Genomic DNA, 144,179 nt, shown 5'->3' with positions numbered 1-144,179 from the left:
GTTCCCAAACGGTGTGCCGTGACACCCTGGGGTGCCTTGGGACACTTGCAGGGGTGCCTTAGGTTGGTGGCCCAGCACCAACTCTAATTATTTATGGTCAATGTAATGTAAATATGTGGACAAACAGAAGCACAAACCTGTCCCCCACCACATAACTGAACCTAAGAATGACAGGCCAGCAATTTACTGCACACTTAACTAAATTTTTTTCTGAATTTATCATTAACAAACTTTTGGCTTAGGAACAGTAATACAGGTTGAGTCTCCCATATGCAAAATATTCCGAAATACGGAATATTTTTAGCATGACTGAGACAGTGAAACCTTTGCTTTTTGATGGTTCAACGTACACAAACTTTGTTTAAGGCACTAAATTATTAAGAATAAAATATAAAATGACCTATAGGCTGTGTGTAGTGTTCACTCTAGGTCCGGCAGCAGGCAGGGCGCCGGACCTAGAGCTAGGGCAGTTTCTGCACGTGCCGAAGGCGTCCTCTTTTCGTCATACCTGGGGGTGTGCCCGGCACTTACGGACATGCCGCGCAGCCCCCCCAAGTGCTGCGGTCACAGTGAATGGATGCTGGGCGTATGCGCCTATCATCCATTCACCGGCAGTGACCGCTGCGCCGCCATTTTGACCACCATTTTGACCACCCGCGGGGCAGTGTGACCTGTGGGTGGAGACAGAAACCGGAGGCTGTCTCAGCGGGGTGCCGCGCTGGAGGGCAGGTTGCTTTCTTCCCTTCAGAAATAGGGCAACGCGCAGTCTAGCGGGAACGCCGTGTGTATAAGGTGTATATGAAACAAATTAATTTCATATATGTGCACAAATTTTGTTTGAGCCACAAAATTATTGAAAATATTGTATAAACATAACTTCAGGCTGAGTGTATAAGGTTATATAAAACAAATGCATTCTGTGTTTAGATTTGGGCCCTATTCTTAAGACATTTCAATATGGTATACATATATTCCAAAATATGGAATATTCCGATATCCAAAATACCCCTGGTCCCAAGCATTTTGGATATGGGAGACTCAACCTGTAGTATTGCAGCAGTGTTCAAATAGACTAAAGCGCAAACTAAATGAGTAGTTGTTATGGTCTCTCCATGTTTCAAAGTGTTTCCTCCCGCAGAGTAGAAACTTACAAGTAAGGTAACAGGCTAACTTGTCCATGGGATGGGGTGTGGGGATCAGTATGATTTACCGGTGGCCGCATGGCCGGCAGTTCAACTCCCGACAGCGGAAGCCCGGCAGTAAGAGCCCAACAGGTAAGTATTTTTTCTATTTACTAACCTAACCTCCCCCCTTAACCCTCCCTTAGGGGTGCCTAACCCTAACCCCCCTTCCCAGCTGCCTAACGCTATGTCTCCCTGGGAGACCCTAACCTTAGAGTGGCTGTCCGCGCCCGGCTTACCTTCGAACGGTAAGCCGGGTGTCGGGCTCCCGGCGTAGGTCTAGTGACAGGCGTCAGGATTTCGACATCGGTCATTAGACACTTGCCGGGATGCCGACGGACGGCATTTAGTCCCTGCATCCCGGGGTGGGGGGGGGGGGGTGTGTGTGTGTGAAATTACAGAGTAAGCTATGCTCTGGGGCAGGGGCTGACATGAATGGGCAGTTCTCAGTTTGTACAATACTCTTCAATATGTTAGTGCTACATAACGTGTATAGCGCTACATAATATGTTGGTGCTACATAACGTGTACAGCACTATATAATATGTTAGTGCTACATAATGTGTATAGCGCTACATAATATGTTGGTGCTACATAACGTGTACAGCACTATATAATATGTTGGTGCTACATAACGTGTACAGCACTATATAATATGTTGGTGCTACATAACGTGTATAGCGCTACATAATATGTTGGTGCTACATAACGTGTACAGCACTATATAATATGTTGGTGCTACAAAACGTGTACAGCGCTACATACTATGTTGGTGCTACATAACATGTACAGCACTACAGAATATGTTGGTGCTACATAACATGTACAGCGCTACATAATATGTTGGTGCTACAAAACGTGTACAGCGCTACATACTATGTTGGTGCTACATAACATGTACAGCACTACATAATATGTTGGTGCTACATAACATGTACAGCGCTACATAATATGTTGGTGCTACATAAAGTGTACAGAGCTACATAAAGGATAACTATTATTATTAATAAATAATAATAATTAACTATATAGAACTTTTCTCCCACTAGGACTCAAAGGGGGGGGGGGATTCAATTGTTGTTTAGGTACCCCTAAGTTATCGGCGTCCAACGGTAGCAATTCAATGGTTTGCCAATGGTACGATGCTGCATGATTTCTGCTCGCAGCCTCCTGAGGTAACAAGCAAAAATCTGCGAGAAGTCGGCCGATTGGGCTCCCTAACCAGGACTTTGCACGGGTTTAGCCGCTTTGTTATAAACGTGTTGTAAGTAACGCAGGTGTATCTGATCGGTGAAACTGAATTGCTTCGTCGGGCGCCCACTGCTCATCGCCACCCAAAAAAACGATTGAATTCCCTCCAAAGGCGGCTCTCTCCCGATCTCCAGTGGGTGATATTCAGTTAGTGTGGGTGTCGGGCACAAGTAACTGGGAGACCATCACTTTTTACACATATATATCGCGCCCAAATGAACCGGGTCTACACACGTAAATCAGCGAAACCCTTATCAATTATTGGGCGCGCTGCCAAAAATGCACTTTGGGCTCCCAAAAGCCGGACTTTTCGTACATTTCTGCTCACCACCTCAGGCGGGAAACGGATGCCCGCGGCATTCGCGCCTGATCTCAACAAATGAATAGCTCCAGCGGGCGCCCAACAAAACAATTGAATTTCCTCTAAAAAGCTTATACTTGCATATAAAAAACAGGATACATGTTGATATAGAATACAGAGTTAAATTCTCAGTTCATATAAGTGTAAAAATTCCCCAAATACTTGAATATTAAATACATGAAGTTATAGTGTTTTGAGCCCATGGACGAATTTGCCAACAGACATAATGGGGGCGATTCAATGGTTTAGCCATTGCCTTTTTTTTTTTTTATGGCGCCCGACGGAGCAATTTAATTGTTGCTCCATCTGAGCGCGATAGCCGCTGGCGCTGGCATTTCTGCTCGCACCCTCAGGAGGATGCAAGCAAAAAATGTGCGAGAAACCCGTGGTCACTGCCCCTAACCACAGTTAGGGCACCCTAACTCGGACTTGAGATGAGTTTAGCCACCTTAAACGGCTAAACCCAGTCTAATAAGGTGTGAAGAGGGCGATAATTAATGAGTGCCCAGAAAATTTTCATTTCAAAACTGGGCATCATTAATTATCTCTGATAACACAACAACAACTGAATCGTCCCCGGTGTGTCATCACAGTGGACTTCCTATTCTACACAAACAATCCCCGACAGAACGCAAAGCCATTTTATTATTTTTTCTGTCCTGAAAGGTTACAAATCAAAGGACAATAAGCCATCTGTAAACCAGACACCAGAGGATGCAACCTGACGCAGAACATCCTCGAAAGTATCACTAGCTCTCTAACATATTTTCCAAATCAACGGTGACAGAGAAGGGGATTTATTTTATGTATGCCTGGCTGCACGGTTGAGCCCACGAGCTAGGCGCTGCCCGTTCGTGTGAACCCAGTTGTCTATTATATAATTATTTATACTCCAAATCTATTATAGGAATCACATATTATAGTCTGGGCAAGTTGTAGCTGAATGATTGCATTGCTTTTTCAGAGACCAATTCAACTCCATTAGGACTTTGCTTTAAAGTCATTAAAATCAAGACCTACAAAAAAGTAACAGTGTAGTCTGCAAATGGTGACTATGTAATCAGTGTTTCCCAGACGTGGTACAATACACTTGGGCGTGGTCATATAATCAGCATTGACACAAGGGGCGCAATTCAATTGTTTGCGCCGGCAGCTGTCCCCCCCCCCCCCCCCCATTGCGCCAGACGGAGCTATAGAATTGTTGCTCCTGTCGGGCGCAAACAGCTGTCAGGCCGGCATTTCAGCTCGCACCCCCCGGAAAAGTGACCCGTTTGGACGCCCAAACGGCACTTTGCACGATCGCGCCCAGCACTTTGGTCGGGTGTAGCCTTTTACGCGGCTAAACGCGACTTCTTTGGGCGTGATTGGCGCAATATTCTGAATCAATTGAAAATCGCCCCGCAATCTCCCCTCACTTTAGACGGGAGATCGGGCGCGATAAAACATAATTGAATACCGCCCAAGGTGTCATTTCTGTGCACCCACGTACCACAGCTGACGTGTGCGGCACATCGCCAGCAACCAAATTCCCTCCTTACCGTATATATTTTTAAGTGTAACCATACTTGAGCACAGCTGACTTAATTAGTACTTCAGTCATTGGGGGCGATTCAATTAGCCGCAGGACTTATCGCTGGGTTTTAGCTCCGTTATTAAGTGCCCAGAGCTATTAATTTGTTGAAGTAAGCCCGCAGCTGAGGCGCAGTAACGGGTCTGGAGCTATGCAATTACCGCCCGTGGCTACATTGCGACTAGCCCTGGAAGCACTAGTTAATGAAAATAACTACTTGCTACTTAGGAGGGTGCGAGCAGAGATCTGCGTTAAGTGCACCTTTGAGGTAGTCATGTGCAGTAAATGAATAGCTCCTCACGCTGAACGCAGGAGCTATAACCCCGCTGTAAGTAGTAGTATTCATTCTAGCACCCTCCAACTGTCACAACCCGTGCAGTTCCTCTTTCCTGCTTGGGGTGTCACTCTCTGCTCTGGTGCGTCTAGCACACTCAGCTCATGCAACAAACTGCTGAGCTACAGACCAGAGTGTGCTAGAAGCACCAGAGCAAAGAGTGACATCCCAGGTAGGAAAGAGGAACTGCACGGGTTGTAATAGTTGGAGGGTGCTAGAATGAACACTATGGTACCGCAGCTAATTTCTGCTCACCCCAATGTGGAGGTGGCTACTAGCACGAGGAACAATCCTGAAGCTATCGCAGAGACTGACATCCTATTGGTCCTCCATGCATACAGCGACAGTTTCCAGGAATGTAAGGCAAATCGCAAAACCAAAGCTCTGGTGAATGGCCCCGCGCACAAGTTTACATCTTCACCCACCCTAGTGATGCTGCTTTAAGGAGCCAAGGGCGATATAAATCCATTAACATGAAAGAACTAAAGAAAGTGCCTGCTGGGCATATTTACTACCACCTGGCATTTGAAAATTGTCCAAGCCATTAAAAAAAACAATTGCCCAGCAGTAAATAAGTGGGCATCTGAATAACCATGCAGTGCAGACAATGTCGGTGGCGAATACTAGAGCATTATAAAGATAACATGGTGGCACAGTGGTTTTCAACAAAGGTCCTACCTAAGTGGAGTTTGCAAGTTCTTCCTATGTTCACACTTGACTTATCACACAGTAAAACGCATTGAAGTGCTGCATGACATGATGGCATTATATGATGAAGATTAGCAGAGCTCCCTGAGAGGAGGGGAAACATTCCTACGCGAAGATATAAAATCTGTCAGTGTCAGTAAGGTTACTGCACAGGGAGTAAACAGGGTACGATACAACTACCAATAAAATTGCAAATGTGTATTACATTATTAGGAAGGTATTCAATTGTATTGTCCCCCTACGCGCCCGGCAGGAGCAATTCAATTGTTGCCCCTGTCGGGCGCAATCAGCTGCCGGCGCACCATGTCAGCTTGAAGCCCCAGGGGGGGTGCGAGCTGAAATGACGAAAAATGACAAAACGGCACTTTTCGCGATCGAGTCCAGCACTTGGGTCGGGGGAAGCTGTTTTACGTGGCTAAACCCGACCACTATGGGTGCGATCAGCACGAACATCTGTAACAAATGAATAGCGCCCCGATATCTCCCGTCAATTCAAACGGGAGATTGGGCGCGCTATAACAATTGAATACCGCCCTTAGTCTTCATTCTAGCTCCCTGCACGTCACAAGCCGTGCAAGTCCTCTATCCTGCCTAGTGTTCCCGCTAGGCTGTTTCAGCAGGGTGCCTCGCCCTGCCCTGAAAGGCAGAAAGCACCCTGCCCTTGAACACGGCGCTCCGCTGAAACAGCCTGCAGGTTCTGTCCACCCGCAGGCTGCAGTGTCCCGTGGGTGGGGAAAACGGCAGAGCACCGGTCACCGCCGAAGAATGGAAGCCGGGCGCATTCGCCCAGCATCCATTCACAGTGACAGCGGTGCTTGGGGGCTGCCCGGCATGTCTGCAAGTGCCGGGCACACCAAGAGTAACGAAAAGGGGGTGTTTCATAAATCACGCCCCCTTTTCAATGACCATGACCCCTTTTCAGGCGTTTGGCGCGCGCAGATATGCCCTTGCTTTAGGTCCGGCGCCCTGCCTGCCGGCGGACCTGGAGTGAACACTACCTGCCTGGGGTGTCGCTGTCTGCTCTGGTGCTTCTAGCACGCTCAGCGGATGCAACAACGTGCTGAAATATAGCAGTTTGTATGCTAGAAGCACCAGAGCAGTGTGAGACACCCCAGGCAGGGGTTTTAACAGGTGCAGGGTGCTAGAATGAACACTGATTATACTGGGCAGGTCAAAGTCATTACATCCTAGCCAACACAAAGACGTACTGTAAGCCAGCCTCATATCTATACAGCACTGGTGATACATATACTATGCCTACATATCTCAGGCCGGGGAACACTAGTCATTTCTAGGCAAAGGAACCATATAGGTGACCAGATTATAGATGACATCTCATCCCACATCTTAATGGGAACATCACATCCACAAAATGAGAGCAGTCATTCTGTACAGCAAATGCTAGCAGCTCACATGGAAATAACGACACCACTAAGGCATGGGGAAGTCTGCTAACCTTTCCATAGTTAGGTCACTAGTGGATCAATAGTCCAATATTAGTATTGCCACACTGGATATAGGCGACGGGTACACTTTTAAATACATATATTTCTGCTAAGGACAGGACATCTTTATTTTACACGCTTTTCCTGCTGGAGTATGGTTACATGTTCTCTGCTAGACTGGCTACATCCATTACACCACGAGGTTGGTGCGGAAAGCAGTTTATGGGGCCTGTAGACTGAAAATACACCTAACACTCTACATAGTTTCCAATTCTTCTAAACAGTATTGGCGGATTTATATATTTGTTTCATTATTAAACACTTTAGTTACACGAATATTTAACAAGACTTAGCTGGTCATGGAAATAATAAGTGATTAAAAGAAATGGAACCCCCCCCCCCCCTTTCCAATACTTCATAACACAAAGAAACACACTGCCGAGTACTCCAACAAAAGACGTGATCAAAGTTGAGACAGAAACTGATGAAAGTAATCTAGGTCAGTACATAAAGCGTGGCTCTACCCTCTAAGCTTCAAAGTGCTTCCAAAGTGTAATGTAACGTTTAACCCCCTCAAACACGTAACACTGATCAACATGTTGCACTGAACTGCATTGTCCTCTAGCAACAAAAGCCTAAAGAGAAAGGAGACTGATATGAATCCCTCCCTCCCCCCCCCCTCCCTCCTCAGCCAGCCTGCAGGTTCTCTCTGAGGACTAGTGATCTCATCAAGCAGGGCGGTGGGGGTGGTGACACAGGGTACAAGCGCAGCAGGAGAGACACAGCACAGGCAGAGGGGAGTGGCTGCCATTACAAGAGAGTGGAATACACGCGGATAGAGTGTACAATCCTGTCTAGGGAGGGGAGCGTGAGAGAAAAGCAGAGATGATGCAAGAGGAAAACATGGCAGATGCAGTGCTAGAGAGAGCCAAACCATAAAATATAAGATAGATAGATAGATAGATAGATAGATAGATAGATAGATAGATAGATAGATAGATAGATAGATAGATAGATAGATAGATGGATAGATAGGATAGATAGGATAGATAGATAGATAGGATAGATAGATAGATAGACCAGCAAAGCCTAAACTTTAAATACAATTCAGGCCCCAAGATGTTCAAAAGAAACTAAGCAAAATCACATTTTACTCTTTCATAACCATACGACCTCACTGCTCAGCCATTGCCAGCAAAAGGTTTACAGGGATAAATGGGCTGGATGCTGCAGTTTGGAAATGATTACATTTAGACACAAGACTTGAGGAAATCAGCAATACAGTGTGTGACTGAAGGTACGCTGTATATATTTTATAGACATTTTAGAGATTTAAAGATGGCCTAACCCAAACACACCCATTCCATAAACTGTATGTCAGAGTAGAACTGTTAGTACATAAGAAGATGCAGAAGGGACGAGTGAATAGATTTAGGAAGCTCCATGAAGAATCATACAGGCATGCCATGCTGCACGTCACGCTGCCGGTTACCGAGCACCACGTGTATTGTCATATCTGGACGGACTCATTTCAATCAGCTTTATCAATTACAATACACCTGACAGGATTCGAACATATGTTCGTACATGCGTCTCAGATAGGTTCAGTCTCTGTCTGTACATAGTTGAAGCAGGTCACTTTTTGGCAACAGAACTTTGTCAAAGTTGTTTACTAAGCAGTTACTTCAGAGGTTTTACACTGTACAATGCCAGATCTCTGTGACAGGCCATCTGCTCTGCCAACCATAGATGAACTGCCCTGATAAAAGCAGCATCATCGCACTATGTATGACTCTTTTTACCTGGACAGAGTTAAAAATTTACATCATAGAGCAGTCTTTCATTTCAATATATAAAGTGGAATAGGATGAAAATAAATGTAACACAAAGGTAAAATCACTACATAAAGCACATTCGCAACAGAAATTATTTTGTTTGCATTTCGACTTTCAGCTCCTTAAAATGTTGAAAAAAAATAGATAAACCCAGTCCTAGACCATCGGAAACCCAGTCCTAGACCATCAGAAACCCAGTCCTAGACCATCGGAAACAGAAGTGTGATGACTTCCGAGCACACAAACACATGAACTTAATGCTTGGAAAACACTAGGAATCAAGATACATATGGCACTTTCTAAAGTAAGGTTAACAGACTGAAATGTCTTATGCAACAGTACAAAGAGCATATTACAGCCACAGTCATGTACAGAAATGAATAAACAGTGCTTTATTTGCTGTAGATGTTAGCACCACATAAAGCACTGAGCCAGTGTCAAGACTTATAACAGGGATTTCCATAACTCACAGAAGATCGGAGCACCGTGGAAATGATGCTGTGAAGTAAACACAAAAAAAGTCTAAATCAAACCAGGTGGGGAAAAAAAAAAACCAAGTCAACCATCTCCTAAATAGAGCTCAGCCATTGCCTTACTCAAGGACCGAGTGGAATTGCTAATGGACGTGCTATTTGTCCCTGGAGATAGACACCACCACTTGAGAGAGTCTCACGTAGCAACAGCAGCTCCAGGGCCACGCACCAAGCCTTCTGCTCATCACCCAGCAGAGCTACACCCATCACACATCTGCCAAAGGAGCACCTTATGGGTGATAATGCGCAGTTCACAGGACTGATCTCGTATTCCTCTCACTATACGGGAGGATCCACAGTAATGTTAGTTCAGTGGAGAGAGGAGATACGTGTACTCAATTTGCACCTGGATATCTGCACGCAGCAAAATATACCAGCAGCATTTACACATAAAATCCATGATTAATGTAACATGTCGTCAGTGGGAAATAGGCAAAACTTGATCAAGAGCTCAATTCATTCCCTGGATGCAGTGACCCTGAAGCCACCACATAAAGGAGAGAGAAAGAGAGAACCAGGTTCCAAGCTCTTAACCAGATCCTAACAGAAAGCAGCTCTCATATGAAAACATTATCATAGCACTGCATATATTCAAAAATGTATATATATATTATTTTTTTTTGTTATTAAACATCTCCCCAACAACGCAATAACCAGAAGGCACCAACTGAAGGAAGAGCACTTGCATATGGGAGTCTCTCTGCTGCTTGAACAGTGGAAGCATTGAGATGACCATAAAACATCTAATAAGTTGAAAAACCTGATAAACAGTAACAGATACAAGCAATACCGCAGCTCTGGAAAACATGCAGGGGGGGGGGAATAGATGGCAGCTACAGAGAACGTAAAGAAACCTCTGGAACCTTAGTACGAGCAAGGGTTAACGCACCACTGAGATTTTTGGCGGCGCTTGATTCAGAGAGCACTGGTTCCCCATGTAAGGTTCCAGTACAAGCGGTGTGTGACCTTGGGAGAGGAAGACAGCTTGGTTCCCCAATCAGAAAATAAAATGATGTTACATGGGAATGGGGGGGGTAATCCAATAAAACAGCCATTTGTGAATACAGTTGAATTGCTCTCATCTTGGAACATGAATGGTTAAAGCCCAATACTGCTTCATGCTCCCCCTTCCTCCTAATACACCAGCAATGAAAAACACCTGGCTACAACCGTCTACTTTCTACAAATTAACTGTAGTGTAGCCAAACATTATCTGTTTACCAAAGACTAGGTCATGGTATCCCGATCTGCAGCCATGAAGCTAATGGAAAATTGTGAGCAGAGAACCCATGACAGCATTTTAGGAAAAGTCTTACTTGTTCTACAGTGATCCCCAATGTTAAGAACAGACATTTATACTAACACTAAAGAGCAGGTTTACCTTTCGGCTAAAAATTGCACGATCTCTGCGACCCATTAAAAACCCAGCATCCTAAGAATTCAAAAATGAATATATCAATGCTTAATATAATTGAATATTAAAAAAAAAACACAATCAAAACAAAAACTGTGTTTTTTATCTCCCACAGTATGGGGCATATGTATCAAAGCTTGATGAAAGATAAAATTGTGAGATATATATCACCAATCAGCTTCTAACTTAAATTTTGCAGGCTGTGTTTAAGAAATGATAGGGGGCGATTCAATTCAACGTGAATTGAACAGCACCGGCAGCGAGCTCCCGAAGCTATTCAATTCCGTGTGCTGTGTGGTAGGTGAACGCTGGTTATCGCAGTCATCGCGCCTTAACAAGGGTGTTAAGGCGCGGTAACCGGCATTCTCTGACCAAAGTGCCAGGCACGCGGCTGTTAGCGCAGCGCTATGCAGAAAAACAGCCATGCACCCGGCACTTTGGTCGGATTTCTCTTCGGATCCCCAGGGGGGAGCGAGAAGAAATCCTTAGCGCGCCCAAACAGCGCAGTGTATTGAATAGCTACGGAAGTCCCTCTCGTCGCTATTTAATAGTGCGTTGAATTTAATTCCCCCCATAGATTGGAGCTGATTGGTTGGTGATATATAGATCTCACATCAAGCTTTGATACATATGCCCCTATGACACTATATTCTGGGGGTTTAATGTGGCAGGGTGTATGTAGTCTGCAATGCTACAGAGGGTGGTGACCACGTTTTGTTTTTTTTAATATTAGAGGGTGAGGATGAGAGAATTCACACGGAACACAGTAAACTATATTACATACGATTTTAAAAAAAATTAGCAAAAAGTTTGGAACATCTGAGCTGGAACCTATAGCACAGACTGCAGCCTGTAAATTGAGAAGGGAGAGGGGGCATGAAAGGAATTCCTAGGCTTGAGAACTGGCTGGGAGGGGAGGAGGAGAGAGGGGATTGTGTTAACAGATTAAAAACTGCAGAGAGGGAATAAAGATTTGCGATAATATCTTACACCGGACAATACAAGGCTACAAAACTTGGAAAAAGGATGTATAATAATTTCATGCAAATTGGATTAACTGCAGCTCTCGGGAGGCGACCATGTTAAACTTTACATATGACGTAGGGTAGAGGTGTTGTTAAAAACACTGAAGAATCAATAGTGTTATTTTTTCCAGCACTTTTAACCATGCAGAACGCTTTCATAAACAATATATACGGTGGGCGATTTCCAGGCCTGAACTCCACCCTTCAACTCTGGTAGTTAAAATAAGATAGAAGAGCCTATAAGATACTTGTGCTAAAAGTGGGGGATGGGCCGTAGTGTGAATTCCCAGCAGCTTCCAGGTACAAACAGGGGAGACCAATGATAATCAAAATGACTGTGGCAAATTAGGATTCAGAACCAAAGCATCAAACATTAAACCTGTATACCCTCCCCTCCCCCATTAAGCTCTCTCACAACACAAATGCAGAGTGCCCTCCTTAGGGTTACCCTGGCACCGACTGCACAACACTTATATTCTATCCCTACAGGCACCGATGCAGCGATGCATACCCACAGACATGTAGCTTTGTGGGTATGCACAAACAGCTAAACCTCTTCCCCAAACTTAATTACTCCTAGGACCCTACTAGTCACACAGACACATCATTGGGATCCATGCTGGGGCACAGACCTTTCTCATATAGCGCAGACCAGGGGTTTCTCAGACTCGGTTCTCAAGGTACCCTAACGGGCCAGGGTTTAAGGATACCCATGATCAAGCACAGGTGACTTAAATTAGTACCTTGAACCTTTTGTTTAATTTAACCATCTGTGCTGAGCCATGGATATCCTTAATATCTGGACTGTTGGGGTGCCTTGAGGACCCTGTTTGGAAACCACTGGCATAGACCCCAACAAGACCTATGGCCTGGGACCCTAGAAAGTTGCTACCCTTACAAGTGTGGCAGTAGGGACTCCCACCCACATATATTTACGGAGCAATGGCATAGCCTGGACACAGGTAGCCCTACTCCAGGAGACCCTAACACTTTAGTGATTTTCCTAGATCCCAGCACCAATGATGCCACCCTCCCCCCCAAAAAATACGTTTCCCTATAAACAGGACAGACCCCCCCCCCCCCCCCCCATGTCCACATCAGCTACCATAGGACAGAAGAGGGTGAAACTGTCAGAAAGTGCAGGGAACACGTTCCTACATAGTGCATAGGGCTACAGAACACTTCAATGTACTATGGCTGCACATAGCGCCTCAGTCCTGCGCAAAAGCCACAATTTGCGAAAAAAGTCCCAAAATTCAGGTTAAATTCCGGCAGTAAAGGGCGCCCAGCACTTACCCGCCCCGGCAGGACCGAGCCCGCCTCACCGCATGCAGCCTCCAATGCTCCAACGCTTCCCCAAGCCGCAAAACCTAGTAGGCCTCGAGTGAAGCCGCGGCGTTTCCTGAGCCCCTCAGGCCGAGTGCATGTCGTGCCTCCAGCAGGGGGCAGCGCTCGGCGCTGCCCAGACTTTGTATATCCTTCAGCAGGTCCGTGTGTGCGGGGTACCTCAGCCAGGGCTCTCCCCGTGCTCCTCCGTGCTGCCTGGGCTGTGTGATCCTAGCTGTCTCCGACCTATTCCCCCCCCCCCCCCAGTCCGTATCGACAACCGCTCCGCACGGCCTCCCCTCCCCCCCTCCAACTCTCTACCTTCACGGGCGGAAACGCGACTGACCACACGGGGATCCCCGGCTCCGGCGGCAGGGGCGGCGGGAACGGAGGGAGGAGCCTGACGCCCCGCCTACCGTCGCCCTCCACATTGGCTGGCCAGGCGCTGTCTTACGCCCACTGGGCGGTGGAGGGTGTCACACACTGCGGGGCTGTCACGAGACGCATTGACATCCCGCGCTGAGAGCTGTTTTCCCACAGTCGGGGGAGAGGAGGCGAAGAGATAGCACTGTTCTGTGCTCCTGGTGCCTTACTGAGGCTCTGCTGCATGTTATTCCTAATAATATGTCCGATTAACCACCTTTTATTGTTTCATGTATTTAGACTGCTCAAATTCATTTTTATTTTTTTTATTAACTAAACTATATATCAGTAATATTATTTTGTAAACCTGTTACCAAATGCTTACCACCTCCCTTTCTTACATTTGTTTCTCTCCTATTAACTGGTTGTTTAATAGTGTGTATATATATATATATATATATTCACTAATCCACAGCACTCACCATTCCTAGATTTGGGGTGTAACATGGTATGTGACCACATTGTTTAAATAGAAATCATAGGGGCTCTGCACTCACCATAATAACTAACAATAATAATGATAAATAAAGGGATTTTGGTTCATGAATTGATCAATGTATTTAAGCTTGCAGTCCCCATCAAGGGACCCCACTTTACTGCAAGTCCCTATTCTATTGCTCAGAATTATAACATGGAAATAGCTTTCACACACATACACATTTATATATATATTATACGAGATAATGTATGACACTGAGATGCTTTGGACAGACTGATGCCAGCAATATCCATTCTCTTTAATTCTCTAAATTGGTAGTGATGCACCTTGTGTTTTCCATCTGCAGTGTTTATAGAATAAGTAGAAACATTATTGCATGACAAGTGTGACAAAAATACTTTCAATTGCAGTAAATATTTTTGTATTTCAAATGGATACGTTGACAGTTATTCTGCATTTTATTCAAGGAAATGTATCTTCTAGTTAAATTATTGCATATACGATACAACATAAAAATAGCCATGGGAGCTGGTTTTTGTAACAGATTCTGATGAAGGTTTAACCATTTATGCACTGGGACATATGGTAGTGGTTGGATGAGTGAGACAGTCTATCAATTTCATATCAATCTGATATAGATATCAGATTGATATGAGAGAGATAGATGTCCGATTGATATCTATGAGATATAAATATAGATATCTGTATCTCATATCTATCTGATATCTCATATCTATCAATATGATATCCATATCTTTCATATCTATAATTTATTTCAAGGCACCACAGTGTTCTAACTTGCTGTCTGGAGCTGTAGTTTATATGGGATGTAGTCAGCATCTCGGTGTGCGGGATGCCGACTGTCTAAATACAGGTGCCAAAATCCCAACAGCAGTATCCTGACCGGCGGCATCTCGAAGGTAAGTATCGCCAATTAGGGGAGGGTTAGGCACTGGGGAGGGTCAGATTTACGGTGTGGGGAGGGGGAGGTTAGGATTTGACGTACCTTGTTGTCTTATGGGTGTCGGGATTTTGACTGTCGGGATGCTGCTGTCGATACTCTGACCAGCGGCATCCCGACCGCCGGCAATCCATACCCAACCCGATTATATGTGTGTATTTGTGTTCCTTGTTCAGTCACCTACAACAAGACATCCGTATCTGTGACATACTGCACCTCTAAATAGTGGATGTACTTATTATTACCTTCAGGAGGTACAATAAGTAAAGCGTAAATATCGGTTGGAACCCCATCCCCTCCCCCACATGTGATGGCTAGTCCTGCTGAGTGGGGTGACCAGGACAGGATTGCTGAATAGGCTGAGGAGGGCCAGGTAGTATCACTACACAGGTAACCAGGCTGGTATAGAACGGGCATAGCCTGAGCGTGGTCAGTTCTTACATCACCTCCTTCCACCCACTCACTGCCTGGAGCAGGATGGTGCCTCCCCCTGTACCACCTAGCTGCACAGAGTTCTCTCCTTGACCACCACAACCCCCCACCCCCCCCAAATATGCCACTAACTGTACTGGTTTGGCTTTCATTAATAGGGTGACCTGTGGGGGGTCTCTCCCAGTGACTTCAGTTGCTGGGCACATTCATTGTCCATGGCAGAGAAATGACGCCAAATATGGAGAAGGCTGCAATGTGTGACCCTCCCTGCATCCAGCAGCAGCAAGTGCTGCAATCTCTGCCCTCCCTGAGCAGTGACAGGAGGACTGACAATCATGGATGTTATCCTCAGCCCCCAGACAGGCACGGTAATAAGCTGCAGGGTCCCCCCTCCCCCTGCTCTCTCTGGCAGGGGGAGGGGGTGGTGGATGACTGGTGGACAGGAGGAGGAGGGTGGTAAGATGGCACCAGAGAGGGAAGGCCCAGCCCTGGCTGTGTAACACCTCCCCCTCCTCTGCTGGCTGCTGCTGTTTTTCTCACACTACTCCTCTCCCCCCTTCTCCACCCTTTTGGACGCAGGAGTGGGGGGGGGGGGCTCTGCAGGGGTGACCTGCACCAGGAGAACCACGGATGGGCTCTGCGAGGGTCAGGGGCCGCCACCTCCCCCCCTCTCACCTCTGTGGAATGGATATAATGGCTGCAGGTGCGTGAGTGAGCCGTGCTGGGATAATGAATCCGGCGACTCCATTGGCACGGGGCCTCCGATGCAGTGCAGCAGGGGCAGGGAGGAGGAGGCGGCCGGGTAGCTGGCTGGCTGCAGTGCTGCTGCTGGCTGCAGTGGTCTCCTGCGTAGGCTGAGCAGACGGCGGCAGAGCGCTGCGACCGCTGCGGTGCCCGGGAGTCTCTCTGCGAGTATGCAGCAGCCGCTTAGAGGGTGGGGAGACACGGACGGACCGACAGACGGACAGCTGCTGCCTCCTCCCTCCCGGCGCTGGATGGGAGCTCGCCCCTCTCACGCTTGGATCTTGCTTTGCTCCATGCATCATTTTCATATTTCTCTTTTATTTTTATGACATATTTGGCATATGCACCGAGCTGGAGATCCCAGGTATGGGGACACGAGAAGGTCTACGTGGCAGGAAGAGGCTTGGCTTCCACCGGGTGAGGCACCGATAACCTCCCACCCCAGACCCCCCACCTCGCCGGTCTGCAGTCCGTGTGCAGATCATCCCTTCCCCCCTGGTGTCACCTATCTCCCCTGTTCTATTACCCTCCTTCCATGCAAAACCCTCCCATTATAACTTCACTCCTGCGTTATATTATCACTGCACTCATGACATCATCGCTGCACTCCTATATTATATCACTGCACTCATTACATAATCGCTTCACTTCCATATTATATCGCTGCACTCATTACATCATCGCTGCACTCCTATAGTATATCACTGAACTCATTACATCATCGCTTCACTCTTATGTTCTATTGCTGCACTCCTATATTATATCGCTGCACTCATATTACATCATCGCTTCACTCCTATATTATATCACTGCACTCATTACATCATCGCTGCACTCCTATATTATATCGCTGCACTCATGACATCATCGATGCACTCCTATATTATATCGCTGCACTCATGACATCATCGCTTCACTCCTATATTATATCGCTGCACTCATTACATCATCGCTGCACTCCTATATTATATCACTGCACTCATTACATCACCGCTTCACTCCTATATTATATCGCTGCACTCATTACATCATCGCTGCACTCCTATTTTATATCACTGCACTCCTATTACATCATCGCTGCACTCCTATATTATATCGCTGCACTCCTATGTTATATCGCAGCACTCCTATGTTCTATCGCTGCACTCCTATTGCATCATTGCTGCACTCCTATGTTCTATCGCTGCACTCCTATGTTATAACACTGCAATCCTATTACATCATTGCTTTATCCTATATTATGTTATCACGACTCACATTATTACATTATCACGGCGTTCCTATATTACAATATATTGGTAGTAACATTGAGCCTGTCTGCAATATCAAGCACTTGCTGGTCTTTACACACTCTGTTCCCTGGTAGGTGATATGCAGTATTGTGTCCATTAGGCGTCTAAGCTGCCATTTTATATGGACATGACAGATAACCGTTTATTTTTATATTCTGTAAGAATCCTGCAGTCGCTTAGCAGGAGGCGTCGCACACTGATCTGCTTTTACAGTCAGTTATATTGAATTTTATTCATATTTACAAGCTAGAATTCTAATGCATGTATTTATTATAAGGCAAATGCAAAGCGCTATGGGACCCGCTGTCATGTACAAATGTTAATAACGAGACCTACTCAGCTGCACTGGTTTGTGCTTTTGCAACCCTACATTTTTATATATATGTAGATCAAAATATTACTCATTGCGGTGCCCTCCTAGGATGTCGGCCCATCCAAACACATAGAGGTAAAAGGAAGGTGGCTTTCCGCAGTCTTGTAGAATAAGTTTTAAACTCCTTTATTCCGACGTTTCAAGGTTAGACCCCTGTCTTCAGGGCTACATATATCATATATATGTATCCCTGAAGATGGGGTCTAACCTTGAAACGTCGGAATGAAGGAGTTTTAAACTTATTCTACAAGACTGCTGAGTGCCACCTTCATACATACATACATATATATATATATATATATATATAATTTTATTTTGCTGAATGTTAGGTCAACTAGTTCATTTATTCTAGTTCATTTAGTTAATTTAGTTATGAATTCTAGCTCATTTAGTTAATTCCTACAGTATATTATACCATATAACTACAAGCTACAGACTGCTCTCTCTTTGATGCAAAGCGCCTTTTGCAGCATCCAGCAGGAGACTCGCTGCCTTTGTAGTGCTGTGGGGTTTCCTCTCAAATTTTCCAGGGACTCTGCAAGAGAGCCTATATCTATCTTCCCTGCCATGACCAGGGCTATTTTGGGCTTCCTCTGTACAAGGTTTAATGCATAATTCCTAATGCTGGTGACCAAGTACACTGACTTCTAGATTATATTTTTCTGTTACGCTAATTTTATGATTGAACTGTATATACCATCTGCCAATCACAGATCATCTCATTATATTTCAGTCTTTCCCAACCAAATAAAAATAATTTAGTTAAGATAGAGAATAGTTATTAAACTCATCCCTTATTCACCCTCTGATTTGTTTCTGTGTTATAGTATGATTTTACTATTTCTATTGAATTTATTTTTTTAAGTTCCAGTTAAGAATCAATGATTACATGCCGGTTACAGAACATTCTGTTGCAGCAACAGAGCTAAGAGCCGTATTGAGGGGTATATGTATCAAAGCTTGATGTGAGATATATATATATCGCCAACCAATCGGCTTCTAACTTACATTTTGCAGGCTGTGTTTAAGAAATGATAGTTTGGAGCTGATTGGTTGGTGATATATATTTCACAATTTTATCTCACATCAAGCTTTGATACATATGCCCCTGAATATTGTTCCGTTACTTCTCATGCAATAGCGGGGACAAGGCTAAGATGCATATGTTTATTTAATACGCATTTTCTGAGTTGTTCCCACTACCCGATAACTGGTGACACCGTCTAATTAACAGTCTGAGACAGATCCTGTTTTAGAATAACACCTCATGTGAGAAGGCTGAACGGGGCACTGTCAATTAATTCACTGGCAATTTGAGAGCGCAATCTGCTTTATCTCTCATTGGCTCAGGCAAATGAAGCAGTTGGATAGTTTTAACAAGTTGGGTGGAGATGATCATTTATAGTAAATCCTTCTCCCCCAAAACTCAGATATTAATAACAGATTTCGGGAAAGACGGATAACGAGATTTAAGCTGTGACTTTCCGTCATACTAACTGTCTGAAATTTTATTTTATTTACTGCTAACATTTTTACTGAGACATTAATTTCTAAAGCGCAGCCATATCTATAACATTTAGATGAAACAGGGGCTTTGGGAATAATATTGGGTGTTCTTGAATGTGGTTCCAAATGGTGCACCCATGCCCCATATTGAGTAATCCTGACACTGTTTATGTAACAATTGGTAGAATGTGGGATCCCTATATTTCGTCCCTACACCCGTGTGTGTCGTACTAGTGCCGGATTAACGAGAAGGCGGCAGGGCAGTCTCCCACGGTCCACCACACATGGGGGCCTCCTACACGTCGCTACATCACCAGAGTTGTGGCACAATGTGAACTTGGGGTACTACATAGGGTCCGATTCAATTGAGCGCGATGTAAATAAGGCCGGGCGATAGCTCCCGGAGCTGTTCAATCCATCGTGGCGTTAGGTCAGGGAAGGCTCACTCTTGCGCCTTAAACAGGGTTTTTCGGTGCGAGAACGGGCATTCCACGACCTAACTTCCTGGTGCGATGCTGTTTTCCAGGCGCGAAGGGCAGAAAACAGGCTCACGCTGGGACTTTTGTCAGATTTCTGCTCGCATCCCCGAAGGGATGCGAGAAGAAATCCTTAGCCGGGGTTAGCTGCGCGGTGCATTGAATAGCTCCGGGAGCTGATTCCCGACGCTATTCACATCGCGTAGAATAGTGCCCATTGTGTCTAACACAGAGGTTCCCAAGCATGGTCCTCAAGGCTCCCCAACAGTTCATGTTTTACAGATATCCATGGTTGGGCACAAGTGATTTAATTAGTACCTCAGTCAATTTGTTTTGACCACCTGTGCTCAAACACCTGAACTGTTGGGGAGCCTTGAGGACCGCATTTGGGAACCTCTGGTCTAACACACTGGTGGTGCTGGGAGTATTTACACATTATACTTTTTAACAACATCACCAGCCTTTTGTATTGGCATGTTTATTTGGTAGGGATCCCCGCAAACCTTCATCCTACATTGTGTCCTATTCTGCAGTGAGATGTTTAATCTTCCCTCAGCCTTTAATGTTATGATTTAATAATTTTCTTCTCTCTCTATATATAAAAAAAATCAGGGGTCTACTGTGTTGTCCAAATTCTTTATTCTGTCATGTGTAAAATGTTAATAAAGTTGATTTAAAACTAAGAGCTTTGCTTTTCATGTCTACTTAATATCAATTTTCCAAACACGTTTGGTGACCTCTCCAGCGCGTTGCCCCACTGCAGGTATATGATAACGAAGAAATACAGGTCTAGAGGTACTACTGCTGGGATAGTTTCTGCATAAATGTGCAATATTAATAGCACTACTGCCAGTAACTGCATTTTCCCATAACAGCAAATGAAACGCACATTACCTCAAGCAGCCAATGAGATACTAGATTGCAATAGTCTGACTGGGCTAAGCCACTAAAAGCCATCTGATTGGCTATTCTGTGATGCATCATTGCACTGCATTATTTAGTGGTGAGCTATCCCTAATCATAGTGAAGTAGAGGTAGAATCAGTTGCTAACTTATTAGGAACCTTAAATAATAAAATATTGTGGTTTACTTAAGACCTGACCCATAAACTTGTATGTGTAACATGTGAGGAATTCACTCCATCACTAACAACCAGCGTAGTTATTTATTTCCGGAGGTGAGAAATTGTCCCATATACATCAGATGGTGACAATACTGAGGAAGACTTTCGGCAGCTGGACATCACTGAAGCCAACACATTGTCACCAGCTTATATATGCTACATTTAGGAAAATAAAGAGGCACATGGATGGCCTTTTATCACTGGTCTGTATGGCGCTATTCACCACTAAATGTTACAAATGGTTGAAGAATGGAGACTCTTAGATAAGTTGAAGGGTAAGCCTGTATCGAAGCATTAATCTATTAATACTACCAGACCCATGGGCCATCCAAATCCTGCCCAGTTCTATGCATCCACAATACTGTCCGGAAAACCGCTCATTATCCAGTGCGCCAGATTCAGGACTATTGAGAGGAAGACCCCTGTACCCAGCAAGGCTCCGTGGGGTTATTCAGTTATTGCCGGTGTCCTGTGTGTTTCCTCATCACCTTGTCACCACCAGCATCGTAGAGGCGTGCAGGAGGCATGAAATGTGGGTCTACTGTAATTAGATGCAAACATTGATAATAATTTAACCTTATGCCCAATATATGATTTCTCTATTGATACCCATGACTCCAATTCATTACTTAACCTAAAGCTCCTGCCGTGTATTTTATCTCACTCCTAATAAATTTATTCCCATTATTGCTGGTTTTGTGAGGCGCCACAGTCCAGGGCAGTCGGGGAAATGGCACATGGAAAGCAAAGCAGACAAAATAAATGCAGGCATGAAAACGAAGTATGTAGGGCCCTGCTCACGAGAGAGCTTACATACTGCTTGAAGAGTTGCAGACGAGGAGTAAGTGAGGCTAAAAGGAGACTGATAGGTGTGAGGGTGTATTAGTGTAGGTAGTATAGGTGGGAGTAGGGTATTATTTGTGGAAGTAAGGTAGGTGTGAAGGGAGTTGGTTAGGAGTGAGGGTGTATTAGTGTGGGTAGTATAGGTGGCAGTAGGTTAGTGTGGGTAGTACAGGTCAAAGTATGGTAGGTGTGAGGGTATATTAGTGTGGGTAGTATAGGTGGGAGTAGGTGTGAGGGTGTATTAGTGTGGGTAGTATAGGTGACAGTAGGTTAGGTGTGAGGGTGTATTAGTGTGGGTAAAATAGGTGGGAGTAGGGTAGATATGAGGATGTATTAGTGTGGGTAGAATAGGTGGGAGTAGGGTAGATGTGAGGGTGTATTAGTGTGGGTAGTATAGGTGGCAGTTGGGTAGATGTGAGGGTGTATTAGTGTGGGTAGTATAGGTGGCAGTAGGTTTAGTGTGAGAGTGTATTAGTGTGGGTAGTACAGGTCGAAGTATGGTAGGTGTGAGGGTATATTAGTGTGGGTAGTGTAGGTGTGAGGGTGTATTAGTGTGGGTAGTATAGGTGGCAGTAGGTTAGGTGTGAGGGTGTATTAGTGTGGGTAAAATAGGTGGGAGTAGGGTAGATATGAGGATATATTAGTGTGGGTAGAATAGGTGGGAGTAGGGTAGATGTGAGGGTGTATTAGTGTGGGTAGTATAGGTGGCAGTTGGGTAGATGTGAGGGTGTATTAGTGTGGGTAGTATAGGTGGCAGTAGGTTTAGTGTGAGAGTGTATTAGTGTGGGTAGTACAGGTCGAAGTATGGTAGGTGTGAGGGTATATTAGTGTGGGTAGTATAGGTGGCAGTAGGTTAGGTGTGAGGGTGTATTAGTGGGTAGAATAGGTGGGAGTAGGGTAGATATGAGATGGATTAGTGTGGGTAGAATAGGTGGGAGTAGGGTAGATGTGAGGGTGTATTAGTGTGGGTAGTATAGGTGGCAGTTGGGTAGATCTGAGGGTGTATTAGTGTGGGTAGTATAGGTGGCAGTAGGGTAGGTGTGAGGGTAGTATAGGTGGCAGTTGGGTAGATGTGAGGGTGTATTAGTGTGGGTAGTATAGGTGGCTGTAGGGTAGATGTGAGGGTGTATTAGTGTGGGTAGTATAGGTGGCAGTAGGTTTAGTGTGAGAGTGTATTAGTGTGGGTAGTACAGGTCGAAGTATGGTAGGTGTGAGGATGTATTAGTGTGGGTAGTGTAGGTGTGAGGGTGTATTAGTGTGGGTAGTATAGGTGGCAGTAGGTTAGGTGTGAGGGTGTATTAGTGTGGGTAGAATAGGTGGGAGTAGGGTAGATATGAGGGTGTATTAGTGTGGGTAGTATAGGTCGAGTAAGGCAGGTGTGGGGGTATTAGTGTGGGTAGTGTAGGTGGGAGTAGGGTAGATGTGAGGATGTATTGGCAGTATAGGTGGCAGTTGGGTAGGTGTGAGGATGTATTAGTGGGTAGTATAGGTGGCAGTAGGGTAGGTGTGAGGGTGTGTTAGTGTGGGTAGTACAGGTGGGAGTAGGGTAGATGTGATGTAGTGTGGGTAGTATAGGTGGGAGTAGGGTAGGTGTGAGGATGTAGTGTGGGTAGTATAGGTGGCAGTAAGGTAGGTGTGAGGGTGTATTAGTGAGTATAGGTGGCAGTAAGGTAGGTGTGAGGGTGCATTAGTGGGTAGTATAGGTGGCAGTAGGTGTGAGGGTGTATTAGTGAGTATAGGGAGTAGGGTAGGTGACAGGTAGGTGTGAGGGTGTATTAGTGAGTATAGGTGGCAGTAGGGTAAGTGTCAGGATGTAGTGTGGGTAGTATAGGTGGCAATAAGGTAGGTGTGAGAGTGCATTAGTGTGGGTAGTATAGGTGGCAGTAGGTGTGAGGGTGTATTAGTGAGTATATTTGGCAGTAGGGTAGGTGTGAGGATGTATTAGTGGGTAGTATAGGTGACAGTAGTGTAGGTGTGAGGGTGTATTAGTGTGGGTAGTATAGGTGGCAGTTGGGTAGATCTGAGGGTGTATTAGTGTGGGTAGTATAGGTGGCAGTAGGGTAGGTGTGAGGGTAGTATAGGTGGCAGTTGGGTAGATGTGAGGGTGTATTAGTGTGGGTCGTATAGGTGGCAGTAGGGTAGGTGTGAGGGTGTATTAGTGTGGGTAGTACAGGTGGGAGTAGGGTAGATGTGATGGTTTATTAGTGTAGGCAGTATAGGATAAGTATATTAATAATATAAAAAATATAAGCTCCCTTCATAAACTCCATCATGCCCAGGCCTAGCCCATTCCATTGTAGGTGTGGGGGACTGTCAGTCAGACATTTTAGATACATTGGGGTATATTTACTAAAGTGAGAGTATTTAGAAGTGGAGTAGTTGCCCATAGCAATCAGACTCTAGCTATTATCTTCTAAAAGGTGCTAGTTAAATGTTAAGTAGAATCTGATTGGTTGCTATGGGCAACATCTCCACTTCTAAAAACTCTCACTTTAGTAAATATACCCCATTGTGTGTCTTAAGTCAGTCTAAAAGAAATCCAGTGTGTGTGGACCTTAGTGATTTTTCTGATATGCACAAATGCAGGATCTCAGGGCCTGATTCAGAATTGGTTTACTTATGCAAATACAGTTGTGTTCCTGTAACCAGCTGCTGTGCAAACATGCTAATGCTACAGCCACCTGGAGATGTACTAAGATGCCCATTGGTGGCTTCGCAGATTCAAGCAGGTACAAACAGGCCGCAGTGGTCACAGGTCCATCGATAATCGACTATCTGAGTTATCCCAGAATGGTTTGTGACAAGCCTATGTTCTTTACCGCCACTCCCCGTTATCTCCCCCAAACCATCCCTGACTGCCAATCACAGTGCGAATAATTAGTCACTGCGGGTGACTATGGTAATGTACCTTGAGCCATGACCAGTGCAACGTACACACATGCGCAATTTAAAGATAAGCATTCAACTGTGAAAATATCGGCATTGTGTTCAACTATGGATCAGGCCCAATGAACGTGACAGACAGACAATGTACGCAGTCATCGTCCAACTATATGTGTATTGCCAACTTTAACAGAGATAGGCCATTGATAGTTATGTCTGACTGGCCATAAATGGCGGCGTGCCTGGGTATTAAAGGGCTGACAATGCCTACCAAGATCTGTCTATCAACACTAATGGGAAATTCAGACAGACACATGATTACAATCTTACCTTGTCTGCATTCTCATGTGAATGTACTGGCTGTGCCCAAGGGGATCTGGGAATTTGGTCCGATTACTTAACGGGCGTCGGGCAGATCTGTCTGTTACAGTTAAATCCTCATCTACCTACGCCACGGATATCCCATTTCGTGCTTTTTCGCACTGCAGCCACACACCGTCAGCCTTGCAGTGTGCTGGAGATTTAGGACTTCTCTGGCGATCGTGGCAGTGTACATTCCCAGGATGGTGCTTGGGGGGATGCATGGCGCGGTTCAGTCATATCAGTCCACGCTCTCTTGCCCATTTATTCTGATTAGCGTCTTTTTTGCCAAAGCTACAACCTGCAAATCCCACAGTGGTATATAGGGTATGCCTACCCTGTGCTTTTAGCACTTTAGCAGTGTGAAAAAGCATGGGGAGGCTTAGTTGCTTTTTTTCAATAGCGCGCCAAGTGTGATTTTAGGGTAGGTGTATGTGGAAATGTGTATAACCTCATACCTCGGGACCGGATTAAGGGTCTGATTCATTACTGATCGCTATTGCGATTGCGCACACAGGTGGCCGATTGTTGCGTACTGCGCATGCATTGCCGTGCTCGAAGGCATCGCTGCGATCCTGCTGAGATCGCAGGGACCACGCAGAGTCATTGACAGGAAGCGAGCGTTTGGGGGAGGTGACGGAGCGGTCGGAGAAATGCAGGCGTGTCTGTCCATTTGAACGCCGTTGCACGGGTGTGCATAAATTAGCCACTGCGACGTCATACGCAGCTTGAGTGCTCAGTGCATGCGACGAGCTTAGCAATTTCTGAGTCAGGTCAGACCTGTTGCAATTGTGCGTGAGTGGCCGATGTTACTCGATGTTCCCGATGTATATGCATGACTGCAAGGTATTAGGGGTGTGAGATAGTGGTAGTGGGCGTCTCTATGCTGGCTGTGCAACGGCATTGCGATAGCATTCATTAGAATATTTTCGCAGGGGGTCTGCGTGCGTAATTGCAGTTGCGATCGCAATAGCGATCCGTAGTGAATCAGTCCCTAAGTCTTTAGGGTGCCCAGGGCACTTAAGACAGAGGGTAGGGGGCACCGGTCCGTGCCCCCCCTTAATCCGGCTCTGACATACCTGTGTTATCAAGTTGGACATAGAACTAGATGGTCCCTGCTCAAAGAGGAGGAAAGTGATGTAGGAGTCACTATTTCAGGTGACTTAAAGGCAGGTAAGCAATGTAACAAAGCAATGAGGAAGGCAAGTCAGATGCTTGGTTGCATAGGGAGAGGAATCAGTAGCAGGAAGAATGCAGTAATAATACTACTGTATATGTCATTGGTACGTCCTCATCTAGAATACTGTGTTCAGTTCTGGAGGCCACATCTCCAGAAGGATATTAATACATTAGAGACTGTACAAAGAAGGGCAACTAAAATGGTGCAAGGCCTACACCACAAAATGTACCAGGAAAGATATAAAATATCTTATATGTTTAGTATGGAGCAGAGAAGGGAAAGAGGGGGCATGATATAAACTTCCACATATACCATGGGTTGTAACAAGGTGCAGGAGGGGGACATTCTTCAAAAGAAGAGAAGTACTAGAACACAAGGACATGCACTGAGACTGGAGCATACTTGCCTACCCTCCCAATTTGGCCGGAAAGGCAGGCAAGCCTCCCGATCCCCGCGAACCGTCTCCCCCCCCCCGCAATTACAGTATAAATCCCGGCAGCAAGGGGGCCAGTGACGCGATTCGCGCTGAATCGCGGCATTGTGGCTCCGTCCCCTGCTTCACAAAACCATTATTCTCAGCATTGTGAAGAGGGGGCGGGGCCGCAATGACGCTATCGTGCTGTCACGCCCATGCTCCGCCCCATTGGCGCATCATTTTCCGGGCCACTCCCCCCTTTGTCGCTACAGCCCCCCCTTGAGGAAGCCCAACAGCTCCCTCCCGGAAGGAGGGAGCTAAAAGTCGGCAATCGTACTGGAGAGAGGGAGGTAGGTTCAAAGGAAATTTGAGGAAAAATTACTTGACTGAAAGGGTAGTAGATAAGTGGAATAGCCTCCCATCAGAGGTGGTAGAGGCTAAGACAGTAGAGCAATTTCAACATGCATGGGATAGGCATAAGAATATCCATACAAAGAACTGAGGATCACATAGGGATGAGGTTACCAAAAGGTAAAAATGGGCAGAGTAAATGGGCCAAGTGGTTCTTATCTGCCGTCATATTTTATGTTTCTATGTAAGTACAGTATCTGCCTGTGGATGGGCACTTTACGACCTACCATCCTATATACACCTGCCCACTCATCTCACCAACCTGATGAAAGAGGGCGGAAATTGGGTACAGTAGCTTGCACAAAATTACTGGGTCAGTTATATTGTGCACTTTGTCCAAGCTGTAAACCAGGCAGAGGTTTTATTCCCTGTTGTCTCGAAGAGAACAGATAAGGGGAGGATTCTTTCTCATGAATATTTAATAATCCGCGGTGGAGTTACAGTTAGAAACAGCAGGAGTATGTGTACAGGATGAAGCCATTAGAGCGTGGCGATGAGCTCAGGAAAATAAATGTTGAAGGATGGTCGCTAGTGTACCCACCACACATTTCCTTTGTAATTATTTTATATTCGTGCTAGTTTTGAACACTCACTTAGACACAAGTATATGTTGTATTTCCATATTTGGTTACAATGAATCCTGCAAATAGATGTATAAATGATTCAGGGCCGTAACTAGGGTAGTGCGACCGGTGCCGTGGCACAGGGCACCGCAGGTCAGGGGGCGCTGTTTTGGCCTGTCAAATTTCTGTTTATTAGCATTCTTGCTTGTAGCTCCCTCTTTTTTCATCCCCAGCATCTCCTGGCCTCTCCTATCTCTTCCCTGGCCCTTCCCCATGAGGCCATGGCACTTTTTCAGGTGCACTATCATATGTCCCTATTAAAAAAAATGGGAGGGGGACACACCAATGATCTCTCTGGCACAGGGCACCAAAAAGTGTAGTTACGGCTCTGAAATGGTTTCCCTGGATCATCTGCCTCTGACTCTGACGTACTAGAATTTCTTGGATACTTCCGAATTATTTTCCTGGTGACTGTATATTGTACACAATGGGGTAGATGTATGAAGCCCAGAAACGGTGTCAGCGCACATTATGTGCGCTGATACCGCTTCTCCCCGATGTATGATCGGGGGGTCTGGGCGGTAAATGACAGGGGCGCAATGCGACGCTGTCATTATCGGCGCTGCTATCTACAAGACAGCAGCGCCGAGCGGCAAGGCCATGTACGAACGTTCATATCGTCTGACCGTTCGGCCGGCTGTAGCTGTCGTTATCGACAGCTACAGCCTGGCGCTAACCTATACCCTGAACAGGGACAGCGCTGTCCCTGCTGGGGCTGCTGCCGGCTCCGGGACTGCAAGCGGGGATCTCGCGATACTTGCGAGATCCCGCGCATGCTCAGTGGAGCCGGCCGGGACAGAGACACAGTGCATCAGCACTAGGCTGATGCACCGCTGTCTCTAGCGGGTAGAACCGGAGGGAGGAGTTAACGCTCCCCCTCTCCGGCCGATGAGATGTTCTTACATCTCATCGGTAGTGCTTCCTGCTTTGCCTCGGTAAAGAGGCGAAACAGGAAGCGGTATAGCAGCACGTTAAGTGCCGCTATCATACATCTACCCCAATGTATGATATATGTCCATGACAGATGTAGGGAAGGCCATTGACCATTCATGGTTAACAACTATCGATGGTTTGCCACCAATGGTCGATGGTGGAGATCCGATGGTTCTTCACCGTCGACGGCTGAGAGGCAGCAATGGGCCTCATTCACAGATAAATGCAAACCCGATAGTTTGAGTACAAGTATGTTGGTGGGGCGCCTGCGATTGCAGCCAAACACTGCTCAGTCTTCAGGTGCTGCAGTTTACTGGGTCTGACCCCATACAGGACAATTCCTCCCAGCTTGTCATGGCATGTTCTGGGCACAAACACTGCAATTGGCAATGCACTATTTATGACTACTGTATACACATAACAGGTTTCATTTGTTTATAGTAGATACACTCCCTACATATTACTCCTAAAGATAATGAAATATTCTTACAAAACTGAGATCACACTGTTTTACAGTTATTGCTGCAATGGATGAGGAAGGCCCAAAAGCAATCCCCACCCCCTTAATAAAAAATAATATAAAACCAAGACCATTCCCAGCCTGGGCCACGTGCCAGGTGTCCGGGTACTTTTACCGCAGTGCCCATCGTATATCAGTCACCCTCTCTTGATTCACTTGATTTATGCAGGGTGACATCATGCCAGCCTTCAAATGGATGGGAATAAAGACATAGAGCAGCTCTGTTGCAAAGCATACCCAATGCACAGTACTAATGTCTGTACAGAACTGCAGCCACGCGTCCGTGCACAGTTCATGCAGGATATATAACTATAGTAATTAAACATGAATCCAAGTGCATAAACAGCCTGGCAGGCACTAGTAGCACCGCTAAGAGCACTTATGCAGTTAATAGATTTATATGACGTCAGAAAGAAGTATTCTTGTCCTGAGCAATCAATACATTACTAGTATATGCAATGATAAGGATGAAAATAAAATGAAAATAGCTGTGAACCTGCAACAAAATGCACCAGAGGGGGGGGGGGGGGGGTGTGTGTATGTAAAGTACATACACCTACCCTCCAACACGACCCCTCCCATCAAGTACAAAATGCTCTGCTCCTGGATTTCCCACCTAATTTATTATTGCAGTCACCTGTGTTGAGCTACTTAGTTGATGAGACAGGTGTCTGCAATCATCAATTAAGAGGGAAATCCAGGAGCAGAGCATTTTGTACCTAATGGGACAGGTCTGCATACATTGTAACTAAAACACACACGTCTGTAGGCCCCCATACATCAGAGATGGATTGCAGCAATCGTGCAATTTGCAATCGATTGTGTATAAAAATCTGCAATGTATGGGCTTCACAGATCGCAGATTGCAACCAAAAAATGATTGGAATTGTTTAATCAGATTGTCCAACATGTTGGATTTTATAGATTGATTGGGGCTTTAGATTGCTAGTGTATGGACATGATCAGCAGATTTGCAGACCATTTCTAGCAAAATGATGGGCCTTTCAAGATTGCCAGATCTGTGTTTGCTGCAATCGATCTGCAAATCACTGAAAAAGATCTGTAGTGTATGGGCGCAGATTGTTCGATTGGGAAATCCTAAGATCGGGCAATAAATCTTCAAATTGTTCAATTGTGGTTTTCAGATTGCTGATGTATGGGGGCCTTCACCCTCATGCATGGCACGTGCGCAGAGAGGTGTTTATGTTTGCGCTGTACACAAGCTGCTGTGGGACCGCACTGCGCATGCTCCGCAGGTGACGAATGATATTAACTTTGTATCTCCAGCAGTAGCAGAGGTCATGTGACTCGATGTGAGGGTCTCGGCTCAGCACTGCAGTCACTCACACCCGGTTATCATCGGGATTGTACTGTACAAACCACTAGTCATTGCCTGCATGGTGATCTGCACACGGGTGGGAGCCCGCCCACCTTCTCCCAGTATCTGTCAATCTATATTCTATCTATTCCTTCTCATTCATATTCATTCTCTCTCTCTCCCCCTCTCTCTATCTCTCTGTCCCCCCTCTCTATCTCCCCCTCTCTCTATCTCTCCCCCTCACTCTCCTGTAACACAGAATTCATTTATGTTTTATATACTCCTTAAGGTGCGTCCACTACATGATATTAATGGACAACTGAACGATAATGACATCGTAATCATTCAGTTGTCCATTAATCGTGCACAATAATGTCAGAAACGACCAGTGATGCGCGCTCCCACTGGTCGTTTCCGACATCAATTGTCGGCTGAACATGCCAGTCAATCTGCCGATTACGACAGATTGACCATGTTTGGGAATGACGGAGGGTGCCTACACTGAACGACTAATCATTCAGTGTAGGCACTGCCGGGGATGGGGAATGACGGTACGATTATGATGTCGTAATAGTGCTGTCTTCCCTGGGTCGCGTAGTGGATATGCACCTTTATACGCGCAGCCTGGAGATAACTTTATACAATATTTTTTATTATTTTCTGCATTAAACCATCAGAAAGCAAAGATGTCACTATCTCTATCATGCTCAAGAAATTCCATATTTCGGAATATTTAGATATGGGAGACTCAACCTGTATGTATATATATATATATATATATGTATATATATATATATATATATGTATATATATGTATATATTCACAGATAATCAGCTCAGGGTTAGATACATATACATTGAGGTTTATTTTTAGTTTGTGAAATTGTGTTTATGATCCCAAGGTTCCGAGACGACGGGGAGGAAAGGGATTACAGACTACTTCTGTATTTCCGTGGAACCCAAGTCATCCAGGGAGGCGAAACAATGCCGCCATCGGCACAAACTGTCGCAAAGATTCTGAGGCCGTCCTATTGCGAGCTGTAGAGTTGGGGCATGTGAGATGTCCCAGCGGCCCTTAACGGTTCCCCGCTAATTATCCTCACTCAATGCAGCAAAGATGTGTCACTGCTTTACCCCATGGAGAACTGAACCGATATGTTGGCATGTTCTGCTACAAAATAAATAAAATAGAAAATCACTGCCGACCCCATTGAGCTTCCATTTGTCTTTGGTGGTTCCCACACTTTCTTTTGTGTGAGGAGACCACGCATGAGTCGCCATGTACCTGCAGAAGATGTGGGGCTGGCTGAGGCGTGAATAGCAAACATAAGGTCGTCATATGGCGGTTTGCCCAGGCATTATAATTCACCCATACTGCCTCAAATAATCTTGGAAATCTTTTGGGTGTAAAAAAGAGGACAACTTAGGAAAGTACCAGGACACATGAGAGGACTACACATGATAGTTGCATGCATATTTATTAATGTATGTCATGTGGTAGAACAGTGTTGGGCAACAGGCGGCCCCTGCTCCTGCCTACTGTGTCAGACAGAGCTGTAAGTAGACTTTTTGGTGCCCTGTGCCAGAGAGAGCATTGGTGCACCCCCCTCCCCCTCATTTTTTAATAGGACATAAGAAAGTGCACCTGAAAAAGGGCCATGGGCTCATGGGGAAGGGCCAGGGAAGAGATAGGGGCGGCCAGGAGATGCTGGGGATAAAAGAAGAGGAAGCTACAAGTGAGAATGATAGTGAACAGCAAAATTTACAGGCCCAAACAGCACCCCCTGCCTAGCGATGCCCTGTGCCATGGCACTGGTCGTACCACCCTAGTTACGGCCCTGGTGTCAGATGTTTGTTGTAGCTTGTAATACTGACTGACATGTTATCACAGACATGGGATCTCTTTCTGTGTGTGGTGGTACGGGATGAAACGTACCAATATGACCCGGCCCCTTCACGGTGCCATGAACCAAATCGCAGCGTCGAGCAGAGGGGGTGCAGTCATGATGACACAAAGGCCCTCATTCAGAGCCGTACGCTCTGAGCAGAGCGCACGCTCTGAATGAGGGCCGCCCTCCATAATTATGGAGCGTCCTCCTGGACGCTCGTATAGCTGTGGGTCACCACCCACAGCCTATCCGAGCGTGCAGTTTGATGGTCGTGACCATCGCGATTATCGCCACTGCGAGCCGGAGCCTGCGGTTGAGGTTTTCAACCGCAAGGCCCGGAGTGATTTTGGCTCTATCAGAGCCAAAATCACTCCCACTGACATCACTAGTGATGTCAGTGGGCCGGCTTCTGACGGTAGGCGTTCCCTTGGGAACGCCCCTGTCAGGGAGGCACGCCCACCAAAGGGGGCGTGCTGTCAATCAACATCGACAGCACGCCCCCTTTGATCAGACACAACGAGCGAAGGAAAGTCCTTCGCTCGTCGCATCTGGCGCATGCGCACGACGGAGCTCCCTCTGTCGTGCGCATGCTCAGTGCAGACCATCGACCCTCTTGCGAGTTGGCAGCCGCTCGCGAGTGGGTCTGAATCAGGCCCAAAGTGGGCAGGATGCTAGAGAGTGACCTGCGGTCTCTGGAGTCCATTGGGAGTCACTGAAATTCTGGCGTCATCAAAATTCCCGGGAAAGGAGAGGGTCAATACAAAATATGGCTTCCTGTCTGCGAGCAGCACATACCGTAATATGCCCTTATTCACAAGCCTGCCCCATGTTTGGTATCTTCAGTATGTGAACTTTACACATGCTGACCAAACCTAAAGTTATTCCATTTACTAAAGTTACTTTTTTGGGTTTTAATACATAATGCTCTTTATATTGAATCAATATACTAATATGGTTCTAAAGCCAACCTGATCCTAATCTGGTGACCGTCACTCGTGCACCGAGCCCTTCAGCTTTGTCAACCCTAACGTCCTACTTGCCTTACTTGTTTCCTTCCAGTTAATTGAATGAACTTTTGCCTAGAAAAAAAAAATGTTGACTAAGGGTGACGGTGACTATTGAATGTTTATTGCGCTTTGCAGGCACCGAGGCGGTAAGCCATTATCAGCAATTACTTTAGCATATACTATGGTAGAAGCAATTCCGTTACAGATGGGAGGGACAGTCACTGACTTTCCAGCAGTTGTTCATAGCTTGAAAAATTCCAGGGGAGCGATAACTACTGGGTATCCGGTTAGAATGCCGACATGACCATAATGTCGACAGTACTTTTTTTTGTGTGTTATTTGTAGGGATATGCTAACCAGGGCCGTAGCTAGGGTAGTGCGGCCGGTGCCATCGCACAGGGCACCACAGGTCAGGGGGCGCTGTTTGGGCCTGTCAAATTACTGTTTATTATCATTCTTGCTTGTAGCTTCCTCTTATTTCATCCCCAACATCTCCTGGCCTCTCTTATCTCTTCCCTGGCCCTTCCCCATTAAGCCATGGCCCGTTTTTGGGTGCATTATGTCCCTTTGAAAAATGAGGTGGCCGTCAATGCTCTTTCTGGCACATGGCACCAAAAAGTCCAGTTAGAGCTCTGATGCCAACCCCCGTCATGGAGTATGGTGCGCGCAGAGGGGTGCGTGTATGCAATATTGTGGTTATACCCCCCCACCTTCACTCTTGGGCCCCTAGACAGAACCAGATACTTTGTAACCAGCCCACCAGGCCTAGAACGGGAATTGTATATGGCTGGATCCCATGTATAATGAAACTGTGCAGGAAAATATATAGGTTAGTTGCATTATACTAGACAATGTATCAAACAAATTTTTAGATATAGAAACGGGGTTATCTATTTATTGGCACATTCAAATTCTACATTTAAAATTGCCCATTTGAAGAAGATCTGCCTAGCGTCTAGATGTCATTGGCTGGCTTTATAGAACAGAAGAATGAAATCCTTCTGCGCAGAGGGTTGGAAAAAGAAAAAAGTTTTTATAGTGCCCGATTCTGAGGTAGACGCAGGCGCGCGTTTTGCTACAGTCGCATCTTAGGACGGTGGATTTCCGTCACTGTGCATATTTAGGGGCTGGTTCAGCAGTGGAGGGATTGCACAGCTGCACGCAGGTCGCTTTGCAATTCCGTCCTTGCAAATATGCAAATGCGACCGAGCTCGCAGGCTGGGCTAATCATTGCGATGGTGGACGGAACACAGGGCCACCGACCGGCAGAGTATACCTCAGCTCACGCAGGCGGGTCGGTTTGCGAGGCCAGGAAACTGGGTCCGTGTAAACAGCCCCTGGCCTTGCCACTCCCGGAAAATGGGGCGGACACGCCCCGTTTCCGGGAACGCTAGTTGTCCCTATCCCTGCACTGCCCCTTAAATGCCTCTGCCTGCCATTCAGGCAGAGTCATAGTAGGGACTGCATGCGATAACACAGGGCTCGTTCTGCACATCCACAGATTCCCGATAACGCTAAATCAGTCACGCCACGGAAACTCCCATCAGCCCTATGGTGGGAGCAATTTCTCCATCTAAGTATGGCCTCGTGGGAGTGGCTGTGCGTCATTGAACGCAGTAGCTGTCAGCAGCAAGCCTGCATGGGCTTCGCCACCCCTGTTACCTCCCAAGAACGCCCACAAAAAATTTCAGACAGCGTCTGATTCTGTGTGCAGACAATTGGGGTGCCTACGTTTGTGCGAATCAGACGAGTGCGCATACTTATAACGGGTTGCCCGTTCACACTGCTACATGAGCCGTGTTGAACCCGCGTTCCACCCTGCTTGTGACCAGGGTTGAAATGCTGGGCCCCTTGACCCAGCTTATTTCAACCCTGCCCTTTCACACAGCACTTTAACCCAGGTTGCTGCGCGCTCATGTGCAAAAACGAGCCCCGTCCCCCCGCAGTGCCGACCTGGCTGCCTTCTCCAGGAGACAGCCAAAAAGTCGGCAAGTATGCCCTAAGTGTAAACAGGAAGTCAAACATCTAGAATTGTATCAAGGTGCAGGAACTTTTCCACCTCCCATACATAGGACACACTGTACTCACAGGTTGTAAAGTTGTGTTGGCTGAATATTAAAACACGTGTTTGTGGTTATTGCTTTACAGGCATAGGAGGACTGCATATAAGGACAGTAGGCTTTTTTTTTATTATTAATCAAAATGAAGAATAAAGGATCTGTGTTAAAGCGGGCATAAGCCTATGACAGTAAGGTAAAGGCAGTGGCCAGGGACATATCTATAATGGGAGCAGGGTCTGCGGTGCACACCCTGCACCCATAGCTAGTCAAAACGTATCTTTCCGCAGTCTCCAGTGTGCTGCTCTGCAGCGCCGGGTCATCGCGGGTACCGTTTTCTCGGAGACTTGCTCATGCGCAGTGTATTCTGGCATTAACCAGAATCTACTGCACTGCCAGAAAGGAGGGGCCCAAATGGAGGCTGCACTCAGGCCCCCTCCTCCCTTTAAACGCCCCTGGCAGTGGTGTATCTATAATGGGCGCAAGGTGTTCAGTACACATGGGCCGCACCGCACACCCTGCATCCATTTAGTATACTTACTTCTCCGGTGTCCGGCATTGGCGCTCCATAAAGAATAGGGAAAATAACAATGCCGCCATTTTCTCTCAGATTTGCGTTTGCGCAGTACAGAAATCCCTGGGAACATGGCGAGGACGCCCTGTTCCCGAAGACCTGCATATTGTGTTGTAGACTCTGGCTCGATGCAATCCCATGCGCCACAGAGAATGTGGGCCCGCGGCAGGTTGCACATAGGCCAACTCCTCTGGGCAAGGTTGCCGATATTATGGTTGCCCCTTCCGGGAGGGAGCAGCCAGATTGGCATAGCAGGGGGCGTGGTCAACACAAGGGGGGTGGGGCTGTATATATTAAATGTATTTGTGGGTGGAGTGGGGCGTGGCCACATGATCGCATCATTTTGGCCCTGCCCCCTCTACACAATGCCGATATTACCAGCATTGTGAAGCAGGGGGCGGGGCCAAAATGATGAGGTTCAGCATGAATCGCCTCTGGCCCACCCCCTGCTGTAGGGGTTTATCTTGTTAATGCGGGTGGGGGGGTCAGAGGCCGCCGGAATGATTGACTACCTTTCCGGGGGGCGGGAGCGGCACACGATTTTCTGGAGGCTGACGGTGACGGTGTATGTCATTATTTAGGAGCTTGTGGTTTTTGTAAGAAACCTTTTTTACTCGCAGCTGTAAACCAAAGGTTCTGCCGAGTCATCCTTAAATAGAAAGGAATGCAGGCATGCTGTAATGTGTGTTTTGCTGTTGACGTGGCCGGACCATTTCTTTGTGCATTCATTCCCACAGGTTGTGGTATCGTACAGCTTAAAAAAAATATATATATATTATAATAATATTTTAGTGACGTACCTGACTTGTGGCAATGGTGTTAGACCGGTGTAAGGCTATGGCGATAGTTCGGGACAATGTGAAACATGTGTTAAAATCAATTTTTACAGTGACCCTGAGATTTCAGCTCAGTTATTTCATCACCAGGCTGCAATGCCCATGCTGTAACACATGGGGAAAGGCCGATATTGCTCATTAATAAGTATCACGGTTCGGGCGTGCCTCTAACTAGAACGACACAGCCTTGCGCAATTTTCATAGATTTGTTCTATGGACGCAGGGTTTAAATATTTCAAATGAGGTATTTTCATTTAAATGTTTTATGTTGGCAGAGTAATGCAAAAACCAAAATGTCTGAGAGGAATGCTGGGAAGCTCTCGTGTGGTAGGTGTAATGGGGCTGACCCGCCTCCTGTAATTCCACAATGACTTCATAGTCTTGTGACAGAAACACTGTAGAAACAGGACATGAACCCTGATCTGCATACCGTTTAGATGCATCACAGCACCCCCTGGTGGCTATATATATAATCACTGTCCAAATAAATCCTCTCAGCGGGGCTGATTCAGCATTGCACGTATGATGGGACGGCAGACACTACCAGAAACGGGTGCGTTGGCCCTGCTTTCCGGGAGTGGCAAGGTCTGGGCCTGCGTCCATGGATGCAGTTTCCTGGCCTCGCAAGCCGACCTGCCTGCGTAAGCTGAGGCGTACTCAGCTGGCCGGCGGCTAAGCGCCGTCCACCATTCTGCGACCTCGGTCACAGTGCTGGGATCGCAAATGCAGCAGGGGGCGTCATACGCCCCTGGCTGAATCACCTCATGTGAGCGACACAAAAAATGAAGCTCCTCTCATGTCTGCTCCTGCTATGTCCACCAGTGTGACCTGGTATCATGCCTCTTGTATGTTATATATGACATTTATTATATCTATCATGGGTTGTGTACAGTTTTATACATTCTTGATAATCTACATTCATGTTGTTTAGATATCAAGCACTGTCATGTAGGGGGTGTAGTGTCCTATGTCTGTATACAGTGTAATAGAAGTGTATTATGTACAGTGGTCACGTCATGTTGGGGGTGTAGTGTCCTATGTCTGTATACAGTGTAATAGAAGTGTATTATGTACAGTGGTCAGGTCATGTTGGGGGTGTAGTGTCCTATGTCTGTATACAGTGTAATAGAAGTGTATTATGTACAGTGGTCAGGTCATGTTGGGGGTGTAGTGTCCTATGTCTGTATACAGTGTAATAGATGTGTATTATGTACAGTGGTCAGGTCATATTGGGGGTGTAGTGTCCTATGTCTGTGTATAGTGTAATAGAAGTGTATTATGTACAGTGGTCAGGTCATATTGGGGGTGTAGTGTCCTATGTCTGTGTATAGTGTAATAGAAGTGTATTATGTACAGTGGTCAGGTCATATTGGGGGTGTAGTGTCCTATGTCTGTGTATAGTGTAATAGAATTGTATTATGTACAGTTGTCAGGACATGTTGGGGGTGTAGTGTCCTATGTCTGTATACAGTGTAATAGAAGTGTATTATGTACAGTGGTCAGGTCATGTTGGGGGTGTAGTGTCCTATGTCTGTATACAGTGTAATAGATGTGTATTATGTACAGTGGTCAGGTCATGTTGGGGGTGTAGTGTCCTATGTCTGTATACAGTGTAATAGAAGTGTATTATGTACAATGGTCAGGTCATATTGGGGGTGTAGTGTCCTATGTCTGTGTATAGTGTAATAGAATTGTATTATGTACAGTGGTCAGGACATGTTGGGGGTGTAGTGTCCTAGATCTGTATACAGTGTAATAGAAGTGTATTATGTACAGTGGTCAGGTCATGTTGGGGGTGTAGTGCCCTGTGTCTGTATACAGTGTAATAGAAGTGTATTATGTACAGTGGTCAGGTCATGTTGGGGGTGTAGTGCCCTAGGTCTGTATACAGTGTAATAGAAGTGTATTATGTACAGTGGTCAGGTCATGTTGGGGGTGTAGTGTCCTATGTCTGTATACAGTGTAATAGAAGTGTATTATGTACAGTGGTCAGGTCATGTTGGGGATGTAGTGTCCTGTGTTTGTATACAGTGTAATAGAAGTGTATTATGTACAGTGGTCAGGTCATGTTGGGGGTGTAGTGCCCTATATCTGTATACAGTGTAATAGAAGTGTAGTATGTACAGTGGTCAGGTCATGTTGGGGGTGTAGTGTCATGTGTCTGTATACAGTGTAATAGAAGTGTATTATGTACAGTGGTCAGGGCATGTTGGGGGTGTAGTGTCCTGTGTCTGTATACAGTGTAACAGAAGTGTATTATGTACAGTGGTCAGGTCATGTTGGGGGTGTAGTATCCTGTGTCTGTATACAGTGTAATAGAAGTGTATTATGTACAGTGGTCAGGTCATGTTGGGGGTGTAGTGTCCTATGTCTGTATACAGTGTAATAGAAGTGTATTATGTACAGTGGTCAGGTCATGTTGGGGATGTAATGCCCTCAATCTGTATACAGTGTAATAGAAGTGTATTATGTACAGTGGTCAGGTCATGTTGGGGATGTAGTGTCCTATGTCTGTATACAGTGTAATAGAAGTGTATTATGTACAGTGGTCAGGTCATGTTGGGGATGTAGTGTCCTATGTCTGTATACAGTGTAATAGAAGTGTATTACGTACAGTGGTCAGGTCATGTTGGGGATGCAGTGTCCTATGTCTGTATAGAGTGTAATAGAAGTGTATTACGTACAGTGGTCAGGTCATGTTGGGGATGTAGTGTCCTATGTCTGTATAGAGTGTAATAGAAGTGTATTACGTACAGTGGTCAGGTCATGTTGGGGGTGTAGTGTCCTATGTCTGTATACAGTGTAATAGAATTGTATTATGTACAGTGGTCAGGTCATGTTGGGGGTGTAGTGTCCTATGTCTGTATACAGTGTAATAGAATTGTATTATGTACAGTGGTCATGTCATGTTGGGGATGTAGTGTCCTAGGTCTGTATAGAGTGTAATAGAAGTGTATTATGTACAGTGGTCAGGTCATGTTGGGGGTGTAGTGTCCTATGTCTGTATAGAGTGTAATAGAAGTGTATTATGAACAGTGGTCAGGTCATGTTGGGGGTGTTGTGTCCTATGTCTGTATACAGTGTAATAGAAGTGTATTATGTACAGTGGTCAGGTCATGTTGGGGGTGTAGTGTCCTATGTCTGTATACAGTGTAATAGAAGTGTATTATGTACAGTGGTCGGGTCATGTTGGGGGTGTAGTGTCCTATGTCTGTATACAGTGTAATAGAAGTGTATTATGTACAGTGGTCAGGTCATGTTGGGGGTGTAGTGTCCTAGGTCTGTATAGAGTGTAATAGAAGTGTATTATGTACAGTGGTCAGGTCATATTGGGGGTGTAGTGTCCTAGGTCTGTATAGAGTGTAATAGAAGTGTATTATGTACAGTGGTCAGGTCATGTTGGGGGTGTAGTGTCCTAGGTCTGTATACAGTGTAATAAGAGTGTATTATGTACAGTGGTCAGGTCATGTTGGGGGTGTAATGCCCTATATCTGTATACAGTGTAATAGAAGTGTATTATGTACAGTGGTCAGGTAATGTTGGGGGTGTAGTGTCCTATGTCTGTATACAGTGTAATAGAAGTGTATTATGTACAGTGGTCAGGTCATGTTGGGGATGTAGTGTCCTATGTCTGTATACAGTGTAATAGAATTGTATTATGTACAGTGGTCAGGTCATGTTGGGGGTGTAGTGCCCTATGTATGTATACAGTGTAATAGTATTATGTACAGTGGTCAGGTCATGTTGGGGGTGTAGTATCCTATGAGTGTAACAGAATTATATTATGGTCATGGCCATTGGACTGGTTAAGTTATGTCATATTACATCACGTCTACAATTATTATCCCGACGCCTAACACAATCCTGGCATCCTGATCACCAGGATACTGAAGGTAAGTAGCGGGGTGGGTCGGGGAAGGTTAGGCACTAGGGGGAGGGTTAGATTTACTGTTGCGGGGAGGGGGGGTTAGGTTCAGGCACTAGGGGTGGAGGATAGGGTTAGGCACCAAAGAGAGAGGGTTGGGGTACGGAGAGGGGGAGGGTTAGCAGACCGAAGAACAAGTGTCGGTATGCTATCCCTGTCGGGATTCTGACAGCCGGGATCCCTAATGCCAGCATCCCATACCGATACATTGCTCCAACCCCTTATACCAGAGGTTCCCAAACTCTGCCATCACAGTCCAGGTTTTAAGGATATCCATGCTTGAGCACAGGTGACTTAATTAGCACCTCAGTTAATTTGATTTAACGATCTGGGCTCAAGCATGGATATCCTTAAAACATACTTGCCTACTTTTGAGAGTCTAACACGTTTCCCTGTATCCTACAGCTTCATCAGCCTCTGACGAAGCTGTAGGATACAGGGAAACGCGTTAGACACTCAGTGTACACAGAACCCGGATTTCTCTTAAAAGCACAAATTGGATTATCAGGAACATTGTCGAGTTCCGTTTGTCCTAACATCTCACCCTCCGAAAGGACACAGGAACAATAGGAACCCGAGTGGATCGCACTAAGCTGCAGGAACCCCTGAATGGATCGCACTAAGCTGCAAGTTATTTTGGACACCAAGGGATACCACCTGTGAAAAGGGCTTTGTAACGTATTGGACATCATACACGGCGTTCACATCCCTGCAGGTTAGGCTACAAAATCCTTTTTTATTCCAGTGTGTTTTTTTCAATCCAACCAAATCCCGGGACACATGTACACCTTATATTTTACTGCTTGGACTTATTGATTATGGGAAGACCCATTTGTTATTACTATTTTTTTTATTGTCGGGACAACTTTTTTTCATTCATTATATATTTGTATTTCAATCACGGTTTCTTCATGAGACCCCCTTTTTTATTGTATATTATGTGAATAAATTCGCTATTATATTTACACCTGCCACTGTGAGATTGCATATTTGCACCCATTTTATTGTTGATGATCACTTCCAATACTATGTAGATTGCGCTACCTTCCATATTGTTCTTTACTCTATATATCAGGTGACTTCTGATTTTTATCATAGCTGCATTTTTACAGTATTTGTGAACACATAAGAATATTTTCCATTTGTCACGTCTTTAGGTGAAACAGACAGCGGAGTTCTTTATTTTGTGTTATTTAAAGCGGCCAAGAGAAACCTTATATGAAAATGTATGTAGCCGTGCTATGGACAACATCTCCATTCCTAAAAACTCTCACTTTAGTAAATATACCCCTTCATCTCTGTATTATGCTTGACAATTCATTAAAAAAATTGCTATATTGTTGTTTTCACAATTCAGCATATCACATACTGGGCCTGATTCAGACCCGGTCGCGAGCACTGAGCGCTCGCAACCGGGTCGATGGTGGCCCAGAGCGCATGTGCACGACGGAGCAGGCTCCGCCGTGCGCATGCGCGAGCCTGGATAGTGACAGGCAATCCGTCGCTCCGGGTCTCGCACAAAAGGGGGCGTGCTGTCGATGTTGAGTGACAGCACGCCCCCTTTGGTGGGCGGGCCGGGGGGGTGGCTGCCCAGACGGAGGCATTCCCATGAGAACGCCTACCGTCTGGGGCCGGCCCCACTGACTTCACAAGTGATGTCAGTGGAGAGATTCCGGCTCTGTTAGAGCCGAAATCTCTCTGGGTCTTGCGGCAACGAGACCCTACCACCATCATCATGGCCGCTCGCTATAGCTGTGGGTGGTCACTCACAGCTATGCAAGTGGACAGGAGACCATTCTAAAACAAAAAAATAAGACCGGCCCTGATTCAGAGCGAGCAGTCTGTCAGAGCGACCGGCTCTGAATCAGCCCCACTGTTCCACATGTTGAGGTCAGCTCCATCCAGCCCAATCAGGTGTGAGGGGGTAAAAAGTTGCCTAATTTGCAAAATCAGCTCTGCCCTCTCCTCTCCTCTCTCCCTCCCGCAGAGAATGTCGGCAATCTAACTTGTAAACAAGCTGCAGCAAACGCCGTTACGCAGAGCAAGCAGAGAGTTACTAGCTTAGATCTATCACAGGTGAGACAAATGATATCACATGGGGCTGTGGGGAGTGTTACCATCTTATATTAAGAGTCCCTGGTGAACAAGGTCTGTTTGTGCTGCAGACTGCAATTAAAATGGTGGCAAATCTGGAAACCAGACCTATTTGTTAGGATACAGAACACCTGCCCCCCTCACGTTTTGCCTGTGAGGGGCTTGTCATTTCTTTTGTCATTTCTGAAACTCCGGATTCTGGCTCCACAGCTTAAACTGGAGCTGCAGGTTATTCCAGCGGCTGTGGCACCTGGGCGGAAGGTCTTGCAGACTGCAGTATAATGCACGGAGTCTGTGGTTATATATTTAACTTGTCCCTTCTAAACCAGTGATTCCCAACCTCGGACCTCAAGGCACACTAACAGTCCTGGTTTTAGTGATATCCATGATTGTGCACAGATGTTTAAATCAATATAACTGAGGTACTAATTAACTCACCTGTGCTCAACTATGGCTATCCCTAAAACCAGGACTGTTAGTGTGCCTTGAGGACCGTGGTTGGGAACCTCTGTTCTAAAGTAATTAGTTGCAGAGGTTCCCAAACGCTGTCCTCAAGGCTCCCCAACAGTTGTGGTTTTAGGGATATCCATGGTTGAGCACAGGGGACTTATTTAGTACCTCAGTCAATTTGATTTAACCACCTGTGCTCAGCCATAGTTATCTCTATAACCAGAACTGTTGGGGAGCCTTCAGGACCGCGTTTGGGAACCTCTGCTCTATTGTGACTGAGATATTACTGAATATTTTATAGTTAATGCCAGAAGTATAAAAGGTTAACATGCAGGTTAATCTTTGGTACTGCTAACCGGGATGTCGTTAGTATGCTGGCGTACGGGATGTCATCCGTCGAAATGCTGACGTCGGAAGCCCGACCCGGGACTAAAGGTAGGCGGCGAAATCCCGACGCCAATCTACATTCCGACGCCGGAATCTCGACAGCCGTCATCCTGAACGAAGGTACACCGGGGCGTCTTAGCTGTTAGCCACCACTGGGGGGGTTAGGCACTAATGGGAGATGGTTAGGTTTAGGCACCAAGGGGGGAGGGTTAGGTTTAGGTACTAACAGGGAGGGTTATGGTGCGGAGTGGGTAGGGTTAAGGGGAGAAGGGGGACGGTTAGTATACTTACGCGACCCGTTGGGATACTGATCATCCGGATACCGCTGATGACATTTTGACAGCAGGCATCCAGATTGCCGGTATTTCATACCCAACCCCGCTGAACAATGTCACGTGTAATACAGGGGTCTAGTTACTAAGCAGTGTTAGGAGACAGAGTGAAAAGTGATAAGAAAGTGATAAGGTGCCAGCCAATCAGCTCCCAACTGTCAGTTTTCAAACACAGCCTGTGAGATGACAGTTGGGAGCTGATTGGCTGGCACATTATCACTTTTCACTCTGTCTCCTAACACTGCTTAGTAACTAGACCCCACAGTCTAAAGCTGGGTACACACCTATACAATCGTCGGACCAGTCTCTCGATTTTGACCTGTTCATGCGATATCGTAAGAGTGTGTACAAATCTTCCATCATGTTTTGTCGGAAGAAAAACCTGTCGAAATCGACTGGGCGAGATCGGACCAAAGTGCAATGTGTACCTTTGACCGCACTTCCGACTGTTCTTACGATTGTACACCACCAGCAGCGCTGCCTCTGTCCGTGGTCCACTAATTGTTATTACGATATTTTGGCAGTCGGTTACAAGTATGATTGTATAGGTGTGTACATGCGTAGCGGCACTGTGGTTGGGACTTCCAATCGGGAGTGAAGTCGATCGAACCATCGCATTGAAAGCATGATCGCAAAGGTGTCTACTACCCAGCTTAAGGCAGAGGTTCCCAAACTCCGCCAATACAGTCCAGGTTTTAAGGATAGCTATGCTTGAGCACAGGTGACATAATTAGTACCTCAGTTAATTTGATTTGACCATTTGTGCTCAAGCGTGTATATTCTTAAAACCTGGAATGTAATGACGGAATTTGGGAACCTCTGGTCTAAGAACATTCACAGTGTCACTTTCATTACTTGTTACAGACAGGTGTGATAGCTGAGAGCAGTTATATAATGGTAACATCTAGGGGTATATGTACTAAAGTGCAGGTTTATCGAAGTAGATATGTTGCCCATAGCATCCAATCAGATTCTAGCTATTATCTTCTAGTGGTGTTAGATAAATAAGTAGAATCTGATTGGTTGCTATGGGCAACACCTCCCCTTCTATAATCCCGCACCTTAGTAAATATACCCCGTAGTCTCTATAACCTGCAGTTGTCCAGCTCCTGTGGCAAGGGACGTCTTATTGTTCTACTACATCCATCCGAAAAATTATCTATTTTATTGTACTTGGCTCCAACATAATCCACAGTGGTATACAATCGGAGAACATTATCCAGACACATCACTTCCTAATATCCCCATCTTAGGCCAAATCACGGAGGTGTTCACTTCAAGTTTAATTACTTCTGACTATAGTCATTATTTGGGGAAATCAGATTCCAGTCGTAAACTGAGACCTTTTTTGTATCCTACTACAAGGAGCGGATGTACACCTGGTTATAAACTGTGACCCATTTAAGTTGTACACCATAATTGTGATTTACCCCTGAGGAAGTCCTTTTAAGGACGAAACGCGTTGGGTCATAATACTGTCACATCTGTCGAATAGTCGGGGTCCACCTCTGTGAGCTTCTAACTATATGGTGTAGCAGTGGATGTAATAACCTACCCGATTATGGATTGAATGTAACAGCTTCTCTATGTAAGAAAAACAGCTGTTTTGTGATTTAATATATTTAAGTCAATTAAACATTTTTAAATGTTACTGGTGGCCTTTGGGCCTCATTTGTCTGGGTGATTTTCTGGTGCGAGGGTCTATTTCAGCACGACCTACAAGAATGGATCTGGTATTTGGAGACAACAGACTCCCGGTTCCCAATCTTCTATGGAGAATTTCAAAGACACTTTTTAAGTTCACCTCAAGAAAGGACTTTTACTTACCTCACAATCCATTCAGGACTGATCTGTTTTGAAATTTTGTCTTATGGATTGATTTTATGGTTATTATACATTTATATATTTAATTACTAGAGGTTCACTGTACAAGGTGAATCCCTTTATAAAAGTTTAGCGCCCTCTATTTTTCTACGTGTGTGTGTATAAATATAAATATATATATATATATATATAGTAGCAGTACCACCAGAGGTTGTGCTGGTGAGCAGCAGATTCTGTATGGGGCAGGACAGATCCACCCAGAGTAGAAAAGCATTGTGGGAAGATGCCTAATGGCTGCCTTGTGGAGAGAGCTCAGGTGTGGGCTGATGAGAAGGCAGACCAGTCAGGTTTCTGCTGGAAACAGTCTATGTGGGACTGTGGCAGCCAGAGAGCCCAGTGAAGCTAAGCGAGCCATTGGGGGCCAGGAGGCCTGTGTCTGGACCTTGCATGAGGCAAGGGGGGACCATAAACCTCTCAGACTGTGTGACATTGAAGCAGCAGGGCTGCAGGCTGAGGAAGCCAGGGCCTACTGTATACCTGGAGGATACAGGGAAGGCACAGAGACTGTTAGAGACTTTATTGGCACATTAAGCTGCACCCTTATAGAGAGGGTCAAGAAGTGAGTTAGCCCCTAAATAGGGGCCAGGTTGTTTATTATTTTCTGGTTGTTTCCTGACTTTCCATGCTGGAAAGTAAAGCATCATTTATTTACTTGAAAGGTATGTGTGGACCCTCATTAAGCACCTAAACACTGTGCCAATGCACCGTCTACCAAGCTAAGTACCCCCCAAGATATCACAATATATATATAATGTGTGAATGGAGGTTTTAGAATGGCGCACAAGTTCTAATCCCAAGTGTATTTCTTACATAAAACTGGGTGCAATAATGTCAAGTTCAGATAGTGCTATCACAAAACATGTAGATCCTTCTGGTGAAGGTGGCAGCAGTCTTCCAGTATTTCCGTATGGCAACCGGATGGATGTGATCTAGAAACGGGGGGTTGGAATGAACATGCGCCTTATAGTGTAATATATATTTATCAAATGCACGTGCTCAAAAAAATAAATGTGCGTACCAAATAGAAAAACTTTAAATCTTATCTGTAGTTCTTTACAGGGATTCCACGTGATGGGACGGACCAGGGATTCCCATGGTTGGAAACCTTTATAGGAGTGGCACTGAGGAGATTCCTGACTGACTGGCTCTGACCGATGAGGTTTTATTACAAGAAGGTACCAAACTTGAGAAACATCTCTTCTGTTTAATGCTCATGAAGAAAGCTGCCAAGTTTGTTACATGTCATTCATTTCTGCGTGCGCCTTTTCATGTACAATCCTCGGCCCCGACAATGGGGAGCACTGGCGCTAGTGTCCTGGAGATTATAGGCCTCCCTGGTGGGTTATTAAGTGTTTTGTGCACTTTTGGAATGTTATGGTTAATTGGCATAACATTTTCCATTTTACAAGGTCCATGAGCAAGATTTAAACAAGATCTTATTGATTTGCTACAAGAGGCAGTCATTGAAGATTACATAACAGAGGACCTTAGCAAAATGTTGGTGCCGATTAACACTAAAATTACACTTTTCTATACCACGCCAAAAGTGCACAAAACACTTAATAACCCACCAGGGCGGCCTCTAATCTCGGCCAGTGGGTCTTTGTTTCATAATACAGCTGTGTATATTGACTCATTACTACAACCCTGTGTCCAGAATCACAATAGCTTTTTGTTGGATAACACTTGTTTGCTCAGTGTTCTCCCCAGAATTTTTTTCCAGCCGGGTGGCATCAAGAAGTAGCCAGGTGGGGGCCTTCGCGATTATGCTCGCCGGGAAAAGGGGTATCTCCCTTACCATTCCAGCTCGACAGGTCTCAGGCTGCTCCCCCACTGGCTCTCAGTCAAATGTGCCCCTTATGCAGTTTTCCCAGGCTGGTCGCTTATGCAGTGCCCCCAGGCTTAAATAGTGCCCCTTAGGCAGTGGCCCCAGACTGGTCCTGGTCCTAGCCCCGAACTTACCTTAACTTGCTAGCTGCTCGCGCTCCCACTCCCCCGCTCTGACTGGATCTAACTAGATTCAGCAGGCGCGCGGGGCAGGCTTCTCACGTCGCAGGTGACGTCATGATGTCACCCGTGCACTTTATCACTGGGGACGATTGCCTCTGAAGCGATCAGAGGCTTCTTTAGCATCCGGTCACTTCAGAGGCCAGCTTTCCACAGCAGAGGTCGGCGGGGGAAAGTGCCGGGCGGTAGGCTGTTTCTGTCGGCCGATGCGCCCGCAGAAAACAGTCTGGGGAGAACACTGTTGCTTATAAAATTAGATCAACTAAGAGATATACCATAGTCAGCATTATTATGTGTTATTGATGTATCCAGTCTATATACGGTAATTCCCCATGATGAGGGTATAGAGGCGGTTAGAAGACCTAGGGGTAAATTTACTAAAGTGAGAGTTTTAAGAAGTGAGTTTTAGAAGATGTTGCTCATAGCAACCAATCAGATTCTAGCTATCTTCTAGAAGGTGCTAGTTAAATGTTAAGTAGCATCTGATTGGTTGCTATGGGCAACATCTCTTCTAAAACTCACTTCTAAAAACTCTCACTTTAGTAAATTTACCCCTTATTGTGAATAACCCTTGTTATACTGGTCCTGATGCAAGTGTTCTTATATCATTGCTGAGACTGATTCTTACACAGAATTTTTTTTATTTTGATGGCAAGTTTTACTTGCAGCTATCTGGATGCGCCATGGGGTCTAATATGGTCCCGGTGTATGCCAATAGCTATATGTTCATGGTTGAACATGTTTTCTTTACAGATTTGACCATTGCTAACAATGTGTACTACTACACTCGCTTTTTAGATGACCTGTTTTTTTATATGGACAGGGTCAGAACTACAACTCGTTGATGTGTTGGAGAACCACAATAACAGTAGTAGTCCTGTCAAATTTACTTATACAATAGATCACTCAAGTGTACATTTTCTGGATGTAGTGAATACCAAAGTTGGATCGATATGCAATACATCCATTTACATCAAAGACACAGACAGAAACGCCATACTCCACGCCAATAGGTGCCACCCCAGATCTACTGAAAATGGGGCTACAATTTTCCCAAATGATACGGGCTAGACGAATATGTACTAAATTAGAGCAAACTAAAGAGTTGTTAGATAATATGATACAAAAATTCTTGAAAAAGGGGATATGATCTACTAAAAAAACAAGCAAGAATACCCCCCACTAATAAAATGATATGGGTCAATCGCTATCATCAGGGGTGTAACAATATACAATGCCGGTATTCGGGAACTATGGCCGATTTGCAAGGAGACACTGAATTAAATTTACAACAGACTACTATCATGCCTAGTTACTCCCGGCAACGCAACCTGAGGGACATATTAGTTAAAACAGATATTACACAACAAAAAACTATTAATTAGAAAAGAGGATGCTTTAGATGCCCAAATTGCATCACCTGGAGATATTTGGTTCCTTGTACACACTTCAATCACCCACTGTCTGGCAGAAGATATGCCATTAACCATTTTTTGACGTGCTGTACTAAGTTTGGGATCTACCTCAGAACATGTCCTTGCAGACTATGGTCCCGAAACAGAGGCGCTCGCTATTTGCGAGCCCTCGCTCTGAATCAGGGCGGGTTTTTGAATTAAAAAATCCGCCTCCAGGCCGCTTGTATAGCTGTGGGTGTGTGTACATGGCCAAATAATTTATCATTTGTTTTGGAAACCGACCAAAGTGGTTTGCAAAATATGAGGGTGGTTCAATAAATATGGTAACAAGACCTCTCATTTCGTAAATTAATTCAACTCGTACATATACATATAATTAATAGTATGGCCCTGATACAGATTATCGCTGCTCATCTTAAACTTCTGTCCTGGTGTTATCAAAGGCAGCGCACCAAACCTAAACCTGTTTCTGCGATATGACGTGATCACCGTACACATCAACAAATTGTTGATGAATCTCAGCTGCTGATGTGCCCTTTATACACAGAAATCTGACCACGCACCTCAATGTCTGACCATGTCTCCGCCAGCCTCGCCATCTTACAACTGATGTTGGCACAGTATAACTGATGAGGCGAAGTCTAATGGCCATAAGGGGAAGCAGTAATCTACCTGCTCCGGCCTGGGGGGAATTTAGAAAGACATAGAGAACATTACACATGTAATATGTCTTATTACCTTACTTGAACCGCCCTCATATTAAAGGTTTTTTTAGCTATAGTAATCTGTAGAGTCCTACCAATCATGGCCTTGCCCCAGAATGTTGAGTCAATCGGGCACTCCCATCAGTAACACCAGTATAGGTCAGCTGTCAGTGGGAAGATTGAAAAGGCACCATGTACCTGGTGTGGGACGTAATGTTGAGTTTAAATGTCTACATTTCCATCGACAGTCATTATGTTGACCTAAGGTTTTTAGCCCTAACTCTAACCCTAATAATGAACAGTCCACATTATGACAATATTGAAATTATGTCCGTGTCAACGTTGTGAATGGATATTATTATATACCCCATGTCCCTTTACTGATCCAACCTATACATATTTAGATACTCTCGTCTTTCCCTGTAAATTTTGCGACTTAGTTCATACACAGTTCTTTGCGCAAACTCTAATATAAAATGGGAAGACATGGCTTCCAGACCCGAACATAATGTTCTAGGCGCGGTTGCTGCTACACCATCTCTTTCTCACTGCTACAAATTCCTCACCCTATGTAACTTAGAACCAGACTGCCCTACCCTACTGCTGTTACACTGTCTGTCTGGCTTTAAGGCACCTGAGGCAGTCCCCTCCTTACAATTTAGTTCCTTAATACTAGTTTCCGCCATAGGATTTTTGAAGTGTCAAAAGCACAAATTTGCATATTTTTGTCATTAAACTTTAGTTGCCACGATCGATCTTTACTAGCCCCCACCTTCCCTGGTGCGCAAACCGGGTTTATAACTTCAATACCTTCCCTGATGTCACAGATAAGAGATTGAAGCGCACACTACTCCAAATACTTATTCCTTGGGGTAATCAAATGGTAATACCCCCTCTCTTCCTAACCCCTTTCAGTCAGAAAAACAAATTACCGTGTCAAACATTTCAACCCGGTAATTTGCTGATCAACACGTGTCCTATTTCTGTCTGAAAGGGTCAACCCAGTTCGAAAATCCCGGGGCTTCGACCCAGGAATTTACCAGGGTCGGAGACCTGGGAATTTCGACCCGGGTTTACAGAAATACCCGTTAATCAGCAAATTACCGGGTTGAAATGTTTGACCCAGTAATTTGCTCTTCTGTCTGAATGGGGGTACAGGCAGGGATTGACCAAACGACCCGGCACGCAAATGCCGGGTTAAAGCCGAGATTTCGGCTTTTTCCTGTCTGAAAGTGGTATATTTACTAAAGTGAGAGTTTTTAGAAGTGGAGATATAGCCCATGGCAACCAATCAGATTTTACTAAACATTTAACTAGCACCTTCTTGCAGATAATAGTTAGAATTTGATTGGTTGCTATGGGCAACATCTCCACTTTAAAAACTCTCACTTTACTAAATATACCCCTAAAGGTGCGCACACACTGTGGGATCAGGAAAGACAGTACGATTACGACATTGTAATCGTACCGTCGTTCCTGATCCCCTGCAGTGCCTACACTGAACGATCAGTCGTTCAGTGCAGGAACACTCCATCATTCCGGAACATCAACCTTTCGTTATCGGCAGATTGTCCATCGCCTGAACATGCAGGCCAATGTTGGAAATGACCAGGGGGCGCGCAAATCGCTGGTCGTTTCCTACATATTAGTGCACGATTACTGAGCGACTGCACGATTACGATGTCGTAATCGTGCAATCACTCAGTAATATCGCCCAGTGTGTACGCACCTTAAGTATACACCATTTCATACTATGTTCTGTTGTCTACCCTTCAATTAATAACTTAACCACCTTTGAATCCCATCCCAAATATTCCACTTTATCAAATTTCCACGTAAGACACGATCAAAGTCCTTTATAAAATCTACCTTGACATGTTACTTTGATTGGATGATTTGACAGGATCAACCTCCCGATCACACACAGTGACTCCATGCGAATTAGGATCCTGTACACGTCCGGTAATGAACTTGTTCCACGATTCTTTCAGCAGTGTTAGTTTATCCATGACTGATGTCAGGCTCATGGGTCTCCAGTTACCAGTCATTTCCTTCCTTCAACTTTTGTGCAGTAGTACTACATCTTCATAGTGAGCGGCTGGATAATTCTAATAACCATGTCCCCATCATCCCCATTTGTATTCTTCTAGTGACCTAGGCACATTATCATATCCACTGTCACTTATGGGAGCTCTGCTAGGATATTCTCCTCTGTAACAGACTGGTGTCCATGAATTCCATTCAGTTGCTTCCTCTATGCCAAAGAGTCACCCACTCCCCAATCTCTGCAAACTTTTGTCTTTATACTAAACCATTAGGTTTGAACTCTACTCTTCAAGTACCTCCAACAGGTCATGTTTTCAGGACTTCTTTTATCATGCAAAGGTGAGTTCATCTATTTTAGTTGGCCGGTAGCTATCGCACCTGTTTCCACCGACAGAAATCCTGGCGTTGTTAACCACAATACAGGGAGGGCAGGGAGCATGCAGGTAGGTGCACTCCCCAAAAGGGGGTGTGGACGGCTGGGTTGGGGGTATATCCTTGTAACACCTCCAATTTGTCACACTTGGGGACATGCCCACCACTTACGGAGGTGTTGGGCTTCCCCAAAGCTCTGCCCTCACACTGAATAGACGCCGTGCGCATATGCACGGCGTCTATTGACCCAACGGTGATCGTTCCCAATCGCTTCTATGAGCAACTTCTAAAAACTCTCACCTTAGGAAGTATATCCCTTAGAAGCTGATTGGTTGCTATGAGCAACTTCTCCGCTCCCTTTCTCTCCAAAATTCGATTAAATCTCCCCTATAATGTAAAATACAGGACCAATAGCAAGTGCACAAATAGGGATACGTTCAGGATCCCGACAGCTGCCGTTTTCAGGGGGCGGGGCTTAGCGGGTTCCAGGCACCCGGTGACACTAGTTCAGGGAGGGACACACCACAGCCTAATACAGAGGCTGTGTCCATGTCACTTTGCCTACCGCATGCTCTTCAGATTGTTTTAGTAATCTATAATGTTACCTTGGATGTCTGTGTCAAATATGCCTGTATAAGTTACAGGATAATGCAGCGTGTTTCATTGCATATGATGGCGGGATCCTCGTATCCCCTCTATATATAGGTAATTGCTTATTTGCCTCTTGGCCTATCAGTTGAATATCTGATATGCCTTCTATCTGTTACACAGGCATTGTGGCCGTTTGTCTGGCTACACATAGCCAGAACCTCTATCTAGAAGTAGGCATTGCTGGAGTTTGTCATTCACAGGCAGGAGCATACATCTCTGCAGTTAAGGTGTCTGACTACAATACAACAACCCAGAGGTCCCAGCTATACACTCTTTATGGTTCAACATTAATTGCTCGCAGATAACTAATAACTCAGCTTAACACTATCTACGTTTATGACCTCCTAAGCCAGGAATTGGCGGAGGACTCTCAGTCTTCCCTCATCTTGGATTTATGCGGGCTCCTGAGATTTATGGGGCCCGTACTGTAGCATTGCGGAAGTCAATTTCCTTGTTTATCCTTTATGGTGCTACTAATCGCGGGGGTCTGCTTCTAAGCAGACGTGACCCAGATGGATCCATTGGCCACTCAACAAGCGTATGTTGCTAATGCCCGACCTTATGCTGGTTTTCCTTCTGCACATTCCACTCGTGGGGTGGGTGCTTCTTGGGCTGCCCATCGTGGCATCTCCGCATTGCTCTGGCACGCAGCCCCGTGGTCCACGGTTCATTTTTTTGATCTTTTCTATAGTTGCTACCTTTGCGGCCTCATAATCTAGTTTTGGTTGCAGGGTTCTTGCAGGTTTCTCAGGGCTCTCCCACCCAGGGGGAAAACTTTTGGACGTCCCCAGTGTATTTGATCTCCACTGCCCCCTGGTGGATGAAGGAGAAAATAGGATTTTGGTCCTTACCAGTAAAATATCTTTCTCCGAATTACACAGGGGACACTGGACGCCCTCCCAGCACTGCTTTACCTGCCATTGTGTGGTTCCATATGTTGAATGCCTTCTGTTGTTGCCGTGTTTTTTGTCTCCTTCTCAGTTATGTTTTCTGATTCTATTCCATCTCCTTGGGCTCCATTTCTCTAACTGGGGCTTCTGGGGGATAGAGGTGGAGGAATCACTCACACTTAACGATTTAAAGTGCCAGCTCCTCTTATCCAACCAGTCTATACCCCAGTGTCTTGATCTCCAGTGTCCCCTGTGGAATCGGAGAAAGGGATTTTTTTTTTTTTACTGGTAAATACCAAAAAAACTATTTTTGTCTCACACTGTTTTGCCACAATGTTATAAGAACCACTTTCACTTCAGAAGTCTTGCATTTCTTCAAAATGCAGTAGACAATGATTACAGAGTACCAATATCTGGGTAATATTTATGTAGGGGAAGGGTAGTGGAAGCGTGTTCACAGCAGTCTTCTTTTAAATCAGAATTGAAAATGATATAATCATTTACTTTTTTTTTTTTTAAACCCTTTTTCTACAAAATGGCTGCCAAGCAATATGGTGATGAGTTTTTGTTGGTAGGTGATTGGCGTGTTCCTCTGCTTCAGCATGGCAGAGGAAGACACCAAGCCGCAGGTCTCTCTCAGACAAGGGCACCCTCTAGTGGACAATCCTCGCTCTGTGCCAACTACTGTCTGGTGCAAGATCATTCCCTGTTATCTTACACTATGGTTTGTAAAATACTAGTCCTGTAAAAGTAGATTACTAAATGCAAACAAAATGGTGAAAAAGTTTAACAGAAAAAGTATCCATATAGGGTATTTATGCTGGCATTCTGGAGCGTAGGGGGAGAGACCAGTCTAGAGATTTGCACCCTCACATTTGCACATTAACAGCTTTCAGAGTTGTAGTCTACACAAAGTATACTGTGCTAATGTACCTGTAATCACCTAAGCAGGTGCAAATGCTTGTCCCATGGTATATGAAAGACAGCAAAGGAAACCATTAACTAAACGTGAAAACACACCAGCGATCTTCATATCGATACATTATGTCCTGACGTCAGCGGTTTGAACTAAACAGAGGGGTATTCAATATGGGAGCGAAAAGTCCGTGCTGGACTTTTCGCTCCACATCGGAGATTTTCCTGGGATAAAGTATCGAGCGCGCGCCCCGCTTTATCCCAGTATTCAATATAAAAGCTACGAAAACTGCAAACTGCGAAGTGGGATCTGCGTAAAAAACCTAATTTTTTCTTGAATAAATTTGTAGGACCCCCCTAAAGTTGTAAAAACATGGGGGATCACTATGGGTACCCCTGTTTTAGCCTGCAAATGAAAATCAGGGATTTAAATAGCGGCTGCAGGTGTTTTTTTCCCCGACATTGAAGAAGTGTTGCAGAAGAGGACTTAGGTTATTTTTTTCATTTTTTTAAGTGGTCCCATCAAATTTGGGGTACATGAAAATGGGTACTAGCATATTTTTAAGTCCCTAAAGTCTTTATTTAAAAATTCTGCAACTATGCCCCTGCCGCTAATAGCCTATTCTAGAAAACACCTGCCGCATACTTAGAATAGCCCTGAACCTATTTCCCTATTTTTAAACACTTTTTTCCCATTTTTTTTTTCACCCCAATTTTTAAATTAATTTTTTGGGATGTCCCTATTTTTTATTTTTTTGAGACAAGTTATTTTTTTTCAAAATGTCAATCTCAGGGGTGCAGGCTATTTTTTTTAAGCCTGCACCCCTAAACCCCAATTCTGCACTTTTTTTCGCCACCTATTCAGTGGTGAAAAGTTAACCCCATTTTTTTTTCAAATACTTTTCGAACCTGCGAAAAGTCTTTGAAATTGAATACAGTGTAAAACCGAAACCAGCGAAAATGAAGTCATATTTTGCGAAATTATCGCAAAAAAAAGACTTTTCGCTCCATATTGAATACGCCTCTCAGCGTGAAAACCTTTTGGCACTAATCACGTCCAACAAGAATGAAGCCCACTGTAGACGAATGACTGTACATACGCCTGGCCCCCAGAATATTAAGAATCTGCAGATAAAATGCATCCTGCTACTGGATACAACTAGTTAGGGTGCCTTAGACCGGGTACACATTAATCTTGCTGATGGTAGAGGCGATTAGCCTTCGCCCTGGACCATGCAAGATTGCCGGTACACACTAAAAGATTTAATGAACGACGGGACGATCACTTGTTCAGTCCTTAAACTACACTGACCTGCATTAGTCTTCATTCTAGCACCCTGTACCGATCACAATCCTTGCAGTCCCTCTTTCCTGCCTGGGGTGTCACTCTATGCTCTGGTGCCTCTTGCAGTTTGGTTTGTATATCAGCAGTTTGCTACAATCAGCCAAGTGTGCTAGAAGCACCAGAACAGAGTGACACCCCAGGCAGGAAAGAGGAACTGCAAGGTTTGGTGCAGGGTGCTAAAATGAAGACTACTGCATGCGATATCGTGTGACTGGCCGTGCAGTATGGCCAATCATAAAACATCGCTGACGTCCCGAAGGTGCGCGCAATCACAGGTACACATTAAAGGATATGCACGATACATGGTACCGATCCGCCTCAAAACGATATATCGGACAATATGGGGCATATTCAATTGGGGGCAAGAATAGCAAAAATCCCGCACATGCAAGTTTTTTCCTGCAGGAGCAGAATTTTTGCTATTCAATTAGGTGCAGGGAGTTTTTTGGGTTTTGAGCACCTCCAGAGCAAGTCTAATTTTTCCTAAAATCGTTAATTTTAGGAAAGAACAGCAGCAGCCCCCTTGAGGACTAATTGAGCAATTGGAAGTTTCCAATTCGCTTAATTAGTCCTTAATTACCTTCCAAAGCGGCGTCGTCTTCTGCATCCAGCGTCGGGTCTGCAGCTGTGTGTGTGAGTACAAATACGGTAACAGGCGCTAGAACTACATCTCCCGGAAGCCCTTGCTCCTCCCACCAGCGACAAGATGGAGGGGAGGCCAACGGAGCCACGTAGACTACCAGAGACCCCCAGGCAGGTAAGTGTAATTTTTTTCTCTTTTACACGGCGCAGAGTTTTCTGAGCTGAAAACCCCGCGACCATTTTTATTTTGTAATTGGATACCGCGGGTATCGGGAGCGCGCATACCCGCGGTAATCCAGAATTGGGCGCAAGGTTTTTTATACCTCGCTAAACCTTTCGTCCAATTGAATATGCCCCTAGATTGTCTAATGTGTGCCCAGCCTAAGAACAGGCAGCAGACCAGGTACAAATCTATAAAGAGAAACCATTTCCAGTCTGTGGCTTTGAAGAATCACCATTGTGGTAGACCATACATTAATGCAAACAAATCAGAAGAGGCTGGATTTATTAGGAAACTATTTACTCAAAATATTGGGGAATTCACCTTTACATCACTTTTGTGTTACTATACAAAACGTCCAGTCACAACAGGTTTTATTCAATGAGCAAACTGTACAGTGATTTAATGGGGTTCGCTGACGGAACCGTGCTTATCTGTGAATGAAAGCGGATGGAACCGGTGTAGACTGCAGAACAGAACGGTTACTGATTCACTAAAACCACCGATAAACTGGAAAGGAAAGTAGAACAGCAACATTTTACGTAGTGGAAGCTATTTAAGTGATGTTTGCGTTATATGTACAGGGAACAGCAATGATTACGAACACTTATGTTTCGGGAACTAGCCACAACTTATATATTATGGTTCCATTTGGGAAGCATTTTTACGATGCACATCAGACTTTTACAGACATCTGGGTCCGGCAATCTCAAAAAGGTACATTGCTAACCTGGGCTTCCCGACAGGCTAATCACATAATAGAGAGCAGACACTGGTACAGGTCCTGTGTATTAGGGGGGGGGAATCAATATGTACAAGGACATAGAACATTAGATATAATGGCACAACAATATAAAATGAGAGTGATCTGTTAAGTACACTGTATCCACAACAGCTACGATAATGAATAAGGTATAGGAATACTGCTTGTCTGCTCCTATTTGGCAGACAGATGGTTGTACATTGCATACACTTATACTGTATATGTTACGGAATGGAGCTAAATAAGGAATTCTCCTTTGAGGCTATCCGGGATTAAATTACCACTAACAACAAACATAATACTATTCAACTCTGTTTTTGGGTCATTTAAAATGAAGGCTCTAAACTCATGATTTCCATAGACAGTACTTTATCTGAATAATCCCACTAGTGATTCCTTAATAGCCTTTTTGGCTACTTAGATACACCGCTATAGTTTAGGATGTGTCCTAAGACACGGCATCTCCATTTTGTGAGTGGCGATGGGTGCAGAGCATTACTTGTCGGTACGGCGCATACGAGGCTAGTCCCACCGCATTCTTCCTCTCCACGCAGACATCCGCTTTGGTTGGGGGGGGGGTCATCTCAACAGCCTTCCCTCTCACCAGCGCAGGGCTGCTCTCCGCTCGTCGTGCTGTCTCTTAGTTCAGCAACTTCAGTTTGCCGGTCACCTTATTCACAATTTCTTCTTCCCCCATGATGGCCAGGACTGTATGTGACCCAGCTGCAATCTGATATAAAAGTTGAAAGACGTTGGCTGGGCTGTAATGCTGAGTGTAGCAGGCAAACACTGAGCGGCCAAATTATGGCAACCAGGCCGCCGGGCATTTAGATTGGCCCGGTGGAACTTCCAATCACCGCCGGGTCCCTGCAGCATGTGTATGGTGATCGGCAGATCAACCGTATACACCAGCAGATTACAGATATATCGACCATCGCAGTGCTGTGCAGCAGATCGGATATTTCTGTGAACGATGTCATTCACAGACATATCATCTACACACACGGCAATGCACTATTGATATATCGCCCGATCAATGGAACGGGTGATATATCAATCAGTGTGTACCCAGCTTTGTACAGATTCAGACATCCTAACCCAGCATTCTCTGCGGCCTAGGTACTTTGCATAAAATCGCCTGGTAGCCATAATAATTTGGCCTCTCAGTGTACATTCTCCACGAAGTGACAATGGGAACATTCATTCTGTTACCTGGGTTCTGCCAGCATCCTGCACCAGGTACGTGGGTAGATCCATACTTAACGCCAGAGCTTGTAACTCCATTAGGTGAGCTGTACTAGAACCCTGAAGAACAACTTTTTTAGCCCTGAGGAGACAGAAGAAACCCAAAGAGGGCATCATAGAATTGTCTAACCTGCCGACAACAAGTAGCCTCTAAAATGCAGTTTGTTTCCTTTGATTCTATCACAAAACTAAGTCAACCCAAGAAATAAGCCCATAATTTAATGTTTAGACTTGTGACATTTGCAGCAGTAGCAGAAGTGTTCTCTATTGCAGATATATTTTTTTGTGGGCCATAATAAAGTGTATAAGTGTTTTTTGTTTATTTCCTTACTTTTTCATTAGTATAATGCAATACAATATGCTTGCATGCCACTTCTTGTGTTACGCATGCTTTGCCAGTAGAGGGCAGTAGGAGAAGGGATATGGGCTTACTAGACCCCAATAACGAAAAGTGAGCACATGATGAGGTTCCCTGCAGCTACTTGAGGCTATTACTACCCATGACACAATTAATTACCCCCAATCACTATCTACATGCCTATCAGGTGCCTCTCAAAGGCACAATCTGAGGACTCCCTGCTGGCACGCAGGCAGCTATGCAATTCCCTCCTTGTAAACATACAAATGCAGCAGGTGGTGTATGACACCCCTACCGCATTTGCCATCCCAGCACTGCGACCGCAGGCTGGAATCACTGGGCCGCCGGCCAGCTGCGTGAGCTGAGGTTTACTCAGGCTGGCCGGCTTGCGAGGTCAGGAAACTGCGTCTGTAGACGCAGTCCCTGGCCTTGCCACTCCCGGAAAATGGGGCCCACGTGGCCCCCTTTCCCAGGAACGCCGACTGTCCCAGCACCGCCTCTTAAATGCCTCGCATAGAACGGTCTGAGCGCGATCACACAGGACCCGCTCTGCGCTCTCGCAATTAACGGGTCCTGCGCACGCGCAGATTCCCGATCATCGGAAATCTGCGTTCCGCACTGCTCTTGCATGCAATGTTGAAATAGGCCCTATATTCACTATCACAAAGGACTTGAGACTTCTGTTACCAGGTGCGAGTAGGGGGTTGTGAGGGAAACTTCCGGTGCAGCCTCTGTGTATGTCAGAAGTAATATTGATACTGATATCTTAGTGGCCTTGCATTATAAAATAGCGTCACATATTGCAGGGATATTACTTAAGATGAGACTAAGCTGCCGATTCTGAGCTGGACGCAGCATCTTGTGCCAGTAGCACGTATATGACTTTATGCTAATGCCGCCACAAGCCCTTCCCTTGGTGTACACCTGTGTGTATGAATCTACAAGGACAGGGACCCCCATTTAGAGCATGCTAGGCGCAGAATCTCTGTCTAAGCGTGGGCTTCAATATGAGCAACTAAGTGTCTGTGTGCACATCCAATTCAGGGACACACTCATAACCATGGAATGGGTAAGATTCCCGTCCCGTATGGGTATGGAATGGGTTCGATTCCCATCAGCGGCAGGCCGACATCAGCAGAGTTCCGAGCAGCGGAAGGCCGACTGCGCTGGAAATCCTGATCGTGGATAGGTGAGTGAGTATCTACTAACCTAACCCCCCTAACCGTCCTTAGGCGTGCCTAACCCTAATCCCCCCTCTAAGTGCCTAACCCTAACCACCCCCTTTCCCGCTGCCTAAACCTAAGTCCCCCGGGGGGTGCCTAACCCTAAACCTCCCTCCCCCTAGCCTAACCCTAACCCTCCCGGGGGTGCCTAACCCTAAGTCCCCCCCGGGAGCCCTAAACCTAACCCACCCCCCCACGGCTGTGCGATTGGGATGCCGGGCGCCGCTGGCGTCGGGGAAATGCGGGCGTCTACATCTAGACGCCCGGCATTTCACCCTTGCCGGGATGTGACAGTTGGGAAGCCGGCTGCCAGTATTTAGGCAGTCGGCTTCCCGACTGCTTCCCATTTCCATCTGTCTGACCAGCCACCTACAAAGACAGCGTATCAACACATGTATAATAAAACCTGTTGCAATAGGCTTAAGAAAAAATTTACCTCAGGTAGGTATTAAAAAGTTTATGCACAAAGGAACCTCATGTCCACAAGGTATAGAGACACTGTCCAGCTATGAAATCTTATACCGGATTTGTGAGACTAGTCCTCGGTCTTGTAAGTCAGACTGGTGGTCCTCAATGTAAAGAATGGTAAAGTCCATATAGAGAAGCTTCTCCAATTAAAAACCAATACCTCTAACGAGTTTCGCTGCTGGGCGTCAGCTTTTTCAAAGGACATACGAGTTTCCTTTGTGCACAAACTTTTTAATACCTACCCGAGGTCAATTTTTTCTTAAGCCTATTGCACCAGGTTTTATTATACATGTGTTGATAGGCTGTTACATTGTATATTGTGTATGTGATTATTAAATTTTATTAGACTATTAATATGTATTTTTAGCACAGTTTTTATACTCATTAACTGTACCTTGGTTTAGGGAGACTGACTATTTTTAAACAGCAGCTTCTATTAATTGGAACAGCTATACCAAAGCAGCGCCCGTTTGTTATTACTTGTTAATATATTTCTACCTACAAGAACTGCCCAATCCATTTTCAGTATGCTTCTGCCACCCTGCAGCCCCCACACCACTGCTGCCACCCTGCAGCCCCCACACCACTGCTGCCACCCTGCAGCCCCCACACCACTGCTGCCACCCTGCAGCCCCCACACCACTGCTGCCACCCTGCAGCCCCCACACCACTGCTGCCACCCTGCAGCCCCCACACCACTGCTGCCACCCTGCAGCCCCCACACCACTGCTGCCACCCTGCAGCCCCCACACCACTGCTGCCACCCTGCAACTCACACCATTGCTGCCACCCTGCAGCTCACACCACTACTGCCACCCTGCAGCCCACACCACTGCTGCCACCCTGCATCTGAATGTGTACACAGTAAAAAAAAAATTAAATTGCTCAACTGTGTCCAGCATCGACAGTGTCCGACTCAGAATCCAGACCTGACAGCTTTCCCAGTAACAGAGCTGGGGGGAGTTCTCCCTTGAAGGACTGTAGAATAGCAGCACAGGTATGTTACCACATAGCCCTGACAGCCATGTGTCTGTGTCCCTTCACTTTGCATTTCTCCAAATTGCTTCCTACCTACTCTTGCCACAATACTCCCCTCACCTATAAATCTTCCTCCTACATCCTATTCCTACTAGCCCCGCTCCTTCTCCATCTCCCCACTTCCCTCTCCAACATTCTTGGGCACATTCTGGATTGCTAGATCTGTCTGCAATAAACTGGCCTCCATTCATAATATTTTTATCTCAAACTTCCTAAAGCTCTTTGGCCACACCTACCAAAATTGGTTGTTCACGCCCCTTCAGTTACATTTCCCTGGTGGCCCCTTCATGTCCCATTCCGTCACTGAGCGGGGTTAGGCACTAGGGGGAGGGGAAGTTAGGTAGGTGTGTGTGTGTGTGTGTGGGGGGGATAGGTTTAGGCAGCGGTCGGTATCCTACCGTCAGGATGCCGATGTCAGGATACTGACCGCCGGGATCCCAAGTGCCGGCATCGAGTACCATCCCCTATTTATGATTCCAACCAGTGAAATACTTTAGTTTATCATGTATGTATTTAACACCACCCTGGAAAAAGCCACAGGTCACTATTAATGGAATGGATTACAAAGACGGTCCCACCTGAGAGGACGCTGCTCTCTAAGTGTTATGTATGGAAATGGAGGAGGCCCCGGCACTGTGCAAACGCTTGTTAATGAGAATATTCTAGCCATCATGGACACTTACCCATACTCATCCCATTTATAAGCCATCTCCCTGGTCTTAGCCTCCTTTAACAAGAGCTGATATAGGCCGACGGCACCATGCCCCACCTGGGCAGCAATCTGAGGAAAGGACAAGAGAGAGTGAGTGTCTGGCTGGAAGACTGAATGTGCTGCGTCCTCCTTAGCCCAATAAAAAACTAACCCTAATTATTCGTCCAACGCAGAACATGTACTGGAAATATAGCAGAGGACACAGAACAGGACAAATTATCTTTCATTTGTTATTATGTCCCATTATTCTCCATAGAACCACAGCGCAGAGACAAGAATGCCTCAACTGTCCCCACTACACAAAAACCTATGAGAAGTTCCCATGGAAAGTTCAACACTGTGGGGAGGCGGGATGGCTGAGCAGGACCACCAATCACAAGCCAAACCAAGAGCTAGCAGCTTGTGATTGGTCCTCACGTTCCCACACCCTCACAAATGACCTACCACATTTAAGATCTGACTGGCAGCCAATTAATGAATGTACAGGGCGAGGGGAGAGACACTTAATATACTCTCCCATTATATATAACGTAGACATAATTAGTGTTCATTCTAGCACCCTGCATGTAATCAATGAGTAGAGCATATTTTAATTCTGAAGGGCAACATTTTAGACATGATGTATCAATATAGCTACTGTAACAATACATCACACATACAATTTTGCCCTTCAAATAAGCTCTCCTCACTGGTTAGGTGCAGGGTGCTAGAATGAACACTGATAGGGGTATTCAATATGGGAGCGATAACAGTTTTTGCATTAATATCGCACTTTTGACGGCATTATCGCAGGTTTGACTTTTACACTGTATTCAATTTCAAAGACTTATCGCAGTTTTGAAAAGTCTTTGATAAAAAACGGGGATAACTTTTCACCATTGAATAGGTGTCGAAAAAAAGTGCAGAATTGGGGTTTAGGGGTGCAGGCTTAAAAAAAAATAGCCTGCACCCCTGGGAATGACATTTAAAAAAGAACTGTGTCAAAAAAAACAAAAAAAAATAGGGACACCCCAAAACAATAATTTAAAAATTGGGGTAAAAAAAAAAAAAGGGGGAAAAATTGTTTAAGAATAGGGAAATAGGTTCAGGGCTATTCTGCAAGTATGCGGCAGGTGCACAAATGCAGAATTTTTAAAAACTTACTTTAGGGACATAAAAATATGCTAGTACCCATTTTCATGTACCCCAAATTTGATGGGACCACTTAAAAAAACAAAAAAAAATAACCTAAGTCCTCTTCTGCATCACTTCTTCAATGTCGGGAAAAAAACACCTGCTGCGGCTATTTAAATCCCCGACTTTCAATTAAAGGCTAAAACGGGGGTACCCATAGTGTTCCCCCATGTTTTTACTACTTTAGGGGGGTCTTACAATTTTTTTAAGGAAAAATTCGTAACTTTACGCAAATCCAACTTCGGAGTTTCCCGTTTTCGTTAATTTTATATTGAATATGGGTATAAGTGGGAGCGTGCCCGATACTTTAACGCAGGTAAAAACTCCGATATGAAACGTTAACTTCGACAGTGAAGTTAACGTTTCATATTGAATACCCCTGTAAAAGTTTCCCATACAGAGCTATCTGTAGCTCTAACTAATGGGCAAAATGCCACCAAATTTAGTAAGTACACTATTCAAGACATGGGAAGAAGGACTCCGCTGGGGGAAAAAAATATTTCAGCTCTAAAAATCTGCCAATAGGGGAAAATATTTAATTTCATTAGAATGCTAAAATAGGGATTAAATAAGGAATGAAAATATATTATATAGATAGAGAGATATAATTTATCTCCTTTTTTTTCATACAAGCACATCATCATGACATATGGCGGTATCCATTTAGCCCAGAACATTGTTCGAGCGCTAATGGATCCTCTGGGGCTATCCAATAGCCCAAAGTGCCACCCGATGTCGGCACTTATCATGGGTTTTTCCCCGGGACCTGATGTGCGCAGAGAAAAAAAAAAAATCCACGAAAAGTTACGTTTTTTGCCGACACATCCTATGTGTTTTCGGACAAAATATCCTATTGTTCTGTCTGAAATAATATTATAGGGAGAAAAAAAATAAAAAATAAACCTGTCGAAAAACAGGGATAATTGGCGCAAAATCACCGTTTTCCAGTTTGCGGCTAAGTGGACAACCCCCCCCAATCTGAATAAAGCCATACACAGTGCTGTTTTTATATTTCAAGATAAAACCATTTGAATATGCATTTATGTTTATTAAATGAATTCTTACCTTTCCCACCCCCATGGAGAGATCCATATTCACCACAAATACCATCTTGTAATAAATGTTATCTTCATCTACTTCCTACACGAAAATACAGATAATGTATAGGATAAAAATTAATGACGCAGGTTACAGGACCCGTCTCCTGTGCGCGCAAGTTCTCATACATCTTCCCGGGTATCAAAATGCTGAAACCAAAATCAAGCAGTTCTATAGTTTACAGGGGTTAAAGGTACTAAAGATTGAAGTCCCCATTTTTGTCAGGGATCATTGGCATAGCTTTAATAAGAAGAGGGTGCTCTGGCTTTCCATAAAAAGGTGACATACAAGTGGTTGTGGGTGGTCATTTAAACTCCCCACCATCGTCAACACAAATTTGTTCATTCTGTAATGCTGGGCATACACTATACAATTATCTGTCCAATCTGGCTGGTTGGAATGAAAACCTGGTAATGCATGGGAGCCAATGACAATCGATCATTTGCTTACAAACACTGGAAAACAGGCAAAAATGGTCGTTCAGACAAATTGGTTAAAACAGCCGAATTTAGCACATTTGAACAATTGTTTTTTTTGTCCGTCTTCCAGTGTTAAAGACCATATGATCGACTGTCATTTGCTCCCATACATTACCAGGTTTTCATTCCAACCAGCCAGATTGGACAGATAACTGTATAGTGCAGTGATTCCCAACCTCGGTCCTCAAGGCACACTAACAGTCCTGGTTTTAGTGATATCCATGCTTAAGCACAGATGGTTAAATCAAAATAACTAAGACACTAATTAAGTCACCTGTGCTCAACTATGGCTATCCTTAAAACCTGGACTGTTAGTGTGCCTTGAGGACCGTGGTTGGGAACTCCTGGTATAGTGTATGCCCATCAGGGTTGCAGATCTTATTGTTCAGCAGTGGCATAAGCAGACAGGAAAGTGCGTCATCGCTAAACTGCAATTTCTGGGGTGGCTTTTATAGCGCAGAAAGAAACCGGTTACCTGATTCTGGCTCTCTAGGCTGTCAAAGTAAAATATTGCAGCCTCTTCTGCAGACACATTCCCCGTCAGAATAAGAGCCTACGTAAAGAAAGAAAACAGTGAATAAATAGTCTTAAATGACCTGAAAAGAGGTCTTGTACCTGCAGTGTATAATTAGCAGTCAGGAGAATTTGATTCATATCAGATCTCTCAACTTTATATCTTGTCAACGTGTCCCGTAACGTTTGTATGTCGGGAGAGGCCATATCCAGGAGCCCCGATAGTCTGTGCAGATTAATTATTGCTAGTGCTTTGTGCCTCATTTCTGCTCATGCCAACTGATAAACATCTCTTCCTCTTAAACCAGTGATTCCCAACCTCAGTACTCAAGGCACACTTAAGAGGCCTATCCATTAGCAGATCTTTCTCTACGATGAAAGACAAAAGATTTATCCCTTGAAAATTCCTGGGGCTGCGGTGACAGATATCTGTCATGTACACGACAGATTTTTGCGAACGACGAACGATATTGCATGACATCGTTCAGGGAGTGGATTTCTTTTTTTAATGTTTCTATTAATTTTCATTAAAAATATCGTTCGTCGTTCACCGCTTATAAACTGAAAGATATTTGTAATATTTGTCAGCGATAATTGACCAACATGTTGGAGAGACGAAAGACAATTTATCAGCTGCGGGACTGCGTTCAGGGCCTATCCATGACAGATAAATTGAACGACTGAATGATATATCGTTCATATTTATGTGCTAATGGATAGGCCCCTTAAGAGGGGAATTCAATTGTTTTATCACAGAAGCTATTGAAATTATTTTAGGTGCCCATCACTTATTGTGGATGACACTTCCAAAATGCATGGGATTAGCTGCGTAAAGCGGCTTCTCCCATCAAAAGTGACAGTTAAGGCGCCCAAAAGCCAGGCACGCTGCAGCTAAGATGCCAAAAAGCCCTGCTTATCGTGGATTTCTGCTCGCACCTCAAGGTGGTAGCAGAAATCTGTGATAAGTGAGAACAATTAAATAGCTCTGGTCACTTTAGATGGGAGCGATGGGCCTCGCAAAGAATTGATTTCCCCCATAAGCATATAAAGGGCGCAATCACACAGTTGGACATAACAACTTGAAATAACAATTCGGTATCAGACGGTGACTCAACATCGCACTTAATAGCTCAGCATTTAATCTGTTCTAGCACTGGCCTTCAGGAGGTCAACACAATGCAGCGTAAGGTTCATAAGTCGTCATAATGGTTTTCTGTCTTACAAAGACTAAAAATACAAGATAACCACCCATGCCAGTGTTGGAAACCCACCTTCTTGGCCTCTTCTTCAGGTATATCCAGATCTTTAAGCTGCTGTAAATAATCTACATTCACCTCCATGGTTCCCTGAGCTGCGTCGGACGGATCCTGATCACATGTCTCCATTAGACTACAAGGAGAAAATATGCCATTAATTTAGCAAACCATTACACTGGATGACAACACACGACTTCTATAGCCACTAATGGAAATACAGAGCCTAACCCAGAATCACTTTAGTCATTCACATCAGTCCCTGCCCCAGTGGAGTTTACAATCTATGGGGATATTCAGAGTTGTATGTGAATGCTGCCGCGTCTGTGTACGCTGATGCTCTGCGAATATATGCAGATATCAAGGAATGTATTGAGAAGACGACCCGCGCCTTTGCAAATCCCAGCATTATAGTGTTGCTGCTAGGCTGTTCTAAGCGAAACGCCGCGCCCTGCCTGATTTGTACATGCTTAAGTGTGCCCTGCCCTTATGGTGGTGCCACCCCCGCCCGAGAGTGGCAGCGTCCTGCGGGTGGGGGGACATGCCGGAGTGAATAGAGGCCGTGCGCATGCCATCTATTCACACTGCGGGGAGAGCTTGGGGGGGCAGACCGGCATCTCCGTGAGAGCTGGGCACGCCCCCTACAGTGATGAGAAGGAGGTGCATCTCTAGGAGACGGACCCCTTTTCTGAGAGACCACGCCCCTTTTCCAGGCAGGCGCCCAGGTGCCCCTGCCTACCCTAGCGTGAAGACTACATTAGCGTAGAAAGACGCATCGGTCGCAGATCCTTAGATTATCGCCCTTCTGCGTCACCCTATGGTCACGTGAACCGAGACGTCGCAGCCATTTTTTCTTGCGTACAGGGTGGCAGATATAACACACCACCGAAACGGTTGCGGCACATCTACGCTCTCCCCGTTACTTCGCCCCAAACGCTCCCTGACCAGCAATCACACTGTGACTCAAACCCATGACCCAAGTGTTGTGATGCAGCAATACTGACCACAACGCCAACCGTTCTGGCCCTAATCTGTCATAACTCAGACACCCCCATAAATAAAACCCCCCATGGGAGGTAGAGAATGGCTCATCATCATTAAGGTCAGCGATGTAAGCGGGCCTATGACACTGACTTACAATGTACGACTCTAATCTTTATGATTATCCTTCCTCCCTCTAAAATCTCCATTCATCCCCCGCAGCGAGCTCACAGCTACCTCACCTCCCGTGCACGGGCACCGCCTCACTCCCGGAGGACTCGCTCTCCCGCTGGCGGCAGCCGCTCTGGTTACAGATCAGATCCACCAAAGAGTCAGGCTCAGCGCGGCAGCGGGTCAGGTGACCGGAAATCGAGGCCGGCCGGCGGGGGATACGGAGAGATGATCACCGAGCTGAGACTCTGATCGGGACGTGCGCCATCTAACGGCTGGAGGGGGAAGCGCCCTCTTTAGTGCATGGCTTATAATGGTGTAGGTATATATTTTATACAGTATGTCCATGCAGCACAGGTGGCCTAGCCGCCTAAACCTAATTCCCTTATTCTATGAATAGATAGGCAGTCTCATCTCAGATACCAGATTTTTTTTTTTTATCACATGGGTCTTTCAGATGCATGCTGAAAATCGACTTATCTTGCTATAAAAACACTCATATTTATTTACTAACATTTACTTATATAGGTCCGGCATATTCTGTTGCACCTTATAATTGGATACTTGCCTATTTTTGGGCCTACAGGTGGGCAAGGGGCATCATACACTGCACCATGTTTTCATCAAGGCCGAAGGCCTCACCCACTTGAGAACTTTTTGGGATCAGAGGGTGGTCTCCTCTCCCGGGAATCTAGGAGAACTCCCGGACATTCTGGGAGAGTAGGCAGGTATGTCAATGTCCCGCCCAGTCTCATAGGGAAATATTTCAGGATCCAGGAGGGTGGTTTTCCTTATTATGGGGGGATAGAAAATCCTGGTATGCAGTCGGGAAGCCGGCAGACGTAATCCCGACAGCTGGCTTCCCGACTGCTTTATCCGAGGGTTAAATCACAGGCGTTTAAATCTAGACGCCTGTCATTTTACAGACGCCGGGAGAATCCTGATTGAAGTGATGCCGGGCACCGCTGCAGACAGCCGTGGGGGGGGAGGGTTATTTTTAGGGCTCCTGGGGGGGACTTAGGGTTAGGCACCCCCCCCCCGGGAGGTTAGGGTTAGGCACCCCCCCGGGGGACTTAGGTTTAGGCGTCCGGGAAGGGGGGGTTAGGTTTAGGCACTGGGGGGAAGGTTAGGGTTAGGCACCCCTAAGGAGGGTTAGGGGGGGGGGGAGGTTAGGTTAGTAAATACTTACCTGGGTACGATCAGGATTTTCACCCATGTCGGGCAGCCGCTGTCGGGATTTGAACCACCGGATGCAAGTAATTCATACAGATTCCAAAATCCTTACCTCCATAATGTCACATCTCTGATATGTTGAGTAAAGGGCAATAAAACAGCGGTCAAGCAAATGAGCAAAAACAGCACATTCCCTGCCGTGTATCACGTAGAACTGGAGAAGGGGGGTGTCAGAAAGAACAAGGTTTGCAGAGTGCTGACAGGAGTTTGGATTTATTAACGTGCGTGAAATTAAGGGGGTCATTCAGACCCACTCGCGAGCGGCAGTACGCTCGCAAGTGGGTCGATGTCCCCCACTGCGCATGCGCACGACGGAGGGAGCTCCGTCATGCGCATGCGCAAGACCTGGCGAGCGACGGGCTTTCCATCGCTCGGGGTCTCGCACCAAAGGGGGCGTGCTGTCGATGTTGATTGACAGCACGCCCCCTTTGGTGGGCGTGCCGGGGGCATGCCTGCCAGACGGAGGCGTTCCCATGGGAACGCCTACCGTCTGAAGCCAGCCCCACTGACATCACTAGTGATGTCAGTGGGAGTGATTTTGGCTCTGATAGAGCCAAAATCACTCCAGGGCTTGTGGCTGGGAAACCCGACCGCAGGGTTTCCCTCGCAAGTGCGATGGTCAAGACCATCGCGACCATATTTTTGCACGCTCGTATATGCTGTGGGTGGTGACGCTCCATTTTAATGGAGGAGGGCCCTGATGCAGAGCGAGCGCTCTGGTCAGAGCGTCCGGCTCTGAATCAGGCCCTAAATTTTGGGGGATTTTAGTAATTTTTAGAAGACCTAGGTGATTTGGTTTTGAAGAACCTTTTCACTTGGTAGCGTCTAGATGCCCTTCACCAAATAGACCCTGACGTCATCAGTTACTATCCATGTGGACATAGAGAGCGGGGGAATAGTAACCTGTGGCGAGCGTACAAATCTCTACTATTGGTGGCCAGGTACTCCAGCTGAGACAAAATAACAGAGCTGTGAGGACAGGCAACTGCACTTCCGCCCTCACTCCACTTCATGTCCGGGTCATGAAGGGGAAGTAGGCTCAGTCCTTTTTACACGCACATCACAGGCCAATAGGCCCAGGTGGTTTGCAATGGGCAATATAGGCTATATCAAGTTTAAATGGGGAGGTGGACTTTCTCTGCATTATCTGGTAGGGTTATATGTCTCAAATAGACCTATTTATCTTTCTATTTTGGGTAGTATACAGATTTCAATGATTACTGGTCTCATCAGGTGATGATGGCCTAATGGCTAGACAACACAGCGGCGTTCACTTGCTGTGTACTCGATCCAATCATTGTTAGCATATGATGGTCTTCTCTCTCACATATACTGTGCCTTGTATATTTCCCATTTTTAGTACTATAAGGCAGCCATTTTTAAACTGTGTGTCGGGACACCTTAGTGTATCATGAATTGGTCCCTGTTGTGTCACGCACAGTAACAGTGTAATGACAGGTCCTGCATGGCGCTCTCTGGCCAATCAGCAGAGGAAGGGGAGGATAGTGGGCTTCCTGCTCTCCCCCCTGACCTACTGGATACTGCGCTGCCGCGGACTTGTCAATAAATAGTCCAATCCGCCCCCTGGTTTCCTGCAGTATCAGAGAGGAGCCGGGAGCAGCAGTGCGGATGTCTCAAGCATCATGACGTCTGTCATAGAAAGGAGCTGGGAGCAGGCGGACGCAGGCTCGGTAGGATGGAAGACTAAAAGTAAATGAAGAGGGAAAGAGTCCTAAGGTAAGTAAACTACAAAGGTTAAAGAGAATGGGGGAGGGGAGGGGGGATGGGTATGTAAATAACCACTGGGAGTGTGTGCTTTTGGTACAATAAGGTTCATTTACTTTTATTTTTTATAGCTGAAAAATTTTGTGTCACGTATTTAGTAGTCCATGTGTCATGGCAGAAAAAAGTTTGAGAACCATTGGTTTAAGGTGCGTGTAGCTCTGAGTAAAAAGCTTCGGGGTCTATGTACTATGGGCCTGATTCAGAGACGCTCGCTATTTGTGAGCGCATGCTCTGAAACAGGGCGGGGAGGAATTTTTTATTTTTTTTTCCTGTCTGCTCGCAAAGCTGTGGGTGTCCACCCACAGCTAGTGCGCGCGGGCAGGAGATGGTCGCGATTATCGCGACCATCGGGCTTACGAGGAGAACCTGTGGTAGGGTCTCAGGTCTTGCAAGCCCGAGTGGACTTCCTGCTTTAATAGAGCAGGAAGTCCACTACTGACATCACGAGTGATGTCAGTAGGGTCGCCCACAAACGGCAGGCGTTCCTTCGGGAACGCCTCCGTTTGTTCAGCCACCCCCCTCCCCTCTTACAAAACGGGGCAAGCTGTGCTGTCGACCAACATCGACAGCCGCCCCCGTTTTGCTGCGAGCCCCGGGCGCGGACAGCTGTGGGGGGAAGGATTAGATTAGGGGCTCCCAGGGGGATTTATGGTTGGGAACCCCCCCCTGGGATGGTTAGGCTAGGGGAGGGGGGTTAGGCCCCCCCGGAGACTTAGGTTTAGGCTGAGGGGACGGGAGTGTTAGGGTTAGGCACCAGGGGGGGAGTTTAGGGTTAGGCACCCCTCAAGGAGGGTTAGGGGGGGGGAAAGAGGGTTAGTTATACTTATCTTTTTAGCTGTCGGGATCTTCACTGCTACCGGGCTTCCGGCATCGGGATTTGAACTGCCGGACATGGGTCCGGCGGTATTTCATACAGATCCCGCACTGACTGGTGGCTGTAGGCAGTGCTAGTGGGGAGCGAGGGGCAGCGGGCAGTAGAGATGAGCGGTTCGGTTCTACCGCTCATCCCTAGTTAAGAGGCGGTGACCCGGCATATGCATATGTCAGGTCACTCCTTGAGACATAACAGTGGCAGCGGGGAGCAGTGGCAGTCAATAGGTGGTGACCCGGCATATGCATATGTCAGTTCACCTTACTAATGGTGGCGGGGGTAGGTCAGAGCAGGGGGGCACTGGCTGGGCAGCGGGCAGTCAGAAGGAGGTGACACGGCATATGCCCTGGGCTCCTCTGATTGGCTGCTGTCACAGAAGGAGGCGGGGCCATCAAGGAGTGCTTGAAAGACAGGGGAGTATTACACAACATAGGAATGAACAGATTACACCGTCCACAGACGACAAGTCCGTTACAACAAACAAAAAGGAAGACGAAGGAAAACAAAGCTTTCTATTTCTTAGTGAATTGCACTCACCATACTAAAGTATACTAAAGTATGGTGATGCAATGCTTAAAGTAACCAGAGGCATTGCAAGAGAAATAAGTACTTTCTCCACGGTAAGCCTCTCTATGAATAGACAAAGGCAGTGAAAAGCCCTGTTTCCCACTAAACAGGGCTTTTCTGTGATACATGAATAGACCCCAAAGTACCAACCAATCGGCTCCTAACTGTCTTTTTTCAAATAGCCTATAACATGACAGTTAGGAGCTGATTGTTTGGTACTTTATCTCTCTCCAGGACTTAGTGCATCTACCCCGAGTGAGCACATCTTTGACACAGTTGCCCATGTCCACAGGGGAGTGACTTGTCCAAAAATGGGCGTGGTTTAGTGATTTGGACTGTGGGCCTGATTCAGACCTGCTCGCGAGCGCTATGCGCTCGCAAGCGGGTCGATGGTGGCCCAGTGCGCATGCGCATGACGGAGCCGGCTCCGTCGTGCGCATGCGCGAGATCCGGATAGTGACGGGCAAACCGTCGCTCCGGGCCTCGTACCAAAGGGGGCGTGCTGTCGATGTTGAGTGACAGCACGCCCCCTTTGGTGGGCGGGCCGGGGGCCTGGCTGCCCAGACGGAGGCGTTCCCATGGGAACGCCTACCGTCTGGTGCCGGCCCCACTGACATCACTGGTAGAGCCGAAAGCACTCCAGGGCTTGCGGCAACAAGACCCTACCACAAGGGTCTCGTCGCAAGCCTGCTACGTCGTGATGGTCTTGACCATCACGACCATCTTCGTGGCCGCTCGCCATAGCTGTGGGTGGTCACCCACAGCTATGCGAGCGACCAGGAGGCCACTCTGAAATACAAGAGGGCCGGCCCTGATACAGAGCGAGCGCTCTGTCAGAGCATCCGGCTCTGAATCAGGCCCTGTGTCCTTATTTGTGACTTTTTATATTTTAATTTCTATTTAATGTTGTGTCCTATTCAGCCTAGGGATGGCCATCGGTTACCATCGATGACAAAACAGCAAGTGGCCATCGATGGTAACCAACCATGTATTGGATGAAATTCAATAGTTTTACTAACCAATGGTCATCCCTGTTCTATGACTGACTGGCTCGTGGGCCAATCAGAACCGGGGGGGTGGCTTTGCGGGTGTCGGACGGAGCTATGCTCCGTGTCTCGGCACCATGTAAAAAAAAACAAAAAAAACTATTCGGTTATGATTTTCCATCGATGGAGGTAAACCATCTGGTTCTCTCCCATCGATGGGAAAAACATTGAACACCGGCCATAAACCATCGATGATTATGAATCATCGATGGTTGATGGCTATTCCTAATTCAGCCTTTAGAACTGATGGGAGGTATTTTCCGTTACTTGGGAATGAGATGAGAGGATGAAACGTATTCTGACCCTCATTACATGTAAGCAGTGTGTAACTATTCAGATAGCAAAACCAAGTTCCTCTCTTAGGGCCTGATTCAGAGCCGCTCGTAAGCGGCCGCTCGTTCGCTCCGAGCGATGTTCGCACAACTGCGCATGCGTATGGGTCGTAATGCGCATGCGCCAACCAGTCAGTGCGATCGGAAATCGAGCGCTCGCAAAATAGCGAGTGCCTGCTAATTTGAGTGACAGGATGAGGCGTTTGTGGGTGGTAACAGGGGAAGGTGCTTGAAAACGGGGAGTGGAGATCCGAACGCAGGCGTGCCAAACGGTCAAAACGGGCGTTTTAAGGGTGTGCATAATTAACAAAGCAGCGTCATCGACCACGTCACTTGGTTGTTTCTTAGCCTGAACTGTTCGCATGATTGCGGTAGGATAAACCTACCACAAGCACTGCGAGCAGTTCAGACGATTAATCAAATAAATAGCGGAGATGACGTAGGATGCGAGCGGCCAGAGGGCGTCTTTACAAAATAGCGAGCGCATGTTTCGTTCGCTCACTCAGACATAGAGGCGTCAACAGACCGCAAAGAGCGAGCGCTCAATTTAAATAGCCGGCCCCTTTTTCTGACCGAGCGAGCGCAAATAGCGTGCGGCTCTGAATCAGGCCCTTAATCCACAGACAATGAGGTTTCTGGAACTTTGTACTTTTACTAATACAGACTGGAATGGTTGTCCATATAATACAACTGTGGTTTTGCAGAGTAGATCATTGACATGTAGTAGCAAAATAAAATAAGAGAATAAACGTGTGAGCGGTAAGAAGATATAATCCTTGTGGGGTACAGAAGAATCACAGAGCTTGTGTCAGCTTCTCATACAAAGGGGTCTATTTACTAAGCAGTGTTAGGAGACAGAGTGAAAAGTGATAAGGTACCAGCCAATCAGCTCCCAACTGTCATCTCACAGGCTGTATTTGAAAAATGACAGTTGGGAGCTGATTGGCTGGCACCTTATCACTTTCTTATCACTTTTCACTATGTCTCATAACACTGCTTAGTAAATAGACCCCACAGACTTCTGCAGTAAGATAAAATGGAGGATTCAACCCTTTGACCTGTCACATGGTAAAAGGTAACCAGGCATAGGCAAACTAATGCAGATCTGCACAGAGCAGAGTAGATTTAACTAGCTGAGTGCAAACACAAGCCTGTCCCTAAAATCACTGACAAGACTGTATAAAACAATATTATAAATGCTGTGGATACAGTACAAAAAGCTTGTGATGTGTAAACTTTTGTCTTATTTTGCATTTTGTTCTTGTGTATACCCATACATGCCTACTTTCCCGGGAATCGCGGGAGGCTCCCAATTTTTCGGGTACCCCCCCACACCCCTGGAAGAGTAGGCATATCTCCTGCATCCCGCCCACTTTCTAGTGTAGTGGGCAGGATAGGGAGATTTTACCTGGAATTTTTGGGTCTGTAGGGAAGGGGTGGGGCTAAATTATTCAAATTGCGCCATTTAGCCCCGCCCCCTCACGGACCCACAAATCGTGGGTGTTTTTTTAAAGGGGCGGAGCCTAATGCTGTCTATCGTCTGCCCCCCCCAAAACGAGAGCAGCAGGTCCCCTCCTACTGCTCCCGGAAAGCTGCCCAGGAATGTCGGTAAGTGTGTATACCTCCAAACTGTTGTGTCTGATATATTTAAGGGCTCTGTTCCACCATCAGGACCATTGTACCAGTGGTCAAAATGTTTGGAGGCATGTTCCATTCACCGCTGCCTTGCAGAGCAACAGGGAACAGGTGCCAGCCAATGAATGGAAGTATTTAGAGGGGCACTCCTCTTTGTGAACAAGCCTCCGGGTGAAACGCGCGTCATCAAGGGCCCTGTCAGCTGACCGCAATCACGTGATCACCATTGCGCGACACACCTGCAGATGCTACACACTCTGTAGTTTGACCTTTATTTACCTGTGAAGTGTGTATACGGAATGCATTTAACAAGCTGACAGGACTGTCAACTGCAGCACAGCGCAGACCATTCTCTGCAGACATCATATGATGATACAGGTACTTTCTATCCTCTCTGGTGGCAGTTTGACTGATCTGGGGCGCATTTGAGCCTTGTAATGCGTTCATGGTAACAGAGCTCACCTAACACCCGACAGATCCTTAACAAACACTACCATACTGTTATTTCTATAGACACTGGTCTCCCCACTCTCTCGTCACCCGGCTTGCACTGATTCTGAGTGAAAGCAGAAGAGAAGCTTCATGTGCCTTTCTTTACTTCTTCAGTCTGCCATTTTATACCTAGAATGTCATATGACATTGTTGATTTGATGATAGGTTATATCAAGTACCTTAACACTTAACAGTAGATAACTGGTGATTAAATCATATCACACCTCCCAACTGTCCCGCTTTGAGCGGGATAGTCCCGTTTTTCTGGACTGTCTCGCTGTCCCATCCGCGGGTCGCAGTGTCACGCTGTTGGGGGAAGTTGGGGAGAGTGCAGAAGGTGACACATGGCATCTGTTCACCTGTGTAGTGAGAGCCTAGGGGCTGCCCAGCATCTCGGAGAGTGCTGGGCACGCCCCCTATAATGACACAAACGGGGGTTGCCACGAGGCTCCGCCCTGTTTCAGGGAAGCCACACCCATTCTAGTGAAGCCCCACCTCTTTTTTTGCACGCGCGCCAGAGGCGTGCGAAGTGTCCCTCTTCAAGGGATGAAAAAGTTGGGAGGTATGTCATATGATGCAATCAATATTATGAACTGGTGTATTACAAAGGTCTGAGTTTTTCTGGAATACCTTAATATGATCCTTTGCAAAAGGTTGTCAGTGTGATATTGATGTGAACACAGGAAAACTTTATTTTTCCTTTGCAAGTGGAAGATAGACTCATAATTTCAGTGGTGTTCTGTTTTACCTTTGATTAATGACCAATTCCTACCTGTGTCTGCTGGCAATCCTCTTGTCTCCCTGTATGTGAGATAATTATTGCCCATCAATATTTTCGCCCTCCTTATCCCGCTACAAGATTTAATTTTGACTTATTCAGAGAGGATTGGAGTTTTAGACAATTGTATGTTTATTCTTTATTGTTTATTGTAATTTCCAGTGCTTCTGAGCACTAATATTTGAATGAGTAATAATTGAAATTCATGTTTTATTATTAATCAATCATTTCTTATACAATCTCATTTATTGAAATATTTGAGAGTGCCCCAACAAATAGTCTACTTGGCCTGCCTGTGCAGGAAACTCTGGGCCTGATTCAGAGCCGGATGCTATTTGCGCTCGCTCGTTCAGAAAAAGGGGCCGGCTATTTAAATTGAGCGCTCGCTCTTTGCAGTCTGTTGACGCCTCTATGTCTGAGCGAGCGAACGAAATATGCGCTCGCTATTTTGTAAAGACGCCCCCTGGCCGCTCGCATCCTACGTCATCTCCGCTATTTATTTGATTAATCGAGTACATCGAAAGGCGTCTGAACTGCTCGCAGTGCTTGTGGTTGGATTTTCCTACCGCAATCATGCGAACAGTTCAGGCTAAGAAACAACCAAGTGACGTGGTCGATGACGCTGCTTTGTTAATTATGCACACCCTTAAAACGCCCATTTTGACCTTTTGGTACGCCTGCGTTCGGATCACCACTCCCCGTTTTCAAGCACCTTCCCGTTACCACCCACAAACGCCTCATCCTGTCACTCAAATTAGCAGGCATTCGCTATTTTGCGAGCACACAATTTCCGACCGCAATGACTGGTTCGCGCATGCGTATTACAACCCATACGCATGCGCAGTTGTGCGAACATCGCTCGGAGCGAACGAGCGGCCGCTTACGAGCGGCTCTGAATCAGGCCCTCTGTTTCTCGTTTGGATTATATGACTATTGGGAGCACCACCAACAATTCTAATTAGAAGAGGTGTCACTCCTAGTTACAGTATTTACAGTTGGTTTATTTACACCTTTATGTAATCACTTTTTCTCTGGTCCAGAATCTTTTTCCCATTCCCCTTTTTCCTATTCTTGATAGTATTTAGAGGGGTAAAGGACATCCCCTATCATGACATGACCATGCTCCCTATATGACATGACCCTTTTTGCAGCCTGTCCCAAATCAAACATGTGAAAAGTTGGTAGGTATGGTCAGGCTTTCTCAGTCCCACCATATAGCACAGTGAGCTCTATTCATAGACGGGAGAGAAGTGCATGCTGAAAAGTGAGTAGAAGGCACTACGCTGCCAGTGACATCACTAATTATCACTCACACCCCATAGAGTTGTGCAGGAAAATTAGGGATGTTTGGCTACCATATCTTACCATGATGTGCACAGTCGAACATGGCATCACATCGCAGAGAATTGATTTGCCCCCACAGGATGTGAATGCTAATTTACTAGTATAGTAGGGACTGGTTGGCAAAGTAAAATATGAACTTAATTGTAACTGGCCACCATGCTACGACATCTGCAGACCGGCCACACCCCCAACCCCTTGCCGGCGGTTCAAATCCCGACGGCGCCTGGCCGACAGAGGAAGAAATCCCGATTGTCCCTAGGTAAGTATTCACTAACCTAATCTACCCCCTAACCCTCCTTTAGGGTGCCTAACCCTAACCTTCCCCCCCTGTGCCTAACCCTAATCCCCCCTCTAAGTGCCTAAACCTAACCCCCCTACCCCGCCGCCTAAACCAAAGTCCCCCGGGGGGTGCCTAACCCTAACCTCCCCCCGGGGGGTGCCTAACCCTACCCCGCTAGCCTAATCCTAACCTCCCGGGGGGTGCCTAACCCTAAGTCCCCCCTGGGAGCCCTAAACCTAACACCCCCCCCGAGGCTGTCCGCTGCGGAGCACGGCATCCGCTCGATCGGGATGCTGGGTGCCGGTCTTCCGACGTCGGTCCAATGACAGGCGTCTAGATTTAGACGCCTGTCATTCGTCCCTAGTCGGGATAACAATGTCCGGAAGCCGACGGATGGCATTCCGTCCGCCGGCTTCCTGAACATATACCCAACCCAAGAGTCTCGGCGGCCCTTACTACTTTATAAGTGCCGTTACTCTTACAGCCCCGACCCGGAAAACATCTATCGAAAGAACATTATTCTATAAGTCTTGAGTTTCGCTCAGCTGCCCTACTATATTGCTATGGAACATACTTATCTACTCTTCCACAACGGTCGGTAGGCTCCCGAAAATCAGGCGGTGCTCTGGCCCCCCGGAAAATTGGGCAAGCCTCCCGGAGCCAACCACCACCCACCCCCAGCTGCCTTCTTACCGGGTGAAGTGATCGATCGATGCGGCATAATTGCATCATCCTAGCTGGTTATCTCTGTATTTTATAGCGGGGGGCGTGGCCACGATGACGCAATCGCATCACTGGGTCATTGCATAACAAATCATCACAAAAAAAAGTAACTTTTCAACCCTATCATCTCAGATTTTCATGAAATTTGGTAGGATGATTGACGACATAAAGTAACTTTCATATGTAAAATTTTAGCCCTCAGTGATACACGGTGCTCATGCAACAGGGTTGCAAACATGACGAAAAAATTTCAAAGTTATGCTTCCAAGGTCAACTAAAACCAATCAAAACTTTGCTTCTAATTGTGGTAAAAGTTTCATGTTGGTCTTATTTTGAAGCTAAGGGACCATAGTTTTCATAAAATTAGTTTTATATTTAAATATTGACTTTTACATTTCAAGGTCACATGATGTTAACTTAGAACCTTGAATATCTAAAAAAGTGTATGTTTAATATTTTAGTAAATAAAGTATGTTATATCCTTAAATACAATCTCACTTTGGTATAAGTTTAATTTTGAGATGCCTTTGGGAACAGGAGTAACAAAAATATGAAGTACGGCATTTGAACCCTTCTTACACTAACCATGCAACTGGCAAGTACAGACTTGTCTTGTAGTGCCTCTCTCTGTGTTCTAGGGATGGCCATTGGTGGGTTTCCATCGATGGTCACCATCTATGGCACCATCGGTGATAACCATCGATGGTAAATTAACAATCTATGGTGAACCATCGATGGTTTGCACCTCTCAGTCTGACTGTAGCTTCTGCATTGAGAACTAGTGATACAAGACATTCTTGCCTCTGGGAGGGGGCAGCCAGGATGGCATAGTTGGGGGAGGCGCATAGGGGGTGTGGCTATGGATATTACCCGGCATTAGGATCGGAGTGGGGGGCATGACTACGCGATCACATCATTTTGGTCGCACCACCGCTACACAGTGCAGAGATTACCAGCATTGTGAAGCAGGGGACGGGGCCGTTATGACACAAGCCTTGCCTGCTTTTCCGGGGGCCGGGAGCGCCACACGATTTTGAGTAACAGATTTGTGAAGCTATTTAGTGTGGATATTATTTGTGCATCACCATCATCACATAAAATAATGCCCAATACACCTAGCTCTTATCAGATATTTAATAATGAAGACGGGTATAAAAATAAGAGGGTGCAGCGACACGCAGACAGGGTGCCGTCAGTACTGTAACCACGGGTGCCCCAGACACTTCTCCGCGGTGGCTCGTCTCTCTGGGGTATAATCCAGCATAGGTAAGAGGAAGCTGGCAAGTACCAACGCCTCGTCCTTCTGCCATTTGTGCTTGTTCACCAGGGTGTCGTACAGACCACAAGGGTACAGGTAGGGAACCCGCAGGAGATCACCTGTCACGGAACAAAGAATATTAACAAGTCACTTATCGGAATGAGACAGAAATGTTTCAGTTCAAAGAGAACCTGTAATTTCTGTACTTATTATGGAAGCAAGTGCACCTGTTTTCAGGGGATACCCGCAAATATTAAGTACCCCCCAGATATCTGCAGCAGCCCGTCCATTTCTGACAGCATTCGCAACCCCCATAGGTTTCGATGGGGATGCGATGATGTCAGTATTAGTTTGGCCCCATAGCTTACACCATATGAAGATAACACTGTGCTGCTGTAGCCTGTGGGCTACACTATTCGGAAGTTACTAGGAGAGGGTTCCGTCATGGTCAGTATACTGTGCAAGCACAGTAGTCTCGAGAGAGGTGTAAAGGGGCAGCTGATATGGTCACTTCACTCCGAGAATATTGCAGGGATGGGCTCCTTTGGAAGCCCCTGTCTCTGCGTGTGCTATATCATACATTCGGGGCGCTTATATCACATACTGAGCCCTAATTTTGCACCCAGATGGCATTGCAGTATGTGATCATTGATAAATGGGCCCCTAAGTGCTTTCATTTACACTGTGAGGAGCGCTGCTAAAATGTAATGAGCGGAACAGGGCCTGATTAATGGCCACGCGGGCCTGGGGCTGAAAATGATCAAGGGCCTATTGTGAGGAGCAGTGGGCCTGATTCAGAGCCGCTCGTAAGCAGCCGCTCGTTTGCTCCGAGCGATGTTCGCACATCTGCGCATGCATATGGGTCGTAATGCGCATGCGCCAACCAGTCAGTGCGGTCGGAAAACGTGTGTTCGCAAAATTGCGAGTGCCTGCTAATTTGAGTGACAGGGTGAGGCATTTGTGAGTGGTAACAGGGGAAGGTGCTTGAAAACAGGGAGTGGAGATCCGAACGCAGGCGTGCCAAAGGGTCAAAACGGGCGTTTTAAGGGTGTGCATAATTAACAAAGCAGCGTCATCGACCACGTCACTTGGTTGTTTCTTAGCCTGAACTGTTCGCATGATTGCGGTAGGAAAATCCAACCACAAGCACTGCGAGCAGTTCATACGCCGTCCGATGTACTCGATTAATCTAATAAATAGCGGAGATGACGTATGATGCGAGCGGCCAGGGGGCGTCTTTTCAAAATAGCGAGCGCATGTTTCACTAGCTCGCTCAGACATAGAGGCGTCAACAGACCGCAAAGAGCGAGCGCTCAATTTATATAGCCGGCCCCTTTTTCTGAACGAGCGAGCGCAAAATAGCGTCCGGCTCTGAATCAGGCCCTGTGACCAGTGCTGTGTGGGTGTGGCCAGTGCCATGTGGGCGTGTACAGCCCCTACACTATTAGCACCAATGACTTCCTAACTACATATAAATAGAATAATTGCATAATTTTGTAAGGGAAATAGAAGTATAATTTTAATACTTGGCAGCTGGCAAACGGTCTGGATCTGTATTACTCGCCACCCCACTGTTAATCAGTGTGCAGAAAATACCGGTGGAAGTATTTACTAAATGCCAGTTTTGCAAACCTGACGGTCCTTGGTGGTTTTCCTGTAAACCTGATGATTTACTAAAGCTTAAACTGCTATTTTATAAACACGCCACTCACAAAAATGGGCACTTTATCAGGTAAAGGCCCCCATACACGGTGCGATTTGCATACGATGCGATATCGTATGCAATCGCCCTTGAAATCTCTCCGGCAGTTGAAGGGAACGATGTGCAGCAAAAGCTGCACAATGTTCACCCAATCGATCGTACACAATCTAATGATTTGCATAATCATTAGATCGTGTACGATCTGACACAGATGCATGTAGCAGGGACCAGGGAGATCTGTGCTACATGCATCTGTGTGATTGACACACAGCACGGACGGGTCAGTGAGACCCGTCTGTGCTGCTAGGTATTTCAATGACACAGATGCACGCACGGACCAGGAGATCCGCTACTTGCATCTGTGTCATTCACATTGAGCACGGACGGGTCCGTTAGACCCGTCTGTGCTGCTGCGGTAAAAAAAAAAAAAAGGCCTGCCCCCACCCCCCAAAAGAGCAACCAGCCTCGGGCTTTTAGTGACCCAGTGCTGGGTCAGAGGACAAACGACGTACGGGTCCCCCGTACTCAAGCACAACCAGCACGGGGCTAGTCAGTACCAGCCCTGATTTCCAAAATACGGGGAACAAACGACGTAGGGGTCCCCCGTATTCAGTGCAACTAGCACTGGGCTCTGATCCGGTTCTGGAAATACAGGGGAAAAAAATTAGTAGGGTTCCCCTGTATTTACCAGAACCAGCACCGGAATTTTCTAGCGGGGGGCTGATGCCACAGCCAGGGGAGCCCTTTCACCGGGCCCCTCAGCCGAAAGAAATCAGCCCTGACCGCTAGTCAGTCCAGGCTGGGGATCCCTGGGGCTGGGACCCCCCAATAAAGGGGTCCATTTCTCTAGGGCACCCCAGGCCCAGGCTGATAGCCCGGGGCTATCCACAGCACCCCTGGGCGGTGGGTGCCGGGTTGATTATATGGTGTGGTGTAAATAAAGAATAGCAAACATTGGGGGTCATTCAGACCCACTCGCGAGCGGCAGTACGCTCGCAAGTGGGTCGATGTTCCCCACTGCGCATGCGCACGACGGAGGGAGCTCCGTCGTGCGCATGCGCGAGACCCGGGGAGCGACGGGCTTTCCATCGCTCCGGGTCTCGCACCAAAGGGGGCGTGCTGTCGATGTTGATTGACAGCACGCCCCCTTTGGTGGGCGTGGCGGCCAGACGGAGGCGTTCTCATGGGAACGCCTACCGTCTGAAGCCGGCCCCACTGACATCACTAGTGATGTCAGTGGGAGTGATTTTGGCTCTGATAGAGCCAAAATCACTCTAGGGCTTGTGGCAGGGAGACCAGTCTTGACCATCGCGACCATCTTTTTGGCCGCTCGCATATGCTGTGGGTGGTCACCCACAGCTATGCGAGCGGCCAGGAGGCCGCTCCATTTTCATGGAGGAGGGCCCTGATTCAGAGCGAGCGCTCTGGTCAGAGCGTCCGGCTCTGAATCAGACCCATTGTCTTTACAAGTAGAACTGCAAGCCACCCCCACATGCTGGTACTTGGAGAACCACAAGTACCAGCATGCGGGGCATTAAGGGCCCGCTGGTACCTGTAGTACACCTGTAAAGAAATGTTTAATAAAACACAATACTCACACATCGTGAAAATAAAGTTTTATTACATACATACACACTCACACATACTCGCCTACATTACCTGGAGTGGTCCCCTTGTCCCTGTAGGCATCCATGGTTTTGGTAAAACAAAAATGCACGATCCAAGCACTAGGTAAACAACCAGGATGGTTGTTACCTCCCGAATGAAACGCTCAGGTGCGGCTCTAGCTTTTGTAGAGCCGTATCTGGGCGTTCATTGGCTGAGAGAGATCAGCCCCCGTTTCTCAGCCAATGAACGGCTCCCTCCATTAAAGTCAATGGTGGGAACCACAGAGTAAACTTTAATAACCCTGCTGCTCTCCATTGTCTTCAATGGAGGGAGCCGTTCATTGGCTGAGAGACGGGGACTGACCTCTCTCAGCCAATGAACGCTCAGAGACGGCTCTACAAAGGCTAGAGCCGCGTCTAAGCTCTTCATTCGGGAGGTAACAACCATCCTGGTTGTTACCTAGTATGTGGATCATGTAATTTCGTTTTGACAATCGTGAATGTGAATGTGGAGAACATTGTCAGCTGAGAAAATGCCACCTACCTTGCTTGTTGAAATATGTTGAGGAATATTTTCCTGAAAAAGCAATTTTAGGTGGTATCCGACCAAGCAGTTCTATCATACAGGCAATGTGATCTAAAGGAATCAACAAAATTGTTACCAATTGAAATTAGGGAGTGGCGCGGATGGAGCCACAACTGAGCGGGATGGGGGAGGGGAGAACAGCAGACAGGGGACAGGGACTGCCAGTGCGCCAGTGACTGATGTCATAATTTTCAAATATGCTTCCCCATACTAGCATTTGGAACCCAATCCTCCTGTAGAAATCCTGCATTTGCCCCTGCAGTGACGCGTGTGGCAAATTATTTTGCACTCTCAGAGTTGGGTAGAGAAATAGTTGTGGACACCGGACTTTGGAGTTGATTCAGACTGGACTTTTGGTGGTGATTAAAAATAAGCCAAGGCAAGGGCATGACTGGGCTGTGGACTGGCATATAAAAGTGCATGACTGAGTGGGCTCTGAGGCTGGCATATAAAGGGGCATGATTGGTGGGCTCCGAGGCATACTTGCCGACTTCTTGGCCTCTGGGCGGGGGCAGACAGGTTGGCTCAGCAGTGGGGCTTGTTACGGGAAAGTGGTCGGTCGGTAGGCATGATGATACAATTGCATCATAGTGGTCCGCCCCCCGTACTGTGAAGTGGGGGCAGGCCATGATGGCGCAATTCAGCGCAAAACGTTTTACCAGCCCCCCGGACTGCCCACTTAGCTCTGTGAGTGGGCGGGTGGATGGTGGCTAGCTCTGGGAGACTTGCCCACTCTTCCAGATTGTAGTTATCACCACACAGTTTTCGTGAGCCTCCAGTGTGTCCCGAGACAGTAGGCAAGTATGCTCTGAGGTTGGCATATAAAAGTACATGACAAAGGGGGTATGAGGGGGCTCTTTATTAGAATGGTAGTAAATGGTCTAAAATCTGACAAAATTGTGGTAACCTTTCTGTGGTTTTGGCCACACTCCCTGTCCGGGAATCTAAAAATTAAAAGGTGGTAACCTTACTGAGACTGTAATCATGAGAATGTAGCCTGGGGAACTGATATGCTACACTCATGAATTTTGTCTCTATCTACAAAATGGCTGCATCCTCTGAGCTTCAGTGATGCCAGACTTACTAGTGGATAGGCTGCACTATCTTCAGACCACAAAATGGCTGCCTCCCCTGCGCTTCAGTGATGCCAAAGTTACTAGTGAAGGGCTCTCTTCAAACACAAATGCATGCCTCCAGGGAATGAGATTGTATTATCGGCGGCTAAAATCCCGACAAGGAGAGACGGTGAAATCCCGACTGGCTGAGGTAAAGTACTCTAACCCTCCCCTCTCCCCCCCTAACCCTAATCCGCCTTTAGGGGTGCCTAACCCTAACCTCCCCCCTTAGTGCCTAACCCTAACCTCCCACCGTTAGTGCCTAAACCTAACCCCCCCTCCCTGCTCCCTAAACCTAACCCTCCCGGGGGGTGCCTAACCCTAACCTCCTCCTGGGAGTGTCTAACCCTAACCCCCCCTTGCCCTAGCCTAATCCTCCCCGGGGAGTGCCTAACCCTAAGTCCCCCCGGGGTGCCTTGAACCTAACCCTACTCCCTGCGGCTAAGAGAACGGGCGCCCGTACTTACCTCGATCGGGCCCATGGCGTTCTGTATTCCGGCATCGGGATTGATCATATGACTACATCCCGCCTCCAATGTGTAGCCTACACACAGGAGGCATGCATTTTACCTGTTAAGAGAGCGCAGTCTATCCCTTCACTAGTAGCTTTGGCATCACTGAAGCGCAGGGGAGGCAGCCATTTTGTGTGTGAAGAGAGTGCAGCCTATCCTTTCACAATGACAGAAGCACTTAATATGTATATGGGATAGATTTATCTAGAGGTATATTCCTACCATCATTCCTTGAAAAATGTTCTCCAGCTTGTGGCTCGAAAAGATAGTGGGATGTGGCCATTTCAAATGCCTGTGACAACAAAGCACTTTGTTATTTGTACAATAATACACTAAATATAAAATTGCCCTGATTAATGCTTTAACTGCAGCCTATTAACCAAAAAAAATAATTAAATTTAATTACTCCTTATACTCTTATGTATTATATTTGAAATATTCTGTTTGTTAGTTCGCCTCCTGAGGAAAACTGCAGGGGAGCAGTAATTTGCTTCACTGTCAATAGCAAGGCCAATAAACCTGCATTATTGCTGTGTTGTATACACATGAAAATATTTATACAGATTCTCTGTCTCTTCATTTCTTTCCAAAATAGAGATATCCACTATTTAAGCTATTTAAGAAAATAATGTATATTTTACAGGCATAGGCAAAGGATGAATCATTGCCTCACACCCTGTCTGCCCTACCTGGACCTTCCCCTCGATGGAGCTCCCTGAGGCCTTCCAGCATAGGTTGGCAAGTAAGGTTTATACTTTATAGACACGTACTGTAGCTAAAAGACTAATAGACAACGTGCAGGTAATAAACGTGAGGCATGCTTTCAACATAAGTGCCCTGCATTAAACTTAGCTACATATATAACGTCATAACTATGACCTTTGTGTTAAGGTGTCTGGGTGAAGGGAGTACATGTACCAGCCCTGTCTAAGCCTCTTTGCAATTAATGTCACAGATTATGAACGCAGGTCGGTTTTGCGGACGGATCAGTGGCGAATCCATAATGGGTGCCGGGTGTGCAGTCAAGATCCCGACGATGGCATCCTGTCAGTATCCTAACCCTCTCCCTAACCCTGCCTCATCGGTGCCTAAATCTTTCCCCCCCTAACTCCCCCCTAGTGCCTAAACCTAATCCTCCCCCTCCCCACACCCTAATCCTAAACCTCCCCCCTTAGTGCCTAACCCTCCGCCTAGTGCCTAACCCTCCCCTTAACCCCACGCTACTTGCCTTCGGGAAGCCAGCGCCTGGATTCCGACAAGTGTCGGGATTCCGGTGTCGGCACTCTGACCGCCGGCATCCTTTCTGTCGGGATACTGAACGTATCCAGTCACACTCACATGCGGCACATGGTACCCCCAAAATAAGACACCCCTGCAACAAATCTTATGCGTTTTTACGAAAGGCAATTTCCTGAGCCAAGCGCATACATCTACAGCCGATTCAGATTTGTAGACAAATTAAGTCATACCTCCACTTGCGGCAGAAGGGACATATTTGTGTGGTAACAGGGCTAAGCTACGTTTAGTGAGGTCATGTCAATGGAGTATCGGTCCAACTGCGGGCTATACAGAGTTGTGCGTACACATAAATACCTCAGTTTGCAGACACACTTAAGTATGATTACTTACACCAATGATAGGACTAGTGCAAGTGTGCACTGATAATGGTGATGGCTGAGGGCGTGGATGAGGGTGGTGCAGTCACATAGATGTGTACAACATATAGACAAACATAGGCATTTAAGGCCTGTTTCAGACCCGCTCGCTAGATGCGTTCGCTCGCTCGATGCGTATGCAAATTTGGGAAAGCAGGCGATCGCACGGCAAGGTATTAGCACGCCCACTATGTCTTGGCGTGCGATCGCTTTGTGTATGCAGATGCCCACCAGCCTGTCTTAAGACGCCCACTTGCGCACGCCATCTCCAGGAAATTTATATAACCATCGGATGCGATCGCAGCGCTTGTGGTTGACTATACCCTACCGCAAGCACTGCGAGCGGTTCAGTGTGAAATACAACCAAGTGACTGTCACTCAACATCGACAGCTCGCCCCCTTTGTTGTGAGACCCGGAGCTCGGGTCTCGTGCTTGCGCACAACGGAGCTGGCTCCATCGTGCACATGTGCACTGGCCCACCATCGACCCGGTTGCGAGCGCACAGTGCTTGTGACCGGGTCTGAAACAGGCCCAGAGTGAAAAGTGGTAAAAAAGTGATAAGGTGCCAGCCAATCAGCTCCCAACTGTCATCTGACAGCCTGTCTTTGAAAATTGACAGTTGGGAGCTGATTGGCTGACACCTTATCACTTTCTTATCACTTTTCACTCTGTCTCCTAACACTGCTTAGTAAATAGACCCCTAAAAGAGCCTTGGCTGCAATAGAGATTAACAGTTGGCGCAGAGACGGGTGAAAAATGGGCATAAGAGACATCTGAGAAATAAGTGAAAAATAAGTGTATATTTGCCCATATGCCCAGTACAAGCTGCAATCAAGATGCGTTCCCGGTCTGCAACTGCAAAACATGCCGCTGCTTTAAGGGACTTCCCAACGTGGTTTCCATCAGAACACAAGGTGCTGGATACTTAGGTCAGTGGAAAACATCTGGAAATCCTCAGGCCTTGTACTGTATGTGTACGCACACTGTTGTGAGTTTGCACAGAGTAACTTCAATCAAGTCACAATCCGCCGACTGCGTAACACTCACTCTCCATCAGCCCCTAAAGCATACATGCCAACATTCAGTTCCCTCCTTCCGGGAAGGAGCTGAATGTCTGTGCACAGTGGGGGGCGTGGCCGGCTAATGATGCGGTTTTAGGGGTGGAGCCACGTGAATACATCATAGTGGCTCCGCCCCCTCTTCACAATGCCGAAAATGTTGGCATTGTGAAGCAGGGGCGGAGCCACGATGACGCGATTCAGCACGAATCGCGTCATCGGGCCCCCCGTTGCGCGAGGTTTCTTGTAGTAGTTGGGGGGGGGGGTCAGTTGGCAGAAGGGAGGTTTGCCTGCCTTTCCAGGGGGTCGGGAGCGGCACCCAATATTCGGGAGGCTCCCGACCAAATCGAGAGGGTAGGCAAGCCTGCCCTAAAGTTGTTATCAGGAGCGTAACCAGTCATTTGTGGGCCCCATAGCAACTTATGTTAGAGCCCCATGTACCAACCAATGGCTAAAAAAAGTCCTATAGAACCATGAGCAGACAAGAAAGACCGGGCCCCCTCAATTGTGGGCCCCATAGCAGCTGCACCTATTGCACTTACGCCCTTAGTTATTGAGATTACACTTCAAAAAGTGTCAATTCCAGAATGATATTCGTGTCGTAAGGAACCATAAGAGGATATCCTATAGATTACACATACCATGCATGCTGTGCTCCATATGTCGGCAGGGGTGCTGTATCCGGAACCCAGCAGGACCTCCGGTGCCCTGTATTGCTGCGTTTGGATTTCTTCAGAAAAGGGTTTATACTGCAATATAGATAATTATTGCTACAAACTTCATAAGCAATCTGCAAACTTTATGCAATGAAGGTTACTAAATTCTCGCGTCCCCATGTCCTGCCCCCTGCAGGCACACGTTCTCTTCCTAATCCGGCATCAGGGAGATACCCAGTGTCGCTCAGGTGTCTGGGAGATCCCCCGCTGTTTCAGGAGTCTATCTGACATTCTGGGAGATTCGGCAAGTTGGCACAACAGCCTTTTTCCTCACGCAGTCAATATATATACTGGAAGTGAACATTGGGCCGGATTCAGCACAGATCGCAACTGCAACAGCGTCCGCAGATCGATCAATGGTGCGTCATGCGTTTGCAGTGCACGTGTGTGAGTCAGCATTGCGTTCGCTTTGCAATCACTCAAGCAGAATAAAAGCCATCGCAGAGTGAGTGACAGGGTGTGAGCGTTTGGGGGTGATGACGGGGGAGTGGCCGGAGAAATGTAGGCGTGTCTGTCTGTTTGAACGCTGTTTCTTTGGCGTACATAAATTAGCCACTCAGACGGCATAGACAGCTTGAGTACTCACTGCGTTCAAAAAGACTTGTGTGAGGGGACAATGTTACTCGATGTTCCCGTTGTATATCGCAGGACTGCAAGTTATTACGAATGTGAGATAGCGGTAGTGGGCATCTATGCTGGCTGTGCGACGGCTTTGAGATTTAATTCATTAGCATTTTTTCGCAGCAGATTACGGAGCTGCGATCACAATAGCCATCCATGCTGAATCAGCCCCTGCGTTTGTGTGATACAAAATGTAGGTGGTGGTTTATCAGACTTTCTAAATAGGACAATAGTTGGGGGTAGATTTACTAAAGCTTCTAAAACAGACAAGTGATGATGTTGCCATCGCAACAGACAAACTCTAACTATCATTTCTCTATTGCATTCTAGAAAATGATACACAGAATCTGATTGGTTGCTATGGGAAACATTACCACTTTAGAAGCCTTAGCAAATATATCCTGAGGTCGTGCTATTTTTCAGCAGGAGCTCAGGGTCTCATTCAGACCCGCTCGCGAGCGCTGAGTGGTAACTGTGGGTGGTAACCCACAGCTATGCGAGCGTCCACGAGGCCGCATCGCCAAATAAAAAAAACACGCCCTGATTCAGAGCGGGCGCTCATTCAGAGCATCCGGCTCTGAATCAGGCCCTCAGTTCCTGAACCTCTCATTAAGTATGACGTAATGTCCTGGGCCAAATAGTAGTTTCCATAAAATAAGTTGCCGATAGTAACCAAACCAGATTCTAGGCATCATTTATCTAGTGCATTCTATAAAATGATAGCTTGAATCTGATTGGATGTTATGTTCAACACGTCCACTGGTCCTCTTTAGAAGGTTTGGTAAATCTCCTCCTTAGACTGTAATCTGCACTGGGGAGAGGACTGATAGGAATGATGTAATTGTCTCTGTAAAGTACACGGGTAATGTGTTGGCGCTTTATAAATAAACTTGCCGATGCCGGCAGCATTCAGCAGCAAGCCCCTCGCTAACGATGTCGCCTGTCGGACCAACGGGAGATGTTGCTGACGACGCACGGGAGCACGCATCGTCAGCGACCTAGCGGGTACACACTAGACGATGTGCCCGATATGTCGCTCTGATCCACTGAATCGGATGGCATAACATCTAGTCTGTGTACCCAGCATTAGTGCGCTTTTTCATGCCTGTGTCTTTTCCTGCCTACATTCAAAGCATAAATGTGTCCAACACTACATGAGTAAATTAAATACAAATGTAATATAATGGTAGTGACATTTGCAATTCACATTTGGGGCTCTATTTATTAACATTATTTTTACTAAAATAAAGTGAAAAAGGGTGTTTTCACACCCTTTTCACATTATTTTAGTATCACCTATAGTTATTACAGGGCAATTGGAGTAGAATTTGTAAAATTCTACTCCAACCCCTAAGTATAACTTATTTTTAGTAAAGCAGATCGCATTTCCCATAATTGTAATAGGAAATGTGATCCGACCAGAGTTACTAAAAATAAATGTGAAAAAAATATCGGGGAAAGCACTGTGATAATAACGCCACCTGGAGGTGGCGTTATTCAGGGTCTCCCCCGGTTACCGGGCTCCTGCCCTGCTCTAACGTGGAGAGCAGAGCCGGGAATCGGTCCCAGTAATCAGCTTTGTGGTCTAAACAGACCGCAAGCTGATTACTGTAAAAAAAAGAAAAAAAAAAAGTAAAAAAAAAAATTACTTACCTGACTCCAGGGACCGGTGATCAGGCCTCCGGTGATGACTCCCCTCCGGTCAGCTGGTCTCCCACAGTGCACTGCTGCCCGGTCATCAGGTGATCGGGCCCCAGTGCAGTATGGGAGATCACCTGACCGGAGGAATGGAGAACAACACCGGAGGCCCGGAGCATGCAGGTAAGTGCTATTAAGGGAGGGGGGGGTCGCGTGGGGTCCGCGATTGCGGGGGGTGGGGCTTAGCACCAGGGGCGGGGCTTAGCGCCAGAGAGGGTGTGGCAGCGGCGATCGGTCTGCGCATGTGCGTGCACTTAATCACGGTATTTTTTTCCGAAAATACCGTGATAAGGCTCCGAAGGGGATTCGCAGGGACAGAGCTTTATCGCAAGCTCTGTCCCTGCAAGGGATTTGTAGTAATATCACACTACAATCTGCATTACCAATGCGGATTGTAGTATATAGAGCCCACAGAATCATAGGAACACTACTGTACAACTGACCAATATTGACAAATAGAAAAATTTCCAGGTACAAATCTTTACAACCTGGGACAGTCCCTCGATGTAAGGGATAACTGCAATTTACCTATGACTGGCATGGATGAGGACAGCACAGTATATTTGGCTGGTACACACTAAGGTATACGGAAATGCCACTGCGACTGAGCGGTTCTGCAAAAAATAAGTTAATGCCGCAGCTGCTAGTTTGTACAGAGACGCTTGCCCACCGGCTGGGTCTCTAACCTGCCTTTTGTGTACAAAGACGCACCTTCGGTCCTCTGAGTAACCCTATGGTTAAATGTCAACAAAACAAACCGAACCCACCAGTAATAGTCCTATAGCATGGCTGACATTCACTGTGGGCCTGATTCAGACCCGGTCGCAAACGATGAGCGCTCGCAACCGGGTCGATGGTGGCCCACAGCGCATGCACATGACGGGTCTCGCACCAAAGGGGGCGAGCTGTCGATGTTGAGTGACAGCTCGCCCCCTTTGGTGGGCGGGCCTGGGGGTGGCTGCCCAAACGGAGGTGTTCCCATGAGAACAAGTGATGTCAGTGGAGAGCCGAAAGCTCTCTGGGGCTTGCGAAAAACGAGACCCTACCACAAGGATCTCGCCGTAAGCCCGATGGTCGCTCCAAGAGGCCGCTCCAAAAAAAAAAAGCAAGCAGCTCTGAATCAGGCCCCGTGCCCCAGCAGAGGCATGTAGTAGTTACTGGGATACTTACTGTCCAGCACGCACTGCCCAAGTCTGCGATCTTTACACCCAGCATGTCTGCATTTCCAGTTTCAAACAGGTGCGTTAAGAAGTTTACATCGACCCCTAGAATGATTTACAGCAGATAACAGGTTTACAAAGGCGATGAATTGTGGCCTTTGCAGTCAGTGACAAACAATTGCTTCATTTCAAGAATGTAAGTAATGCAGTGCTAAAAAAAATATATATATATTTGTATGGTTATTATCCGTGTTTGAGCTAAAGAGCCTGATATGGCACCATCCCCACTGCATGGGCAAACTCAGTTGTGGACATAGGGCCTGATTCAGCTTTGGGAATAGGGTAAACTATAGTAAGTAACTGTGTATCTGGGTAAAACCATGCTGCACTGTGTCCAGGCTTTGGCGCCACCTGAAGCCCTCTTGAGTGGGTGGCAGAGTCTTCTCCCTTAGCCAGTATGTACCCCAAATGCAACAAAAATGTGCAGTATGTATGTACACCCCTTGCATTGCAGCATGGTTTGTCCAGGCTCACAGTTACTTGCTATATCCTACTCTGGGCCTGATTCAAAGACGGACCCTAATGCAATTTTCACGCAGATCGATTGTTTGCCATGGCGCATTCGTCACACTGTAAAATGGTCGCCGACGTGCTTCGATGTTACCGATATTTACGCAGATATACGTCGCCTCAAGCAGGTAAAAAGGCAGCAGCGGGCGTCTTTATGCTCGGGTGATCTTTGCTAACATTAGCATATTTTCTCAGCTGCGTTACGTACGAAATCGCAGCTGTGATCGCAATAGCGTCCATCTCGGAATCAGGCCCTCTGTTCCCAAAGCTGAATCAGGCCCATAGTTATTTTTCTGTCACTTTTTTAAATATGTAACATCAGGGCCATATGGAAGGTGTTGTGGCCGGTGCAGTCGCACAGGGCGGGATGCCCTCGGGGTAGGGATAGTCATCAGTGGGGTGTCCATCGATGGTTACTATCGATGGGTCCAACAGTGATTATCATTAAGTGCACAACAACCATCTATTGTGAACCATCAATGGTGTGCACCCCTCAATGGGCACCAAAGCTGAGGGCACCTGGGCCAATCAAAAATGGGGGTGGGGCTTAGTAGGCACCGAGGGCGGGGCTAATCTCCGTCCCATCAAGGAAAAAAAAAAACATTGGCTCACACTCGTCCACCAATGGCGGAGAAGCACTGGCTCTCTGCCATCAATGTCAAAAACATCGACCATCAACAGTTAACCATCGATGATCGCTAACTATCTACGGTCGTCCCTACCTGGGGGCAGTGCCAGCCATACTCACCTATTGCTGCCACCCGCGTCCTTCTTCGTCTTCCTGGCACCCGCACCATGTGGGGAGAAACGTCTCCCATAGTGCCGTGGCATCTGTACTGCAGCTCGGATCGTCCTTAGGACGGTCTAAGCAGCACCCTAGTTACCCGATGCAGTGGCAACCTGGTGCGTGGGGTTATGACAGTATGGGCATCGCTCTGGGGGCGGGGGTGGCACAGGGCACCCCTGAGCATGTTACTAAGCAGAGATAGTCGGGTGTCCTACTGCCTAGGGATAATCTACATGGGAGACTGCTGTAAGCAACAGAACCTTGTCCGATGTTAGTTTGTTTGGTCTGGGATGGGTGATATGTTCCCCCATAGTACAGATGGTAACTGACTGTAAAGGGTAAATTTACTAAAGTGAGAGTTTTTTAGAAGTGAGTTTTAAAAGTGATGTTTCCCATAGCAACCAATCAGATTCTAGCTATTATCTTTTAGTAGGTGCTAGTTAAATGTTAAGTAGAATCTGATTGGTTGCTATGGGCAACATCACTTTTAAAACTCACTTCTAAAAACTCTCACTTTAGTAAATGTACCCCTAATTGTTTATTCCCCCTAATGATCACGTAATATACTTGTCTCTGCCAATGGTAGCTGAGCAGTGTAAAAGAGGTTGTGCCATGTTATCAGCAGATCATACCATTAACTGCACCTTCACAGGTCCTATTGTGGTTCCAGACCGCTGCCTCCGCCACACACTGCTGCACGTTGTCCGCCTTTACACACACAAGGATGTTTTCTGGCTTAATATCCGTGTGGATAATACGGCAATTCTTGTGCAGGAAGTTCAGACCTTGCAGCACCTTAGAAAACCAAAGATTCAGCGTTTAGAATGATCCAGTGCAGCAAGAGTTAATAAAGAGATGGACGCTAATGCCACCACGAATTTCTACGCAAATATGCAAATATCGCAGCTGCCGGCATTTGTATTGAGATTTGCTCCACAGATCCAAGGGATGGCGTGCTGTACAAAGACAGCATCCGACGCAAATCATCTGATTATCGAAGGTCTGTGTAACCCGACGGTTACTAAGAATGGAAGCCGGAACGGAGACACTGGAGCCATATTATCTGCGTACGAGATTGCAGTCTGTGCCCGCCCTGAAAATGGTCGCGACGCACCTACGTTTGAGCTGCCACTCCCCTGTTACCTCCCACACACTGTCCCAGACTGTCAATCACTCCGGCCAAATCCTTGCTGCGACCGCCGGCGGTAATGAAACTATGCGCACGTGCAGCGCTGACCACCGAAAATCACTAAACTGTGTAAACAACAGCTTTGCGTCCATCTCTGAATCAGGCCACTAGTATTCATTTATTCCCTCCTGTCATCTTTCCAATAAGACTGTAAACTCTTCAAGCCAAGTCTATCTTCCTTATAATCTTTGGTTTTGTTCCTTTAAGTATTTTCCTGGTGTAATTATCATTCTGTGTGCCTCTATTAATGTGGACTTATAGAAGCAAACACCTGTATACATACCTGTTGTAGGATCCTCTTCACACAGGTCACTGGCAGACCCTTCTGCCCGTGGTTCCTCATCAGATGTAAGAGAGAGGGGCCCAGCAGCTCAAACACCAGGCAAACATGTGGAGCGGAGTTAGGGATTAAGTAACTCGACAATAGTAAAAATAAATAAACAACATATTTACGATATAGAGAATAGATATCATTTATGTGAGATGACCTTTCCCAGAGAGATTTTGTATGTAAAAGTTTTTTTTTAAAGCGATGTAGCTTACTGGTATTGCTTGTGGCTCTCACACATCATTAGAGAAACTGGCCAGGAGGGTCCTCTATCTCAGTAAAGAGCGGGACAGTGCTGCGTTGAGTTTAACGTGTACTGCTAGTATATGATGTGACGTAAACCCTGTTCCAGCATCGATGGCAAATATCCTTCGTACAACTACCTAGCGCTCCCCACAATAATCCTGTCCCTATTTGTAGGCTCACGTTCTAGCTCCCATCATCCAGTAATGCACGTACGTATTTAGAATGGTCAGGAGAGTGGTAAGCGCTAGAAATAGGTTATTATCGCGTGCAATGCGATCTCTAAGCAGATTCCTCTGTCCAGCCAATCTCTAAGTGCCCACATTACTGTTATCCTGAAGGAAGGGAAAGACCCGTGCCTACCGGCGAGCTATAGGCCCATATCTTTATTAAATGTAGATATGAAACGCTACGCCAAACTCATGGCGAACCGACTAGGACCATTGCTCCCGGGCATTATCAACTCTGACCAAGTAGGTTTGTCCCAGGTAGAGAGGCGAGGGACAATACCACAAAAGTCATTGATCTTATTGCTCATGCTCGGAACGCCAAAACCCCTATGCTGCTTCTTTCCACTGATGCCGAAAAGGCTTTTGACAGGGTAGATTGGGCTTTCATGGAGGCGGTTTTGCGTAGATTGGGTCTAGATGAGACCTTTCTACAGAAGATCCTGGCCTTGTACCGAGCACCTTCGGCACAGATTAGAGTAAATGGGATTTTATCGGACCCCATAAAGATAACTAATGGTATACGCCAGGGCTGCCCTCTCTCGCCAATGGTGTTTGTATTATGTATGGAGGTCTTGGCAAGAGCCATCAGGAAAAGTCAGAATATCACTGGATTGAAGGTAGGTGGTAGGGATTACCGGTTGGCCTTGTTTGCTGACGACTTACTCGCAATTGTAACCAATCCAGTGATTTCCTTACTTGGTTTAATTAAAGAGTTTGCACGTTTCGGGCAGCTCTGAAACTAAATCGTTGGCGATGAATGTAACCTGCTCCAATGAAACGGTCTCAGCTTTAACATCCTCTTTCCCCTTCTCCTGGCATCCTTCCCATATCAAATATATGGGCATTTTTATTCAAAAAAACCTTCAAAATACGACCACCTTGAATCATATTCCCCTATTAAACAAAATTAGACGGGAGACGACACAGGGGCTCAAGCAAAGGTTCTCTTGGCTAGGACGAATTAATATTATCAAAATGAATGTGCTCCCTAGGCTCCTCTATCTTTTCCAAGCAGTCCCCTTGAAGATTCCTCCTAAATTTTTACAAGAATCCCATAAAATTATTAGAGATTTTGTATGGGGGGGGGGGGAAAGAGACCTAGGTTCAAACATCTCCATCTCTTTAGACAAAAAGAGCAAGGAGGACAACAATTACCTATGGTCTCGACTTATTATCAAGCGACGGTCATACGGAGCGTCTTGGGTTGGACTAGAGGCACCGGGGAGCGACAGTGAATAGACCTAGAGGCATGCTCAGCAAACCTAAATCTGCAAAGCGCACCCTGGTGCTCTAAAATTATAAGTTCACTGCATCCGACAGTGGGCCCTACTTTGTTAGCTTGGAAGAAATTACGTGCTAGGCCTGATATCTCTTCTGAGATATCCCCACTTACCCCCATCATCGATAGCCCTCTTTCCCCACCTGGGCTGTCAAGTAAAAAAACATTTCGAAGGAAGGAAGCAGGAGTTACTAGGCTGGAACATTTAATTGCTGATGGCATTTTTAGATCCTTCAGTGACCTCTGTTCATCCACAGGCATTCCAACTAGAGATTACTGGTTCTTCTTCCAGGTCTGACATTTTGCCACATCACAGGAGGGGTTACCTCTGATAAACAGAGACCTTACAACATTTGAACATATGTGCTCCCACCCCTCTGAGCCTGCACATGCTATATCAGTAATATTACAAAATATTACTATAGGGACAATTCTTAGACACCCCCTCCTTCTGTACAACCTGGGAGAGTGATCTAGCGCACCGTGGTATCCAAATAAATTGGGATAAGGCATGTCAGATTGGTTCAGTGTGTTCTGGTAGTCGGTAGATTATGGAGACTCAATATAAGCTTCTAACTAGATGGTACAGGTGTCCTGTAATGCTTCATAAGTTTTTCCCTTCAGTGTCCCCTATGTGTTGGCGCTGTGATAAGGATACCGACACTCTGATACACATTTGGAGGGATTGTCCCCTAATAACACCTTTTTGGGAAAAAACTCATTTATTTATCGACACAAATTTTGAGGTACCAGGTCCCCAGAGGGCCGGATTTCTGGCTTCTCTCTTAAGCTGGCCACACACGAGACCAACTTGCATCCAACCAGCCAACTAGTTTATTTGTTGGAATGAAAATCTGGTAACGTATGGGAGTAACTGATGATCAGCAATTTGCTCCTAACTGCCAGAAAACAGATGAAAATGGTCGTCAGACAAGTTTTTTAAATGTTTGATCTAAACAATTTGTTCAAACAACAGTTTTGGTCCATTTTCCAGTGTTTGGGAGCAAATTGCTGATTGTCATTTGCTTTCATACCTTACCAGATTTCATTCCAACCAATCAACTAGTTGGCTGGTTGGACAGATAAACTTTAGATGTGTGGCCAGCTTTACTCTAACATCCCGATTTCAAGATACAAAAAATCTCTCCTTAAACATTTGGCAAATGCGGCAAGGGCAGTAGTTCCTGTACACTGGCGCTCCACTGCAGCCCCCTCGATTTGGGAATAGTGTAAGCGAGTCGATTTTTATATGACTATGGAGGATATCTTTCACATGGTTTGCCTGGATAGACTTCAAAGCATCTCCTGAATCTAAAACTTTGGTTCCACTACAATAGGGTTTATTACGTATGGCCATACCTTTCTGTAGTGTTTGTCCTGTTTCTGGGTTATGTTTTAACCTCATCCTACACTTTTAAATATTCTAGAACCTACGCTCACTTATTTTGATGTGCTCGACTTTCCCTTTAATCGTTCCCCTTGTCTTGTCTTGTTTTGTCCACCCATATTTTATTTTCCAGTTCTTTTAATAAATGATTGTCACTTATTTGGTAATAGGATATTTATATCTGATTATACAATGTAGAATTTGTCTCCTAGCTATGTTAGTGAAGTATTATACTGTTAATACCTTTTATTCATGTACAAGACTACTATTTGACTGTATTTCAAACGAACTGTCATTTTTCTACAAAAATTTGTTGTTGAAAAATAAAGAATTTATAAAAAAAAAAGAAATAGGTTATTATCATCCATACAGGTAATTAAGTGTAAATAATGTCCAGTAAAAACTAAATACTCTGGTTACAATAATGGGCCTATCTATAATAAGGCCTGACAAAGTGTATTAGATATCACCATTCTACAGTGCTGTACACTGGGTGAGGCCAAACTATTCCACTGTCCTCTAAACATGACTGAGACATAAGGGGCCTGATTCAGAGCCGTTCGCTATTTGCGGTCGTTCGTTCAAAAACAAGGGGTGGCTATTCAAATGATCCGTTCGCAAATTGCAGTCTGTTCCCACCTCTAAGTCTGAACGAGCGAGCAAAACATACGCTCGTTTATTTGATAAAAACGCCCCCTGGCCGCACGCACCATACGTCATGTCCGCTATTTATTAGATTAATCGAGTACATCGTACAGCGTATGAACTGCTCGCTATTCTTGTGGTTGGTGTTTTCAACCGCTATTTTGCGAGCAGTTCTGAGTTAAAAAAAACCAAGTGACGTGGTCAATGACGCTGCTTTGTTAATTATGCACTCCCTTAAAACGCCCGTTTTGACCTTTAAGCACGCCTGCGTTCGGATCTCCACTCCCCGTTTTCAAGCACCTTCCCCTGTTACCACCCACATACGCCTCATTCTGTCACTCAAAATAGCAGGCCCTCGCTATATTGCGTACCAACGATTTTCGGCCGCACTGACTGGTTCGCGCATGCGTACTAAAAACCGTACGCATGCGCAGGTGTGCGAACATCGCTCGGAACGAGCATACTGCCGCTAGCGAGTGGCTCTGAATGAGGGCCAAGGTCCTCTAAACAGGACTGCACCAAACCATTCTACTGTCCTTTTAAACAGGGTTCAGCCAAACTTTCCTGCTGGCTTATAAATGAGGGATACCTAACCTTTTTGCTGCCCTGTAAACTGAGCTGGGCCAAACCATTCTGCTGTCATGCCTTTGAGCAGCGAAACGCGTCAGGTGTTTGCCTCCTACCACTATCAATACTCCAATTATGGACCTTATCTAAAGAAGCTTGGACCAACTTACCGGATACAAACAATCTTTTCAAGATCTATTGCCGCCATCCAGCTTTGGACTTTGGAATTATCTCCATTGGGACCAACTACCTTGTGGACACTGTGCTTTTTTGAGGACTCCTTCATTTGGGACTTACCATTAAATCAGGACCATTCCTCTATTGGTGATCAGTTTGGTAAATATACCCACAAGACAGTCCTATTCTCATATGTGACGGCGTTCTTGACATTATCGGAAGCAATTATAGGAACAAGCTCTACAATGTTTATGTATACAGTGGTGAGGCTATCTGTTCATGTTTTTTTATTAGCATGTTTTATGGCTTATTTTTATTAAAGTGATATTTTATCCATACCATACAACTGTATTTAATCTACTGAATGTCTTATCTATATTGACAATAGCGCTACTACTTTGTTACCATTGCTGTCATGCAACCAGGGCTGGGTCAAACCATTCTGCTGTCATGTAAACAGGGCTGGGTCAAACCATTCTGCTGTCATGTAAACAGGGCTGGGTCAAACCATTCTGCTGTCATGTAAACAGAGTAGGTTTAAACCATTCTGCTGTGTAAACAGTAGATTTGGCATTGTTGTTTTGGGATATGGTTTGGGTAGATGTGGGAAGGGGCCTAATTTATGTTGGCAGGTATGTTTTTCTACTGCCTTAGATGTGGGCTTAGGGCCTGATTCAGAGGCGCTCGCTCTGAATCAGGGCATTTTTTTTTTTGTTTCGGCCTCCAAGCCGCTCGCAAAGCTGTGGGTGACCACCCACAGCTAGTGCGAGCGGCCTGGTGATGGTCGTGATTATCACGACCATCAGGCTTGCGTCGAGACCCTGCGGGAGGGTCTTGGCTCCCGCAAGCCCGAGTGGGCTTCCTGCTCTAATAGAGCAGGAAGTCCACTACTGACATCAGGAGTGATGTCAGTTGGGCCGCCCACAAACGCCAGACGTTCCTCCCCTCGCCGCCTACAAAACGGGGCGAGCTGTCACTCATCATTGACAGCCGCCCCGTCTTGTAGCGAGCCCCGGAGCGACTGAGCCCCGAAGCGACTGAACTCCGGAGGTGGAGCATGCTCAGTGGGGACCATCGACCCGCTTGCGAGCGGGTCTGAATCAGGCCCTTAGTCTTATAGTCCTGATATTTACCAGAGTCCCAAATATTGATGATCAAAGTGGACATGCCTACTGGAAAGAAATGGGCAAAGTAATTGGATATGAAGTCCATTTTCTCCAATCAGTTTAAAGTCCTGTAGAAATTGTATGACGTTTTCTCCTTGGGATTCTTTTTTGCGAGCGCCATTTACCTAAAAGCAAGTAACATTATTAATTTAATTGGGTTTACTGAAGGATTACAAGGTGTCACATGTGTAAATAATACAGATAGGTCTGTGATATTTTAGGAGAAGGCCATCCATTTCTCCTTAAAGGTCAAAGCAATTATGTTGTTGTACAAGCATTTTAACCAAAGATGGGGCCCGTGTGCTCCCGGCCCGCCTATACCAGACTATCGGTGGTGCCATCTTTTTAGCGATGTCTTCGAAAAGATGGCACATGCGGCCATGATAGGGAAAACTCTGTCACAGGGACAGAATCATTGCCACCTCTTGCTCCAAAGACAATGGAAGAATGATGGCGCCAACCGGCAGCCCGGTAACAGTGGTTGAGTCGATGCTGGGTGCAGTGTGTGTGGCGCGGGGCACCGCTGGTCTCATGTCCCCATGTGCACCACACCCATTATAGATACAGTACGTTTTGCTGTTGTTGCCAACGTGTGCGCTATTGTTTTTTTTAGAATTTTTGAGAAACCAACAAAGCGGGTGTGCCGATAAAAATATGGGTGCCGCTAATGGAAACGATGATGCCCTGAATGCCTGTGCCCATAGCTATTGCCCTACTGTGCCCCAGAACTACCTTCATTTAATAAATTATTACACAATTTAGCAGCGAGATTTCATCCAAGGCGGCCTCAGTAAACTTCTTCCCACTCTTTGATATTTTCACTGCAACGTACTTCTTCTTCCTGTAACATAGAACCATGGATAACAATCAGTGCACGCTTCATTTCACCGCTTCCTGGCAGTGCAGACGGGCACAGCGGGCTTACCGAGGATTTCAGCAGTTCGGTTTAGTAAATAGAGAACAGATCAGCCGTGGTATGATCAGATGCATCTAATGGTGGTAATCAGTGTGACTTACTGCAAATCCCGACAGAGCCAGACTGTGGAGAAATAGCCCCACCCCACTTTGTGGAGCACTTGGTATCTTCTGTTCAGCATCTCCCCTGTTTGAACTGGGTGGTATCCTCCTGGGAGAGACAGCAGAAGAGTCGGCATAACCTGGTTATTTGTTAAACTAAATCGACTGCCTATAAATATGAACAACTTGTTTATCTCTGATCAGTCAAGTTAACAATAGTCAGCAGAAGACATGTTTTTATCACAAGCGAATGGACAAATATCGTTTGTTTGAATATGTGTTTGTCTCTTTAAGTACATCGAAACGACAAATGCCATTAGCACTACAGTTTTTTTTTTCATAGTGTAATACGCTCTTGTAGCCTCTGGGTGTCACTATGGCAATTAGTGGCTATGAATAGAGCTTACTCGGTAGCACACGTCTCACTATAGGTAATAATTGCGACAACCGTATTGGTCAAATGTGACAATCTGGGCAAATCTTTTTGTCTGACCAAAATATGGTGTCATTTGTCTGGACATGGTTAAGGCTCATGTACTAACTACAATAACTGCAGACCTGCAACACTTTTTGCGCCAGTGCACATATTTGTATACCCACTCATGTAAAAAGGGAATTCTCCATCACTTGCAGGTTTTTAATCATTAAAATGCACATGGGGGATAGTTTTGCAAATTAAATCACAAAGCAGAGCATTTCTGCTGTGGACTTGTATAACTCCCAATTTGAGTGCTCAGTTCCACCTTTACAATGGGGATTGCATTATCCTGACCTGCCTGGCAAGCAGCTGCGAGGCCGGCACTTTTGTTGGATTTCTCCTCACATCCCAGGGGGGTGGGAAAAGAAATCTTTCATCCCGACCAAACATTGCGTTGAATTGAATAGCTTCGGGAGCTCCCTTCTGCGGCTATTCATCATTGCAATGAATTGAATCGCGGCCATTGCGTATGATAAATGGTGCTCCAGCCAATCAGCCCCCAACTGTCACTTTTCAAACAGGTGACAGTTGGGGGCTGATTGGCTAGAGCACCATCTATCATACACAACAAGTTTTATCACTCGTTGTGAAGGATAAAACTCGTTGATAAATGAGGCCCAGGTAGCAGGGCAGTGATTGCGCTATTCCTGTCACCACGTCCCAGCACCTCACCCCTGTACATCCGCCTCCCCTGATCTCCCGCAGAGCAAATTAGGGAAGATTTGAGATTTGTATTCGCCCATTGGTCGGCCACAGATCCTGTTCTCTCATCAGATGGTAACACTTTGCCTCTGCTTCTGTGTGGTGAAATTACCCACACATCTTGTTGGACAGTGATTGGACCAAACTATGAAAGTTTCATGGAAGTGGACAATTTTATAGCTGTAAAAGGTTAAAATGATTGAACCACACAATATATTGCATTGTGACAGTTCCATGTTTGAGATAAGCACTTAGGGGTTTAGGGGCCTATTCATCATCACTTAATTTTTACAAAAGCAGGTGAAAATGCACATTTTAACCTGCAATTGTGAATGTTAAGTTACCGTGCCATTCATCACGAATGTCAAGCAGGAGATATCACAGATATTTCCTGCTTACCTTCCTCTTGCGGAATGGCCCGCTGTCCCCATACACTAGTATCACAGATATCTCCTACTTACCTTCCTCTTGCGGAATGGCCCGCTGTCCCCATACACTAGTATCAGATATCTCCTACTTACCTTCCTCTTGCGGAATGGCCCGCTGTCCCCATACACTAGTATCACAGATATCTCCTACTTACTTTCCTCTTGCGGAATGGCCCGCTGTCCCCATACACTAGTATCACAGATATCTCCTACTTACCTTCCTCTTGCGGAATGGCCCGCTGTCCCCATACACTAGTATCACAGATATATCCTACTTACCTTCCTCTTGCGGAATGGCCTGCTGTCCCCATACACTAGTATCACATATATCTCCTGCTTACCTTCCTCTTGCGGAATGACCTGCTGTCCACATACACTAGTATCACAAATATCTCCTACTTACCTTCCTCTTGTGGAATGGCCCGCTGTCCCCATACACTAGTATCACAGATATCTCCTGCTTACCTTCCTCTTGCGGAATGGCCCGCTGTCCCCATACACTAGTATCACAAATATCTCCTACTTACCTTCCTCTTGCGGAATGGCCCACTGTCCCCATACGCTAGTATCACAAATATCTCCTACTTACTTTCCTCTTAAGGAATGGCCCACTGTCCCCATACACTAGTATCACAGATATCTCCTACTTACCTTCTTCTTGCGGGATGGCCCGCTGTCTCCATACACTAGTATCACAGATATCTCCTACTTACCTTCCTCTCCTGGAATGGCCCACTGTCCCCATACACTAGTATCACAAATATCTAGTACTTATCTTCCTCTTAAGGAATGGCCCACTGTCCCCATACACTAGTATCACAGATATCTCCTACTTACCTTCCTCTTGCGGAATGGCCCGCTATCCCCATACACTGGTATCACAGATATCTACTACTTACCTTCCTCTTGCGGAATGGCCCGCTATCTCCATACACTAGTATCACAGATATCTCCTGCTTACCTTCCTCTTGCGGAATGGCCCGCTGTCCCCATACACTAGTATCATAGATATCTCCTACTTACCTTTCTCTTGCGGAATGGCCTGCTGTCCCCATACACTAGTATCACAGATATCTCCTACTTACCTTCCTCTTGCGGAATGGCCCACTGTCCCCATACACTAGTATCACAAATATCTCCTACTTACATTCCTCTTAAGGAATGGCCCACTGTCCCCATACACTAGTATCACAGATATCTCCTACTTACCTTCCTCTTGCGGAATGGCCCGCTATCCCCATACACTAGTATCACAGATATCTCCTACTTACCTTCCTCTTGCGGAATGGCCCGCTATCCCCATACACTAGTATCACAGATATCTCCTACTTTCCTTCCTCTTGTGGAATGGCTGCTGTCCCCATACAATAGTATCACAGATATCTCCTACTTACCTTACTCTTGTGGAATGGCCCGCTGTCCCCGTACACTAGTATCACAGATATCTCCTACTTACCTTCCTCTTGCGGAATGGCCCGCTGTCCCCGTACACTAGTATCACAGATATCTCCTACTTACCTTGCTCTTGCGGAATGGCCTGCTGTCTCCATACACTAGTATCACAGATATCTCCTACTTACCTTCCTCTTGCGGAATGGCCCACTGTCCCCATACACTAGTGATATCTCCTACTTACCTTCCTCTTGCGGAATGGCCTGCTGTCCCCATACACTAGTATCACAGATATCTCCTACTTACCTTCCTCTCCCGGAATGGCCCGCTGTCCCCCTACACTAGTATCACAGATATCTCCTAGTTACCTTCCTCTTGCGGAATGGCCCTCTGTCCCCATATACTAGTATGGGAACAGAATTCATCAAGCTCCAAAAAGATTATTTTTTCGGAGCTTGATTACGGTAGCATTCGCCATCTACAGATGGCGTTTGCTACCGCTACCCTCTACTTACCTATGGGAAGTTGTCCCGGGTCGCGAAGAGGGATCCTTTTGGATCCCACCGCCCCTGTCCGGCTCCTTTCCCCAGACATCGGGGCTCTTGTGCGCATGCGTGACCTGTAGGTCACACATGCGCACTGCTTTTGCGAGCAGTGAAAATATCCAAAAGGAGCAGTGAAGCCGCTCGCTAGGAAAGCTGATTTTTGGATCAGCCGTCTCAGCATTAAATCAATGATGAACTTAGGCCCTCATTCAGAGCCGTACGCTCTGAGCAGAGCACACGCTCTGAATGAGGGCCGCCCTCCATAATTATGGAGCGTCCTCCTGGACGCTCGTATAGCTGTGGGTCACCAACAACAACAGCCTATACGAGCGTGCAGTTTGATGGCCGTGATGGTTGTGACCATCGCGACCATCGCCACTGCGAGCCGGAGCCTGCGGTTGAGGTTTTCAACCGCATGGCCCGGAGTGATTTTGGCTCTATCAGAGCCAAAATCACTCCCACTGACATCACTAGTGATGTCAGTGGGCCGGCTTCTGACGGTAGGCGTTCCCTTGGGAACGCCCCCGTCAGGGAGGCACGCCCACCAAAGGGGGCGTGCTATCAATCAACATCGACAGCACGCCCCCTTTGATCAGACACAACGAGCGAAGGAAAGTCCTTCGATCGTCGCATCTGGCGCATGCGCACGACGGAGCTCCCTCTGTCGTGCGCATGCTCAGTGCAGACCATCGACCCACTTGCGAGCGGACAGCCGCTCGCGAGTGGGTCTGAATCAGGCCCTTAGTCTTGGAGAGAGATAAAGTGAACAGAGATAAAATACCAACCAATCAGCTGCTAACTGTCACTTTACAGGTGTTTTAAAAATTAGAATTAGGAGCTGATTGGTTGGTACTTTATCTCCATCCACTTTTTTTTTTTTTTTTTTAATACTTCATACCTAATGGCCCTACATACATGTACATGTATAGCAAAACATATCTACATTATGAGACAGGTATCCTACAGCAAAGCAAAATCCAGTATATTACCTGCACGAATTGCACATGTTTCACACTCTGGCATATTCCTGGCCTCTTCTGTCACTCACCTACACAATACTCTGCAGGGTTCTCCTCGCACACTTCCTTATCAGACATTGGTGAGAGACGTACTTGTCGCTTGTCCCTGAAATATAACCAGCTGCATTAGTCTATATACATACATAATATACGTCATGTGATATTGTGTGAGCTCTGCATTACCATTTCTGTCTGTAGCTGCCCAACCCCTGTCCTCGAGGACCCTTTCACCCTCTTCTCCAGCCCTTGACAACTCCGAAATGTGCCCAGACTGTACAGGGGTATGGTATTTCTCCCTGGCCCGGAGGAGCTCAGATGTTGGACTGAGGAGAGTGCTAATGGAGTTGCAGTGATGCCAAGCTGACTTGCCTGACCCCTCTGCCCTGGCAGATGCCCAGCAATAAAGTAGACAGCATTCTGAGTCCTGGATAAAGAGGAGCGAGGGATTTCTCCTGATTTGCCTCTCATGTCTTTTCATACATGCATTGGGATTTGTAGAAATGCACAAGGCAAGCTTAATGGTAAAGCAGAGTGCAAAAACAGCATGAGTTACATATTCTCAAATCTGGGACTAAGGCAGGGCTTCAGGGCCGTAGCTAGGGTAGTGCGGCCGGTGCCATCGCACAGGGCACCACAGGTCGGGGCGCTGTTTGGGCATGTAAAATCTCTGTTTATTATCTTAGCTTCCTCTTATTTCATCCCCAGCATCTCCTGGCCTCCCCTATCTCTTCCCTGGCCCTTCCCCATGAAGCCATGGCCCTCTCTTGGGTGCATTATGTCCCTTTGAAAAATGAGGGGGGCGCCAATGCTCTTTCTGGCACAGGGCACCAAAAAGTCTAGTTACGGCTCTGCAGGGCTTGACAAATTTTTCTAAAATCTAGGAGTCAGGATGAAATTGTAGGAGCCAGACCACCGCCCCCCCCAAAAAAATTATAGGAGTGAGTAAGGAGCACAGCTCTGTGTGTTATGCAACTGTTATACACACTAAATGGTTACAGTTGAATGGATACAGTAAATTGGAGGCTCCCTTACTGCTCTGCACAGCTCCCCTGCTCCACCCCCCACCCTCCAGTAATAATGGACCACATTTCACATAAAATAATGGTGCCAGAAAACACAACAAAACCCCCCTACCCTCGTGGTCACACCACTATCCCTCTGAAGCCGCTCCGCAATCCCTGGCCATGCATAGACCTTACTACCGAACAGTGGCGTAACTAGGGCAGGGCGAGCAGGGTTCGCGCGGGGGGGAGGCGCCGGCCACGGTACCGGCCCGCCCTAGATAGCCAGTGTAGCGCCGACCGCAATGAGTGCGGTCAGCGCTACACATTTGCACAGGACCGGCGCTAGGCTTCCAGCGCCGGTCCTGTGCTGCACGCCTGAGCCCGTTCCCTCCCCCTGAGCACTTGCCCAATAGCGCCAGGAGGCGGGCTCAGGCTGTGCATAACACACGCATCGCCGCCAGCGCTGGCGGTGATGCGTGTGTTAAACAGCAGCCAATGAGAGTCAGATAGACTCTCATTGACTGCTGCAGCACCCACTGCAAGAGCCGGACTTCCGTCCGGCTCCTGCAGTGGGTAATGGGACTGATGTCATGACGTCATAATGCTGAGCGCGCCAGCCCGGGCGGACTGGAGGGCGGGAGCAGCATTGCGGACAGGAGCAGCGTGGAATCAGGTAAGTATATTTTTATATATATTTATTTATTTTTAAACCTATCTGCACAACGGGGGAGGGGTTGGCTACTACTGGGGGGGCATCTACTGGGGGTGCCATTGGGAGGACCTCTACTGGGGACTACTACTTGGGGGGGGGGGACTACCACTGGGGGCATTCTATTCTAAAAGGGGCCTAGTATTACTAGAGGCACTGCACTCGGGGGACCACTACTGGGGGCAATAATAGGAAGGGCCACTACAGGGACCACTGGATAGGGGGGGGGGGTCACTACTGGGAGCCTGCATCAGGGGGACCACTACTGGGGGCACTGCATGGGAGGGGGGGACACTACTGCTGGGGGCACTATATAAGGGGCTTACTGCTAGGGGCACTGCGGGGACCATTACAGGGGGCACTAGATAGGGGGGATCACTACAGGGTGCCTACATAAGGGGACCACTACTGGGAAAACTGCATGGGGGGGACTACTACTGGGGGCACCATATAAAGGGCAGTGCATAAGGGGATACTGCTACTGGGCGCACTGCATTGTGGGGACTGCTACGTGGGGCACTGCATAAGGGGGAACACTACGTGGGGCACTGCATTTGGGGGGGCCACTACTGGGGGTACTGAGTAAGGGGAACTAATTGGGGGCTGTATAAGAGAGACCACTACTGGGGATACTGTATAAGGGGCACTACTATGGGCCTGCATGAGAGGGACCACAACTGCATACTGGGGTTACTGTATAAGGGGTACTACTGGGGTTAAGGTGCATATGGATAGGAATGTTCAGTTTGAAAATAAAGGGGTGTGTCATGTTGACACGCCCCATTTTTAAGTGACCACGCCCATTTTTTTGCCGCACATGGGGGCTCCCTTTTCAAATTTGCCCTGGGCTCCAAATACCCTAGTTATGCCACTGCTACCGGAGAGCTCTCTGCAGCCGGAGATAGAAGACAATAGACAGCCAGGACATACAGGAGGATCAGCGTAGACTGGGACAGACAGCGGGGATCAGAGCAGGCCAGAATGGAGAGGAGTCGTCAGCGCAGGCCGGGATGGACACAGGCACAGCAGTCAGGTGACACTCAGCACATGTACTCCTGTGCACGATATGAACACCGCAATACTATAGACACGAATCTCCACCAGAGCTGATGAGGATCTGCTTCCTCCCTCACTGTAAAATCTGGTAGCCAGCCAGCAAAATCTGGTAGCCATGGCGACCTGGCCCCTGGGATTTGTCGAGCCCTGGACTAAGGTATATACTTATTTACTAAAGTGCAGGTTTTTAAAAGTGGCGTTGTTGCCCATAGCAACCAATCAGATTTTAGCTATTCTAAAAGGTGCTAGATACATAAGTAGAATCTGATTGGTTGCTATGGGCAACAATGCCAAGTCTAAAAACCCGCACTTTAGTAAATACACCACCATATAGTGAAAGCTAAAAGTGGAAATGCAGACGGGTCTTGCGGACTTCAGCATACTTCACATGCGCTAAAGAAGAAAATATTAGCGCCAGCGCATGAGATGGATGATTATACGCACATGGACGAAGTTTACTAGTGCGTATTGATTGATCCGTCTGACGGCACAGAGCACACTATCCGTAAAATTAGCGTTTTGGTGTGGTAACTGGGCGGGGACCATGTGAGCGCACGCCACTATTTCGTCTCTTGGGAATGTTGGGAGTGTCGTGGTCGTGTATGCCGGCTTATGCGCTTGATCGTAGCATGCGAATGGAAATTGGACACCTGCTTCACACAGATCTTTTTGCACCCAGCATGGAATGGGTCCAACTCCCGATACTAATAATGACCGCAGGTTTTTAGTGTACCCGAGCAGATTCCCGCGATAGCGTGAGGAAGTAGACTGCCGTGGGGGAACAGAAAAGCGCAATTGCGTGCAAGAAACTAAATGCAGATATTCGCCTGTATACTGTATTTTATGCATCTTTGCAGCCGTCTTTCACATCCATTTGCTTGGTTTCATAGCCGCCATCATCATTGACGCACACTTGCACCAGCGCTATTCTTAGGGAAAGAGATCCGTCTGAAAACAGATCTCTGCACATACGTACGTGATTGGTTGGCACTTTATCTCTCGCCAAGGCTTAGTGCACAGACCCCTATGCAATCTATGGCAGCTTGTAGCCCAATCTACTTATTTTTGCGGTCTATAAATATAAACTTTTAAGACAACAACATGTAAATGATAGTAGGTAGGAAAACTTGTATTGAATATGCAGAATTATGAGACCCGGTCAGCTTCAGACCTCATCATGTCCCTCTAAGACCCTTCTCCATATGTTGCAAGATAGGACAATGCAGATTGTGGTATTATCTTTAAATTACCTAAAGCTGCCTACATTTTGCTGGGATCATCGATGAATATTACATGTAATCCGAAGAGATCAGTGCTCTGTCTAGAATCCTGCAAATCCACGTATGATGTAAAACAGTCTTGTTTAATACAAGTATGTGCCAGGGATTAGAGACCAGTGTATACAGTTACATTGTAGAGACTTAATGTGACTAAATGGGAACGTTTGACTCTGCAATTACTGTCATGCGCTATTACAGACAGTTTCATTGGTAGTTACTGATTGCAGATTAATTATAAAGCAGAAATATGTAGACATGTGGACTGTACTGTCCTTAATTCACCTCCGGATTGCGGGTAATAAGGCACTTGCATTTAACATACGATTTCTGTTCCGTTTATAACGCCAGCCAAATGCCGGTGAATAGCTTAAATGTTCTGATCAAAATATCATCCTCAAAGCTTATATATAAGGTACCGCAGATTTGGCAGCGCTGAGTAATACAGATACGACATGTAGAAAACAGTTTGGGCAAAATAAATAGAATAGAGTGTGGATGGAAATGATGACCACATTGTGAGGCATGCCGACACGGTCCACATAATGACGCACACGAAAGTCGCAATTGAGCAGAATAATGAATGAGTGCAATTTTGACCCAATTGCATGGCAGTCAGAATAATTTGGCATAAGGCGTACAAGGCTGGCATGAGATAAATGAGCATTATAATTATGTAGAATAAAATGAATGGATGACATTTCGGCCAAATTGCAAAAATAAATAATTCGGCATAAGACATTGGTAGGAGCAAGTGAGATGACAGAGAGTGGGCAGACATGAGACATAGGGTAAAGGACCCTGCCCATAAGAGCTTATATTTTAAAGGGAGGGGGTAATAAGACACAATAGGGGCAAATAGGTCAATAGGCATAGTAGGCTCAACAATGGCACAGAGGTTTTGTGATGCTGAAGATTGGATGGTGCAGGTAATGGTGCAGGAGCCTAGATGGGGCTGTAATGGTGCAGGAGCCTAGATGGGGTTGTGATGGTGCAGATGCCTAGATGGGGTTATGATGGTGTAGTGGCCTGGATAGGGTCATGATGGTTCAGGGGCTTTGATGGGGTTGTGATGGTGCAGGAGCCTAGTTGGGCAGTGTTGGTGCAGGAGCTTAGATGGGGTGTGATGGTGCATGGGCCTAGATGGAGTTGTGATGGTGCAGGGGCCTAGATGGAGTTGTGATGGTGCAGGGGCCTAGATGAGGTTATGATGGTGTAGAGGTCTGGATAGGGTTGTGATGGTGCAGGGGGCTAAGTGAGGTTGTGATGGTGTAGGGGCCTAGATGAGGTTATGATGATATAGGGGGCTAGATGGGGTTGTGATGGTGCAGGGGCCTAAATGAGTTGTGATGGTGCAGGAGCTTAGAAGGGGCTGTGATAGTGCAGGGGCCTAGATGGGGTTATGATTGTGAAGGGGCCAAGTTGAAGTGAATACCTGAAATGCTCAAATAGTGCAGATACCAATAATGTTCATGTTAAGTGAGGACACTATAAACTATAGTAATGACCATGTATTTACTGTAACTATATTAAGACTAAATGAAGATACCACATAGTCAGCAGAAATTGGATCTTGCTGTAGATGTGGAGGGAGGTGGCTGGCAATCCTTGTGAGGATTCTGGCTAGCTGGCGGCTGCTGGGGCAATCGAGGATGCAAGTTGTAATACAGGACCTTACATGGTGTCTCACGTAACATTGGACCCAGCGCGTGTTGATAAAAATGGTGAGAGGCTAGTAAGAGGAAATCAGGAAAGTTCTGGCAGGTGGGTCTCAGGAGGGTGTCGGGGTCACAGAAGGTAGTGACTTCAAGCAGGTATAGAAAAGAGACGAGCCCCCCCACTGTTAAGTAACCTCCAAACTCTGTAGGAGCAAATGAAGGAGGCAGTCACAATAGCAATGGGAGAACAGCCGAGAGCTGTGGAAACTTTTGGGGAAACAACCGACAGAACTGTGGTGATGATCTCAGTACTAGGAGAATGGTGTGATGGATGCAACAAGGCCAGGGAGAGCGTTGAACAGCACTCAATACATGGATGGAGGACAACGTTGGAATGGTTGAGGGCCAAGGCAAAGGCTGGATCCAGATTGACTGAAGTGCTTCCTGCTGTGAGTGTAGAGGGCAGCTGAGCTGGAGGCTGCCTCTCCTCACTTGAGGTCACAAATATCAGCAAGTACCTGAAGCTCAAACATACACAAGTGTTCCAAAAGTGTTAGTAAAGTATCCAAAAAGATATCTGTGTTCAGGAGATTGGTATGAGATGCTGGCGCTCAGAATCCCGGCGGTCAAAATCCCAACGCCGGCATCCGGAACAGGTTACAGTCCCCACGCCTAGAGGTAAGTATCCTAACCTAATCCCTCCCCCTAACCCTCCATCCCTGGTGCCTAAACCTGACCTACCCCCAGTGCCTAACCCTCCCCCTACCCCTAGTGCCTAACCCTGCTACTTACCTTCGGGATGCCGGCGCCGATATTCTAAAGCTGGCCATACAGCAGACCAAATTTCCTCCAACCATCCAACTAGCTGGTTGGTTGGAATGAAAATCCGGTAATGTATGGGAGTAAATGACAATCAGCAATTTGCTCCCAAATACCGGAAAACACGAAAAAGGTCATTCAAGCAAGTTGGTTAAATTGGTTTGATTTGAACAAATTGTCTGAACAATGGCTTTTGTCCATTTCTGATGTTGTCGGTCCTGGTGCCTAAACCTAACCTCCTCCTCCCTGGTACCTAAACCTAACCTCTCCCCCCAGTGCCTAAACCTAACCTCCTCCTCCCCAGTGCCTAAACCTATCCTCCCCCCCCAGTGCCTAAACCTAACCTCCTCCTCCCCGATGCCTAAACCTATCCTCCCCCCAGTGCCTAAACCTAACCTCCTCCTCCCCGATGCCTAAACCTCTCCCCCCCAGGTGCCTAAACCTAACCTCCCCCTCCCTGGTTCCTAAACCTAACCCTCCCCCCTTAGTGCCTAACCCTAACACCGCTACTTACCTTCGGAATGCTGGCGCCGAGATTCTGACAAGTGTTGGGATTCCGGTGTCGGTATTCTAAGCACCAGCAATTACGTTGTCGGGATAGTGAACGTATCCCTGTGTGAGAGAGGCATGTCTAGTCAGGAGACTGCAATCACACCTGTCCGCTTGAATGGGAATTGCTGGTAATGGAGACCTGACTAACTAACAAAGGAAGCTGTGTAAATGGTGTACCATGTTGGAAGAGAGGAATGAAACTACTTGTAGGAAAAGGAAATATTCCACCTGACAAGCCCTCACTTTCCTTTCCCTGACCTAGAGTTCCTACAAAAACCAGTAGAGCTGTCTTTAAATGTGGTTCTTTATGTCACATAGAAGCCACTTATTACTGACGTATTGCAGAATGCAAGATCAAAGGCCAGCTCCAATTTCTCATCAACTGGAAAAGCGATCATTTTGCTGAGAGATCCTGAGAATCTGTGGCTGATCCTCATGCCCCAGGACTAATTGCTGCTGTCTACTCTCATCAAACAGTCAAACCTGGGGCATCTGGTAACTACTTTGGAGAAAGGGGATACTGTCAGGTTACTAATTCAGCCGCTGACTTACCCTGCTGTTTGTGCGAGAGTCTTGTATGCCCTGAGTGCCTCATTATTTGCATGCAGGGGATCACCATTTCAGACCAGGCCTTTTTACGAACATGTTGAAGTCGCTCATACCAGATAATGGATGCATCCTGCTCTATTTGTCATTAAAGGTGCAAACCTTTCCCATGCTCAGATGTTATTGGCGATCAACTTCTCTAAAAATGTGCGCAAACAGTTAATACGCTTTCTTTGTAAGAATGGGCGTCAAGGGATGTGCAGGCTAGGTTCTACTCGGTTCCGTTCGTTTTTTTCCCCCGAATCTTATTGGGTATCAGCTGTCACGAGTTTTGGATAGCCAATAAGATTCGGTAAAAAAAAACGAACGGAACCGAGTAGAACCGAGCCTGCACATCAAGACGAACCATCAATGGTCAATAACCATTGGTTTGCCACTGATGGTCAATGGTTTTGCCATTGATGGTGGAGATCCGATGGTTTACTATTGGTAGCAGAAAGGCAGTTATGTTTTTCTTTTCTCTGCAAAGAGGGCACAGAGCTTAGTCTTCTCCCTGGTGCACTGCTAAGCCCCACCCCCTCTCCTGATTGGACTACTGCCTGCCATTTCCCCTTAGCAGGGATGACCAATGATGGGTGCAATCCACTGATGATTCCCCATCAATGGTTTCACACCTTTGATGTCAAGCAACGATGGAACCATCAATGGTTAACTCAGCAATGGCCACCCCTGTGGTCGCTTCCCTGTTGATTTAAACGTGGAAAGAAAAAGGTATAAATACTCTGTCATAAAAAGCAGTGCTGCGATTGTAATGTTCAAAAAGCAAACAACTTCAGTGTATATAAAACGATGATCTTCCTAAATAAAGTAAAGCTGTACTCCTCAGAAAAAAAACACTGGATGATAAAACCAAAGTGTCTATATATAGGATGATGGTGCTGGCAATAAACCAAAGAAAGTCTAAAAATGCTGTTATTCCATAAAAAAAAATCTTTAATTTAGGGGTGAGCGGGTTCGGATTTCTGAAATCCGAACCCCCCCGAGCCCCCCCGATCCGAGTCTGATCCGAGTCAGGCTCGACTTTTCCCGCCTGACTCGGATCTGAAATCGAGGCAAAACGTCATCATCCCGCCTTCCGAGTCTCGCGGGTTTTGGATCCTATATAAGGTACCCGCGTCGGCGCCATTTTCTCACTCGGCTGTGGACAGTGAAGAGGGAGGGTGGGAGTTAGGGCTGTGTAGTGTAGTGTAGTGTAGTGCTGCTGTTGTCCACTACTTCAAAGTCCATAGGGGCTGGCTGTGTTGTGCTGTGCTGCTGTTGTTAATAGGGGCTGTGTCCACTACTTCAAAGTCCATAGGGGCTGGCTGGACTGTGTTGTGCAGTCAGTTCTCCATAGGGGCTGTGTCCACTCCAAAGTCCTGTGCAGTGTCCCAGTCCTAAAGGAGTGCTGTAGTGTTGTCCAGGGGGTGCTCTGTCCATCAGGGGTGCTCCCCCCAAGTGCTAAAAAAATAATATATTTTCTGTGTTTGTGAATTGTGTGCGCAGTAGCCGCACGTGCATCAACAAAGTAGTGCCAAGCGTGCGCCTGTGTCATAAGTAAAGGGCCGGCTGGCTTGACCGTTAAAGGGTGCTGTAACCCCCGAAAGTACACTCCAGTCCAAACCAAAAAAAAATTATTTTCTGTGTTTGTGAATTGTGTGCGCAGTAGCCGCACGTGCATCAACAAAGTAGTGCCAAGCGTGCGCCTGTGTCATAAGTAAAGGGCCGGCTGGCTTGACCGTTAAGGGTGCTGTAACCCCCGAAAGTACACTCCAGTCCAAACCAAAAAAAAAATTATTTTCTGTGTTTGTGAATTGTGTGCGCAGTAGCCGCACGTGCATCAACAAAGTAGTGCCAAGCGTGCGCCTGTGTCATAAGTAAAGGGCCGGCTGGCTTGACCGTTAAGGGTGCTGTAACCCCCGAAAGTACACTCCAGTCCAAACCAAAAAAAAAATTATTTTCTGTGTTTGTGAATTGTGTGCGCAGTAGCCGCACGTGCATCAACAAAGTAGTGCCAAGCGTGCGCCTGTGTCATAAGTAAAGGGCCGGCTGGCTTGACCGTTAAGGGTGCTGTAACCCCCGAAAGTACACTCCAGGCCAAACCCCAAAAAAAAATATTTTCTGTGTTTGTGAATTGTGTGCGCAGTAGCCGCACGTGCATCAACAAAGTAGTGCCAAGCGTGCTCCTGTGTCATAAGTAAAGGGCCGGCTGGCTTGACCGTTAAAGGGTGCTGTAACCCCCAAAGTACACTCCAGTCCAAACCAAAAAAAAAATTATTTTCTGTGTTTGTGAATTGTGTGCGCAGTAGCCGCACGTGCATCAACAAAGTAGTGCCAAACGTGCGCCTGTGTCATAAGTAAAGGGCCGGCTGGCTTGACCGTTAAGGGTGCTGTAACCCCCGAAAGTACACTCCAGTCCAAACCAAAAAAAAAATTATTTTCTGTGTTTGTGAATTGTGTGCGCAGTAGCCGCACGTGCATCAACAAAGTAGTGCCAAGCGTGCGCCTGTGTCATAAGTAAAGGGCCGGCTGGCTTGACCGTTAAGGGTGCTGTAACCCCCGAAAGTACACTCCAGTCCAAACCAAAAAAAAAATTATTTTCTGTGTTTGTGAATTGTGTGCGCAGTAGCCGCACGTGCATCAACAAAGTAGTGCCAAGCGTGCGCCTGTGTCATAAGTAAAGGGCCGGCTGGCTTGACCGTTAAAGGGTTCTGTAACCCCCAAAGTACACTCCAAAACAAAAAAATATATATTTTCTGTGTTTGTGACTTGTGTGCACTGTGGCTGCACGTGCATCAACAAAGGAGCAGCGCCAAGCGTGCGCCTGTGTCCCATAAGTAAAGAGCCGGCTGGCTCATTTCTTAAAGGGTGGTGTAACCCACAAAGTGCACTACTCTCCAGCAAAAATAAAAAAATATTTTCTGTGTTTGTGTGCGCTTTAGCCGCACGTATATATCAATATAACATAAATGGAGGACCAAACTTTCTCCGATAAAAATAAAATAGGGAAAGATCAAGAACCACTTCCTCCTAGTGCTGTTGCTGCTGCTGGGAGTTGTTCATCATCCCAGAGAGGAAGTAGGAACATCACTACTTTTACTAAACAATTGACCCTCCAACAGTCCCTAGCGATGAGGATGAAGTACGACAGCAGTCAAAACGTATAACTGAGGCCTTGACTGCTATGTTGGTGTTAGACGTGCGTCCGGTATCCGCCATTAGTGCAGTGGGATTTAGACAATTGATGGAGGTAGTGTGTCCTCGGTTCCAAATCCCGTCTAGATTCCACCAGCATCCTCAAAGCAGCAGCGACAAGCGTGCGTCTGTCTGTTAAAGGGTGGTGACACCCTCAAAGTGTGCTACACAAACAATTAAAATATTGTTCTTTTTTTTTCTGTCTTTGTGAAATGTGTGGGCTGTAGCCACACCTGCATCCTTAAAGCAGCAGCGACAAGCGTGCGTCTGTCTGTTAAAGGGTGGTGACACCCTCAAAGTGTGCTACACAAACAATTAAAATATTGTTCTTTTTTTTTCGGTCTTTGTGAAATGTGTGGGCTGTAGCCGCACCTGCATCCTTAAAGCAGCAGCGACAAGCGTGCGTCTGTCTGTTAAAGGGTGGTGTAACTCTCAAAGTGCTCCAAAAAATAAAATAAAAATTTTAATGTGTTTGTGACTTGTGTGCGATGTAGCCGCACTTACATCCTCAAAGCAGCAGCGACAAGCGTGCGTCTGTCTGTTAAAGGGTGGTGACACCCTCAAAGTGTGCTACACAAACAATAAAAATATTCTTCTTTTTTCTGTCTTTGTGAATTGTGTGGGCTGTAGCCGCACCTGCATCCTTAAAGCAGCAGCGACAAGCGTGCGTCTATCTGTTAAAGGGTGGTGACACCCTCAAAGTGTGCTACACAAACAATAAAAATATTCTTCTTTTTTCTGTCTTTGTGAATTGTGTGGGCTGTAGCCGCACTTGCATCCTCAAAGCAGCAGCGACAAGCGTGCGTCTGTCTGTTAAAGGGTGGTGACACCCTCAAAGTGTGCTACACAAACAATTAAAATATTGTTCTTTTTTTTTCGGTCTTTGTGAAATGTGTGGGCTGTAGCCACACCTGCATCCTTAAAGCAGCAGCGACAAGCGTGCGTCTGTCTGTTAAAGGGTGGTGTAACTCTCAAAGTGCTCCAAAAAATAAAAAACTATTTTTTTAATGTGTTTGTGACTTGTGTGCGATGTAGCCGCACTTGCATCCTCAAAGCAGCAGCGACAAGCGTGCGTCTGTCTGTTAAAGCGTGGTGACACCCTCAAAGTGTGCTACACAAACAATAAAAATATTCTTCTTCTTTTTTCTGTCTTTGTGAATTGTGTGGGCTGTAGCCGCACCTGCATCCTTAAAGCAGCAGCGACAAGCGTGCGTCTGTCTGTTAAAGGGTGGTGACACCCTCAAAGTGTGCTACACAAACAATAAAAATATTCTTCTTCTTTTTTCTGTCTTTGTGAATTGTGTGGGCTGTAGCCGCACTTGCATCCTCAAAGCAGCAGCGACAAGCGTGCGTCTGTCTGTTAAAGGGTGGTGACACCCTCAAAGTGTGCTACACAAACAATTAAAATATTGTTCTTTTTTTTTCGGTCTTTGTGAAATGTGTGGGCTGTAGCCGCACCTGCATCCTTAAAGCAGCAGCGACAAGCGTGCGTCTGTCTGTTAAAGGGTGGTGTAACTCTCAAAGTGCTCCAAAAAATAAAAAACTATTTTTTTAATGTGTGTGTGACTTGTGTGCGATGTAGCCGCACTTGCATCCTCAAAGCAGCAGCGACAAGCGTGCGTCTGTCTGTTAAAGGGTGGTGACACCCTCAAAGTGTGCTACACAAACAATAAAAATATTCTTCTTTTTTCTGTCTTTGTGAATTGTGTGGACTGTAGCCACACCTGCATCCTTAAAGCAGCAGCGACAAGCGTGCGTCTGTCTGTTAAAGGGTGGTGACACCCTCAAAGTGTGCTACACAAACAATTAAAATATTGTTCTTTTTTTTTCGGTCTTTGTGAAATGTGTGGGCTGTAGCCGCACCTGCATCCTTAAAGCAGCAGCGACAAGCGTGCGTCTGTCTGTTAAAGGGTGGTGACACCCTCAAAGTGTGCTACACAAACAATAAAAATTTTCTTCTTTTTTCTGTCTTTGTGAATTGTGTGGGCTGTAGCCGCACTTGCATCCTCAAAGCAGCAGCGACAAGCGTGCGTCTGTCTGTTAAAGGGTGGTGTAACCCTCAAAGTGCGCTCCACAAACAATAAAAATATTCTTTTTTTTTTTCTGTCTTTGTGAATTGTGTGGGCTGTAGCCGCACTTGCATCCACAAAGCAGCAGCGACAAGCGTGCGTCTGTCTGTTAAAGGATTACATCGGTGACAGCATCCAAGTAGGCATGTCAGACAGTCCGTACCTGTACTGGCAGGAAAAAGAAGCAATTTGGAGGTCCCTGTACAAACTGGCTCTATTTTACCTCAGTTGCCCCCCCTCCAGTGTGTACTCCGAAAGAGTGTTTAGTGCAGCCGGGAACCTTGTCAGCGAAAGGCGTAGGAGGTTGCTTCCACAAAATGTGGAGAAGATGATGTTCATAAAATGAATTATCAACTCTTCCAGGGAGACCAGCCTCCAGAACGTACAGAGGGACCTGTGGTTCCAGCAGGGACGAATTAATACTCTGTGAGGATGAGGATGTACACACTGAAGAGGGTGAGGAATCGGTGGATGAGGAGGATGAGGATGACATCTTGCCTCCGTAGAGCCAGTTTGTGCAGGGACAGATTAATTGCCAGCTTGTTTTGTGGGGGCCCAAACGAACCAATCATTTCAGCCACAGTTGTGTGGCAGACCCTGGCGCTGAAATGATTGGTTTGTTAAAGTGTGCATGTCCTGTTTATACAACATAAGGGTGGGTGGGAGGGCCCAAGGACAATTCCATCTTGCACCTCTTTTTTTTCTTTGCATTATGTACAGTTTGGGGCCTAGTTTTTCAAACTGCCATCCTGTCTGCCACTGCAGTTTCACGCCTAGATGGGTCACGTGTTTGTGCCGCCCACTCGTGTCGCTTAGCATAGTCATCCAGCTACCTCGGTGCAACCTTTTGGACATAAAAACACTATTGTGAGGTGTGAGGTGTTCAGAATAGACTGGAAATGAGTGGAAATTAAGGTTATTGAGGTTAATAATAGCATAGGAGCAGAAAAACCTACAAATTCTGTGATTTTAGCTGTTTTTATGCTTTTTTTCAAAAAAATACAGATCCAAAACACAAAACCCAGAACCCAAAACACGGAAGGGTGGTTTTGGCAAAACCAATCCAGATCCAAAACACGAAGAAAGATCCAGATCCAAAACCAAAACACAAAACACGAAAAGTGGCCGGTGCACACCCCTACTTTAATTAAAACAAAACTTCAAGAAAAAACACAATCTCCTTTAAAAATACGATCTCCTCAGAAAAAGAACTTCTATACCGTCCCACGATGTAAAGTCTGTACATACAAAGAAAGATTGGCTTACCGGACCTGCAGGGACCCAACATTCATGGCACAGTGTGCTTCGTCTAAACAGGTAAGTGTTTATTCCAGGGGAAATCCTATAGCACCTGGAAATGACCAGGATGGTATTTCTCCTGGGAGGTGGATGTAGTGTAGGACTCGGCTCCCACCTGAGACCTGCCCACTTCTTCAAGCACTCACTCTTATGGTGCATACACACGGTCATATTTTTCTTCAGATCTGAACGATAACGATTTAAAAAATCGTTCAATCGTTCATATCTGAAGGAAAATCTGACGTATCTGACATGTCTAAACGATAAACGATGCGCGTTCCTGATGGTCAGATAACAATATCTGACATCTGATGTGTTTGCAGCCAGATTTGGATGATTCCATTCATTTTAATGCAGTCAGAAATCGTTCTTAGTTCAAATTGTTCAAATCATTCAAATCGTTGGTCAAATCGTTCAGATCGTTCAATCGTTCATCTTCGTAGTTCAAATTGTTCAAATCGTTGGTAAAATTGTTCATCAAATCGTTCAGATCATTCAAATCGTTCATCTGACATATCTGACAAATCTGACCGTGTGTATGCACCTTTACGTGCTCGTGACTCTCACCCACGGCTAGTGCTCACGGCTCTCACCTGCGGCTATTGCTCTGGGTTTGTATACCTGACTATTTCCCTGCACTTTTTTGTCTTTGGAATCCCCCAGACTCATAAAGAAGCAAAGACAACTGTACCCCATTACACCTCATTCCCAAAGACAGCCCAGGATTTCCTGTACGAATACTTAAGACCCAAAAGAATTCCCAAGTAAATGGAGCCTTTTTACCGTTGCACCTCAATTAAAATGATCCCAAATAAGGGTTTGTTATACCTAGTGGGAGATTCAGAGTTGTACGCGTAGCAATAACGGTTGACACGGCCGATACTGCTAAATTTTGGTAATGCAACAGTAGACGTCTGGTGCAAATAAACGCCTCCTGCATGCTTGTATTATCCAATACTGCTTTCCGAGGACGTAGCTATCGGATCACTTGCGAGACCGTCGGCCATCTGAGTAACCCTCAGGCCGTCTCAGAAGCGTAGCTGAGGCCAGAAAAGATGCAGACACTGGACTCGGCACTCCTGGAAAATGGGGGCGGACCCCCTGTTTACCGAAATGTTGCCTAATGACACACCCTCTCCACCCCCAAATAGCGGCGGTAACCTGTCAATCAGGTTGCGGCTTTGGTTGCACTGCATGTGATCACTCAGGATCTGCACATGCGCAGGCCTCATGCCATAGGACTTGCACGCAAACCATCGGGTTTGTGCACAAGTCTGAATTAGGCCCTTAGTAAATAATCTCAGGTTCACTAGGTACCTAGTGAATATATGACCTCATTCAGAGCCGCTCGCAAAATGCGAGCGTTCGCTCTGAATGAGGGCGGCCGCTTCTCTGTAAAGAGCCGGCCTCCTGGCCGTAGGCTAAACTGTGGGTGACCACCCACAGCTTTAGCGAGCGGCCAGGTTGATGGTCGCGATGGTCAAGACCATCGTGACCATCGGGGCTTGCGACGAGACCCTTGTGGTAGGGTCTCATCTGCCGCAAGCCCCAGTGAGCTTTCGGCTCCTTCGGGAACGCCTCCGTTTGGCCAGCCACCCCGCCTACAAAACGGTGCAAGCTGTCGATCACCATCGACAGCCGCCCCTTTTGTAGTGAGCCCCGGAGCGAAAGAGCGTGCGCAGGGCCTCAACATCGACCCGCTTGCGAGCGGGTCTGAATGAGACCCATAGTTTTAAACCCCAACCTTAAATATCGCTTCAACATCCCCAACCTCATATAAATAAATATCTCTTTTAAAGGCCCCTAAACAACGCAGCTAAGGCTGTTATACCGGTCCTGTGGAAACCAGCTTCCCCTCCCTCCATTAAAGATTGGTTCAGGAGGATTGATTATTATATAGATATGGAAGATATCATATCCTTTTCTAGAGGCAAACCTACCGATTTTACAGCCACTTGGTTCCCATGGTTAGAGGGCCTGATTCAGACCCGCTCGCGAGCGCTGAGCGCTCGCAAGTGGGTCGATGTTGGCCCAGTGCGCATGCGCATGACGGAGCCAGCTCCGGGTCTCGTACCAAAGGGGGCGTGCTGTCGATGGTGAGTGGGCGGGCCGGGGGCGTGGCTGCCCAGACGGAGGCATTCCCATGGTGATGTCAGTGGGAGTGCCTTCGGCTCTGATAGAGCCGAAAGCACTCCAGGGCTTGCGGCAACGAGACCCTACCACAAGGGTCTCGTCTCAAGCCCGATGGTCGCGATGGTCTTCACCATCGCGACCATCTTCCTGGCCGCTCGCTATAGCTGTGGGTGGTCACCCACAGCTATACGAGCGGCCTGGAGGCCGCTCTAAAAATTAAGAAGGACGGCCCTGATTCAGAGCGAGCGCTCTATCAGGGCGTCCGGCTCTGAATCAGGCCCTGAGTTCATTGGATATGAGTCTCATGGGGTTCCCCATTTCTCCAGATATTCCCCCACCTTAACTCCTCTCTCTAACAACCAAAACACATTAATGGATACTGCCGCCTACCTCCTTTTATGACAACTTAGAAATGTTTCTTCCTACCTTTATCTAACCCCTAACCCACTCCCTTCCTACCTTCCCTTCCGATCCCTTTCCCTTTTTATCTTTTTTTTTTTTTTTTCCTCTTTTTTTTTAATGATATCTGTTTAAGGTTTTATGATCCAAAATTGATGCTATTTGTTTTTATTTTGTTATATCTGTATTTTCTGGAATTCTATACACAGCTTTTCTTATTTCTGTTTTATCTGTATGTATTCCCTCTTGAATATGTACAGTATGTATTCCTTTCAATTAAATGAAAAGTTTGAATAAAAAAAAATATTTTTAAACCCTCCTATCAGAACAGCTGTGTGTTTGACACTTTTTTGGCTTATATGTAAACCTTTCAGGGTACAGACACACACAGTTTGGCCTTCCTCCACCATTCACACCCGTTCCCCCTGTTTTCTGGGAGTGGCAAGGCCAGGATCTGCGTCCATGTACGCAGAATTCCTGGCCTCGCAGGCTGTCAGGACCTGGATAGGCTGCGGTAGGCTTCAGCTACCACAGCCTGACCAAAGGGGCAACTACAGATGGTCGCGATAGTTGCCATGGTGATCCCAGGCTGAGACCTAGGTTGCAGCGCTGGGATCGCAGATGCAGCAACCTCTGCTGAATTTGCATTTTTGCAGGACAAAATTGCGAAACCACTTGTGTGCGGCTCTGCAATTCCATCCTTTGCTGAATGAGGCCCACAGATGCTTCATCGCTCACATTGGAGGCCATACTTATACAGAGAATCTGCACCTAGTATGGGGCTGGCGCAAGTTTTGATGGTGCTGGTGATGCTGGTGTCTCAAGACCAAGCACGATGACAGCGTCCAGAGACACATGAAGTGGGTGCCTCAGCCCTTGCACATTCATATACACGGACGTACAACAGAGAAGGGCTTGTAGTGGTATTAGCATAAAGACAGACATAGGAAACCCCACTGCGTCCGACTCGGAATCGAGCCAGGTACTTGAATGCAATAGACGAAAGACTCAGGGCCTGATTCAGAGCCGCTCGCGAAAGGCGAGCGCTCGCTCTTAATCATGGCGGCCGCTTTTTTTTTTTAAACCGGCCTCCTGGCATCGCGCATAGCTGTGGGTGACCACCCACAGCTTTTGCGAGCGGCCAGGTGATGGTCGCGACCATCGGGCTTGCGACGAGACCCTTGTGGTAGGGTCTCGTTCCCGCAAGCCCCAGTGAGCTTTCGGCTCTAATAGAGCCGGAAGCTCACCACTGACATCAATCGTGATGTCAGTGGGGCCGCCCCCATACGGCTGGCGTTCCTTCGGGAACGCCTCCGTTTAGCCAGCCATCCCCCCTGCCCGCCTCCAAAACGGGGTGAGCTGTCGATCAACATCGACAGCCGCCCCTTTTGGATGCGAGCGCAGGAGCGAGTGATATCTCGCTCGCTCCAGGGCTTGCGCACGTGCAGTGTGCACTGCCCATCCATCGACCCGCTTGCGAGCACATCTGAATCAGGCCCTCAGTTGCCTAATGCTGGGTACACACTGCAAAGATATAACTGCAGATGATGGTCGTTCATATACACTGAACCGCCATCATCTGCTTCTGGCCTCGGGCGGCTCTCACTGGCCAGGGTCCGCCCCCTCCTCGCGGCCCAGCTGCACCTACCGACCGCCCATACACAGTGGCCGACAGCCAGATATATCTGGAGATATATCTGCGATCGGCTGTGCAGCACAGCAGATACGATATGTCTGTGAATGACGTCGTTCATAGACATATCGCTGGTACACACTGGCCGACGGGCACCAGATATATTGGCTGATCAATTGATCGACCATAATATCAGTGTGTAGCCAGCTTTAGAATCTATTCATGAGTAAACAGTCTGCAATTGGTGTGTTTGCAGCTTATAAAGGGCGGGAGGGGTTGATAAATGTGCCTGATAACAATTCAATTGATCTCGGGCCAGAACACACAATTTTTTGCCCTAAAATGTAAAAAAAACCCTTTATTGTCCAAGTGAAACCAAGATGCCGCCAACATCATTAGTCAGCGTTGCAGCGGATTGCTTGAATCTGTAATAATGACAACAGAGAGCTCATGTTGAGAGAGTACACGACTCATGTGTACGTTTGCCCTATTTACCAATCATTACTGTCAGTGACTTTTTGCTGGTGACAGTTCAGTATTTGGCACTAGACTTATGATGTATTCTTTCCACACTGTAACTCAAGCACGATACCAAGAGCCTCATTCTAAGTCACACGCAATCCAATCGCAATGCCAATTAAGTTAAGCGATTATTTGCAACTACGCAATCGCAAAACGTTTTATTTGCATGATCATCCCCGATATGTACTAACTAACTTTCAGGGACATGTGTTACATGTATAGTTACAGCCCCGACATATTGGAGGAGTTTTTCACGTCTGAAAGACTTCCCCAGAGAAAGTGACACTGTGACGGGGGCAGCGGGAGAGGGATCATAAGATCCCTCTCCTGCAAGAATACCTCCGTAGGTATGAAGCGGTTTATAATATCTGAGGATGGCGTAAACCAATGGGATATTAACGAGATGCCGGTGCCTAAACCTAACCTTCCCTTCCCGGTGCCTAAACCTAACCTCCCCCTCCCCGCATCTTAAACCTAACCCTACACCTTTTAGGGGCCTATTCATCATCACTTAAATTAACATTCACATACTTTTGTAAAAAATGAGTGTCAGGGCTATTCATCAAGTTCCAAAAAAGCATTTTTTTCAGAACTTGATGGTGGGAGGGGGGAGGTGGGGGTGTTCGGATTGTACACCCATGGGGGGGAGTGAAGTCCGCAGCCTGTCTGCAAGCTGCGCATGCGCAACTTGAAGACAGGCAGTGAAAAGTTTCTCAATTACGAAAAACTGCTTCGTAGAAACGGAATGGGATTGAAATGATGGCGGTTCAAATCCCGACAGTGTTTGGCCGAAGGGAGGAAATCCCGACAGCAGCAGGTAAGTAACTTAACCCTCCCCTCTCCCCCATGACCCTGACCCTCCCCTCTCCCCCCCTAACCCTAACCCTCCCTTATGGGTGCCTAGCCCTAACCTCCCCCCAGGGGTGCCTAAACCTAACCCCCCCTCCCCGCACCCTAAACCTAACCCTCCCAGGGGGTGCCTAATACTAACCTCCCCCCCGGTGGCGCCTAACCCTAACCCCCCTCTTCCCCTAGCCTAACCCTTACCCTCCCCGGGGGGTGCCTAACCCTAAGTCCCCCCCGGGGTGACCTAAAACTAACCCTACCCCCCAGCGGCTAAGAGGACAGGCGCCCCGGACTTACCTCGTTTGGGCCCGCGTCATCCTGGATTCCGGCGTCAGGATTATGATAGGCGTCAGTATCCCGACGCCTATCATATATTTCTAGCCGGCATTCTGCCGTTGGGATTGTGACTGGTGGCCTTGCGACCGCCGGTCACATAACTACATACCATAGAAACAGCAGTTTATCGGAAGTGATAGTTTAGGGCATGATGAATGAGGTATGATAAATGCCTTCTAAACTGTTCACTTCAAACCATAATTATCACATGTGATTAATTATGTTTTGATGAATAGGCCCCTCAGTGCCTAACCCTAACATTAACTCTCCCCCTAATCCCACTACTTACCTTCGGGATTTAGGCGGCCGGGATTCTGATGCCGACATTCTGACTGCCGGAATTCCCGCAGTCGGTATATTGGGCCTGATTCACTATGTTTCGATATTCTGCTTATATGCACGCATCGCAGTTGCTAATATTAGTGGTGTTATATAAATGTTTGTATTCACATTGCAATCACATCCTAATATACTAGGGGAACATAGCGAAGCCATCGGTAACATCGGAACCATATGCACACTTGCACAAGCTCTGACCTTACTCAGATATTGCTACCAGCCAGCATCAGTGCTTTGGCTGCTATAGCCACGCAGTGGATAATTTATGCAAGCCCCCGCAATGGCGTTGAAATCAGGGGCGCCGAGAGGGGGGGGGAGCGGGTACAGATTACCCGGGCCCGGGCATCCTGAGGGGCCCGGCGGGGGCCCGGGTCCGACGCTGCCCCTCTCCTCCCTCACAGCAGCCCAGCACACAGCGTGTGCTGAGCTGCAGTTGGAGACTGCTGTGGCTGCTGAGTAGCAGCCACAGCAGTCTCCTATGCCTGTGTGATCGCTCCCCCCCTGGCTTTGCGCCGGGCTGAGGGGGCTCAGAGCGACCCCTCCCCGGCACGCAGCGCCGCTTCGTGGCACTGCAAATTTTATTTTTATTTTCGGCAAGGGGGCGTGGCCACGCCTCCCGAGATTAGGCCACGCCCCCTATTACCGGTGCCCGCCTTGGCTCTTGGCGGCCCTGGTTGAAATGCAATGACACGCCTGCGTTCACCTGACTACCCCCCGTCACCACCCACAAACGGCACTTCCTGTCAATCACTGTGCTCTGGGTCTGCGTAGCCTCAGCAATCGCAGTTCTCATCGCAATTGCTAGTTTGCGCATGCGCACTGTGAGGCATACACATGCGCAGAGCGTAAACATCGACCGATTGCGTGTGTATTAGCATCTGCATTCCTTGCTGAATAAGGCCCATTGACCACATCCCAAACCAATGGGGCCAAACAGATATATGGAGCTTAGATGGTAGTCCCCATTCATAATGGTGATTGTGATCTGCAGCGATAGCCTTGTAGAGGAGATTTTTGTGAAATCACCTGCATTAGGCTGTTGTTACATACCTCATACCTGTGATGCATCTCTGCATAATTTTATTAAATAAATGGCTAGATAAATAAGGCCCGAAATAAAGTTATGAGCTAAAACTAAAAGATTGGGGGGGTCTATTCATCATCACTTAATTTTCAGAAAAGCAGGTGAAAATGCACATTCATCAAGAAGGTAAAGCAGGAGATATCACAGATATACACCCCATACACTAGTATCACAGATATCTCCTACTTACCTTCCTCTTGCAGAATGGCCCGCTGTCCCCATACACTAGTATCACAGATATCTCCTACTTACCTTCCTCTGGTGGAATGGCCCGCTGTCCCCATACACTAGTATCACAGATATCTCCTACTTACCTTCCTCTCCCGGAATGGCCCGCTGTCCCCATACACTAGTATCACAGATATCTCCTACTTACCTTCCTCTGGTGGAATGGCCCACTGTCCCCATACACTAGTATCACAGATATCTCCTACTTACCTTCCTCTCCCGGAATGGCCCACTGTCCCCATACACTAGTATCACAGATATCTCCTACTTACCTTCCTCTTGCAGAATGGCCCGCTGTCCCCATACACTAGTATCACAGATATCTCCTACTTACCTTCCTCTGGTGGAATGGCCCGCTGTCCCCATACACTAGTATCACAGATATCTCCTACTTACCTTCCTCTCCCGGAATGGCCCGCTGTCCCCATACACTAGTATCACAGATATCTCCTACTTACCTTCCTCTGGTGGAATGGCCCACTGTCCCCATACACTAGTATCACAGATATCTCCTACTTACCTTCCTCTCCCGGAATGGCCCACTGTCCCCATACACTAGTATCACAGATATCTCCTACTTACCTTCCTCTTGCGTAATGGCCTGCTGTCCCCAAACACTAGTATCACAGATATCTCCTACTTACCTTCCTCTTGCGGAATGGCCCGCTGTCACCATACACTAGTATCACAGATATCTCCTACTTACCTTCCTCTCCTGGAATGGCCCACTGTCCCCATACACTAGTATCACAGATATCTCCTACTTACCTTCCTCTCCTGGAATGGCCCGCTGTCCCCATACACTAGTATCACAGATATCTCCTGCTTACCTTCCTCTCCTGGAATGGCCCACTGTCCCCATACACTACTATGACAGATATCTCCTACTTACCTTCCTCTCCCGGAATGGCCCACTGTCCCCATACACTAGTATGGGGACAGAATTAATCAAGCTCCGAAAATATAATATTTTCGGAGTTTGACTGCGGGAGCATTCGCCATCTTTAGATGGCGAATGTTTCGGCATCGCAACCCGCTCTTTCCCTATGGGAAGGAGGTCTGGGTGGCGATGAGGGATCCTTTTGGATCCCTCCGCCCCTGTCCGTCTCCTTCCACCAGACGTCGGGACGCTTATGCATAGGTCATGCGTGCGTAGTCCTGTTGGAGCAGTGAAAAGATTCACTGCTCTGAGAAGGAGCAGAGAAGCGGCTAGCAGAGACAGCTGATATCGCATCAACTGTCACCTCACCGCAGCAATGATGAATTGCTCCGGTAGCCATGGCGAGTCAGTATGTTAATTATCGGGGTCCGTTCAGACCCTGATAATTAACATCATGAATAGGCCCCAGGGTGCTGTAATTTTTGGGGTCAGGCATATTTGGGAGCCAATTTAGCAATCAGATGCATAAGGGAACAATCTCAAAGAAAAGAGGGACAGTAGAGTAAGCCATGTGACATTAATAGGATTAGAGAACACATTGAATATACATTGTCCTGTGTTTAGTTTCTTGCTACAGTACAGTATATTGCTTTTAGGAGACAAAAGAGGCACAGAATGGATACCGTTACTTGTAACTAGATGTAAGCTAGAGTTCTGTACTGTTGCAATGCACACATGTCCTAAAATACAGCAAAATATACAGAACTGGGCATGTTTGCGCCTTCAAAAGACTCACAATTTGGAAGTCTTGAAGATGAGTCCAAGCTCCACGACAACAGGAACACAGGACCGGTGACTGCACCGTCTCAGTATCCCTTATAGTTTTGTTTCCAAAGCCACAGAGCACAAGATCAGGGCAAGGCTGGCATGAGGTCCCCATTCAGTTCACAGAAGGGCAGCGAGAAGTAATTTCCTCAGCAGCAGAGGAGGAATGCGGTGAGGATAGAGAGGAGGGATCAATTTCAAATCATGTTTGGTACTATGGAAAGTCCATTGGTGGGAGCACTTTGGGGGGAAGGGGTTGTCATTACATTGGGACAGCTGAGGAGTGATCAAGTTACTGTGCTCTTATTATTGCACCTGTTTTAACTGTTTCATGTCTTCTAATCACAGCTTAAATATTAAATCTAGTCATATATTTTCTACTTAACCCTTTCTTTTACGTATGTGTGTGTTGGGGGCGGGGAGGTAAGACTGTAACACTCAAAAATTTAAAAAATTTGAAGACAGCGACAATTGATCATATTAGCAGTGAATGTTTGTTTTTTGTTTTTTTAATCACTGCTATTTATGAGTAACTGATTTTTTTATAAGGTGTGTTAATATTATTATTATTATTATTATTATTATTATTATTATGATGCTACAAAGTGCTTACAGCCCCATACAGGGAATATACATAGTAACAGTGTAACCTGACACATCAAAAGTACAACGTAGTGTAAATTGACATGCTGTTATGGAATCGGTATGATTTACCGCCGGACCCATGCCCGGCGATTGGAATCCTGATAGCGGCATCCCGGCAGAGGAGGAAATCCCGATCGTCAATGGTAAGTATTCTCTAACCTATTTCTACCCCCTAACCCTAACCCTCCCTTAGGGGTGCCTATCCCTAACCTTCCCCCCCAGTGCCTAACCCTAATCCCCCCTCTAAGTGCCTAAACCAAACCCCCCTTCCCCGCCGCCTAAACCTAAGTCCCCCGGGGGGTGCCTAACCCTAAGTATCCCCCGTGGGTGCCTAACGCTAACCCCCCCGGGAACCCTAAACCTTACCCTCCCCACCCCCGTGGCTATCCGTGCTCGGCGCCCGGCGCCCCTTCGATCGGGATGCCGGGCGTTGGGCTACCGGCATATGTCTAATGACGCCTGTCTTTAGACCCTTGCCGGGAAATGACAGTAGGGAAGCCGACTGTCGGGATTATGTCCACCAGCTTCCCGACTGCATACCGCTGTTATAACATATGGGATACAGTCAATATCCCGGCACATCTGACCAGCAGCATCCCAAAAGTAAGTAGTGGGGTTAGGGGTAGGCACAAGGAGGAGGGTTAGGACACTAGGGGGGAGGGTTAGGTTTAGGGTGCGGGGATGGGGAGGTTAGGTTTAGGCACTAGGGGGAGGTTAGGTTTAGGTACTGCGGAGGGAGGATTAGGGGGAGGGAAAGGGTTAGGATACCGATCGACAGGTGTCAGTATCCTAACCCTATCGGGATGCTGGTGTCAGGATTATGGCCGCTGGGATCCCGGGCCCAACCCATAACATACATCTATAAAAAGACAGAGAGAGAGAGATGCTCAACGGGATCTAAAAGACAAGAAGCTCTGGAGGCATGGATTGAATAAAAGGAAGGCAGCCCCTGCCCATGAGAGCTTACATACTAAGGGAACAGGGAAGAGAAGCCGGCCAATAGTGGAGAGGTAAGTGGAAAATTAGGAGGAGGGTCAGTGGGCTTTAATGAAAAAGTGTGTTTTGAGTGCAAGTTTGAAGCTGGCAAGACTGCGGAGAGTGAGCTCCAGAGTAGGGGAGCTGTTCAGGAGAAGTATTATAGGTGGTTGAGAGTAGGGCAGGGCCAGATTAACAATGGGGGGGATGGAACTACAGCTCCAGGCCTCCACATAAAAATAGGCCCATTGTCATGACAACATGATGTTGACTGGCCATAAGCTCTTCACACGGTCAGCCATAAATCATAAGTAGTAAAATTGTATTTCTAGTTACCTCACAAAATGAAGCATTTTTTTTTCTTTTACATATTTAGGGAGACATTGGGGCTGAGAATATAGGGGTGTACACACTCATATGGCACTGGCCACACCCACACAGTACTGGTCACACTTCTTCTGCTTCTCATAATAGGCCCATGGTCATTTTCAGCTCCAGGCTCATGTGGCCCTCAATCTGCCCCTGGAGTAGTGGCGGCAGGAGGAGTGTTTACAGAATTGGGTATGTAACGCTGGGGAGTTTTAATTGTATCCTAAGGGGATTGGGATCCAGTGAAGTGGGTTGCAGAGGGGGGAGACCGATGCTAAACGGCAGAAGAGGAAAATGAGGTAAGGAACAGTGTCCAGGATAGATTACAGTAGTCTTGGCGGGAGATGATGAGCAGGTGGAGGAGAGTCTTGCTGGCATCTGGGGTAAGAAAGGGCCTGATACTAGAGATGATGCAGAGGGAGATATGTGATGGGTATAGGAGAGTGAGGAGTCAAAGATGACACCCAAGTAGTGGAGGTACAGCGGGATGGGAGAATTTGGGAGTGAGGGGGAATAGGGGATATGAGCCTGTTTTTTTTCTCATGTTTACTTTGATAAAGTGCTGGGACATCCAAGACAAGATGGCAGAGAGACAAGAAGAGACACGAGAGGATGAGACATCAGGGACAGAGAGGTCGATTCTTGTGGTTTTGAGGTAGCTGTAGTATTGGAGGACAGAGTAGCTGATGAGATTTTCATGGGAGGATGTGTAAAGGGAGAAGAGGAGGGGGAAATAGACGGACCCTCCAGGGACAACGACAGGTAGAGGAAGGTGAAATTATTTTTGTTGTTGGCTTATGTTGTTAAAGATGATTTGTCAACTATGGCTTACAAATGTAGCAAAAAACATTAATAAGTAGGCATCAAAACATGAATATACTTATATCAGGCACAAAGGGGCCGATGCATAGCCGGTTCCTCGAACGTAAAGCGCGTCTTCTCACTCGCCATGCTCTAGAGCAGTGGTTCTCAAACTCGGTCCTCAGGACCAGGGCTGCCATCAGAAATTGTGGGGCCCGGGACTAACAAAATAAGCAGGGCCCCACCACCCCTCAGTCAGTGTTGCTGATCAGTTATAAACAATTGATGAAAGCAATTAGTGAAGTATGAAAGCTATGTAGCTACGGAACTTCTTCTACTTCCCTTCTGCGTGCAGAAACCGCAATGAGCAGAGGAGTGAGAGCACAATGGGGATATAGATAGGTTAATGGAGGAAAGTAAAAGATTGGATCCCTCTTGGAGAACCAGCGCAGGGAAAGTGGTAGATTGGCCTCACAATGAGAGTCCACGGAAATTGAGTTGTAGATCCAAAATAGCACAAAATATTTAAACAGGTTTAAACATTCTATCTGCCTCATAGGTAGAAACATGTAAGTATTACTACAATCATTGAGTGCATGTTATCACATTGTCATATACTGACTATGAATTTGATAAGGATGCCTCTATTTTTATGTCAATCTATACCTTAATTGGTATCCACCACACACCTGACAATTAATGGCCTGGCCAGGGTTTGGGAGAAAGAACACACACAGACACACACTTAACTTACCGGTCTCGCTCCTTCTAGACTGTCTCAGCATGTGGATGCTCCAGACGCCTGCTCCTCACACTGCCCGCCGCGGCTCCTCTCCCATTCAGCGACGTGACGTCATGATGTCACGCCGCGCCTACTTCATTGTTAACAGAAAAACTTTATTGAGGGCAGGGCAGTGGGCACACCAGTCAATGCAGGAGGTGGAGCGGGAGGGCCGCGCGGCTAGGTGAGTTACTTATTTACTACTGTATTGTGCGGCGGGGGTGATAGTAGTTGGAACTTAGCGTAAGTGGCCGCAGTGTAATGGTAGGAGCGGCCAGGCCCCTGGCTGTCACTATATGCAACCTTGGGCCAGGGGGTTGGTAGTGTGTGGGCGGCGGTAGCAGGTGCCGTGCGGGCCCCCCGAGTGCTCGGGCCTGGGACTCCAGTCCCGGCAGTCCCCCCCTGATGGCGGCCCTGTTCAGGACCCCACACAGTTCACGTTTTGCAGGTCACCCAGCAGGTGCACAGGTGTATTCATTACTCACTGACACAATTTAAAAGGTCCACAGGTGGAGCTAATTATTTCACTTGATTCAGTGTGGAGACATGGAAAACATGCACTGTTTGGGGTCCTGAGGACCGAGATTGAGAACCTGTGCTCTAGAGCCGAGCCTATGCAGTTATGGGCAATTCAGCGTCACTTCTACACGCGCGGCTGAAGGGGCGTAACTGAGTGGTATCTGGGCGTTCCCTTGTCGGTTCACTGAGGTCAGCAATCTATTCAGAATTACGCGTCTATTCTCAGACAGATCATTTTGCACCAGGGGTAGGAGTGGTGATGATGATGATGGCAGCTGTGGAACCAAGCATAAGGATGGAAGCTGTCCTACATAATGAGCGTCGTTACTCATCAGTTCCCATGTACGCAGTCCAGGATCAATTACAGACAACACGCTTTCGGCTGCAAAGGCTGGAAAATGTATAAAGTGTTGAGCAACTTTTCAAGAAACTCAATGGGTGTTTCCTTGTGTAATCTAAGGGCCTGATTCAGAGCCGGACGCTATTTGCGCTCGCTCGTTCAGAAAAAGGGGCTGGCTATTTAAATTGAGCGCTCGCTCTTTGCGGTCTGTTGACGCCTCTATGTCTGAGCGAGCGAACGAAACGTGCACTCGCTATTTTGTAAAGACGCCCCCTGGCCGCTCGCATCATACGTCATCTCCGCTATTTATCAGATTAATTGAGTACATCGAAAGGCGTCTGAACTGCTCGCAGTGCTTGTGGTTGGATTTTCCTACCGCAATCATGCGAACAGTTCAGGCTAAGAAACAACCAAGTGACATGGTCGATGACGCTGCTTTGTTAATTATGCACACCCTTAAAACGCCCGTTTTGACCTTTTGGCACGCCTGCGTTCGGATCACCACTCCCCATTTTCAAGCACCTTCCCCTGTTACCACCCACAAACGCCTCATCCTGTCACTCAAATTAGCAGGCATTCGCTATTTTGCGAGCGCTCGATTTCCGACCGCAATGACTGGTTGGCACATGCGCATTACAACCCATACGCATGCGCAGATGTGCGAACATCGCTCAGAGCGAACGAGCGGCCGCTTACGAGCGGCTCTGAATCAGGCCCTAAATGCCATGTTCATAAGAGACCTCTTGTGCGCGTGTGTGCGGTTAATGGGGTATATACTAAAGTGCGGGCTTTTAGAAGTGGAGATGTTGCCCATAGCAACCAATCAGATTCTACTTAACATTTATCTAGCACCATCTTGAAGATAATAGCTCGAATCTAATTGGTTGCTATGGGCAACATCTCCACTTCTAAAAGTCCGCATTTTGGTAAATATTCCCCAATGACTTTTGTCTATCTACATTAATTAATTTCATTAAGCACAGTATTTAAACAGTATTTTTTTTTTTAACAAGGTATTTTCAGGCAGAGAAATGTGTGAGACCCGAACATGTTTATCTTTATCTCCATTTAGGTCTCTGACCTTTGAATGACAATGGAATCGTGTTAATCTGTAGAGAGACAAGTTTGGATTCTCCCAAGCACTTTGACCGATCTGCACGTTAAATGTCACCATGTGAGAGTGACAATGAAGCAAGTTGGAGCCCAGCCAATACGCTTCTATAGGAGGTCGGCTGAGACTCTCTACTCCTGGTCTCTTGCCTCAGGGAGGTGTGAACACAAATACATTTACTACACTTCTGTATAAATAGAACACAATGACCCCTTCCTGTAAGTGATGTTGGAGCTGTCCATTTAATGGTTCCTGGTATGTTTTAAAAGTCATGTCAAACCACATGACTACAAGGGCTTCTCCTTCTGTTTTTTTTTAATTTTATTAATGATATTAAAATACCAGTGAAGCTGCATACACACACAACGATTTTGTAAATGAACGATTTTAGTAAACAATTTTCATTCACTATTTCAAGGGAAAAATGAACGAAAATCGTTTACTAAAATTGTTCATTTACTAAATATAATGAACGATTTTAATGAACTGCAAACGATTTTTGCATATTCCCTTAATGAAAATCGTTGAGTTGGTCAGTCTGACTGAACTACAAACGTGAACGCGCATGAACAATAATTGTTCATCGTTTTAACTCAGAAAGTGAACGATTTTTTTCAACGACTGAATGATAAACGATATCGTTATCGATAATCGTTCAAAAAATTGTGTGTGAATGCACCTTTAGTTCTCACCTTGCTGAAATAAACGTGAACACTAGTGAAAATAATAATTCCTGCAGGTTTGAGGTTCATTTTCCTACTGCATTAAATGTTCTCGCGAGCTGATATTTTTTCACCATCTTATATTTTTATATAGGCTTATTAATATCTATATAATCATTTTCTATGGTCTGTCCTGTTTCCAAAATACGCAGTGGGAGCCGGGGCGCACGCCACCCGTCCAACGGCTCCCACTGTGAGAGATATGGGACAGGCCACCGCAGATGAGGAGGATCTGCCGTGTCACCAAGTATGGGAGCGGGGGGGGGTGGAACATGGCGGAGAGGGGGGTGGCAGATGGGTCAAAGCAAAATAGAGGAGAGTATACCTGCCTACTCTCCCAGAAGTTGCGGGAGGCTCCTGAATTTTCGGGTAGCCCCCCGCACCCCCGGAATTGTGACCAGATATCCCACACTCCCTCCCACTTCCTAATGAAGTGGGCAGGATGGGGAGATAATTGGCAGGAATTGCAGCTCCATATGGAGTGGTAGAGGCTAAATAGCGGAAAAATGCATCTCTTAGCCCCGCCCCCTCCTCGTGGTTCCACGATTAGTGGCCGTTTACCATATTGGGGGTGGGGCCTAATGGCAATGGAACCCAGCCCCACCCCCGAAGAGCCCAGCGGCTCCTTCTGGCTTCTCCCAGAGAGGAGATACAAAAAAAGGGCAAGTATGGGGGGGAGGTTGGGATTAAGTAGAATGGGGGAGGGGAGCACACAGAGGTGACCAGGCCTATGCCGGGTCCCTTTATTAGTACTCTGTAATCATTTGAAATAGTTTGAGCATACTGTAGGCTTTCTTACGGTTCGCTGTCCATCCCTCCGATTTTGCTGCAGGACCCTGCGATTGGATGTTACATCCCTGTTATGATTTATGGGTCGTTAATAAAGTGTTGTATTATTTCAATATATTGTTCTCTGGAGTCACCATAGAAGTGCATAATTTACATTTGGGTGCGTTTATGATCAGAGTTGCTGCTGTCACAATTTAAAAAGGGATGTGCAGGTAATGAAGGGTGGGCTTGGCCAACATTTAGGCAATTTTTGGAAGTGAACATTAAGAACACACTTACACACATTTACAAACATTTTCCTTTTAGGTGCAGAAATTGCACCGAAGCATAGCAACCATAAACCTAGAGATTAGTGATATCAGACTCCCGTCAAATGCATCTCTATATAACAGTAGTTTCATACGTAGTTTCAAGAGTCCAGCCTGTTAGTTATGTATGCTGGCCTGTGTCATTGAACCTAGTTTATTAAGACTGTTGGACTTTTCTTTGCTCTGTTAGTCCTGCAAGCTGATGTTTTCATTTGGGGCGGCTTTGTTTCTCTCTAGACGTTTTTTCCACTAGGAAAAAAATTGACGCGTGATGTAAACCTGGGAAGGACACTGACAGCACCACTGCCTCCCTGAATCAGACGAACCATAACAGAGCAGCAACAAATAAAATATGTGAAACAGATCCGTGCGCACATAACAGAGCAGCACTGGCTGGATCAGGGTCCCTAAGGATAAAGTAAGTGGGGCAATCCAGGTACTCCAACCACTACCAAATGTAAGTTGCAAGGTGTATTCTTCTCAGGGGTGTAGCGAGGGTGGCTCCAGTGGAGCACCTGCTCCAGGCGTCTGCTCTGGCCGGGGCGCTGGAGATCAGCCATCCGATGAAGGGCAGTGAGCCTGCTGAGCTGAGTGTGAAACACATAGAGATCAGTGCTCTGCCCACACCACACCCCCAGCAAGGCCGCACTGACCTCTGTATAAGGCATAATGTGAATAAGGGGTACTACTTTGGCATAATGCGAACTATGGACATTACTGTGGCATAATATGAAATGTAGAGACTACTGTTTAGCATAATGTGAAAAAATAGCCCAAACTGTGGCATAGCACAAATTACTGGGCACTAATGTGTGGCATAACGTCCATTATGGCCATTATTTTGTAACATAATGTGAATAAGGGGCACTACTGTGGCGTAACATGAATAAAAGACAATATGGTGTGGGGCATAATGTGAATAAGGGGCATTACTGTGTGGCATAACGTGAATTGTGGGCACTACTGTGTGGTTTATTTTTAATTGGTGGAATTACTTTAGTGGGTTGGAATATATCTCACCCTCTATGTCCCAGTTTGATACTGCCCCTAATGTTTATTTTTATTTACTTTTACTTTGCCCCTACATGCTGGACACGTCGCCTACCTGGCACAGTTGGGGGTGGGGGGGCGGTAGCACACACATGCCTTCGGCTTCATGGCTAAAAGCTACTCCCCTGATTCTTCTTAAATAATATGAATTATACTTTGCTGTTGTCTAAGTATAGTAGTGTTAAGATATGTATTAAAATGAAAATCTGAGACCTTGTATAAAATAACAATATTAAAATATGATCAATAATCAATTTATTAGTTGGCAGTGCACAATAGGTTTGCACACGAATGGCGAGTAGGAATCATTAATCAGATGTACACTTATCAGCAGGGGGCGCCATCCAGATACCCATCAAATCTCACTTTTTTTTTTTTTTTAATGCAAACTTTATTAGTCCAAGAAGAGTACAATGAACAATATAATACTAAGTAAACTATTGGGACAGTTGTTCATCTTTCTAGTCTGTAATTAATTAATTTATTGTATTATTTATTCAAATTCATTTTTAAGAAGCTATTCTGTCACTTATCATTTTAATCAGATTGTGCACTGACCTCTTTTTACGGCTTTGTGTTTAGTGATGAATGTTATTGCTAGTGCCATTAATATATAGTAATTGAGAGTAGATGGACAGCCATCTCCCTGAGCCCAGTGCAAATCTACATGTATTTACAAGGTGCTTATGTGTGTGTCACCAATAAGGTGCTGGAACTCCATTAGAAGGCCAAGCTCGTCCTGGCCTGATCACATTGCATTATTGTGCACTGATGCAGTTTCTGCTTCCTTGGTAACAGAATTTAAGTCCCTTCTCTCTTTCTTACTATAGGGACCCAGATGTTCCGTGAATAGAAGGGATTTGGGGAAGAAGGGCCGTGGGGCCTGTCAGATTTAAGACCTGGCTCTGGCATCAGATAAGTGCAGAGCAAGAGATGCAATTTATAGAATACTTCTTTCCCAGCCAGCTGCCCGCCAACTAACCTTTCCTCTACCACGTCTCCTGCCAGGCTAAGAATAGTCACGGCTGTCTAAAGCTGGACACACAGGCATTTATTTATTTTTATTTTTAATGATAGCATTCCTGTACGCTCCTACCAATGCACACTTCCCGCACACATACGTCCTTTTCAATCTGATCGTTTATTCAAAATAATAATAATATAAGTCTTACAGTTTTATCTGATATTTTCAGTGCATGTATAATATGCAGTCACGGCGAGGCTTTGGCGTCGGTGCTCCTAGCCATGTCATGTGCGGAGAGATTGATGTAGCCGTTTTCTGATTTGCCTCCTTGTTAATTGTCATGTCTTTTCCGTCTTTGCCATTGAGCTGGTGCTACAGCAGTGTTACTGGTGGTGGAGGACATTGTCTGTCAAGGTCGGTGGTGATAACGAATTACTGGATTTAGGGGTCCATGGGCTCAATTCAGACCCGCTCGCTAGATGCGTTCGCACGCACCCAGCGTATGGAAATCCGGCACACTCCCAGCATGGCAGGCGATCGCATGGCAAGGCATTAGCACTCCCACTATGTCTTGGCGTGTGATCGCTATATGTATGCAGATGCCCACCAGCCTGACTTAAGAGGCCCACTTGCGCACGTCATCTCCAGGATGTGTATGCAACTATCGGTACATCAAGTACCATGGGAAGCGAATGCAGCGTTTGTGGCTGATTATACCCTACCGCAAGGACTGCGAGCACTTCAGTGTGAAATACAACCAGGTGATATGTACTATGATGCTGCCTGTTAATTATGCATGCCTCTGAAACAGCGTTAAGACTCTCAGGCCTGCGTTTGCACCTCCACTCATCCATTTCTAGTGGCCTGGCCCTGTCACCACCCACAAATGGCTTCTCCTGTCACTCAATGTTCAGGGCAGTCTGTGCGCCCTGAACAGTCAGTGCGCGGCGAGCGTATGCTTCCCTATCGCTCGCACTGGTTTGCGCATGCGCATTGCAATGCGTACGCATGCGCACAATGCAAAAATCATCTGGCATTTATTCATTCACCTGTTTATGTAAACGGTACCAGAGTAGTTCACCTCATACATTGCGGTGTCCTTAGTTTGCAATGTACTTGCTATATTTATATTTATACATTTTTTTTTCTTTATTTATTTATGTATTCACTGATTGTATCTATACATATACATATATAATTCTTATACTGTATATATAACTTTCATCATTTGTCCGCATTACTCTGTCATGTTTTTTTGTTTTTTTTTGGGACGCTGGGCTTATAACCCTCGACACGGATATATGTGTGCGGTTGTATACACGTGTGATCATCATATGTGTGTGCATGCATTGCATGTATGTGTGTCGGTTATAGTTAATGTATTGGTAATAAATACTTATTCGACTAATCGTTACTAATATGGATGTGAGTAATGTAGCACTGTGGAATGTATTTATACTACAGTGCTAAAGATATATTTTTTCTTTTCTTTTTTCCTTGTTTATATTTAAAAACCAATATATTATATATTTTTGTTGGAACAAACTGTTAAGGGTTAAAAACAATTACCCTATTATCCAATGATTTCCACCTGGACACTATATATGTGTTTGACTGAACACAGGAGAGCATTTCAGCTTGAAATAGGATACAGGAGTATCCGAAACGCGTTGCTGCTCTCTATAGTTACTGGAGTCTCTCCCTATATGAAGACCTCTTGCTGCTGATCATTGCAAGCCGGTTTGGTACTTTTGGTCATTCAAGTCCCTGGGCTGGCGCTGTCATCTATCCTATGTGGCTACTGAATTACACCATTAACAGCCCGCACCATTGGTCCTGACATACGGGAGTTATTATCTTCACCGCCGGCCGACGGCTCCGCTGTCAGTGTCCTAGCTGGCTCCAACGGACGGGAGGTCACTTCCTCGGTGTCAGCCGACACCTCTGCAAGCGGCTTCCACTATCTGCTCTAACACAGGAGACGGAAGGTAACAGCGCACATCGCTTGTTCACAACCACGCTGTCCATTTCCTCTACTGTTGGCTTCATTGAGACGAGAGTGGATTAACCATCGTCAGCCGGGGTCTCTGTCCACAGTATTTTCCGACAAGAGGAGACACCAGCCCCATTATTGGTCAGCATTGTCGTTACATCTGCTCCCCAGACGGCGAATAACGCTAATTAGAGAGGATCACCTCCCTGCTACACTGTTGCTAGATGTCAGCTGTTAGCTCCCTACACTGAGCCGCCCAAGGTACATTTTCTCTGATACTCAGAGACAGCGCTGTTTCATTTCTACAAGCACACTACTGGCTTTGCTATTATCTTTGTACAATAACATTTGTGCTATATAATACACTACAAAAGGATCAGCATTATTATACCCCATTACAGAATATCAGACTGTATTATCAGCTTTATATATAGCTGAATACATTATACGCGAAATGGATATATCTGTTGGCTCATTTCAGTGAAGGGCCATTAGCACCGAGGTCTACCTATACATAGGGAGAGTGAGCACATATATCAGGTTTCTCAATGCATCAACCTGGTTTTTAGTACACACTACATTACAGCATTGATTCTCCAGCTAATCAATTGATTTTAAGTGGATTCTATTTTTACAGGTGATATTGGGGACACAATATTGGAGCCTGATCAACTCCTTTGTTGTCCCTTTTTGGTGAATTTATGTTTTATATTGTTTTTTATAATCTTCCATGTTTATCTTTATTTGTATTTTTATAATAACCAACCATTGAAGTGCATTGTCATATCCAATATTCACATTATTTTACATTGCTACTGTGTTTGTTATAATTCTTCAACCAAATTTTGAATACTCACGTGATCTGTGTTTTTCCTATGTCCCTGCAATAATATTGGAGCGCAGTAAACTCTTTTCCTTATTTTTCTAGTGAGGTTGGCAATCACCTCTATATTTACTGCTGCACCGATATTCAACATTTAAGTCTCTGACTGGTTAGCGCTCAGGTTTTTGTGTGTGGGTGTGATCGTAGGTGGAGACACCAATGTGCGGGTAGGAATTGCCGTAGTCTCCCTTAGTCTGCAGTGCGCCCTATGCTGTGCTGTGGGTTTTCGTGCCGCTGTGCTGGAAATCTGTTGGTTCTCACTGCGGGATCTCCCATTTGAAGTTGCACAGGTCCGTAGACGGCAGAGGGATCTTAGTTGTTTAAGGGCACTGGCTAGCTCAATTAGGGTCCCCCGACTAAAAGTGGATACAATTAGGGTTGTTGTCTTTTCCAGCTGGACGGCCCGAGGTTGATGCTGTCGCTTGTAATAATGGATGCGCAACAGGTCCTAGGAAGAGCTCAACGCGTTTCTGTGTGCCTACACACCTTTTTGGCAACAGCAGTTCTCACACTACTAGATCATATAGGGAGCGCTACTACTCTTCAGTTTTTTTCAGCTTTTTGATTTCAAATATTGGCCCTGATTCAGAGCCGGACACTCTGACCAGAGCGCTCGCTCTGAATCAGGGCCCACCTCCATAATTATGGAGCATCCTCCTGGACGCTCGTATAGCTGTGGGTCACCACCCACAGCCTATACGAGCGTGCAGGATGATGGTCGCGATGGTCTTGACCATCGCGACCATCGCCAGTGCGAGCAGAAGCCTGCGGTTGAGTTTCTCAACCGCAAGGCCAGGAGTGATTTTGGCTCTATCAGAGCCAAAATCACTCCCACTGACAACACTAGTGATGTCAGTGGGGCCGGCTTCTGACGGTAGGCGTTCCCTTGGGAACGCCTCCGTCTGGCAGGCATGCCCCCGGCACGCCCACCAAAGGGGGCGTGCTGTCAATCAACATCGACAGCACGCCCCCTTTGATCAGACACTACGAGCGAAGGAAAGTCCTTCGCTCGTCGCGTCTCGCGCATGCGCACGACGGAGCTCCGTCCAGCGTGCGCATGCGCAGTGCACACCATCGACCCACTTGCGAGCGGACAGCCGCTCGCGAGTGGGTCTGAATCAGGCCCATAGTTTCTTATTATATACCTTCCATGGTAGCAGGAAACGGGCATTTTAAGGAAGATGGTGTCCTGTGCGCAGTGTGCTCTACTCCTATGCCTGGTGACTCACCAGGCATGACGCCATCTTTCCGGTAATATAAGA

General features: G+C 46.5%; 3 protein-coding genes across 5 annotated transcripts in view; all 3 read right to left on the bottom strand.

Annotated features, from left to right (window-relative positions):
• The window catches only part of SETD5 (SET domain containing 5), a 126,805-nt gene extending 113,543 nt beyond the window's left edge, over positions 1 to 13,262 (bottom strand). For all 3 annotated transcript variants that reach the window (XM_088459774.1, XM_088459776.1, XM_088459775.1), the window contains exon 1: positions 12,954 to 13,262. The gene's annotated coding sequence lies outside the window, so the exon portion shown is untranslated. The remainder of the gene's footprint in view (positions 1 to 12,953) is intronic.
• A 43,826-nt stretch (positions 13,263 to 57,088) lies between these two features.
• On the bottom strand, positions 57,089 to 68,551 carry LOC148473345 (putative peptidyl-tRNA hydrolase 2). The gene is made up of 7 exons (XM_088459745.1): positions 68,367 to 68,551; positions 67,162 to 67,279; positions 65,853 to 65,930; positions 64,866 to 64,940; positions 62,599 to 62,696; positions 58,796 to 58,910; positions 57,089 to 58,313 (listed from the first exon to the last, which is right to left on the bottom strand). The coding sequence occupies exons 2-7, from the start codon at positions 67,273 to 67,275 to the stop codon at positions 58,224 to 58,226; spliced, it is 570 nt and encodes a 189-aa protein (XP_088315871.1). The 5' UTR covers positions 67,276 to 67,279; positions 68,367 to 68,551; the 3' UTR covers positions 57,089 to 58,223.
• A 12,022-nt stretch (positions 68,552 to 80,573) lies between these two features.
• Positions 80,574 to 130,677, bottom strand: LOC148473344 (SRSF protein kinase 3-like). The gene is made up of 12 exons (XM_088459757.1): positions 130,639 to 130,677; positions 107,249 to 107,325; positions 102,656 to 102,764; positions 102,392 to 102,479; positions 101,676 to 101,763; positions 95,900 to 96,006; positions 95,060 to 95,222; positions 93,081 to 93,175; positions 89,517 to 89,624; positions 86,384 to 86,453; positions 84,493 to 84,585; positions 80,574 to 80,758 (listed from the first exon to the last, which is right to left on the bottom strand). Exons 2-12 carry the CDS (start codon positions 107,295 to 107,297, stop codon positions 80,574 to 80,576), a joined length of 1,155 nt encoding a protein of 384 aa, XP_088315883.1. The 5' UTR covers positions 107,298 to 107,325; positions 130,639 to 130,677.
• Positions 130,678 to 144,179: the final 13,502 nt, after the last annotated feature.

Source organism: Taudactylus pleione, unplaced genomic scaffold (assembly GCF_031769625.1).
Source record: "Taudactylus pleione unplaced genomic scaffold, aTauple2 ptg000934l, whole genome shotgun sequence".
Classification (NCBI taxonomy): domain Eukaryota; kingdom Metazoa; phylum Chordata; class Amphibia; order Anura; family Myobatrachidae; genus Taudactylus; species Taudactylus pleione.
This window is presented reverse-complemented; position numbering and strand designations above follow the sequence as displayed.

Excerpts from the sequence above, each read along its gene's own strand:
- LOC148473344 (XM_088459757.1), bottom strand. The coding sequence starts at position 107,297 with ATGTCTGATAAGGAAGTGTGCGAGGAGAACCCTGCAGAGTATTGTGTA. Across the intron at positions 102,480-102,655 it reads TGGCTCTGTCGGGATTTGCA|GAAGAAGAAGTACGTTGCAG; the intron begins GTAAGTCACACT and ends TCTATGTTACAG. Across the intron at positions 86,454-89,516 it reads TATGGAGCACAGCATGCATG|GCATTTGAAATGGCCACATC; the intron begins GTATGTGTAATC and ends TTGTTGTCACAG.
- LOC148473345 (XM_088459745.1), bottom strand. The coding sequence starts at position 67,275 with ATGGAGACATGTGATCAGGATCCGTCCGACGCAGCTCAGGGAACCATG. Across the intron at positions 64,941-65,852 it reads GCCTAGAGAGCCAGAATCAG|GAAGTAGATGAAGATAACAT; the intron begins GTAACCGGTTTC and ends ATTTTCGTGTAG. Across the intron at positions 62,697-64,865 it reads TCTCCATGGGGGTGGGAAAG|ATTGCTGCCCAGGTGGGGCA; the intron begins GTAAGAATTCAT and ends TCCTTTCCTCAG.